General features: G+C 41.3%; 1 protein-coding gene across 1 annotated transcript; it reads left to right on the plus strand.

Moving 5' to 3' along the window:
- Positions 1-14,417: 14,417 nt before the first annotated feature.
- On the plus strand, positions 14,418-102,440 carry tacr1a (tachykinin receptor 1a). Its single transcript, XM_078250377.1, has 5 exons — positions 14,418-15,238; positions 47,400-47,594; positions 75,938-76,088; positions 87,892-88,088; positions 99,058-102,440. Exons 1-5 carry the CDS (start codon positions 14,835-14,837, stop codon positions 99,401-99,403), a joined length of 1,293 nt encoding a protein of 430 aa, XP_078106503.1. The 5' UTR covers positions 14,418-14,834; the 3' UTR covers positions 99,404-102,440.
- The last annotated feature ends 41,739 nt before the right edge of the window (positions 102,441-144,179 follow it).

Raw genomic sequence — 144,179 nt, forward strand, 5'->3', positions numbered from 1 at the left:
CTCCTGCTGGAGCTGCTGCCCCCGCGACCCGACCCCGGATAAGAGGACAAAGATGGATGGATGGATGTAGTAATAGCAGGAGAATCAGCACTGGTACGGCCAGACCTGGATATAGCTTGTTCACACATGGTACGAGTCGGGTTGTGCTTGACAACTGGATTAAAAAAACAGACTTATTTTTTTTATTTATATCTGCACTCTGCACTTGGAGATTGTGTGACATTGTTGAAGTCTCCTCCCACAGCCATCACTTCGGTGGTCAATACAAAGGTGGGCCTACATGGTAAAGCTCTACCACAATAGTTCATTCCATAATGGCAAGATGATTTCTGTTAATCAACTCAAAATTAGACACCTAGGTAAAAAGGTGAGGAAATTGTCCTTTTCTTATGGCATGAATCAGTCATCACTTTTGCTGTATCTCTTTCTTGAATGCCCTCCTGCCTGTAAGGGCTCTATCACAGTTTTTAGTATTTGCTCTGATTCTCATTAACCCTTATTGAACTATAGCTATGAAACTGATGAATTCTGTGCCTATTTTGGAAGGAGCTTTGCATGACTCCTGCAGACTCACGGGTCAAAGTTCACTTTTGTTGCAAGACTGAACATTAGAGCAAGAATCAATAGGCCAGAATAATTTACATCCATGAGATGATGATCAGTTGGCTCCGACTGGTGTCTCCAATCAGGGATGTTGTAGTGAAAGTAACTACTGGGGCCCCAACATGGGAATTAAAAGTTTGTCTCTATCTAATTTACACAGTAGCCTCATTTTTTTATTGGTGGAAAATTACATACACAATCATGTCTTTAAAAAACTCGCCAATTTGAGGGAAACAGCTGTCGCTGTCATAAGACACAGGTAAACACAATTTGCTAGCACCTGTTTTAGAATTGTTTAATACTGCTATGTAGATTGAACCTAGCTTAGCTTTATGGTACATGTAGCAGCTACTGAGCTCATACAGTAGTAAAACAATTTAAAAAAGGGTTAGTGAAATTTTGTTAGGTTGCCTTTTATAATAAAATATCGTAAACCCTTTTCCAGTGTAGAAGTCAGAAAAGTTGATTAAAGACCTAAAAAAAATACGCTCTAAGTCTGGTTGGGGACTTTCTCCCATTTCTGTCTCCCCTCATTTCCTGTCATTACCTCGAGACTGTCCTCATGCCCACATAATACCCACATAACTTATTTTTTCAAGCAGCAATTACGACCTATATTTGCGTTTATAGTGACGGCGCCCTATAGTAGCCATAGTAGTCATGACGAGAGCAAAGCAGGAAGTAAGGTGACAAACTATAAATGCGCCAAATTTCTACATAAGGAGATAGGCTTGGGTGGTGGATGGGTCAAACAAACAAAGACTTTCACCCAGGAGACGCAGATTTGAAAATAAAATGGCAAGGTTTATTTTTTTTACTTTATGGAACAAACAGAGCTACGTCAAGTACAGCGTCACGTGCGCATCCTGAAGCGAAGTAGCGTAATATATCCACGATTTTAACCCAAACCACGGTGTTTAGTAGTGTTGGTGCCTAAACGTAATCAAACTGCGACCGTTTCACAACGTTAACGTGTTAAAAACCGCGATTGGTTTCACTCACACTGATCTTATTGGAAAGATGACTGTTAGCTAGGATTGGGCGGTAATACGGTATACCACGGGGTCTAAAAATAGCAATGGTATCAGTTTCAATACCGTCATTAAAAAAAATGCAATGCACTTATATAGGAGACAAGGATTAAATATTAAATTGTGGTGACCCACAAGTAAGACTGAAAGAGACATTCACCAAGGTACTGTACCTTTAAGGGAGAGGTGTTATGATATACGAGTTCCGGGTTAACGGCTGAATTATGTCAAACAATGACGGTGGAGAAAATGCTGTTGCTGCGGCGGCTAATGTCGGTGCTATCTACGCGGCCACCATCAAGTTACCGGACTTTTGACAGCACAACCCACAGCTGTGGTTTTAGCACATCAAGGCCCAGTTCCAGCTGAGAGGAATAACACAGGACGTTACAAAGTATTTCCACGTGGTATCGGCCTTAAATGCCTCAACAACAGCTAGGGCTATGGCGCTGTTAGAGGCTCCTCCGGCTAACGGCGAGTACGACGCACTCAAAACATTCCTGTTGGAACTCTTTGAACTGTTGGAGCTGGAGAAAACAGACCGCCTGCTGTCCCTGAACGGCCTTGGCGACAGCAAGTCGTCCGAGTTAATGGAGAGGATGCTGGCTGTGCTGGGTGCGGCAGATCCCTCATTTGTCTTCGCCCACATTTTCCTGCGGCAGCTTCCAGCACCCGTGCGCACTGCACTGGCCTGCTCCAGACTGGAGACTGGAGGAAGAGAGGGCGCTGGCTGTGGAGGCAGACAGGATTTTCCTCGCCAACTGGCAGCAGTTTGTCCACGTGCTGCTGCTCCCCCAGCACACGTCTGCCCCACTTGCACTCCACAAAATATAATTTATGTAATTATGTGTGGTTGTCATCACGTGACAGTGTGGAGGAGAAAGTAGTTTTTTGTAAGTTGTTGTTATGTTATTATTGTTTCAGTATTAGTGTTTGGTATTAAGTTTCTGAACGGTGCACAAGCCAACAGTTTGGTGACGCCGTCTGAGCCTTACGTCATAATTTTTAATTAGTTACGGTAATACCGTATACCGTGGTAAAATAGGGAGGAGGTTTGACGGTATCAAAATTTGGATACCGCCCAACCCTACTGTTAGCAGTTAATAAGTATTGTAAGTGGCATGTTGATTCAGTGAGAAGAAGATGAACATATTGTATGGTAAAATGACAATGAAGGGTCAACAAATACATTGCCGAATTTAAGTGTGGCATAGATGTTGAAAACCAAATAATAAAATAAATTAAAAAGTTGCCTTAAAGTTATTTTACAGGTAACAGGTATTTTACAGGAGACCATTTCATACTCTGGTTATATATATAGATATAAGGTTGTATATCCTGCCACCGCTAGGGGCGCTAATTACTGAAACACTCCTGTGGGTCGTATTAGAATTAGGAATTTGTATTAGCCTGCATTAAAATACCACAGGTACATATTGCCAATCAGTTAAATACCGGTTAATAATGCTTAATACTTGATAAATGCTATATAAATAAAATTATTATTATTATATTATTATTATTATTTTAATAATTCTTCATGTGACAGTCATTGTTACTGTTATATTGTGTTTATGAAGACTGCTGTTTATATTGTTGTTACTGGTTTGATGAATATATTATTGCAGTTGCAAATGTGTTTTCAATTAAGGCAGTCAGGGCAATATAAAAAGTCCTATATACACATGGGAGTTTCTATAATTGGTAACAATGGCAGAATGGTCAGAGACCAATGTGTTATTAATAATATTAGTTTATTGTTTTTTCTTCTTTTTTCTATTCTTTAACAAAAAGGGATCATGTATGTAATCTATATCCATGACGTTCCACTTCCGGGATTGCTCCATTGCCTATGGAAATTGCACCGGATTTCACTCATTTAGGCCGACTTCCTTTTTGTTGGCATTTTAAACTCCGGTCGATTTATGAGGACTATGGTTAACCTTTTCTCAGATCTCTGCAGAGTAAATCCAGACAGCAAGCTAGACTATCTGTCCAATCACAGTTTTCTGTTGCACGACTAAAACAAGTTCCGTCCGAGCCCAAGACCATTGTGATTGGTTTATAGAAATGCCAATACACCAGAGCACGCTTTTCTCCCATCGCGGAATGCTGTGAGGACTAGTGCGAGACTATCATGTATGTTACTCTTCCATGTGCTTTCATTTGGCATTGTTAGCACACGATTTGTGGTTATTAGGTTTCATAATTGTACAATCCTCCCAAATTATAATCCCAGTTCACTGGACCAATGACTTTATAGTGTCCTGTACATTCATAAAACAACAGGGAGAGGACACCTAGTGTGGGAAAGCCAGTCAGGGCCAAAATGCCAGTAGGGTGCAAGTAACGATTATTTTCATTTTAGATGAAGCTGTCGACTATTTTCTCGATTAGTTGTTTGGTCTATAAAATGTCAGAAAATGGTAAAAAGTCATTCAGTGTTTCCCAAAGCCCAAGAGAACGTCTTCTAAAATCTTGTTTTGTCCACAACTCAAAGATATTCAGTTTACTGTCACAGAGGAGTGAAAAATCTAGAAAATACTCACATTTAAGAAGCTGGAATTAAAGAATTTTTTTTTATAAATAAATAACAACATGATTACTTGATTATCAATACGGCATTTCAGAATGTTTGTAAACAATAGGCACCAAGATACTTCCGGGTGGCAGAATGCGAGCGGCTTCTACTGACCAACTGAAGAGATCCAGCCTGCTACTGTAAACAGTTACATAGTTAAAAAGATTGTTGTTGATCAAAGTTGAAACAATGACGAAAAGGTGTTGTGTTTGGGGTTGTTCTGCCAGATATACAGCACAAGGTGTAAGGTTTTATCCAGGGGAACCTGTGGGTGAGGAGGTTAAAGTGAGTGGACGTCGTCAAAAGTAGTGCTAAAGAGAAGATAGCAAGACTGCCTGGTGGCGGAGTAGCCATTTCTAACGGGGCAGACTGGAAACCAAACCTCCATCATCGTGTTTGTGGAAGACATTTTCTCACAGGTAATGTATAAAATGTTTTTGTTTGGTTGTCTTTGAGTAATTTAGCAAAACGTAATGGCTAGCCTGCTAGCTAACGTCAGCTCTAGTTTTTGCAGTGCTAATGCTAGCTAGCGTTTCCCCAGCTGTAAAGAAACACCCACAGCTACACAGCTGATGGCTTAGAACCCACTGCTCAAGTGCAGTGGGTTGCAACAATACAGCCATTTCTACTAACACAAACCCAGGGTTTGTACTTTTCTTCTTTGATCCGCTGTCCTGGAGCCACTGTGGCAGCGACAAAAGCAACAGGACTTGTTTCTGATAGATCATGCTGCTTGATGTTTTGGACATGATCACAAACAAAATAGTTATAAGCCTCTAGTGACTTATAGGCTTGCAAAGCATCACCTGTACAAGGGCCTGGAGTGTTAATCAGGTAGTTAAAAAGATACTGAACTGGGGGCAATTTATTAGCATCAGCAGCATACCAGCCATCATCTAGATTGTATGGATCTGACAAAGACAGAATCTGATCTTCAAACGAGAGCTTCAGCTTCAGTGTACCTGAAATCAGATTTGTCCAACTGAAGAACATATGCAGAAAGATTAGACATATTTCATGTGAAAAAATTCTGTCTCTCCCTCAGTCTGTCTCTGAAAGCAAGTGCCTGCCTTCTTTCTTTCTGGACTGGATACTCCTGCCTGTCTTTGGGCTCCCTCTCATTGCAGTCACTTCTCTGTTCTGCTTTGCTCTGTCAGGTCCCTAGTGTTCAATGTAAAAAAAAAGTAGTTCTGTTAAATTGCAGAGTGACTGGAAGAATATTCCAGTATTACAATATTAAAGCTGCTAAGAGAAAATCTTAATGATCCCCTAAATTATATGATTCAGCCAACGTTTACCTTTCTGCTGCCAACCCTGCTTGCCAACAATAATTATCTTCAGCTGGGGAAATTCAAGACTAATATTAGCAAACTTAAGGTCTCTTTTGAAGATCAGACTCATTTCCAGTCACTGCCTGAAGTAAAAGTATTATACAAGGAAGAGACCGAACGTCTAGCGTCATGTGGGCTACTGATCAAATGTCAATGGAAGAAATAGGAAAAGCAAAACATAGTTGTGTGTGTACCACATTGTTTTCATCATCACCGTGAGTTTAGTTTGAGTGCTGAGTAGTGCTAGGCTACAGCACGCTATCCATTTCACCGTCAAAAGCTCACGTCTGTGCCATCCGATCCGAACAACAGAAAACGATCATAGCCTTTTCAGTTAGATAAAAGGGAAATAGACCACCTACCAAAAGCCTAACATACGTCAAACAGCAACAGTCACTAAAAGAACTACTCAATAGTAGGCTGAGACTCATTTAAAAATGATGGTAGTAGACTAGCGCTACCTACATCTACTATGACCAAGGTTAGGCATTTCTTTTATTGCTATCTCCGAAATTAGTTAATCAGTCCCTCAATGATCATGTTAACTATGTCTGAATTTCCGCCACGTCTGTTTTTGAATCAACTTACCTGTTAAAATGTAAATTAGGCTACTGCCGACGGTGGGTCTCCCTTCCAAGCAATTTACTAGCGTTGCCATAGGAATGTTGGACTAGGAATGGAATATTGTTGGTGAATTGTCGTATATAGTTGGCGATAAATTTAATACTAATCGATAAAACTTTGCAGCTCTAAATGCCAGGGCCGATTTTTTTTGTCCCAGTCCATCCCTGCTGTAGAATAGTCTTATTTGGGCAGTACCTAGGATCTAAGCAACAATTTAAATTAAAGTGAAAATATAACAACAGTAAAAACTGAATCTCTTTTGGAAATAGGGGCGTGGTGCATGTTTTATTAGAAGAAAAGCATCTAGACACATAAAGAGATGTGCTCAGAAGGTTTATATACAATTTAATACAATTACAGGTAATTTAATCATCAGTGTTCATTTACAGCCTAATTTAATTATGAGTGAAAGATTTCAGTGCTGTGTTATCAAATGTAGAGGACTTAAGAGCTGCGTTCCGTTCGACAGTGTACATAAACAGTACTCCCTACTCCCTGCTCCCTGTTTAGGGAATGTCAGTTAAGGGAACTTCCTTTGACAAAATTCCTGCCTTTGGAACACCCTGCAACGTCACCAGCGTAGATAGCACTTCCTCTGTTTGTTACCTTGGTAACGTAAACACCTTACATATGTTGCTACTAAACACTTCTAAAATAATATATTGATACAAAAACGGATACCATTACAAAACTCCTCTATTGAAATGTATTTAACTTATGAATAAAAATGATTTGATTATTTTACAAGATGTACAGTGTCATTCCAGCGAGGCACTGATGGGAATTCTTGCTTGTCAACTTCCAGCGAAGTGATGAACCGTTGTTCAGTTCTTCCCCACACAGTTCACAGATCCCTTTGAACTGAGCATTTTTGCTCCCTATACAGGTTGGAATATTGCTTAACATGGCAGAATACCTTGTGTAGTACGCTTTGCAGGGAACTACCTGGCGATCGGAACGCACACCCAGTCTCTGAATCAATGTCTCATGGTGCATGGACGGCATTGACGTACAGGTTACTGTGACTGTTTGACCTGATATTTTCATGGCCAAAACTGTGCATTTCTCCTTCCAAGCAGTTTAAACTCCACCATGGAGCTCTGACAGTCGTGATGGAGAGGACATTCCAGTATGGATCGAGCTTCTCCCAAGAGAAAAGCAATGTCCTTGTGCTAGAGGAATAGAATTGCCATGACTGGACACTATCTATAATGGAATTATCTTTGGAGGAGATGCAATTTTTAGTTAGTATGTTGCTGGGGTCATTGAGAAACTGTTGACCTGGGTAGGACACAGATTGCTGACATTATGTAAAAAAGCAGAAAATTACAGGAAAGAGGAGAACACCCACCAGCCATTTATTGATATTTATAGAGTCTGAAACCACTGTCACAACCCCCATGGTGCATAAGCCTAAAGACATTTCTATTACACATAGGCCCGTGCAAATTAATTTTTTTTCCTGCTTGAATATTAAATCACAATATTCAGGCTGTTCTCATGAACCATTCGTACATCTACAAAAGGTAATGCACTGTAATTCGAATGTATTCCACATATTTATTGCTGTATGCACCACAGTGACAGTGAGCTGCTGTATAAAATGTTTAAGGGGGGTGGATGGGTGGGTGATAAAACACAGGGCTTTCATGTGGGGGAGTGGAGTTTGTGTCTTAATCAAAACCACAATCTTTTTGCTTATCTTAACTAGTTGTTTCGTTGCTTAAACTTAACTGTCTTCACCGTAACAGCTGCTGAAAGGACTGTCACCTTGAGGTGCACTGTACCCGTCTCACAGTAAACGTTTGTCGGCTAAACTCAACTGTAGCTAAAATGACTCACAGTAAACTTTTTTCTCAGCCAAATGTAAATGTAAAGAATGCTGAACTGTCATGTGACCGGTCGTCACGTGACCAGATGGTGGTCGCCAATTTTCGTACGATATACGAACCCGTTCATAAGAATGCGTTGCAATATTGCATCTGCAATAAGGATTATAAATTCTGTGACCTGACACTATCTTTAAAGAAAAGTTTAGTGGTCACCTTGAGGAGGATGAATTCACAGAAACATTCATGGACATTCAACTGTTAGTTGTCACAGACCAAAGTGTTTGTCAAGGGGTACTTTTCACTTGATAACAACAGAAAAAAAGAAGGAAATCATGTGAAATTTCATAGCAACCTGGCCAAGAGTTGTTTCTCTGAACCAAATCATTTAATCACAGTACTCATACATAAAACTGCTTTCTTTTTTCCCAGTGAGCCTTAGTCAAGATGGAAAGCCAAAAAAAGGTTCCTACAAGAGGCACATGAGGTTCTGGGTACTCATTAACACAGAACAAGCCTGCATGAAAGCAATAGCCTGCAGTGCAATGAATGTGAAGAGAGACGCAGAGAGTGGTGGAGTGCCAAAGATGCTCTGTGAGTTTGATGTAGTAAACTATGGCCTCAGTGCATGACAAAAAAAATCTCTGTTCTTTTTCTAATATTATTCTAATAGAGCCCTACAGTGTGTTTGATTGTCTGTGTGGGATTATTGTTTGGCTGCAGTGTTTCCAGCAGTGAATTCACAGTGATCTTCTCTGTCACATCCAGTTCCCGCGCTTAATTCATGTTTTGTTTGTTTCCCTGACTTCTTGTTTTATTTTGTTAACTCACTGTCTGTCTCTGTTTCAGATCACTTGTCTTCCTGTCTTTGTCTGCCTTCCCGCCTGTGTCATTACCCTCCCTTCCCTAATGTGTGTCACTTTTGTGTTATCGTCTTCCCCTGTCCCAGTGCACATATACTCACCTTGTGTCCATTGTCATTTGCCAGATTGTTGTAGTGCCTTGTGTGTCTCACTCTCCAGCGTTATTCCACAAAATGGATCATTGAGTCCAGGAAAGTTAAGATTGAATTTATGATTACGAGTGACATTCTCTTGCAGAAACGGACATATCTCTGATTATTTCTCTGATGCAGGCATGACAATAGTTGACAGAAGAGACAGACGTTGGACTGGTCAAAAAGTTAGTCGAAGTAACTAACTAATTTAGGCAGAAGGCCTAAAAAGAAAAAAATAGTCTATAAACACTCTGAGCGAGTTCTTGACTATTTAGAGACAGACTGCAGAAGAAATAAAATAGTTTAAGAACACGTTCTGGACTATTAAGAGATTTTTGTCTGCAGGGCTGTACCGGGTTTTGCAAGGTTTGCCGAAGAAAAGAACTAAGCTTTGCGGTGATGACCACATAGAAAATGATAAGAGTATACTAAAGGAAAAGCTTCTGTAACTATGGGGAATGAAACCTCAAAGCCGTGCGACGCATCTGGACCCATAGTGGGTGAGATGGTTAGAAAGTATGGACCGGACTACTTGAGATATCTGTCATATTGGTCAAAAAGCTTTGGCTTTCCAAAAACTGGATCACTGAGTCCAGGAAAGTTATTTTATCTGCTTTTATATATTTAACTGTTTTAACTGCTCTTCAATGTTTAATTTCTTATAATGCACTATAACTTTTTTTTCTCGTATTTTATCTGTTTTTTTTTATTTTTTAATCTGTTTTCATGTAAATCTGTTTTTAATTTTTTAATCTGTTTTCATGTAAAGCACTTTGAATTGCCCTGTTGCTGAAATGTGCTATACAAATAAAGCTGCCTTGCCTTGCCTTATCCCTTTTGTTACCTTCCCAGTGTTTTTGTAGATCTCCAGCCCGTATTTTGACCACGTCTTTTGCCGGCCGATTTTGTTACCTTCACCTGTGATTGTACTCTGTACAATAAAGCTTGTGTTCGAGTTGTGCTCTTGGGTCCACTGTGCTCTGTGACATTCTCCTACTGTTGAGTACGTCTTAGTTGTTGTGGCTTTAACTATAAACCTGGTAACCTGGTAGCAGGTATTCATGAGAATATTGTTCTGGTAATCAGCAGTCCCTTCAGTGGACCCCATGGGACCTTATTTCACAAAAAATATGTACGGTAGTGAATGGGGAGAGACAAATATCTGTTTTCATCTCATTTGAATTGAGCTATGAATATGATGTTCGTCAATTTAAAAGATAATTTTGCAAGTGAAGAAGTCAAGTTTGATGTGAAACCGCTCAATGAACTACATATCTGGTCTCACACAATTTATGTCACCCTTGCGTCTTTCTCGCTAGCTAGCTTAGCTAGCTTAGCTATGTTCCACAACACATTTATTGTAACGTTTTTTACCCGATGTGTTTTATCCAGCGAAGTTGTATCAGCCGAGTAGTCTATATCCACGACATTCCACTTCCGGGACTGTTCAGGTGCCGCCAGAAATTCTGCTGGATGTCTTTCATTTCGGCCGGATGTCCATTACCTTCCTCTTTCTTTGTATTGGCATTTTAAACTCCAGTAGATGTATGAGGACTATGGTTAACTGCTGCTCAGATCTCTGCAGGGTGAATCCAGACAGCTAGCTAGACTATCTGTCCAATCTGAGTTTTCTAAGCACGACTAAAACAACCTTTGGACGTACACGTTCCACCAAAACAAGTTCCTTCCCGAGGCAATTTTGCAGAGGCACTGTTGCTCCGTGAGGCGCTTAGGAGGAAGGTCTGGCAATGCGAGACTATCACCCGAAAAGCGAAAGTACGACCAAAATCGGTTGCTTGTGTGAATAACTCTACATCACGGTACGAAAAACACAGACACCGTAGCTTCAGCGAGACGTCACTGATGCAACTTCAGAGTGAGTAGTCTTTCTAATTAAGTATTTTCACAGTCTTATACTTCAACAGTTTTATGACAAACTTTTTTGACTTGCAAAAATATCTTAAATCAACGAATATCATAAGTGTAATGTATGGCTCAATTCAAACGGGATCAAAACATGATTTGTCTCTTCCCATTCACTATAGCAGTGGTTCCCAACCAGGGGTACGCAGCTTTCAGGGGTTACGTGGAAAGATTGGGGATTATTGGGAATTACAATTTATTTCCGAAACGATAACAAAACATCCGAAGTTATTTTAAAAACCCATTGCTAAAATGGTACGTGCGAGCTACAGCTAGTTCCACCCTGGCAGGTTTCAGCTGTGAAGGTCACTACACATGACGCACGTGTTGCTAACCAAATAATGTTGGCTAGCTAGCAAGCATGGATAAATGGCTCAAACGTCCAGTTACTGTCGCTCCGATTCCGGTTTAACGTCAGGGGAGCCCGGTGAAAAAACTGTAATAGTCATATAATGATTTATTCAATCATGTGACATCCCTGCAGCATATACATATCCTGATAGCCCAGGTTCTCCTGAAAAAAATGATGTCTATAACTTGATTGTGCACAACAGGGGTGAGGTTTTTCAAGCATTATCACACAAGGAGATCAGGGGATCCAAATATTGGAAAAAATGGCTTAGTCCCCAGAGCGATATACAAAAATATTGATCACACCTCTCAGATTCACAGTAACAAAACCTGTGGCTATAACAGCTCCTTTACTCCAAAATCACACGGAGAAGGGCTGTGAGTTAACGTTCATTCAACGACTCACTCTCCAGTCTTTCACTGTCGTCAAGAGTCCAGTAGCAAGCCTCGAAGTAGCCTTCAATGAGCTCAATCATCCTCTCACATTGTTATTTTGGGTAGACTCCTGCAATTGCAGACATGACAAATAGAGCCAGGAAAAAAGCTCTGGGCTCTGATCGAATATATAAAGCTTGGTATTGTAAACAATAAAAGAGTGCTAGTTCCTGAAGAAAATATCCTACACTGCCCGCCCTTATAAAGAATTTATTTTCTAGTGGATCAGTAAAAATGTATAATATACTATTAAAGTGTGTCTTTACATTATGTTTTTGTCTTTTACTCTCATAAGTCAAATCAGTATTATTGAAATATTACATTACAGAGAGAATTATAACAACAGTGTGAAATGTGTAAAGAAGCCTTCTGAAGCATCTTCCATTCCTGCAATTTGAACTTTGTCTTCAGTATGTTCACACCCCATAAAGCAGCTGATCGCACCAAGAGGGGGCAGTATGTGGGAGGACAGGGACACCTCAAAACATTACAAAACTATCGAAGAGAATTAGGGCCAATGTGAAAAATGTATTTGAGTTCTGAGTTTAAAGTCGGAATTGTAAGAATAAAGTCAGAATTCTGAGTTTAAACTCTGAGAATTTTGAGAATAAAGTCCGAACTCTTTAATCTCAGAATCCTGACTTACAGTTTTTTCCGATCTCTGACAATTTTTTCAACTTTCCTAAACTCTTAACACAGCACAACATCTGTCTGTGTAGGCTATACTAATAACACATTTCTTGTTGCTTTGACACAAAATGCATACAGTTAACACAAATTTAAAATGCTTGAACTTCTTTTACACACAAGCTCAACCAAGACCAAAACAATGGATTTTTACTGACCAATTTGCAAATGCTTTCACTGTATGTCAGAACAGATAACATAATGTTCAAAACCTAAAGTGAAAGTGAACAGCTGTTCACAAATAAACTCAATGTACCCCCTCTATTTTATTCCATTGCTACTGAGAAACAGCTGATTGAAGTTATGCAAATAGATCAATCACAGCTGATTCCCATCTAGGAAACACACTCAGGTGATGAGGTTCTTTCAATCGCATGACCATATATTACTGTACTGTAGTAGTACATACAGTAAAAGAGGACCTATTTGGGCTGATTTTGTGTAGAACAATACAGATGAACACAAAGAAAGTAAGAAAAATTGCTGCACGAGTGAGAGGAAGACGAGTACCAGGACAATTCTGTCTCTGTCTTCTTTTTTTCATACAGTAAACCCTACATTCTATAAAGCTACTCTGAGATGGGTCATTCATTTTTTTGTATTGAATTTCTGCAGCAAAAGAAACAAAAGGCATGCATTTACTAAACCCAACAAAACAAAAAAGTATAGAGAGGCTTCAAGAGAAACTGCAATGTAAAACACAATCTATGATCAATACAACAATTATTGTCTATTGTATAAGGGCAGACCTGACACATGTAAAATAATGCAGTTTCTGTAATTCCATGTGATGTTAGTGTTTTGTATGACATTGTGCTATGATTGACTAAATGTTCCTGTTGGAAGAGAACATGTTAGTGTTTTGGAAGAATTATTTGATTTTGAATTAGTGTTAGAGTTTAGTTTTCAATGTGAGATTTTGAGCATGAAATGAACTGTTTGTTGTTGTGTGTTGGTGCGTTAAGAGTTTAGGAAAGTTGTTAAAAGTATTGAAAAGATTGTCATAGCGATCGGAAAAAACTGTAATTCTCACAATTCTGACTTTTATCTCACAATTCTAACTTTAAACTCATTACTCAGAATAACATTTTTTTCACATTGGCCCTAGTCTCACTTTGCCAGACCTTCCTCCACGGCGCTGCGGAGGAGGATCTGCCTAGTCCACACAGCATTCCGGGATGGGAGAAAAATGTGCTCTGGTTTATTGGCATTTCTTTAAACCAATCACAATTGTCATGGGTGGTGCCAAGCCACGGAAGGAGCCAAGGTGCCGCTACAAAATAGCCTCGGGAAGGAACTTGTTTTGGTGGAACGTGTGTAGTTCAAAAGTTTTAGTTTTAGTCGTGCCACAGAAAACTCAGATTGGACAGCTAGTCTAGCTAGCTGTCTGGATTTACCCTGCAGAGATCTAAGGAGCAGTTAACCATAGTCCTCATAAATCCACCAGAGTGTAAAACTCCAACACAAAGAAAGCGGAAGGTAACGGACATCCAGCTGAAAAGAGAGTCATCCGGCGGAATTTCCGGGGGGAACGGAGCAATCCCGGAAGTGGAACATTGTGGATATAGACTACATTGGCCCTAATCCTCTTCCATACAAATCACATTCAGAAAAAAAAACCGGATTTCTTAAATTGTATTTTGAGATAATCTATTCAAGATTAATGTCATCAATGATGCCAGTGCTGCTACACAACTACGACCATTATTATTACAATTTGTGCATATTATTATTATTATTATTATTATTATTATTATTATTATTAACATTAGTATTAATACAGTATTATTATTATTACTAATGTGCCTTAATTCGTTCAGCCAGTGTCCTGTTTGTGTGCTGTTTGTTATTGCCTCCAAATGACTTTTTAATTAGATAAGAGGCATATTTAGGCATGATAATCCTTTTGGCTTCCCCGTGCGGTATGAGTCGGATGGAATAAATAACTTGTAATCATAATTATAGAGACTGCCTATTGGACGGGTGCGCAGCGGCTCGCTACATAAGCCGGTGTGCAGCCGCTGGGTTTGAGCAGAGAGAGCTGGGAGCGGCTGACGGAGAGAGGACGGAGCAGAGAGCTCAGATATGTGTGACCAGTGAGAGGAACACAGGACTTGTTCTGAGACTGCAATGCGCGTCAAAGGCGCGTTTTCGTTTTTACGCACAGCGAAACATGTTAAAGAGTATCGGCTAATAGATAGTAATAGATTGTTGTTGTAAAGTCCACGTGAATTACTTACACTGAATTCCATATTGTATTCTCTTCAAGACAGCGGAGTCTTTAAGTGAACAGCAGACTCGACAGCGCGTGCGGCGGTCAAGCTTTTCTGAAACTTTCTATTGTTCACTTTACATTTGACACTGGGCTATTTAACGTTGTCATGCAATGACTTAGGTTTATGCTCGGTAGTTTAAGTGTAACTTTTGGTCTTAAACAGCAAAATGGATGCTTTGTTCAATATCACCGATGCGTCAAATTGGACCAGCGGCTCCAACGACACCAGTAACGGGACCGTGAACTGGAACCAGTTTGTGCAGCCGGTCTGGAGAATTGTGCTCTGGGGCATTGCGTACAGCTGTATAGTGATCGTGTCCGTGGTAGGCAACCTTACGGTGATCTGGATTATTATTGCGCATAAACGCATGAGGACCGTCACCAATTATTTCCTGCTGAACCTGGCGTTCGCCGAAACCTTCATGTCCGCCTTCAACACCGTGATCAACTTCACCTACGCCGTGCACAACGATTGGTACTTCGGATTGGTCTACTGCCGCTTCCACAACTTCTTTCCGATCGCGGCTGTGTTTGCCAGCATCTACTCAATGACTGCCATCGCTCTGGACAGGTAAGCTGCGGGTTTCACTGTCCTGCTTTAAAAGCGCACAATTTAACCACCCATTCATGATTGATCAAAAGTCTTCACCATTTTCTCCTAAATCATTCAAAGCAAAAATAAATGAATAGTATGTAGAGCTGCAAATATGAATTGGTTTGAGTCAGTTTTTATAAAAAGAAAAGTAAAAAGATTCTGACTCCAGCTTGTTTGACTCAAGCTGACTCAATATTTTCTAGTCTCTTCACCCCTCTATGACATTAAATTAATTATCCTTGAGTTGTGGACAAAACAAGACATTTGAGGTCATGATCGTGGGCTTTGGGAAACACTGATTGACATTTTCGGACATTTTATAGACCAAACAACTAATCAATTAATCGACAAAATAACCGACAGATTATTCCGCAATGGAAATGAATCAATAGTTGCAGCCCTAATATGTTATGTTACAGTGGTTGCGACTAAAAATCAAATTCAACAGTGATCTTCAGAATGAACCAACATCCCATTACAACAAAAAGAAAGTCACTTCTTTATTGCATGGATTTTACCTATACAGTATACTTACTGTATGTCACAGACATTTATCAAACATTATGCAAAGTTTCAATAGGCTTTTTTTGTTTGCCATTATTGCAAGTGTTCTCTTTCACATCACACTGGGAAATAATCTTTGTTGCCTGTTCGATCCATACCTGGCAAATCTTCTGCAGATGTGCCCATCATACCCAGCATTGATCGCGTCCAAGAGGACGCGATCAATGCTGGATGCAGCTGGATGCAGCTGGTGGCCATAAACTCTCTGATGAATTACTGAAGAATGGAGAGAAAGGTGGAAGGAAAAGTGACAGTTAACCAGTCTGTGACTGGAAGAGAATGGTGAAATGCCACATTATCCCATACAGGGGCATAATATAATATAATATATAATATTATTTATTAACAAAACGTCACGACTTCCTAACCAATTTATTTTAATTCCCTCACACTGACACAATTGTTCAACAGATTTCTACAAAAATAATTACTTCACAGAAAGAGCATGGTCTTCTTTAGTATTCACTGAGTTTATCACAAGAGCAGGCAACAGCAGAGGAAACCCTGCCACAATGTGTTTTCTATGCTACTAGTTTCAAGTATATAATTAGAATAACTGACAGCACCAAGAAGAGGGAGATAGTTTCACTAAGAATCTGTTTATTTTGCAAATGGCAATACATCACTTTAATTAATTTTGTGTTATTAATAAATAACACATTAATAAATAACACTTCAAAACCAACAACGGAAAGGGCTGTTGCTGCTATTTTGTACATTTTTCATGTAGTGGTCAATTTAGAGGTTTTGGTCAATTTTGCTTCCATGTCTTCGTTTACTCTAATGGCAAGAACACTTCCAAAATACACATTTAGATGTTTGTTTTAGACCTGTAAGCCTCCATCTGTTTGCATCTGTAGATTTCTTCTAAATGAACCAAACAAGCTAATGTGCATATTTAAACATAACATTTCATGGGGGGAAAAAAACTCTTGATGGAAGTCATTAACTGGGGAAGTTCTGTGGTGAAATGTTTAGTTTAAAAATTCTGTTTAACTTATTCACCTGCAGTGCCTTGTCAAATGTGTGCAAATTAGCGCATTTTAATTAGTTAACGCCTAATTTGCATATCAATGTGGCGATTGTGATGACATTATTAGACACAAATTGTACTGTATTCACCTGTAGTGTCTTTATTAAATACAGTAGGCTACATTAGTCTGTAGGGCCATGATGCCTTAGCTTAACCTTAGCTAACTTATTACATTTGCTAGTAGATCATGCATGTTAGCAAGACACAACTATATATATATATATATATTTTTTTTTTTTTTTTTTTTTGGGTAATTAGCTGTAAACTTGAGGCACTGATAGCCTATTCTTTTGGTTCATCATCACCACTCACCTCTACACAAGCCAAGAAAAACACAGCTGGGGTAGGAGCTGCTCCTGCCTGCCTCTCTGTGTCTGACAGGGTGCCGCTGCTGCGAGGGGACGGTAAGGGAGAGGGAGGGGGTGGGAGGGTGTCGGAACTCGACAAACTCCCATCTCCCGACCGATTTTTTTTTTTTTTAAAGCACTCCAGAAAAAAGGGAAGCAAAAAGGGCAGGTGCTCAAGCGCCGTTTGATGTCTATGTGTGAACGTGCCTGGTCCCATACAATATACAGTTTGTACAAAGTGTTCTGGATTTCGCTTTATTTGCCTGCTGAGGTTTTCAAGGAATAAAAATAGGCGCTGAGTGTTGTATGTCCCAATAGGAGTTGATGGATTTCTATTTTAATTTTTTTTGGCTGGACCTTGTTCTGGCAGGACCTGGAGCCAGCCCTACAACCTCAAAACTCTGTTGCTTTGTCACTGATCGGTTTGTCACTGATTGATGAAGTTCCACCATTGGTCAAAATGAGTGTGATGACCTCAGTGTTGCTGTTCCCCCGAATGTCCTTCCAAACTGTATTGGCAGGACACAGGCTTTTACCTCGCCCATCAATCAGCTGATTAACTTCCTATATACACGGTCAAGTTTTATTGCATGAGCAGGGCAGTGTGTGTGTCTGTGCGTTACTGTGAACTCCTCAAAGAAGTTCAGCCTCATACAGTACTCTAGAGACGCACACACACACACACACACACACACACACACACACACACACACACACACACACACACACACATTGTGCTCTTTGTGCTATTTCTGTCTTATATATGTGTAGTGTGTGTGTGTGTGTGTGTGTGTGTGTGTGTGTGTGTGTGTGTGTGTGTGCCTGCTCTTCTCTGTTGCTCTCTCTTCAGAAATAAATTAATGTGTGAAAAAAGTAGGCCTGTGTAGTTTTGGGAAAAAAACAACAATCAGACAACAAGACGATTGTGATTGGTTTAAAGAAATGCCAATGAATCAGAACATGTTTTTCTCCTATGCAGGAATGTTGTGTTGACTAGCCAGACCTTCCTCTGCAGCGCTGTGGGGGGGACTAATGCTTGTTGAACAGGTGTATTGATAAAGTATTGGCTTTTTATGTCTGTGAAGGTTCTCAGTCATTCAGGTCATAGTTGTCCAAGGAAGGGTTCAAATCAATTGCAACTAGACTTGTTTAAAGGTGCTTCGAAGATGTTCTGCACTCATCTAAGAGAACGACACCACAGAGGTTAAATAGCTGGGTTTCCCTACCATTCAGTTGGAACTGAAGAAGTCTCTCTTGATTTTAACACTTCTTGGATTTTGGCTTTTTACTCAAGGAGGTTTTATTATACTTAGGCTATGGTACGTGTCCATATAGGCGTTGTTTTCATGGCTGGGTTCGCCCCGTTTCCCAGCATTGCAGGCTAGTGGGCTTGCCACCAGCCGTTATCAGTATGTCTTCACTGATTACTGTCAAGCAAAGAAAAGAGGCTACACCCTTATACAAGCCCGATGGCTGCACCTGATTGGATGAATGCATCACATGGGGCTGTCTGCTCCCAGATTTCAAAACAGACTATAATGGTGGCTGGTTTGGAAAACAATCCCCTTATTTTACGAAAATAGTTTTATTTGAGAAATAGGCTATGCAGTTGCTGTGTCTATCTTCATTTCAGATCGACAACGGTCATTTAAAAGATTTCCGTTAGCTTTTGAGAGGCGTCGAGTCAATCTGCCCGCTCCTAATTTGCATAAACTTGCCTGGATTCAACTTCTTCTCCAAAGTGACGACACTACCAAAATGCATTGCACGGTCGCTCCCATAGAAATTAATGGGAAGCATGGAAATGACGCTGACAATGGACTATTATGAGGAGTAGTTGTCTCCTCCGCGGCGCCTCTGATCTGCTGTCCGCTGACTTCACTCCGTGTGTATGTGTGTGTGTACTGTATTTGTGTATGTTTATGTTGATTCTTAGCAAAAATCCCTTTGTTCTTTCACAAATATGTGCTCATTCATGTGTAATTACTTCCTCCAACTAATCAAAGTATTCTCGTAAGCGTAGAATCTGCCATTCAGAATCATTAAGCATAATACATACGAGCGACTCGAATGACGGCAGCCATGTAGCGCCTCTATCTTTAAAATACATTAGCCAAAGAGGGACATACCTCCGCATTTCGCCCTCTTACACCTAGTGGCACCGTGACGAATGCAAGGGGGAGATTACTTGCCAGGGAAGCGAAAAGGAGAATTAAAATGACAACGCGACAGGCAAAGCAACAAGACCAAAGTTAATATTGAAGTAGCTAGAACAAACAATGAATAGAGCTACTTTCGGGTTCGGCCACCGTAGGAGTTAAAACACGCTTGGAATGGGAAGGGCTAGAAAGTAATATTCAGTTGGTTGTCATATACAATTTCACCACTAGATGGGGGAAATTCTTACACAATGTAGCTTTAAAAAAAATGATTATACTTATTCATCGACTTTTGCGTTTGACTATGAAAATACGGTCAGCACTGCTACAGATGAATATGTAATATCTACATTCACATTATAGACACCACCGCTGACTATCCCTGTAACAATTTGGCCACAATTAAGCACATTGACCATACATGGTCCAGCCATATACTAGGTTCTAATGTAGTCTTGTTTATTTTAATTTTTAGATGTAGACGTAGCAGAATGTAGCAAATAGCAGTCTGATTTACAGTTATGTTGTGTAATGTTAGGTTTTTGAGTATAAATTAAACCGATTTTACAATAGTGTGTAAACATACTAACAGATGTTTGGAGGACTGTGTGGAGTGTCTTGTAAAAGTAAACTCAGTATTGAGAAATGCGTCTTACTGCTATTAAAAAGAACTCTAATGTGTAGCTTTCTTTTCTCCCACTGAGGACCTCTTCTTATTGTCATATCTTGAAGGGAGCTGTGTGTAGCTTAGTGAGTGGAAGAATCCACCAACACAGTCGAGGTTAATGGTTCAATGCCCTCTGGATCAAGTCTGAGTAGAAATAAAGCCTTTGCTAAAAGCAGGCAATCATTGTACATACTGTACTGTAGGCTAGGTTTTATCTGCCCATGACAGACTCTATACTGTAGTGACTCTGCTGGGAATATATGGAGTTTGGGAGGGTGATATATTGAAATCTAAGGTTTCCTCTCAATGAACATTCATGTGTGAAGGAACCCCATTTATCAATGGTAACTGCTCCTTATGAAAATGAAGCTGAATGTAAATGAGTTGCATAAAGAGTACTGTGCTGCTGTGTGCATCTGTGTGAGTGCCTAAATGTGTGTGTGTGTGTGTGTGTGTGTGTGTGTGTGTGTGTCTGTGTCTGCCGTTGCTCGTTCATGTGTTTCTGCATGTGCATCTGTCTGTATGTGGAGTGTGTATATACTGTATGGCGTCAGGTTTATGTCATATCTAGCGAGCGCAATAAAACATGCTCACAAGCAAATTACATCATTTCACACGCACTGATATTACTCTTTGCACACCAGTTCATCAATCGAGAGTTACAGGCAGCTGTGAGCGTGAAACAAACCATAGGTAGAGGGAAAGAATGGCACCTGCGTGTATTGACTAAGCACCATGCGCACAGGGCAGCCACCACACGCCCGCCAGTGTCGGCTTTGCAGGCACTGTACGGCATATATGCTGTAGCAGGTAAACTCTGCTCTCAAAGTTGATTTCTGCTCGCTTGAATGAAACTGAATTTCTCTTGGGGAGTGGAAACCAAGGAAGCACAGGGCCCTCCTATGATTAGTCACTTTCAAGGCGATCCCACCCACACAAACCTCCTTAGTTTACTCTGATTCTCCACTGGGCGCATCTGTTTTGCGTTCCGGCTGCGCCGCTGTTTTGTTCCGTTCGCCGTCACGCGCCATACAACACCGGTAGCGTCTCAGAAGCGGAGCGTCTTGCTGCCTGACTCACAGATTATATTGACTCTACAAGTACTTTACAGAACAATCACATGTTTATTAAGCTAGTATCTACCTTCCACTCCAAGCACTCCATGCCTTCTCTTTTCTGCTGTTGTCCTGATAAAAAAAAGATCTGTGATGTGGTATTATGTTTTTCCACCTCCAAGATGAATCTCTCGTTGTCCGTGGTGTTGTAAAGGAGACAACTGTATTTGGGGGGGTGTTTTGGTAAACTGACTGGATACTCTTGCTGTTTCACTGCCTGCCTGGCTGTCCGAACGGCCCGTGTGAAAATAGACCTGGCGCGTATCTTTAGCGGAGCGGAGATCCGCTTCACGCATGCTTCTGGGATGCGCCAAGTGTCATAGTCTTCTGGGATGTGTCTCTCATCTGTTCTGTTGTTTGGATATGTGCGATGCTTTTGAAATGTCCGTAAATCCTTGCTGATGTTTGAAGCCATGCCTCTAACATTAGAGCTAACGTTAGCCTTAGCTAACATGGCTGTGAGCCTGGCCAGCCAGTCTGATTATTCCAGAAACTGACTTGGTGTATGATTTAAAGGGATACACCGAATCTCATTAAACTTTGTATCAGTAGAAACCCGGTAGTATTTTCGAATGACCGTGCTTCCCTCCCTCATGTCCCCCTGAGACGAGAGATCGCTGTATTGTATATATATCAAAAACCTCTGATCATAATTTTGCGCCATCGGAGGCTTTCTCGGCCAGATGCTATAGACCACAGCCAGCTAGTTCCGCATGTTTTCAACCCGCCCATAGGGGGTGGGACTGTCACTACCCGATGCGAGTCGAGTGTCAGCCATCTTGAAGCTAAGCTAACAGGCTCTCTCTTTTCAGCAGCAACCTTGCAATTATGTGCATTCAAACTACCGCACATGTGTACCACCGGGATACATTGGTACAGATCGGAGAATATGCAGGAAACTTTATTACAGATGGAATACTCAACACAATACGCGAGCTTCGCCTGCTACGGATACCAGCACCTCAGCCTGCGGTGTCGCTTTATGGCGCTAGCCGGGGAAGGGGACATCAAAAACGGTGTGCGAGAAAGCGAAACGCGGAACGAGGGCAGGAGTTCAAGTTAGGTGGAAAGCTAACGCTAGCCGACCACCTGTCCCATCCATCCTGTTTGCAAATGTGCGCTCATTAGACAACAAACTGGACTACATCCAACTTCAACGAAACTCCCAATGCGAGTTCAGAGACTGCTGTATTTTTGTTTTTGTGGAAACATGGCTGAACAACAATGTACCGGACTCCGCTATCCAGCTACCAGGCCTGCTAGCCTTCCGAGCAGATAGAGATGCTGCTCTGTTGGGTAAGACTCGTGGAAGTGGGCTGTGCATATATGTTAACACGGACTGGTGCAGAGATGCGGTGCTTGTATCCAACTACTGCTCACCGCTGGTGGAGTTTGTGATTGTTAAATGCCGACCATTCTACATTCCACGCAATTATACTCTGTGTTTACATCCCACCAAGCGCTAATGCTACCAATGCTGTTAGCTGAACTTTCAGACTCAGTTCAGACCCAACTGAGCTATCAGTGAGCTCCAAAGCGCACATCTGGATGCACTATTTATTGTTGCTGGTGATTTCAACCACACAAATCTCAAGAAAGTTATTATATTCTACCTTCACCTCACGGTGAACCTAACTTATAACAATCAGTGCGCTGTTACAAGTTTACTTATGCCCTGTCTTTTGTTGTCGGTTGTCTGGCCTGTCCCTTGTCTGTCTTAAATGCTCTACTTTAAGTAGTACTTTATGTGTAGTCTATAATGTGTGTGCACTAAATGTAGCCTATTTCATATGTCGTTTTTATATAATGTTGTTTTTATAAAATGTTATTTTTATATATTTTAAATGTGTAACATCACTTGAGCCACAGTGAAACGTTTCGTTTCACTATATACAGTGTATATGGTTGAAATGATAATAAAACACACTTGACTTGACATAACTGCCCTCTGTAACCGGTAGGCGTGGCTTGGGAGTGGCCTCGTAGGGAAGCGAAGCAAGTGCATTCTGGGAGTTGTTGTCTTTCATCCACATGAGCCAAAAATACATTTTCTGGCTTTTCTTGGTCTAGAAGGCACCAACTTCTAAAATTATTTCACATTTCTACTACATAAATGACCCAATTTAAATACATATTCATCTTTCCAGCGGTGAAATATCCCTTTAACATTAATGTGTGATCGCGTTATACTAATAAGTTAAACATGCCAAAAATAAGTATTATTTGGTAAGATGGCTCTAATTATTTCTGTTATGGATTAATCAGACTGGCTGGCCAGGCTAAACACCAGCCATGTTAGCTAAGGCTAGATCTAATAGTTGTTAATAGGTATCTTTACATACGGACATTTCCCAACAACAGAACAGGTGAGAGACACTTTTACAATCCTTTATTTACAGTGCTATCTTGCGCCACATCGTTAATGAAGACAGAAAAACTTTTCGGCCGGACACCAACTCCAGGCTTGTGAATGATAGCTGTAAATCAAGATAAACTAAGGACGTCACTGGGTGATATCGCCTTGAAAGTGACCAATCATAGGAGGGCCAGTGCCTCATTGGTTTCCACCACCAAAGTGTCAAAAGTCAGTTTCATTCGAGCGAGCAGAAATTAACTTTGTGAGCAGAGTTTACCTGTGAGGGCGTGTATGCCCTCTAGTGCTCGCAAAGCAGAAACTCGTGCGCATATGGTGGCTATGCGCGTGCTGCTTAGTTTTATACACGCAGGTGTCATTCTTTCCCTCTCCCTATGTTTCGACTGCTCATGACTGTTTTCCAAGATGGCCCCCCCTTATGTAAACATGAACGCTACTGTCTTAACGAAACTGTCCATACACTTACAAAGTTCTCAATGCTACCGTTGAAGTGTGAAGTGTGGTGCTATTTTGAGCCTTGTTAGTGGTATAAAATAGCGATTTACCATCTGCCCCGAAAGCTAGCGTTAGCAGCTAACCACCGGTTTGCGGCAGCTTGTTTAAAATTAGATATGCATTCGATTAGCATGAAAACAGATCCCAGAGAACGTTCGACTCAGTACACATATGTTAATAACCCGTAGGTTCATTTTGCGCCGGAATTGTCCTTTAAATTGGTGTGAGAAGAGTAATATATAAAATATAAATAGTAATAAGAGTTTTATTGCACTCGCGAGATATGACATAATCCTGATGCCATAATAATGTGTGGGCATCTGTGTTCGTGAATATGTGTATTGTTTTAAGATAAGTTAATCCGTTATGTGTCCTACAGCGGGGAAATTTGCAGTATTACAGCAGCTAGAGATGTACCGATACCATTTTTTCCTTCCAGATACCAAAACGGTACCTGAACTTGCGAATCGGCCGATACTAAGTACCGATCTGATACCAGTGTGTTAAAAATATACAGATTGTATATATATTTTAGTACCTGTATACTACTAACCCTTTATGGATGTGATATGATTGTTATTATTGTTGTATGGCCTGGCTCAAGTTAAACCCTTTGTAAAACATGAACAAATACAGAGAATGAATGCTTTCTTTTATCATCTAGTTTGACAGTCAGTCATAACTTAATCTGGATCAATGTTTACAGGATAATTGCCTCACATCTGGCGCTGTCGGATGTTCCGTCGGATGTCCCTTACCTTCTGCTCTCTGTGCGTTGCCGTTCTCAAACTCCGTTCCCTTCGGGAAACAACAATAAACTTCGAGCTAGCAAGCTAAACGCTGAAAGTGTGAAGTTATGAAGAATATTTGGACCGTGCAACAAGTCCGGCTTGCTTGGTTCTTTCGGGGAATGATTGTAAATATTTTAAAAAATATATGCTTACGGCATTTACTATCTAACTAAGTACACATGGCGATACACTGGTAAGAGCAAATTAAGTTTAACCATGTATCCAGCTAAATTTAAATAGCTAATTGTGTTATATTGTGTGAACAGTTAACTTTGTTTAATATTGTATGTGGCGTTTTCTTTTGCAGGGTGTAAATGTTTCACCAAAACAAGTCCTTGTCGAGACCATTTTGCAGAGCCACCGTCGCTGCGTCTGGAGCTTAGCGCCGCCCCAAGACGATTGTGATTGGTTTAAAGAAATGCACACAACCCAGAGCGTTTTGTCCAATCCTGGAATGTATGTGTAATGTAGCCAGACCTTACTCCACAGCGCTGTGGAGATAAGTATGACAATGCAACTCTAGTCATAACTGAAAAAGTACATGGATAAATAAATCTAGGAATATATAATTCCTTAAAAAAAAAGTGCAGCACAATTTAGTAAAAAAGACATTTACGATGTTAAATAGTACAGCAACAGTATAAAACTGTCGTCCAAAAGCAACACCTGTGCCTCCCCTCGAAACTGAAGCCTTGCATACTGTACACATGCTGTTTTACCCGTTGTGATTTTACAGTGTCAAATGTTGCTAAATTGCTGACATCTTACTAGCTCTGACTAACATACACCAGAAACATTTGCTTTGTAGGCTACTGTTATAGAGCGGCAAAGAAGAAATGATTGCCGGTTTGGTCTGTATCAGCAGTTCAGGCAAAATCAGCACTTCCGATACATGTATTGGTAACAGAACAACTCTAAAATCAGCAAAGGTGTGTGTGTGTGTGTGTGTGTGTGTGTGTGTGTGTGTGTGTGTGTGTGTGTGTGTGTATCCATGTGTCTGCATTCATGCATTCATTCGAAATTGTACACATAAAGCTGTATCTATCCTCCTCAGGTGATAATGGCCTATAATTCCTGTGTATATCTCTCTTTCAGCTTATGTTAAACCTTTAGAACTAGAGGAAGTCAGAAAGAAAACGCAGATTAAGATGTAAAAATGGCTTTACTTTCCCCTGACCTGTGTCCATGCAACACAAATATGTTATCAAAAACCTGATAGAGAAACATTTAATTCACACTGACAGCACCATTACCATATTCTGGCTGTGGTGAGAAAAGGCATTTCAGATTTTCTGAAAATGTTGATTCACCCACTGTGACCCATCCCCTGCAACCATCTCTCACTGCCTGTTTAGGCACCGGTTAATATTTAATTTCTTAATTTCATTCACCACCTCCTGTGCGAGCTGAAGAGCCCCCATTAGTTACATGAAATATTTTTTGCCAAATAGAGCAAATCTGCAGGATCTCATCAGGGGGGATAGAGCACTGTGCTGCAGATGATATATTTTTTTACAGCTCCATCATTGCTACAATCATTCCTGTGGTGTTCTTGCACTACGCAACCCATAGATCTGCTGAGCAGCTTCCTCAAGATCTCTTTCTTGCTAAAAGGGCTACTGAAGGTTTTAAATATTTGGGAATCCTTGCTACCAACTCATTTCAAGAGCTTTTTGCCAAAAATTTCAGCCCGCTTTTAGATCGGTGTAAATCAGATTTTCTTTCACTAGTGGCGCGGGTCAACCTGGTGAAAATGGTATTACTGCCCAAGTTTCTTTATGCCTTTCAACACATTCCCTTACTTATAAGTAAGTCATTTTTCTCTTCTCTAGACCATTTAACACACACTTTTATGGTGCGGTGGACATTAGGACGCATTAGAAGAACTAGTCCTCCAACTCCCTAGGTCTAAGGGAGGACTAGCTTTGCCAAACCTTCGTCACTACTACTGGGCCTGCAACATTAGTAGACTTTCATTCTGGAACACAAATAAAGTACAGAGCAATCAGCCTCAGTGGGCCCATATAGAAACTTCCTCCTCGCATCTCTCACTTTGGTCAGTGGTCTGCTCCCAATTGCCACTTCCAATTAAGCAATTCTCTTTGAATCTGATAGTGAGAAATATACTTAAAGTCTGGAATCAGTTTATGAGACAGTTTGGCATGCATACTTCATCAGGTTTGGCTCCAGTTTGCTAACTATCTAACTAACGACCTCTATGCTGATGGTGTTTTCTATTCTTTTTCGGATTTATCAGCAAAGTTTAACCTTCCAAATAGCTATCTATTCCGCTACTTTCAAATTCGACACTATTTGCGATCTCAATCGCCTAACTTTCCTAACCAACCTCCAGGTTCTATGATTGATAAATTCCTATCACAAAACTCAAGTCAACGGGGCCTTGTATCGACAGTTTATAATCTTATTTCAAACATAAAGTCAAACTGTTTGGATGCCCCAGGAGCCAGGAGCAATGGGAACAGATATTAGACTGTGTACACTCCTCTAAGATATGTGCAAGACACAGCCTTATACAGTGCAAGATTCTACACAGAGCCCACCTTACAAACGCAAGATTAGCTAGAATATACCCCGATAGAACTGATAAGTGCAACAGGTGTAATCAATCGCCTGCCGACTACATGCACATGTTTCTGCTCTGTCCCAAGTTATCAGCTTTCTGGTCTGCAGTATTTGGTACAATTAGCACAGTCCTAGACAAACCTGCACACCTCGACCCCCTCTCTGACCTATTCGGAATCTCTCCCACACTCATCACGTCCAAAACCGCAAAGCAGGTGATTGCATTTACCACACTCCTCGCTAGGAAGCTCATTCTTCTTAAATGGACTCACTCCTCCCCTCCCACACATAACAAATGGATTGTTTAAGTACTGCAATGTGTAAGGCTTGAAAAGATCTGGTATTCTTTAAGGGCGTTTTCACACCTACATCATTTGGTCCGAACTTTCGGACTTTTCAGTTTGATCCGAACCAAAATTACAGGTGTGAAACATTCCCCGGACCATGGACCAAATTCTGGTCCGATAAAAAGAGGTGGTCTCGGTCTGGTTCATTTATAGTGTGAAAGCATTTTTTGGATGGTTCGGACTTTCGGACTAAATACAAGAAGCTCTGGCAGGCTCTCCTTGTATTACAAGACTGGGGAAGCTCCTTTAAGGAATAGCTCGGTGCTTAGTGTGTAGACTACATAGACGGTATATAAGAATGGACCAACAGATTCGTTGCTCTGGACGGAGACCAGTGAAGGATATTAGAAGCACTTTTCCGGTGAGCGCTGAGCGTTACTGCACAGCCTCCAACTGAGAGAGACGACGTAAATGTGACGTGAGCAACCTGTCTGAAAGTTGTAAGTCTTCTGGTAGCTGTGCCAAGAGAAATCTCAATCATTCCCAATCTTGCAGAGACGGAGAGCGTAGGTATATGTAAGGAGCTAACATGGACACAGGCTAATTATTGCTAACTAAAATGCTAGCTAACATTAGTAATTAAACTTAAACAGCTAATGTAAGTCGAAACTGCCTGCGAGCTTCTCCTGTACTATACGGTAATTCCTCTACTATGCAACAGTAAATCGCGTGGTTATGACACAATCGTTAGCCTATTTTTACAAAAACGTCTGCTACGGAGCCATAACTGGAGGTACAAGGTAATGGAGCCTTTTATACATTGTCGTGTTTCTTTAGAAATAAACAATGGACAAACAAAGTCTTTAAACGCTTCAGATGTAAAGTTATTCGCTGTCAAAGTGACGTCAAAATGAATGGCAGTCAATGGAATGCTAACGCCGCGTGATCGTTTTGTAGCATCAAAATGGCGCCATAGGAGGTTCGAGCTCTGAAGCGAAGCTTACCCCCTTGGTAGGCTACATGAGAGAGTGTGTGACGGTGAATGCGCTCAGAGCAGACAGCTGTCGGCTATCAGAGCAGTGAATACATCAGCAGTTTATTTATTAAGTGGAAGTAAATGTACAGTGTAGGTTTCAGTTTGTCTCTGAATAAAGGCTCCAGAAAGAAAGTTCCCGTGTCTTGCTTCTCAACATCACAACAAAACAAAAAGAGCCGCGGCAGTAGGGGAAAGCAGCAGTCAGTTGAAAAAACTCAGACACAGTGAGGACGGGGAAGCCCGTCTACAAACCAATCAATTATAAGTATCTGGAGACGCAGCTCACGTATGTGATGACGGCCAGACATAGTTTTGTCATGTATAGATGTTTAGTGCACTTGCATAACTGCAGTGTGAAACCAAAACTTACCAGATCAAATGTATACAATGTAACAAAAACATGAACCTTGGTCTGGACCTTGGTTTGGACTTTCAGGTGTGAAGAAGGCTAAGGCTAAGAGGCTCCCTTAAGACTTTCCGCAAAATCTGGCATCCCTTTTTAGCCCATGTCAACACATTAGATATCAATGAAGAAACTGACAGAAACTGACCAGTTTTAACTGAGCCCTAAGCTAATCCCCTCCCTCCCTTCTTGTATGTATTTTTTAGTTTTTTTTGGGATTTGTCTATTCTTTCTCGTCCAGAGGCCTGTACTGCAAATCAAGATCAACATGCCCTGGATTTACTTCAGTTACCCGGCTTCACCTAACCTAACAACCGCGGTCCCGCATAAGCTGTGTCACGACGGTGGTTAACAACTAGTTCAATCAACCCAGGGTTTCCCAATCCTGCGCGTTCACATAAAAGAGCCGGTGTTTGCACAGCACGACCAATCGCAAACATCTACCAGAGCCGCATATTTTACATAAGAAGAGCAAACTATATTTCTACATAAATATGAAGAACACAGACACGGTTTTACAGGAAAAACGCAATACAGTCAGGAAGGAAAGCTGGCAAAAAAATAGCCAACGCTGTAAATGTGTAAATCACAACGCTTATCAATATCTCTTCCCCTTCAGTCAAGCACAAAATCTGACCATAAATACACTTGTGGTTTCCATAAACTGTCGTTGCTTTAGCCTATTATTTCAGTTGCAACCCTGGCAGTGGTAAGCGATCGTGAGAGCAAATAAAAAATATAAAAACATAATTCAAACCAATGTGCGCATTGGCAACGCACGGCTCAAGAAGCCGACAAATAGCCTATACGTAATTCCCTCCGCTGAAAATCTATATCTTTCATAAAAATACCCATCAGGGAATGTTAACGGGGTTGTCAGTCTCTAAATGTTTTAACTTTTCTGAGCACACCTCTCTCACTCAATGGTGTTTTAAGCCCCCAACGTCTCCTTCAAGGCAGCGCTGCGACCGTTGACTTCAAGGCACCTAACCCTAACCCTAACCATAACCATTGCCTAATCCTAGTGCCTTCCAGGCAGCGCTGCCTCTTTCTCTCCGCCCACTGAGCTCCACTGGCTCTTCTAAGAACGGTGACGCTGTTATCAATCGAGTATTGATTGGTCAGTAGTCGGTGCTTTAACACCGGTTGATCTCTAATCTCCAACATAACCTGCTCCCGAGCAGGTTAGGTGTTCAGCATAAGTTACCACGGCGATTTAACCCGGTAACAAGTGATCCACCGTTGTGATACACGAAACCCTGGGTTGAACCTGAAGTTACCTCGTTAACGCCAAATCTTGCTTCGTAGTACAGGGGCCCGGTGTGTGTGTGTGTGTGTGTGTGTGTGTGTGTGTGTGGAAGGTTCAGTATATGGGTTTGAAGCTCCTTTTGTTATCACTTACTGTATCTGTACAACACTTTGTTTATGCGAATGTCTTGGAAAAAACAATATAGATATTGGAAAAAAAATTACGTTATTTTGTTCAAATGATTCACATAAATAACATTTCTGATATTATGATAGAGTATAGTTTCGCTTTCATTTCTGATATTTTACACATCAGTCCACAGACATGACTCAAGTGAAATATATAGTATATTTCTCTGCCTTTTGCCTAAGGCGTCGAGGGATAGGCTCCCAGGGGTTAGAGAGTATAGAGAATAGACTGATAGATATTGTTAAATAGTTACAATGAATCAACGTGCTCAGTGAAGTGTGGAGGGTATGACCAAATTCATTATCGTCTCATTTAGCGAGGCTAATTTCTCCTCCATTTAGTTGTGGTCGTCTGTGTGGCTGCCATTGATAGCTGCCTTTGTATAAAGAACTAAAGATCACTTTCACTGATCAATTCCTGCTTTACTCGAAGGGGACAGTTTAAAATATCAGACAATGATTATTCAGAATGAGCTGGCGGGAAAGGCAGTGTGCATTTATTTAGCGCCCATTTGAGTAAAACTACTCTTGATTGGACAAAATGACTGAGACATATGTGCAATTTAGCATTATATTTATTGTATTTGCAGTACAGACACATTAGCATTATGTTATCTTATCTAATAACAGCAACGTTTGGATCAGCTGCTCTGTACAACCAGAAGTCCCTCTTCCATTTCTGCCTGAACAGGTAAATGCACTGGCAATTTTCTATGCTGTCATCATGGGGACCAGGAGCTTGAGTTGAATATCCAGCAGTTCAATTGGTCTTTCAGTTTGCCAATGGAAGACTCTGCAAGCAATTCATTAATTTACCTGAAGTGTGAAAAGGCAGCAACACTCCTTGATAAGACACAGGCAAGATTGTGATGTACGTGGCCATCAAGGAGGCCCAGACTCTGCTATTACACTGCAAAATTGACCAAGAAATGGAATTCGAGTAAACACCAGCCAAAAATGGTTATATACTGTATATATATCTATATATAGATATAGATATATATACAATAGATATTCATAAGTTTTGCTTACATGTCAGCAATATTGGTGCAACACTTGTTATTTCATTTCAAAGGTGCACAGGTTCAAACTGTGTAAAGTGCTGTCGTTTTGACAGTAAAAGGGACGGTTACTGTACCTCATACAACTACTGACACTTGCCTGACTTTACAACGGCATTTTTTCAGCAAAAAAGACAGCCCCAATGAAACACATTGACATAATCACAGCTACAGAAAGCAGCCCCACACAGCATCTGGCAGCCTGCTCTGGAGAAGCCTGTTCAATATGACAGCAGGAGAAAAAATATTGTAACAGACATCCAGTCTAGCCCCAAACTAAACTTACAATCATACCAACTACCAAATCTTTTAAACTGACCTTTGTCGATCTGAAATGAAGACAGATTCAGCAACTGCATGGCCTATTTCTCGCTTAAAATGTTTTCAGAAACACGTTTCGGTGAACTATCTTCGTAACATATGAGGTCGACGCGATGAGAGCGAGAACAACGCGTTCGTTCAATCAGCTGCCGGTTTTCATTTTTTGGACGACAATACAGATTAGCGCTGCCTGCTGTTATGGAGACGTATTACGTCTCGTGCACACGCAGAATGTACGCTCAAGTCGGGGTCGCTTCAGTGTGTTCTGAAGCACTTTTTGGACCTCAAGGAGCCGACTGATCAGTCCGACTGCCTTTTCTGCCACCGGTCAGCCGTCAGGTTGGTGTGTCAGGGGCTTAAGTTGTTCAAGCAGCAATTACGACTCATATTTATGTTTATAGTGGCAGCGCCCTCTAGTGGCTGTAGGCTGACGAAGAGTGCCAAATTACGAGATTTGGGTGGTGGATGGGTCAAACAAACACAGGACTTTCACCCAGAGACTGAGATTCATGTCCTATTTTAAAAAAAATAAAAAATAAACAGTAGGCTAAACAAAATGTTTTTCTTTACTTTATGGAACAAAAGGAACTATGTCACCTTCTTTGTCACATGCATAACCGGAAGTAAAGAAATGTGACAGATGTTTTGTTGCCTAAACTTAACCAAGTAGTTTTTTGTGCCTAAACGTAACCAAACTGCGACCGTTTCACAACGTTAACGTGTTTAGAACCGCAACCATTATGTTCTCTCATATAGATATAAAAGGATGTAAAACGCTCCTATTGGTTGTATTAGAGGGTAGGAATAAACTAACTATATTGTTGTATGTTTTGACTTGTTGGTTTGCTGTATTATTATTTGTTGTTACTATGGTAACCAAAGGTGTCACAAAATCAACAAGGTCTGGAATCTAAAGGATTATAATTATAAAGCTGCACTAATCAATATTTCTATAAATATTGGATCGAATGGCAAGAGATATTGTAAAAAGGTTCACTTGTGAAAAACACAGACAATTATTACCAAACTCTACGGTTCCCATTATCTTTACGGACCATTTTAGCATCTGTTAATTCATTTTCACTATTATTGTTTTGGTTTTATGGCCCTCTGTAAAAGTTCAATCTCAACATGTCTCTTAACATGTTCAACAGCAGTTTTCAGTAAAAAAGCTGTGATAAACCCGATGCATGCTACCTGGCAAGCATCAAAATGTATTAAGAGAACTGGATACAGTGTTCGGCGGGAAGCCCCGTACGTTCCAATGAGAGTGCTCAAAAGCGCATAAAGCAAACATGGAGCTCGGATCTTCCGCATTGTTGGCCCATAACGTCACGATTGACACGCGCACTAGCAACAATTTGTTTGTGTTGTCTTAGCAACCGCTAGCAACATGCTCGTTCATGAGCTTCTCTCTCGTGTCTCTTACAAGTGGCGAACTCATGAACTTGCCGTTTTCATTGTCTAAAATATTCACTAACGTTACACACTGTGTTTTTGTTGTTCCAGATCGTTTACATGCTTAACTAAATAAACGATATATGTATTTAGCTAGACAACCAAGGAGATTTAATAATTATGTTGTGCTACTAGTTAGCTAGCTAGCTACTAACTAGCGCTAGCAGTTAGCCTGCAGTTTTGTGAACAAAGCTCATCCATGGCTTCATCCTTCATCCACGTTACAAGCTTTACAGCATACAGCCCTCGGATGTATCATAAGAGAGAACCAAGGTAATGTAATCACTATGTCTGTAGTAACGTTATGTAGGCATATAGCTAGCTATGTATAGATCTTAATACAGCCATGCTAGCTACCCCTGATGTTAGCAACTAGCTAGCTAGCCGATAGCCCCGCCAGTTTGGGAAACGCTAATGACGTTACATCCACGTAACAGGCTTTACAGCATACATACATCCCTCGGATGTATCATAACTTCATAAGATAATACCATGGACGTATTAATAGAACACATGGTGAATTACAACCATTAGCTATATCCATTATTACAGCTAGCTACATGAGCTCGGGAGAACAGTCATATGAGGGGGCGGACGCAGTCCCATGGGTCTGCTCGCGTCCATTATGCGCATTCATCATGCCAAATTTAAGAATTCTGGTTTCACTTCTAGTGAATGTTAAAAATGTTAAAAACGTGACGTTTTAAACAAGGATCCTTTCAGTGTTCGGGCTGGTAAGTTGATATACCCCGAAACAAATTATCCGCTGAAATATAGACGTTTCTTTCGCCATGCAAAGTCTATGTGAAAAGTCTTTCTGGGCCATGGGGTGCAGTACCACCGTTATCCGCTAAGCCCATGGTGGCTCTTAGACATGCCGCTTTTCCTGGGGGCTTGCAAAATACACACAATGTTGGCGACTAGCTGGTAAACATAGGGAAGCATTTCTTGATGTAAAGTCAGAGGTCAAGTGTTCAATAGAGAGAAGAAGTCCCTCCCCTTCCGGTGGACCCTATGGGTCTTTATATCGGGAAACAATATGTAGCCTACGGTAGTGAAAGGGGAGAGACTAATTCTTTTCATCCCGTTTGAATTCAGCCATCATTTTGCAAGTGAAGAAAGTCAGCGTTTGTCGTAGGTTTGTTGTAATGCCACTTAGTTTTGTGTGAAACCGCTCAGTAATCTACATATCTCGTCTCCCACAATTTACGTCACCTTGCTTAATGCTGGGCTTGTTCGCTAGCTTAGCTAGCTACCTTAGCTAGCTACCTTAGCTATGTTTTCACAACACATCTTACCTGATGTGTTTTATCCAGCAGAGAAGCGGAAGAATGAGCGAGATCTGTTTATCCTGTGAGTAACTTGACATCCCAGTAAGTGTGCTCCCGTAAGCAAGTGAAGGCGGGGGGAGGGGGGAGAAGAGGATCGCAGATTAACCAGCAGGACGCAACAGCTCACAGGCTGGTGTGGAGGTGACTTACCGTGAGTCGTTTGAGACGGGAGACCAAAAATAAATATGGGGTCAATAGTAAAACGGATCAGTTTATTCTTTTTGGTGTTTTTCATTTCTTAATGAAATACTGGGGAAGTTTAATAACAACGATAGGACAATTGAAGTCCAGATTATGAGGCCATTTCAGCAGAGCCAACAGCTTCACATGCCATGGACATGTGAATATGGTGCTGAATTTGCCAGTATTTTAAGAAGACAAATGGTTTGGACTTTGTCATGCAATGACATAGCTGATGTGCTTTATGTGAAGCACAGTGTTTTGGTGTCAGCAGAAAGACTTCTCCTAGAAAACTGTACAGTGGTGTCTCTGTCTCCATTCCACTGGACAATCTTGGATGAGCAAGACCAATTGTTGAAATAAATTGTTTTGTGTATCTTTTTTACATAACATTGGCCATTGCTAATTACATACACAGTAACTCATCTAGCATACTTTCATTAAATAAATCAATTCAAGGTAAAATGTAAGAGTATATAATTAGGTTATACTGAGCCTGATCTATTTATACTAGGGCTGTCAATCGATTAAAAAATGTAATCTGATTAATTACATATTCTGTGATTAATTAGTCGCATACATAATTACCGAGTGCCTGAACCGATACTTTTTAAGAAAGTAAAAAAAGAAAAGAAAAAAAAAGGGTACTAAACAACAGTTGGTGGCGTTAAAGAACGGCTTGTTTATTGCTAAGGCCATATGGTCAAAATGAAATGATTTAATAATAATGTATAACAATAACAACTAATTTCAGTAGTAAATTGCTGTTGAACCATCAGATGGGAAAAGGACATTTACAATAACTTCAAATGCACCACGAGGCTGTAGTTTACCAGTTTCATTGAACGCAACGCCTGTGTTGTTTTTCCGATGGCAGCTGCAGATTGTTACATACCGGTGTTGAATCCTCTACAGTAAAACACAGTCAAACTTTACACCGTTTAGTGTTAGCTGTCAGCATTTTAACTGTGTTAAAGCTACTAGCTAGCGGTAGGCTAACGTTAGCTGCTGTCGAGTATAGTGTTAACTGCGTCATGTGCAGCGGTGTTTGTGTTTCAGAGCATCAGAGAGAAGCGCAGACATATCAGTGGCACCAGATTTCGGTAGCCAGGTTTGGCAGGAAGAAGATTTTTACAAGTAAATGTTCCAATTAATAGTCCAGGCAGAACATTCTCGTCTCCCTCCTTCATTTTACAGTCCAATGGTGGCTAGAATGGCTCCGGGTCAAACGTCAATATGGAATAGATTAATCCGCGTTATTTGTTTTTAGATTAATTAATCGAAATTAACGCGTTATTTTGACAGCCCTAATTTATACAGAGACTTTCTTAAAATGAAGTTAATACCTTTTAGAAAAATGTCACCTGGGGTAAAACTCCCCCTGCTGCTACCCTCATTTGCATTTGTATAGCTCACAGCATTTCATTTAAATGTTGTCGTAAACCTGAACTTCCATGACAATCTACAGTGCCGCTTACTGATGAAAATCCCACTTTTCATGCAGTGCAACCTGCCAAATTTGTGACCACTTGCTCCAAGTTGCCTCTCTGACTTCTACTACTACAGTACATGCTGCTTCTCAGAGCTGCTGAGGACCTAATACAGTAACAAATGAAAGAGTGATTGGCTGAGACTGGACCGTGCTGGACCTTTTATATTCACCTAGGCTACTGCAGCTGAAGCACACAGCCAGCTTGTCCCAGACAGACCAGGTCACGGCAGAAAATGACTTACTGCACAGACCATCAACAACAGCTTACGGCGGCCTTGCCTCTAGCTCTCAACTCTCACCTTCCTCTTACAATTTCCACTTCCTCCACTCCCTCCTCCATCTTTTGTCCCCAGAGGGATTATCATCAGACATTATTCTGTCCACTCTTCTCTTTCTGGTTCTCTGTGAATGAAAAGTGGGAACAATGTGTTTTTGCTCCACAAAAGGACTACAGTGTATGTGACTGTACTAGAAACAGGAAATAGAATGACATTGATGTGACAAACAAGAAAATGTTGATGGGTATATGAATTTACCTCAACTCACGCTGACTTTGATTTCCAAATCATACTATTTATATTTCTACTGTGAGCGAAACATTCCTTTTAGGTTTTTCTCATTTAAACCTGACTGGAGCCTTTCCCAAACCATAGGTGCATACAATATATTTGATTTGATCTATTTATGGATTTATGGTCATTATGGTTTGGTTATTTGTTTATTTATAGGGAACAGTGCACACATTTACATTATAAATGTGCTGGGATTAGCTCAATAGCTAATTTTCACCAGTAGTCCAGACAAAGTTAAAAACTAACAAATGATAAATTAGTACATAGTAAAATTACATAGAAATAGGTCTACAAGAGACAAAAAAAGAAGATAAAAAATGACAATACCTTTGCTGGGGCTTAAGACTAAGAATTTGTAATACATCAGGAGTGAGGAGTTTGATATAAGCGGGCATGTAGAAGGCAGATGGAATTTAAAGTGAGACTATTTATTTTCAACATTGTTCCAACATGTTAAAAAGACAGACATAAAACATAATATAATATAAAACTGAGCAAGACTAAGAGTCTACAACCATACTAGCAGCTCTGTAAGGCTCAATAGCAGTGCTTTGAGCTAAATGCTAACACCAACATGCTAACATGCTCACAATGACAATGTTAACCTGCTGATGTAAAGCAGGTGCCATTGTAGCAGTTGTGTACTCTCGTGCGTTGTGTATATCGATGAAACATGTACACTTTTTCTCTTTGTCTCCAACCAGCCGTTTATTACCTAGTAAGTAACAGGATAACAGTTACAGTAGTTCTGCACAGGTCATCACAGCCAGTCTCACAGATGCAGACTGTAAATAAATTCCGGGGTGCACTGCTCAAGTCTGCAGGGGCGCACAACCAGGTCTCCATGGCAACCACTTTTACTTTTACATTTAATCTCTGGAAATTAAACAAGATCAAAAGCAGTGTAAAACGAGACAGTTAACAGTATAAAAATAAATTGATGACTGATATTAATTCACAGTGACAATGATGGCAAGTGAAATCAATAACTCCGCTACACCATGGCAACCATGTTTATTATCTTATCTAAAGCTATAGTGCATAGTTTCTGTCGCCCCCATGACGAATTCTAAGTAATGACAACATAACTGTTGGCGCGTCCACATGATACAAGCTTTTCGTAATCACGCACGCAATTTTCTATTAGCACTAAATACATAGCTGAGGATGATGTCAGGGTGGTGCTAGAGTTTAAGTCAGGGGAACTCCAAAGTCAGTAGGATCCTACTCTATATCCTCTGCGTTCCGGACGACCCTCCGTATATCATTAACAGATACTTTAGGCAACTCCAGCAAACACCTTGTAAACTTCATCTCTGCCATCATAACGGTCTACTGTCACTGTCTAATGTTTTCTTCTGGTAGAACTGATCAGGCAGTGTCGTAAAACACGTTGAGTTTCTGCGCATGCGCTGAATTGTGCGCATGCGCAGAATGGATCTTACAGGCGTTACGGATCGGGTACTGACAAGCACACACTGGCTGCAGACACAATTATTAAGGAGCATGCTCAGTGATTATATTGTACGTTATCAAACGTCTGTTGGTTTACCCTGAGCTGTACAAGCAGCAGTTCCACTTCTAAATACATCACTACCAACATAAGTTCGAGAAGGTGCATTCACAAAATACTGCGTAATGTTATTTTACATGATCTAAAGTCAACCACTACACCAACCGAAACTTTCAGAGATACGTTTCTGTGTCTTATGGTCTAATGTTCCTCCTATTTTAATGCTGAATCTGTTTGGTGTATTTTCTGGTCAGGTCACTGAACACACAGCACATTTTACATTAGGATGTGTTGCCCTTAGTGAGCAGGAACACATCAAAACTCCCCCTGTTAATTTCAGTCTGAGGATTTTGAAAGACAGCGTCAGTGCTTTTATAAATCCACATCCGTCATGGTCAGTGTCAAACATTTAGATCATTTTTGGGGCGCCTAGGTAGCTCACCTGGTAGAGCGTGCGCCCCATGTAGAGGCTTTGTCCTCGCCACAGCGGCCACAGGTTCAATTCTGACCCTTTGCTGCATGTCATTCCCCCTCTCTCTCCCCTTTCAAGTCTAAGTTGTCAAATAAATGCCTGAAAATGCCACACACAAAAAAAACATTTAGATCATTTTGAGCAGCTGCCTCAGAGCTATGTCACCTCTGATTGAATAAACAACACTCCAATCAACACATGTCATCTCCTGTCACATAAAAATCAACTCTGATTAGAGCATGGAGAATGGCTGTGAGGCTGCTAGTGCCTTGCTTAAGGACACTTGGCTGGCTGGTGGATATTGTTGTCATTGATGTAGTCTCGCTTTGTCAGACCCTTCTCCACACGCTGCGGAGGAGGGTTAAATGCTGAGAGGATCGGATTTTTTAGATTAGGCTGACCTCAACAAACAAGATCATCTTCACCCTCAGTGGACAGACACTGCTTACAAAGAGCATTTCTATGTGCAAATACACACATTGTCTACAGTACACACTCAACCAGGGAAGAGAGGAAGCTGTGGTGTGCAGGTGGACATTGGTTTTGTACAGGACCAAGGAGTGTCTGCTATTGATGAGACCGAGGTGGCTAAAGGAGTCCTGTATATGCCTATGGACAATAACAACAGTGACAAGCCTTCAAATTACCCAACACAAATACACACACACACACACACACACACACACACACACACAGCCAGACTCTGTCACCTTCACCTAGTCTATTTCTGATGGGAGTTTTACGTAACCTTCTGCAAAACAACAACCCCCTGAGAGGCCAATAATCCAGAGGAAGCACATCCATGATCAAATTACCACAGCCTACTTTCAAATGCAATTTGGGACAACAAAAAGGACAAAAAAATCACTGGCAGGCTTGAAGGCAAGCAATTCCATCTGTCGCTTTAGCTGCTTCCGTCTTAATCACTTCCCGTTTTCTTCAGGAAAACAGTGTAGCAGCCTCATGGTGTTTATATCGAACTGTTGTATTGCCATGGCAGTTTAGATGCTATTTGTGGATAATTGGAGGTGTATGTCACCCATTCAGTCTAGCACCGGCTGCCCATGCTGACTGCCAGCTAATGAAAAAGGTATCCTATTGAGAGGAATCAGATATTACCCACAGATATTTGGAGTGTAAAGTCTCAAAGGTGTGCTTTCCAAGATGTGAAATGAAAGGGAGAACATAGGGGGAGCAGAGTTCTCTACCGAAAAATCCATAAAAATGAAATAGCTCTGAGCTGCAGCGGTGGTTTTTGGGACATTAGAAGGCTATTTTTAGGTGAATAAACATTGTTCATATTGAGTTACGCCAGAGGAGTAAGAGTATAGATTATAGAGTTTGTACAGCAGGCGTCAGTCACAAAGCTTGTGCAAGTTAAACCTTTGCAGATTGACTTTAAAATTGGGTTCCCACTGTTGCCCAGAGGGAATCGTAGCTATCTTCATGACTTTCCACTATTCCATTTTTCCCCACTCTTATTGCGTAGTGAGATGTAAAACATACTTCACTTCTGGCTCCAAAATACCTAGCCTGGCTCCACCCTCCTACATACTTACGCTCAATTTTCATTTCCCTTCAGTATTCCGTCTGGGTTCGCGGTATAGTCTTGGGTTTTCTTGACTCAAGTTTTTGGCGGTCCAATCAGCGAACAGAGGGAGTGGCTGAGAACGATGACGTTGAGGATGTGCGCTAGAAAGATGCGAGCGAAGCCATTCGGTCCGTTGTGGCAACGCCGCCGAATATCCAGAAGTTAAAGCCCGAGCAAGAACAATCTTTGCTGAGTTTTGTTGGTGGCCATGATGTTGTGGCCCTCCTCCCCACGGGGGTTCGGGAAAAGTTTGATTTTCCAGCTTGCTCTGTTAGTGGTGAAGGAGTTGGCTAAGGCTAACGCTAGCGGTGCTAATACTAATAGCCTTTGACGGTCTCCCCTCTTGTTGCACATGCGCATGACATACGTCATGACCAAACGTTAGCGATTGGTTATGGCAGATCCAGAGTGGCTCTGGGCAGATCCAATAGTTTTAAACTTCAACAGAGTACCCGGCTTCAAGGAAGTTAACACTTGTCAATGGAGAGAGGCCAGACTCTCTGTACAAATGAAATGTACAAGAGTCTGGTAGGACCAGGCTCCAAAATACCAAGTTGCCGACGGCAAAAATGCTAACTCCTGGCCTCAAAACGGCAGTCCACAACCAATGGGTGGCGTCACCGATGCTACATACATTATTACAGTTTTTTCCATCCATCCATCTTCGTCCGCTTATCCGGGGTCGGGTCGCGGGGGTAGCAGCTCCAGCAGGAGACCCCAAACTTCCCTTTCCCGAGCCACATTAACCAGCTCCGACTGGGGGATCCCGAGGCGTTCCCAGGCCAGGTTGGAGATATAATCCCTCCACCTAGTCCTGGGTCTTCCCCAGGGCCTCCTCCCAGCTGGACGTGCCTGGAACACCTTCCTAGGGAGGCACCCAGGGGGCATCCTTACCAGATGCCCGAACCACCTCAACCGGCTCCTTTCGACGCGAAGGAGCAGCGGCTCTACTCTGAGCTCCTCACGGATAACTGAGCTTCTCACCCTATCTCTAAGGGAGACGCCAGCTACCCTCCTGAGGAAACCCATTTCGGCCGCTTGTACCCTGGATCTTGTTCTTTCGGTCATGACCCAGCCTTCATGACCATAGGTGAGGGTAGGAACAAAAACTTCCGCAAAGTGCTCCTTCCACTGCCCTATTACCTCCTCAGTTGAGGTCAACAGCGTTCCATCCTTACTGTACACAGCTTGGATGGTTCCCCGCTTCCCCCTCCTGAGGTGGCGAACGGTTTTCCAGAAGCACCTTGGTGCCGACCGAAAGTCCTTCTCCATGTCTTCTCCGAACTTCTCCCACACCCGCTGCTTTGCCTCTTTCACGGTAGAGGCTGCAGCCCTTCGGGCCCTTCGGTACATTGCAACTGCCTCCGGAGTCCTCTGGGATAACAGGGCGTTGAAGTCCCCCAGCAGAACTATGGAGTCCCCGACTGGAGCCCCATGCAGGACTCCATTCAAGGTCTCCAAGAAGGCTGAATACTCTGAACTCTTGTTTGGTGCATATGCACAAACAACAGTCAGAGTTTTCCCCCCCACAACCCGCAGGCGTAGGGAGGCGACCCTCTCGTCCACCGGGTTAAACTCCAACGTAGCGGCGCTCAGCCGGGGGCTTGTGAGTATCCCCACACCCTCCCGGCGCCTCACACCCTGGGCAACTCCGGAGAAGAAAAGAGTCCAACCCCTATCCAGGAGTATGGTTCCAGAACCAAGACTGTGCGTAGAGGTAAGCCCCACCAGATCTAACCGGTAGCGCTCCACCTCCCGCACAAGTTCCGGCTCCTTCCCCCACAGAGAGGTGACATTCCACGTCCCCAGAGCCAGCGTCTGCTGCCCAGGTCTGGTCCGTGGAGGCCCCTGACCTTCACTGCCACCCATATGGCAGCGCACCCTACCCCAGCGGTTCCTCCCACAGGTGGTGGGCCCATGGGATGGAGAGATAGGTGCCACGTAGCTTTTTCGGGCTGTGCCCGACCGGGCTCCGTGGCAAACCCGGCCACCAGACGCTCGCTGACGAGCCCTCCATCTGGGCCTGGCTCCAGACGGGGGCCCCGGGCTTCCTCCAGGCAGGGTCACTCCATCTCTACCTCGGTCACTCATAGGGTTTTTGAACCATTCTTTGTCTGGCCCCTCACCTGAGACCACTTTGCCTTGGGAGACCCTACCAGGAGCACAAAGCTCCAGACAACACAGCCCTCATGTTCATAGGGACACACAAACCTCTCCACCACGATAAGGTGATGGTCCCCAGAGTTTTTTCCAATCGCTATTTTTTTCAATACTTTTAACAACTTTCCTAAACTCTTAACGCACCAACACACAACTGACAAAACAGTTAATTTCATGCTCAAAATCACACATTGAAAACTAAACTCTAACACTAATTTTCAAAATACAATAATTCCCTAACACAATACATGTCCACCAAAACAATGCAAACATGTCTCAAAATCAAATAATTCTTCCAAAACACTAACACTGTTCTCTTCCAACAGGAACATTTAGTCAATCATAGCACAATGTCATACAAAACACTAACATCACATGGAATTACAGAAACTGCATTATTTTACATGTGTCAGGTCTGCCCTTATACAATAGACAATAATTGTTGTATTGATCATAGATTGTGTTTTACATTGCAGTTTCTCTTGAAGCCTCTCTATACTTTTTTGTTTTGTTGGGTTTAGTAAATGCATGCCTTTTGTTTATTTTGCTGCAGAAATTCAATACAAAAAAATGAATGACCCATCTCAGAGTAGCTTTATAGAATGTACGGTTTACTGTATGAAAAAAAGAAGACAGAGACAGAGTTGTCCTGGTACTCGTCTTCCTCTCACTTGTGCAGCAATTTTTCTTACTTTCTTTGTGTTCATCTTCATCTTCCTTTTCCACACAAAATCAGCCCAAATAGGTCCTCTTTTACTGTATGTACTACTACAGTACAGTAACATATGGTCATGCGATTGAAAGAACCTCAACACCTGAGTGTGTTTCCTAGATGGGAATCAGCTGTGATTGATCTATTTGCATAACTTCAATCAGCTGTTTCTCAGTAGCAATGGAATAAAATGGAGGGGGTATATTTTTGTTATTTGTGAACAGCTGTTCACTTTCACTTTAGCCTATACGTTAGGTTTAGAACATGATCTTATCTGTTCTGACATACAGTGTGAAAGCATTTGCAAATTGGTCAGTAAAGATCCATTGTTTTGGTCTTGGTTGAGCTTGTATGTAAGAGAAGTACAAGCATTTTAAATGTGTGCTAACTGTATGCATTTTGTGTCAAAGCAACAATACATGTGTTAAATGTATAGCCTACACAGACGGATGTTGTGCTGTGTTAAGAGTTTAGGAAAGTTGTTAAAAGTATTGAAAAAATTGTCATAGCGATCGGAAAAAACTGTAATATATAGTCTGTGGTTACAGTTCTGACTTTATTCAAGGAATAACGTTTTTGTATTCTGTATAAAACCAGAGAATAGTCCAGATTCTTTCATCATTCTTGATAAACTTCAATCATGACAGATTGAGTGCCCATTTTACTGTAATGACTAAACCTTTACTGTTGTCTGATTGGGTGTCCAGGATGTATTTAATCTGAGCACAGTGCTTGCATTGCCAGCAGGGGTGATGATGGTTTGGGCTGTGGAGCGAACAGACCACTGTTCTTTGCAGGTATGTGTTTGATTCTGACATCAACAGCCCGACTATGACTCACCTACATGAAGAAAAGCCACATGGCTGCCAGCGCTGTTTGAAGCAGAGCCAAAGTAAAGCCAAGGCTGTGATCTTCCATTTTCAGCATACAGCCGGGAGCGTTTGATTTCACAAGCCCCCTCTTGTCTCTGATATAATTAAAGGGAGAACGTCCATTTAGCAGATTCATTTGAGTTATTAGTGGGATTAAGCATTTAATTAGACCTCTCAGGATGGAATTTCACTGGAGAGCGCCGCTTAAAAGGGAGCCAAACAATATATATATATATATATGTTAAATCAAACCAGCACGCATCAATATAGCTTCTATGTTATTGAGTAATGAGGAAGAACAACCAACGTTTGAGGGATTTACATGAAAGTAAATCAATACAACCAAATCTCTGATGACCTTAAGTAAAAAATCTATGCAGAGGATAAAATATGAACTGAGGTGAAGTATAATCATTTTCTCCTCACATCCTGAAGTATTATATGTTTACTGAGGAAATGGATTCTGCTAGCAATAGTGTTTGAAAACCCATTTCCTGATGCGGCCCAGTGTTAATGATGTACACGGTCATTTTGAGTTATTCATGCACTCTGTCGTCTCTCTGATTAGCAGCATGATTATGACAATGCCATATGATTACTCAAGCGCCGAGGGGAATCATTTGACGAGAATTATTTTTCATAGCAAACACTCTTTGTAATGTAACTCCAGTGTTGGTTTACATCCCCATCCAGAAACCAGCATTTTATCCAATTATTGTTTTTTGTACCAGCAAATTAAAGCTTACTGTGTTGTTTGACCTGTAATCTTAAAAAAAAATGTAGACGCGTGGGCGTGTGTGTGTGTGTGTGTGTGTGTGTGTGTGTGTGTGTGTGCGTGTGTGTGTGTGTGTGTTTGTGTCCTGCAGGTTGTGTTTCAATGTGAAGTTTGCTTTTAAATTCTCTTTTTATTGAGTTATAACAATGTCCAACCAATCTTCACAGGACTAACACGTCTTATGCATCCAAGCCTTCTGTAAAATGCAGTTGTATCAAAGGATAGTAAAACTGAGTTACAATAAATAATACAGAAACTAATAAGGACCAAGAAAGTAGCTTAAATAACAATACAAGTTTAAATATGGAAAATATATTGAAACATGATACTCAAATTACTTTACAAAAATAAAGACCTCAATTTACAAATGATTGTCATACAGGTGTGATGTACTTAATTCAACTTTACCATCTTTTTCAAATCATTTTCTTGTTGCAGTCTTTTAAAAAAGTGTTTCTATCCATCCTATAGATATCATAAATAATGTCAATCCAATACTTATTGTAGGTATTGCTGGTTTTAGCCACTTTCTAGTAATGACTTTCCTGCCCACTGCGCTCAGAATTTCAAATAGCTATCCAACATGAGAGGTTGCATTTTCTAATGGCATGAACCTCTTGCCAGAAAGGAATTAATAATGTGCAAAACCAGAATATATGACGATGATTTGCCTGGGAAAACCCACACAGCAGTCTCCAGCAGTTAGAATATTTGGTATTCAGTGTGAAGTTTGACTTACCCTTTCAGTAACTCTATTTTCAGTTAATGACTTCAACACAAATGGCCACATTTCACACTTTGCCTACATCAAGGACCTTAATAACTTGTGATCACACTGAACAATGAAGCCTCCATCTGTACAACTCTCTATCCTCTCCTCCGGTCTGCCTTTAGGTGAACAATCAAACACTTGCATATGAATCTAATTGGATTTGCGATGCAAAGTTTTGGTTTGTAGTTCTTATCTTTTGTTTGTAGCCGTATTAGTGTGATCTGGGAACTGTTTCTCCTACAGCTACAGTTACTGCAACAGATTAGAGTCATATTTTTAAATCAGATGACTACAATCCTAGTGTATGTATTTATGCATTGCATTGTCTACTGTAATATACATTCATGCACAAGGTAAGTAAGCCAATGACCACCATTAGGCAGAAAACTAATTCTGTTTCTTTGAATTAAATTTATGCTATGCTTTATATATATTGTATACTGAACAGACTGCTCTTATGTACAGTGCAATTATAAAACATTTGGACAGTCACACAAATTGTTGTGTTGGTTTTGTATTACTGAAACTTTGACAATGTGGTTGAAAAGGCTTTAAAGGTTTTTTTTCTACCTCTTTTCCTATGTTTTTGTGTCTAAGTGACTGATGGGAACAACAATCTTTGACATTGGTCCAGTATTAAGTGAGATCGCTGCAGTCGGCAGCAGCGAAACAAGCTCCAATGTAATGTTAATAGGGCAATTGTCCAGCTTGTATTTACCTTCACAAAAGTGTTCATTTTGCCACTTGCCACATGTCCTGTCAAAATAAAGGCCTAAAATGCCCCAAAAATAATCTTTAAAAAAATAGTTGATCATAAGGGCTGGGTATCGCCAGTGATTTCCCGAATCGATTTGATTCCGATTCATATGCTCCCAATTCGATTACATTTGTGATTGATTCAATATCAGTTAGGTTTGGGACATTTCAGTTACAATACCAATTTTGTTTAGCTGACAAAATGCGTCCTGATGGTACGACAGTTAAGTTTAGGCACCAAAACAACTGGTCAAGATTGGAAAAAAGTTTGTGGTTTGGGTTAAAACACTGGTCATGGCAGATGGCCGCCCACCAAGAGTCAGGTTCTGTCCGAGGTAAAAGGAAGTTTTTCCTCGCCACTGTCACACCAAATCCTTGCTCTTGGGGGGAAGAGTGTGGTCTAGACCTAACCTAATCTGTGTCCCGAGATAACTTCTGTTGTGATTTGATGCTATAAATAAAATAGAATTGAAATTGAATTGAATCTTCCGTAGGACTCCCAGGACACGGACACCAGTTTCCTGGGTGAATGTCCTTTGTTTTCCCCTTAACTTCTCCCAGCCCGTCACGTGATGCCCACATACATCCATGGTGAAAAGGCATACATTAAAAAGTGTTAAGCATTAATAGTGACCAGATCACTCAAACAAAAATGGATTTTAATTGGATTATTGATTATTTTAACCCAGCCCTAGTGATCATACCAACTGCATTATGTCATAGGTGGTGACTAATACATAACGTTTTCTCGGGTTTAGGGTCAAGGCTCAGGTGTTGCTCACTGTTCTGCTCCCGTTCACCCCTGCAGGTACATGGCCATCATCCACCCTCTGCAGCAGCGCATGTCGTCCACAGAGACCAAGGTGGTGGTGGGAGTGATCTGGGTGCTAGCTCTGCTCCTGGCCTTCCCCCAGTACTACTACTCCAACACATACCAGGACGCCGGCCGGGTGGTGTGCTACATCGACTGGCCCCAATACACCGTGTGCGACTTCAAAAAGATGTGAGTCTTTGAGTGCAAAAGCCATTCAAATAGTCAACAAGCATTATTAATTGCTTTTGAATAGACAGCAAATGTGGGAGGATGTTGTTTGTATTACTGTAAATGCAAATGAGAGAGCACAGCGAAAAAGCATTCTGTGCTTTGTAGTGAATAAACTGAGGCACATCATGGGGGATTTGTGTTCTCCCTCCACTGAAAGGCAAACAAATCAAGTTGGACAGGAGGAAAGAACAATTTAATTGAAGCACTCCACCATTCATTTTCAATTTGTAATTCTAGTAAGAGGAAGAAGGCAAATTATTTTCAAGAACAGTTTATCAGGTGCTTTATACATCAAAACATTTCAAGACATTAAACCAGGACAATAACAGACAACTGAGAATAAATCAATCATGAACAAAAATTAACAAAGAATAGGTTTTGAAAAAAACTATTTAATGGAATGAAAAGACAGTATAGAGGGTTTTCACAACGCGTCATCAGACGCGTCATCAGACTCGAAGTCGCCATGTTGGAGGCACTCCGCATCACAACAAAGCACAGGCACTGAAGTAGATTCCGAACGGCGTCAAGGAAAATGGTTAATTATTGCTGTGTTTTAGGTTGTACCAATAGGTCAGACCGAGAAAAACATTTGGAATATTATCGACTTCCAGAAGTTATTAAAAACCAGGGAGAGGAATGCCAGAAGTTATCAGAGGAAAAGAGGCGCTTGTGGTTGGCAAAGCTCAACCAGGATCTACGAAGGAAAACTCTGTCTTGTTCGGTCTTTGAAATGAAAAAAAAAACTATTGAGAGTCTCTTGGCTACACCCTGAGTATCACAATGATATCATACAGTTAAGGTTAGGTTGATTAAAGACGTTATTGCATTACTTACTTTGGCCTTGACAACACATTGGTCGTTAATGACTTGGTACTGCGTCTCCCTCACCCATCCACACACCATCTGGTTATAAGCCTCCAAACTTTTGTAGGATTTCAGGTCTTCCGCTGCGTATGGGCTCGGCGAGAAAACCAGGTAGTTGACTATATTGGGATATGCAACTGAAGGAAGAATCACCGGGTCGCCATGGATCCAAGAAGAGGGAGCCAACTTGTAGGGATCTGCACCGCCAGTAAACTGTAATTTCCATGCCTTTGCATCTTGGACGCATTTTGATGAGCTTTTCTAATGTTTAGACATAAAGTATTAAAGTATCCAAAGTGCACAATACTCCATTACTCCATTCAGTTGTTTACACCAAGTGCCTCCAATATGGCTGCGCATCCAGGTTACCGCCCAGAACGTGACGTCGGTGAAAACCCTCTATTGCAGGTTCAAGCACTTACATTAGTTTTCAGCTTTTTATCAGAAATTCTTAAATCTGAGGTTTCAGTAGAATGTCCAGTTGCTAACAGTGGATAAACCACATGATTCCTTTCAGTGAGTCCACTCAGTTCTTTATAAATCAGTGCCCTTTAGTAGAGGACTGCATTGGGATTGGGATCCAGCCTGAACCCAACACAAATATTGCGGGAGCAGGTGGTTTTAGTGGGAGCTGTGGCTGGAAGCAGGCGGTCCAAAAATAGCGGGTCCTGGGATTTAGTAGCGCTGCTCCTGATCAGTGCTGTAACTGACTGTTATTTTCCCCTAGCTTGGTTTCATTAGAAAATCAGTGACGCACACAGTGCATCCAGTTAAACACCAACCAAACGCTTTAACACTCCTCTACTCTCTCTCTCTCACTTGAGGGATCCAATCAATATTAATTGGAAATAGGAAATCTGTTAAAGTGCTCATATTATGGTCATTTTCAGGTTCATAATTGTATTTAGAGGTTATACCTGAATAGGGAAAAGGGAAGTTTGGGGTCCCCTGCTGGAGCTGCTCCCCCTGCGACCCGACACCGGATAAGCGGACGAAGATGGATGGATGGATGGATGGACCTGAATAGGTTTACATAGTTTAATTTTCAAAAAACACCATATTTTTGTTGTACTACACACTGCTGCAGCTCCTGTCTTCACTCTGTGTGTTGAGCTCTCCATTTTAGCTACTGAGTGGGGCATCGCACTTCTGTTCCATCTTTGTTGGGAGTCGCAAATGCGCAGTAGCTAGGTAAAGACTACTAGCCAGTCAAAAGCAGAGTATGAGGGCATGCCACACTAGCAGCTAGGCGAGCATTATAATGTTTGTTACGCATGTTTGTCTCTGAAGTAAAGGCTGGACTACAATCGAGCTGTTTGGAGCAGTTGTTGAACAGTGTTTTCTGTTGGAGGTGGTAAGTCCCTTTGGGACTTTTTCACTTTGTAAACCTGTAACATACACAAAAAGATATATAACACAATAAATGAAAGGGAAAAAGCTGAGCAAAGCAAACCACAGCCAACAACACGTTGTAAAATAAGTAAAATAAATAAATGAATACAATGTCACTTTGCCATTATATTGCACTAGAATAACTCGAACTTGCACTTGAATTTACTTAAGCACTAGAACGTAATTTTGCTACTTATTACGACAGATATGCATATTTATTAATACTACACATTAAAATAACTAGTTTCCCTGCGGGAGGGGAGAAGACACAAAATCAGTGGACAATCAATCTAATGTTTGCCATGCAGGCGGGACCCAACACACAAGCTGTGGGAATGGCCGGAAATGGTCGGTAATCCACCAGGAACGGGCAGGAGCGGGATTAAAACAGTCCCACGCAGGGCTCTACCCTTCAGGTCAAAGCTGAGAACTATGATTCCCACTTAGTTCAGCTTTTTACACTCATGTTAGCTCACTAACGTGTCCATGGCTTTAACTCTCACTTTTAGAGAAGTCTGCATACAGAAAACCTTGAGTCAGACTCGGGCAAACCTTGTCTTCCATATAACACCAAAGCAGTTTAAGCATTTACGTAAGAAGCCTAATGTGAACAGCCACCTGCAAACCCACCTGGCCTGCTGTAGTTGTTAATCAAACCACAACAGACTGAGTCTGTTTTGGAGGAATGTCCCCGTGTAACCTGTGCTATTGATTCCAACTTCGCTAAAAGCCAGCTGTCCGACAAGGCAATTTTGCCTTGATTCAATAATATGAATAAATGTTCAAGCACTCACTTAGGTAGCCAAATACAGACCCTATTTTATATTGTAAGTCCTTTGAATTGCAACAGCTTTAGAGAGCTCAGCCAGAGAGCTGCACAGAATACACATTTCGAAACTATAACAGACAGTTAGGGGATTTTAGTCCCGAGGCATACTGAGTGTTTTTCTGATTCTCTGATTCTGAGTCAGGGTCAACGTCTGCTTTTTTTTTAGCTGTGTATTCAATAGCTCCATTTTTCCCTTAGCACTGTGGTCTGCTTTTTGTTTGATTGTGGTTATTTTCCTTCATGCAGCAACAACTGCATTTCTGTGATTCATTTGTTTTTCTCTCTAATGGGCCATTTAGAAGAAACAACTCAGAAAACTAACAGCTATCTAGCACAATACTCAGATTATATGTCCGTATTTTTGTCTCAAAAAGGGGGACTCACAAGAAAGAATCCAGGTATAACAGATCTTTAAAGATCACCTCCAGACATGCTGTAAGGGCGGGGGGGGGGGGGGGTAAACGGGAGACTGGTCTACGGACTCTGCGCAAGGATTTAGTTTAGTTAACTCTAATATAATTGTCAAGTAGGTAAGACTTTCTTTAAAATTAACTTTCTGTCATATTTGCTGAAACTGATCCCAGGTCATTTAAAAAAAATACGATCTCACCTGTAGTGCGATTTGCAAAAATCCACAGCTCCCTGCTCAGATGCACCAATCAGGGCCAGGGGGGGTGTCTAACTGCGGGTCAATCACTGCTCATGCACACGCATTCATTCTCCCTTGTGGGGGGAGGGGCTTAGGAGACCGTTTTGGGCTTTAGCGGAAAGGGGGGGAGGGACTGAGAAGTTGTTGATGTTGAATTTTTTTGGCTAAGTCCTGGATCTTCGCAATCCTACCTACAGCACCTTTAACCCTTGTGTTGTCTTCCCGTCGACCAACAAGCAACTTTAAGTTTTTCTGGGTCTTCTTTTTCTGCACTTTTTCTAAGTTTTTTTCACTTTTATCCAAGTTTTTTTGTTTCTTTTTCAGATGTTTTTTTTTCAATGTTCTTTTTTCATTTTTTTTTCAAGTGCCATAAAATTTAATATAACACCCAAATTCAATGAAAGTAGTGAACTGATAATTTACTTTACTAGTTGTATGGAACCATCCACATTATTATTATTATTATTATTATTATTATTATTATTATTATTATTATTATTATAATTATTATTATTATTATTTTTAACAATTTGGTTGAAATAAACCCAAGTTTGTGATATAGAAACTTTGTAAAAAATGGGTAAAATTTGACCATTTTTATATAGCTTTTAGTAAGGCATCTGCCTGGGTCCGATTTTTCCTGCGCCGTCACAGAATGATTTGCGGTGCTACAGTAACTCATTCTGATGGGTCACAGATTTCTTTGTAACACCGGAAATCCTGTGTTAGCTTATCCAGACTTTTCAGCCAGGTAAAAGGTAGTAGGAGATTTCTTTTTATAGGCCCTAATTGTATTTTAATGTTATTTTAGAAGTTATATGTTGTAGTTCTGGCTGATACTGGGGTAGGACCATTACGGAAAATAAGGAAATTAAACGAAGAACAACTGAAGGGGAAAGGGAAAGTGAAAGACGACGGGCGATAACCCGAGTCACACTCAGTCAGGCTTTCAACAGATGGAGACAATACGGGATTGTAAATGATTCAAAACCCATCCCTCAATTGGCCCTCAAGTATGTAATATGTCTATTTCATTCATAAAATAACTTTACAATGCGCAATGTAATTTAATGTGGGCAATGTAATTTAATTAAATTACATCCTCCTTCCATTTAGTGCAGACATTTTATTCCTTTTACTCTGTTTATGTTTTCTTACTATTTTCTGTTCCGTTGTCCCCCTGTAACGTTACTTGTGTAAAGCGTCCGTGGGTTTCATGAAATGTGCTACATTAACCTAAGTTATTATTACGTTGGTTGCTACAACAAACTCTTAATGCTTTGGCTCGCAGGGGCGCCATATAGGGAGGAAAAGTTAGGACAATTCCAAGGGCCCATGACTGACAGGGGCCCCAAACAATAGGTACGAACTAATATAAAATTATTAAACCATCATCATTCAGTATATATATTTCAAATATAATAATATAATTAATGATCTCTTTGTTTTTACTTGTTTTTGGCAGTAAAAGTTAAATATCCCCATTGACCAAAAAGTAAACATCCATATTGACTGACCACCCCCCTGTATCTGCATGAAATGGTTTGGTCCTGCCTTAGCGCACTCAGACTCAGTGACGGTGTTTAGTTGCAGTCAGTAGATGCGCTAGAACTACAGTGACCACAATGTTGCCAAGTAACGTTAAATTAAAGTCTGGTTTTCAAAAAAGGAAAGAGAGAAAAGAGAGAGAGGAAAGACAAAGGAAAGGGTGTCAAACTGTAATCCAGTTTTTCACCAAGAAAGGTGGGTAGCCTATAGTCTGTGAGTGGTATTAACCTGTTGGCTTAATGTCCATAGTGAAATAAGCTAGCTAGCTACAGACTAGTGTTAGCCTACATTTAATCACCATTTGATGAAAAAAAACAACAACCTACTGTCTGTAGTGGATGCTGGACAGTTGGAAACAGTGAGTAGCTTACCTGAGCCTGCATGTAAGATACAGACAATATTAACTGTATTGAACTACAAGAAGCAAGACAGTTGCAAGTCTTTAATTAGAGTTATGTAAAGCTTTTGATGGGACAGTTAGGTCCTAGAGATGTGGTGATAACAGCTGTGCAGAGGGGGCCCAATTAGATTTTTTGTCATGGGGCCCAAAATTCCTGGCGGCGCCCCTGTTGGCTTGTGACACAGTGACAGTGATAATGTTACCCGGTTTAGCTCACGAGACATCCAAAGTAGGCTAAGTTACCGTATGCTACACTTGAAATGCAACGATGCATCAATAACTTATTCTTTTATTGTAAATGAATGAATTTCTGTCCGAGCAAAACATTCATTGTAACTATATGACCTCCCAGTAACGCTAACTCAGTAATCTACAGCACCGTAAAGACAAGACCTTTACGACAGCAGGAGTGGTAAAACACTATCACTTTTGTCCAAAGCGGCTGCTAGAATCAACACAAACTGAAAGTTACATATAGCCACTTTAAGTTTAGTTAACTTATGCCTGTCAGCTCGGCAGGCAGTTAGCCAGCCGTTGTGCACTCTGCTGCTGCTGACAGATGGCAGAGATGTTTACAGAAAACAGAGTCAGTTGGATAATCACATCAAATAAATGATACCTATAAAATATATATACATATGATTTAAAAGGCATGGCAATCATACTATATCAAGGCTAAGCTGTTATAGCTTTCAGGAGATTTGCCAGACTCGTAGATTGGTGACATGCCAGTTTCCTTTGGTATATCTGGCACTCAATGTTTTAGTTGCCATCTTCCAGACGCTTGACTTTTTCGACATCCGATAGTTGCAGCCGAGCTGCTAGCCCTCACGTGGTCAAGCGAACAGTTTCAGTGCTGGTAACGTTGGATGATAGCTCAGGTCAGGCGGCAGTATGAAGTGAGGCAGGCATGACATATTTCTCCATCTGTCTGTGTATCAACTTTAGTACTCTTTTAGTACTCTTTTTAGTACAGACTTTAGTGGCGCACCTCAGCAAATAACAATAATAGCAAATAACAAATTATGATTGTTGACGCATGAATGAATAATGTTGGAATACTATTCCTTATTTAATGGGCTATTCTGGATTTTTGGGGTAATGCATATATATATAATAATAAAAAATAAAAAAGAATACTGATTTTGAAGTAGATTACCATGGTAAACTAAAGCTTCAAGACAGCCCTAAAAATACTAAGGGTTTTCTATCACCTTGTCAAAAAATCATAAAATAACATCTATTCCTTGTAAAATCCAGAATCTGTGAATATGCAAATATTGTTAATTTCCTAATTTTAACTGCTGGACATGAAATGTCTCTTACTTCACTGTAATGTCCATTCTTATTGTATGAGCAGTGGAGGTTTCATGTATGTACACACTGAGATTCAGGGTGAGCACAGAGAAACCTTCCTCCTTCAGCAGATGAATGTGACAACAGCCTTCTAGTGTCAAACTGTGCACATGCGTCATTCTTCACAGAGAAGCTCAAACATTCAGGGGAAGTAACAACAAGCAAAACACATTTTGACTTGAGGAAGATTTTAAGTAAAACCACATTTAGACACACCTTAGTATTATTTCTCCCATGGGCTGGTTCCAACACTCTTTGCATATCATTTTAATCTCTGTGAGTGCCTTAGAATATTGGCAAGATGCTTGCCAGTACACTGCAGCAGGTTAAAGAAGGTCAAAACAAGCACTAACAATGATTTACAGGCACTATGTGACCCAGGTCTGGCTGTTCAGTTACAGTCAGAGTTGACTAGTCACCTTTCCTCCAGATATAATCTATCTTTAGGCTGCTAAAATAAAACCAAAGCCCCTTTGTATCATACCAGTGACTAACCATAAATGTGAATCATTGTAACAGTCTGTATTTATGCATTGCTTGTGCAGAGGAAATGGTGAAAGCTGTCATTGCTGCCTAGGCGCACCAATTCCATCTCCCCATGATCTATGATCAAAGAAAAGGCAAGAAAATGCAAATGTTTGTGTTTATCTTCCCATTTCACACATTGAAACCTTTCTGTGCTAGACAAACTTCTCAAGCTCCTTCAAAGAACAAGATAAATGCAGCATGCCTGGAAGGGATTTATTTACACTTTGCGCCCACCCAGTAACTCCAATTTCTTCCATTTGTCTTTTTGCAATCCCACTGACATAACTGGTTGACACACACACACACACACACACACACACACACACACACACAAAGGCACAAACACAGGTACGGTCCCACAAATGCACACACAAGACTAGTTCAGCGAACACAGTAAAACAGCCACGCAGTGACGCACATATGCAGGCACTCAGACACACAGCGACATGACTCTGATCACAGCTCTGCTGATGGGCAAGCTCTCAGCTCATCAGCAACAGTGTTTACCTCGCTCTGCTGCAAGCCTGCGATTGCCTTCCCCTTTGACTGCCTCTGTCACATTTCTCCATGGAAATATAGTTTGTTATGTGACAGTGCAACAGCAATTTCATTGTTCATCAAGGGCTGCCAGCTGTACTTATTACTTTTTTAATGAAACTGTAATCAGTGACACATAGGAGCTGAGTGAGAAAGCAGTAATCATTCAGCTGGGCTGCTGAAGCTGTAAATTACACATCTGATTAAGGCTGACCCCGGGTCGGTTTTCCTACATGTCTTTCTTTCCGGGTGTCGCCACAGTCACCCTGTCTGATGGCCTGTCTGCTGCCTTCGCAGTCAGTGGGAATTAGTAAGCAAGGTCTCACAGGAGAGTATTAATAGATGACACTGTTTGTGAATGCACGCATACCGTAGATAACTGTTGAACACCAACACACCAACCACACCCCCATAACATAATCACACCTACACACAGAGACACACACACTTCTTTCTACACAGTGAGCAGAAGATTAGAAACCCTTCCATGTCCTCCTTTTACATTTGCACCTGTCTCCATACTGGAGCCTGCAACTTCATTTCCACACTTGCTTTGCATGTAAACTGATTACTAAGACTGATGTAACAAACTTAGAAAATGGCATAATAATGCTTGCCAATCAAGCAACAACCTCCGGTGCTGAAAAATGAAGCCAATGCGGAAGTGCCAAAAACTGCAGTTCATGGAGTCGCCACTTGAGGCTGGCTCCCAAAAATGTTAAAATGCGCGCCACATCTTTGCCCATTTTTGGATTAGCCGACGTCAGGCACTGCTAAAATGGCAACGGCCAGAGCCACCGGGAGCCGCCCACTTTGAGCTTCATTATGGCTCTTCAGAAACCTATAGGTGACGTCACCAGACTACATCCATATTTATATAGTCTATGGTGCCAATTCACTCAAGGCTTGAGTATCGTTATAGTTGAAGAGCTGCTGGAACTTTAAAAAGGCAAGAATAATCTGTGGGAGGCAGCTGTTCTGAACATTTCAAGCCTGTGTAGAATATACACTATTGCATTTACTGAAGTGCTGCACTTTGCACAACAGTTTTGATGTACATGGATTTTTTTAATTGTATGATAGTTTATACTTCTACTCCACTACATTTCATAGGCAAATATTATGCTTTTTACTTCACTACATTCAATTCAGCTATAGTTACTTATGACCTGGTGTTTATGTTTTTGATATCCTCTGAACTCAAACTTTCTGAAGAAAGGAGCTTTGAAGCTGCTACAGGTCCTTTGTTGAGTCACAACCATTATGTGTGGCATCTGGTTCAATAGTGTTTTTAAAGTCTGACTATAACCTTAAACTATACTCTCCTCCCAACCGTTAACCTTTACTCCTAAATATATTTTGCTCCAAGTTCTATTATTAACAGTTAACCCACACCAAATAACCCCATGAAAGCAGCAAGCATAAATGAAATGTGCTCATTTTGGAGAATCTTCCTGATCTTTGTATGCTTCAGAGAATATTTGCTTCTCATATAAAAAGAAATACAAGAACATATCACAAAATAGATCAATATTATGCTGAAGAAAGACATACACACACACGCACGCACACACACACACACACACACACACACACACACACACACTTACTTAGTGGATACACATATAAATTATTAGACACACACTCAAACACACAAAGGAAATCACAGACTGAGCACACCTTGTCCCCTGTGATTTCTCTCCACTAAATTTGGCTTCACACGACACAAGCCTGAGATTAGTGCCAGTAAGGCAGCGTGGAGCGAGGCCTCCTGTTACCTACAGGATTCTTTTGCCTCTGCTGGCAGGCAAAGTCAAAAGAACAGCTGCCCTTCCTCCCAACACACACATTCATTAATTATGTATACTGATACAAACAGCCACATGTTTAAATAAGCGGGCACAATTTAATTACGTATGTAAACATGCATTTTCTTCACATAACCTACACTTTAATGCTCATATTCTGTAGTATAGATGTTGATACAGTTCATTCTATGAGCTCAGCCACTCATATTTGTTGCAAGACATAAAGACATTTGAAGCATGTTAGTCCGCTAGGGGAGAGAAGAGGCAGCAGCACCAGAAATGAAAACAACATAAGTTACTGTGTATAATTTGTCTATTTTGTGTATGTGGACCTTGTTGATGGTGGTTTTATTGAATCAGCTTGCATGACAGCAAGGTGACATAGTACAGCTACTATTCCCTGAAGTGCCATCCATCAATGGGAGCTAAGGAGCCTGCTGGAGCTCTCTAGGGAGACAGGCTCTGTCAGGGAGTCCCTCCACACAAGGTACTAAAAGGTAATACTTCATCTACAGATGATTTGTAGTAATGGAAGAAACTTTGAAAATTGTATGCAGTGTAATGGTGTGTGTCCACTGTCAGTGTCATTTCCCCGATTCCCATTTATTTCTATGGGAGCAGCCGTGCAATGCATTCTGGTAGCGTCACAGGGACTTCAGAGAAGCGGGGCATCGAGTCGCGTCTGGCTCGGCTTGTCATCTCTCATAAGCTGACGAAAATATTTTAAACTGATCTTTGTCAATCTGAAATGAAGACAGCTTTAACAACTGCTTAGCCTATTTCTCGCTTAAAGTGCCCATATTATGAAAAAAACACTTTTTCTGGGATTTGGGGAGTTATTTTGTGTCTCTGGTGCTTCCACACACATACAAACTTTGAAAAAACTCCATCCATGCTTTTCTGAGTGAGATACGGTTTCTGAATGTGTCCTGTCTTCAGTCTCCGGGTGAGCTGGTCAAAATCGGCACGGCTTGTGACGTCACAAGCCGAAACGAGCTGGCTAACCGCAACCATTAGCTCTTAGCGTTAGCATGCTAACGCTAATGCTAACGCTAATGCTAACGCTAGCATGCTACCTCGTTCTCAATAGCAAAGCACTGCTACAACACACACCAGTTCACCATAATCTACAAAAGAACTACTTCCATGTGCGCCCTCATTTAGAAGAAGTCTCCCAGCTAATCCTGCCTTGTAACTGACCGAAGTTGGAGAAACAGCCTTTCTTTTACTGTCTATGGAGCTAGCTAGCTGACATGATCTACATCTGAGCTACTGCGCATGTGCGAGTGCAATCAAAGATAGTACAGAAGAAGAAGAAGAAAAGAGGTCTCACTCTGTAGCTAAAACAGAGACCAGCTGAAAAGAGGATCTGCAGCAGTGAGAGAGAGCTATGCAGTACAACAAAAATATGGTGTTTTTTGAAAATTAAACCATGTAAACCTATTCTGGTACAACCTTAAAATACAATTATGAACCTGAAAATGAGCTAAAATGTTTTCAGAAACTAGTTTCGGTGAACTATTTTCCTAAAATACAAGATCGTATTCCGAACGAGCTGCCATTATGATCGGTTTTGAAATACGGGAACAACCAGCCTCACGTGACGCGTTCGTCCAATCAGCTGCAGCCATCGCAGTTGTAGGAGGGTTTAGACTTTTCTTTACTTGTCAGTGGTCAGTGAAGAGAAACTGGTGGCAAGCTCACTAGCGTTCAATGTTGGGAAGCGGGCCTATCCCATCCATGAAAACAACACGTATGGACACCCACCATAAGAGTGTAAAGGCAGATTGATGCTTCTGCGGGGGCTCTACGCAGAGCTTTCACTGTAGCCTACGTAAGTGGCCTGAGGTTTGTACTTGTGTGCTGGTGTCTGCATCATTCTATTGTATATCTTTAAGAGAATAGCAGGGCTGGCATGTGTGTATGCTGGGGAGTGTGTGGTAGAGCGAGTGAGGGAGTAATGGGGATTAGCTTCGAAGCAAGTACCCACTTTAGAGGCATAGACGTAGAAACAAAGTGTCTCCCCAGCTTTCTGATCACAGTCAGAAAGCTGTAGCAGTTTTTTATAGTTATATTTTCAATGCAGGACTTCTTGAATTACTTGTAATGGAGCAGAATAGTTTTAGTAAATACATTTAACAAAAATCCAACATTTAAAGTCACTTCATTGTTTCAATGCTGCTTTTCCCTTTTTACTTTAGAGAATGTTTGGATCTCCAGAGTACAGCATTTAATTTGACTGTGGCCATTAAGACATGAATCTGAGGGCTGTTCCACAAACAAGATGAGCCGATGAGCCAGCCTTGTAAACAATCAGAGTTTCTGTTTACAGAACTTTTTTTCCACCAAAATTCATTGTGTGTAACCTCAAGGCCTAACAAACATGCTGAATGCATTTCCTTTTTCATTCCCTGCATTAATTACATCCATGTTTGCTTGCAGTCTTCGTTGTCTTTGCTGGCACATTGTTACATTTTGCACATACCGCCGCTAAATGTCAACCAATGGAACAGCGTTCAACCACCCCATGTGTTGTGTTTACTGCCACTGAAGAGGAATACATGTTCATGTTGCTATTTATTCAGCTGGCGCTTCAATTGAAAGTGAAAGCTTATCTGGCTTGCTAATGCTACCAGCAGCTATGTGTGAGAAGCTAAAACTGGGACTACTACATTTAGCCAGTGTTCTGATATTTATACTCGGCAAAGCAGCTTCTACCACAGTCGGGGGTAGTCCAAGCAGACACATTCAAGATAATTTTGAGCAGGAATATTTGGCACACAATATGTGTTGTTGGAAAATTCACCTGTATTAGCGTCATATGCCAACGAGAACGATCGATCATTTTGTGAGAAGTTCCACTGTTATGTTTGGATCGACCAGCAAAACATTCCCCCGCTCCCCCCCCAATGAGAAATACCACATAATGAATTAGATACAACTTAATGCTTTGTAATAAATAGACAACAAAAGTCTTTTTCAATTATCAGCTCCTACAAAATTTGTCCATTATAACATTTAAAAATAAATAAAAACTCAACCCCCAACCATTGTGGTCTGTAAGATGACACTGTAATACAGTAAACTGTTTACACAGCCAACATTATCCAGCCGGCAGTAACATGGGGCGTGCTACCGTTGTCTCTATCATTTGGTGTGAGGTGGTCATAAAGTCTTTTTCCCGTCTTATTCCGACAAAATCAAACGTGTTTGATATTATCGTAGGTTTTAAGTCTTGCTGGTGAAGTTAATTCATGTGAACATTGTCAACTACCAATGGGTGCGCTCCCTCCAGCACCAAACAGGAAGCAGCAAACGGCTAGAGACAGTTTTGTTTATGATTGCTAAGGCGCCACGCTAAGCTAAATGCTAAAGAGGGAAAGTTGCTAATTTTCAACCCTTCTGAAGCGAGTCATCAAACGGGAGTTTTACCGGCGGATAAACCTGGACCTTCAGGTACTGCCGGCAATTATCTGCATGTACGGCAAAACAGTAAATCTGCAAACTTTCCCTTAAGTTACCAGCTGACGATAGTGGTAGCTAGCTAGCTTGGTTACATTTTTCAAAACGAATCTAGTTGTAGTCTTGAAATTTGTGACCCTGCGAGAGCAGTCTTTACATAGTATGACCGTCATTTTCGTTAGATGTGGGATGATTGTCTTTAGATATGAGATGGTGTCAGACTTTAGTCTTTTAAAAGTCTGTTCAAAATCTTCTAGTGTATGGTAGACACAAATCAACCAAAGATCGGCCCCAAGCGTTGGGCTTTGAAGCCAATTTGACGTAGCAGCCAAACTGTGGAATTACAACTTCTGTGTCCGTCAGGACTGGCCCAAAAATACTTTTTCCCATAGACTTACATGGCGAAGGAGACGTCTGTAAATCAGTGGATAAATCTTTTTGAGCGTCACAATCCCTGCGAAATCATTCGTTTCACTATCAGAATTTGATCCATTCGGTCCGAAATTAGAAAGTCTAGAAGAGCCGCACAATTAAATCATGTAATCCCCATTCCAGTTAGCAGAATGCTAAACCGGAAGAAGCTGGCTCGTCTGGCAGAGGTCTCTAGTTGGCCTGCAGCGCAGATCATCAGGGTAATTTTATACATGGATGCTCCGCCTAAAACACCATATCCAGGCTTTATTATACATCCATGAGTGTAGCATGGGCTAAGGAATAACCCATTACATTTGGTAGCGGATCTGAATCATAGCGCAGACACACAAATTATTCTTGCATTTTCTAAGGCATAGGGGTCTGCATTGGGATCCCATACCAATCTTGCGGGGCCGGAGGGTTCAACAAAGACTTGAATGTTGTCGGTGAGCGAGCGGTCCATAAATAAACAGCGGGTTCCATGATTTAGCTTGCGCCAACTAGAAGAATGGAGTCAACAACTTAAGTTGAAAGGAAGATTATAGGGGCGCTATGCAGTTTTGGCTCGCAGGTTTCTCTATAGAGCTCCCCCTACAGCTTTGGAATAGATATTTGGCAGCTCCTATGTTTACTTGTGTATGACTCCTTGCTCGGTCAGTCTGCCGTTTCCTCTTTCTCTGTTCCTCCGACAATGCTTTCCTAGCTTTCTGCTTCTTTTTTGCTGGCTCAGCCATGACGATAGTGTGAAAAACTCCATCGCTACCTTGTTAGCCGGTTCCTGAATGGGCATACAGTGGGGCAAAAAAGTATTTAGTCAGCCACCAATTGTGCAAGTTCTCCCACTTAAAAAGATGAGAGAGGCCTGTCATTTTCATCATAGGTACACTTCAACTATGAGAGACAAAATGAGAAAAAGAAAATCCAGAAAATCACATTGTAGGATTTTTAATGAACTTATTTGCAAATTATGGTGGAAAATAAGTATTTGGTCAATAACAAACGTTCATCTCAATACTTTGTTATATACCCTTTGTTGGCAATGACAGAGGTCAAATGTTTTCTGTAAGTCTTCACAAGGTTTTCACACACTGTTGCTGGTATTTTGGCCCATTCCTCCATGCAGATCTCCTCTAGAGCAGTGATGTTTTGGGGCTGTCGCTGGCCAACATGGACTTCAAAGATTTTCTATGGGGTTGAGATCTGGAGACTGGCTTGAAATGCTTCTTACGAAGCCACTCCTTCGTTGCCCGGGCAGTGTGTTTGGGATCATTGTCATGCTGAAAGACCCAGCCACTTTCATCTTCAATGCCCTTGCTGATGGAAGGAGGTTTTCACTCAAAATCTCACGATACATGGCCCCATTCATTCTTTCCTTTACATGGATCTGTCATACTGGTCCCTTTGCAGAAAAACAGCCCCAAAGCATGATGTTTCCACCCCCATGCTTCACAGTAGGTATGGTTCTTTGGATGCAACTCAGCATTCTTTCTCCTCCAAACACGACGAGTTGAGTTTTTACCAAAAAGTTCTATGTTGGTTTCAGCTGACCATATGACATTCTCCCAATCCTCTTCTGGATCATCCAAATGCTCTCTAGCAAACTCCAGACGGGCCTGGACATGTACTGGCTTAAGCAGGGGGACACGTCTGGCACTGCAGGATTTGAGTCCCTGGCGGCGTAGTGTGTTACTGATGGTAGCCTTTGTTACTTTGGTCCCAGCTCTCTGCAGGTCATTCACTAGGTCCCCCCCCCCATGTGGTTCTGGGATTTTTGCTCACCGTTCTTGTGATCATTTTGATCCCACGGGGTGAGATCTTGCGTGGAGCCCGGATCGAGGAGATTATTAGTGGTCTTGTATGTCTTCCATTTTCTTATAATTTCTCCCACAGTTGATTTCTTCACACCAAGCTGCTTACCTATTGCAGATTCAGTCTTCCCAGCCTGGTGCAGGTCTACAATTTTATTTCTGGTGTCCTTTGACAGCTCTTTGGTCTTGGCCATAGTGGAGTTTGGAGTGTGACTGTTTGAGGTTGTGGACAGGTGTCTTTTATAATGATAACAAGTTCAAACAGGTGCCATTAATACAGGTAACGAGTGGAGGACAGAGAAGCCTCTTAAAGAAGAAGTTACAGGTCTGTGAGAGCCAGAAATCTTGCTTGTTTGTAGGTGACCAAATACTTATTTTCCCGAGGAATTAGCAAATAAATTCATTAAAAATCCTACAATGTGATTTTCTGGATTTTCTTTTTCTCATTTTGTCTCTCATAGTTGAAGTGTACCTATGATGAAAATGACAGGCCTCTCTCATCTTTTTAAGTGGGATAATTTGCACAATTGGTGGCTGACTAAATACTTTTTTGCCCCACTGTATGTGTGAAGTGCATCGAATTAGTTACATCGCGAGACCTGATATCACGCAATATTTCCTGAGGCTGAGTCAAGTGTATTTTTTTCGCTCACAGGCAGTGTTGGGGAAGTTCCTTTTAAAAAGTAGTGTTTGCTCGATACTTAAAAAAGTAATCCGTTACTTTACTTAGTTACCCCCTATGGAAAGTAACTTTTTACTTTACTCGTTACTTTTACGTTACTTTTAAAAGCAGGCATCTCTGGCAGAGACTGAAGTTAATTATACAAAAACTATCTTTGACCATAAAGCCAATCTCTGGTTTATCAGTGAAGTGTCTGAACTACACTGCAGGCTGGATTCTCTACTCACAGAGTGACGTCTGATTCATTATGAACGAGTCCAGCGCGGGTTGAATGCACATCAGCAGGTCATCGGCGTTACACGGTCTTAGTGTATACTATGTAATGTCTGTATCGACTTGTACCGGTCGCGCAGCCACGATGGTCCGTGCATTGTCGTAGACACATGCAGCCTCTTTTCTGGAAATCCTTGCGTGTATGTATGAGCCCGTCTCCACCGCATCCATCTGTGAGGTTGTCAGCTTTGTGTCTGCCTGGCTCAGAGCGCCGTCCAGCAAAAAGCCACGAAGCTTAAAATGCTCTCAAAAGTTAGCTTTAGCTGGCCATGATTACTCTGCTACCGGCCTCTGTCACGTCCCGTGTGGAGCTTGTGAGCGCACAGCTGAGAAGGCAGTGTTGCTGTCAAATCTGTCCCTGGGAAAAGTAATATTGCACCGAATTGAAAAAGGAACTATGTTGTTGTTATGTCAGTAGTAGCATGTTACACTACTTTTTAGCCGAAAAAGTAGTTACGTTACTGTTCCAACACTGCTCACAGGCGCTAGGGGGAAGCAAGACGACCACCATTCAACTCCGAAGCTGTTCAGTTAAGGTAAATTAAGCTAAAACAACTGCATAGTTCCCCTTTAAAGCAGCACAGTCCTGCTCTGAGCTGGTGTCTGTATCAGCAGAACACTGTAAAAAGAAACAAGGAAATAACAACAAGGAAAACAACAATGCAGCTCTAATTACCTACCAAATCTTTCCAAACATTTCCTGTAATTTGACAAACACATTATCCACCAAAGAGCATGTGTTAAAGTATTATTTTTATTCTATCCAGGTATTCACCTTTCTTCTCACCAGAAATCACCGTGTTTGTCATTAACATGAAATGGACAGAAAACAAATGCAGTTCGGCTAGAGTGACATTCTCTGCACAAACACAACTTTGGCACAACACAGTGCTCCATACAGTTATTAAGGTGTCTTCCTGATATTTGAGCAGCTTTTCCCTCATCAACTTCTCACAAAACTTAATCTGAATTTATTATCATTCTGTGGGTTTATGATTCGGAATTCCTTCCACTGTCTCCTGTGCTGCAGAACCACTGTCCACCATGGCTTTGGTGGTAGATAAGCTTACTTAAAATGCTCATCAAACATTTTTTTTGTTATTTACTCCAGCCAAATGAGCATTAATTACAGTGTAGACAATAAAAAAAATCCTAATACTGAAACTAAAGTTATAGTGAGGAGAATTTTTGTATTTTGGATCAGAGACTGAGAAGATTAAACATTTCACTGAAATTTTAAAAAGGAGCGTATGCATTACCACTCTGAGAAGCATTCACATTATGTGTACAGGCTGTTTAACCTTGGCAGTTTCTCCTCAGTAACCCCAATATTGATACTTAAAAATACATACCTGCTACCATAATAATAAATCAGTAGTAACTAGTGTACTGCAATACATAGCAGCAAATATATATTCTCGTTTTTAGATTTTAGACTTTTCTTGAATGGTAGCTAGTTGATAGTGTGTGTTTGTGAGCAGCAGTAAACATATTTACACTTTTGGGAATGTTTGTGTGTCAATATTGGCACAGACACATTTAAAGCCATGCACAAATGTTGTCAATCTCAGGAAAATACAACTTGTGGATAAAAATAGACATTTCAATTACAGACAGTGTCTATTTTAAAATAAAAAGTGACAATCCAGACATACTAATACTGATTGAATGCTATGTATTTTGTCACACCGTGAAAAAAGAGAATGAGAGTAGACTGTGGTGAAATGTATGTATGTAAGTTGAGACAGTGGTACTCAGGTTTCATTCAGGTCAGTGTCCAACATAACCTCATAACCTTTCCAGGCAGAGGAGTAGTTCAACTCTGTGTCTCCATAGACGGGAGACGTAACAGCTGTATGATAACACAGTGCTGCCTGATCCTGCCAAGGTCATGGAGGAAGTAAACACATAACACATTCTGTCTGTGCTGAGATAATTGGGTTAAGTATCTGTGTTTACGATGCCGGCAATATCTTTGTTTAAATTGGAGGTTCAGCTAAACAACGCCTACAGCATGAGTTTAAATAGTCCTTCAGGAAGACAGGAACTTCAGAGAGTTGGGGACATGATAGTCTATATCGACGACATTTCACTTCCGGGATTGCTCCTGTGCTGCCGGAAATTCTGCCGGATGTCCCTCTTTTTAGGCCGGATGTCCGTCACCTTCCGCTTTCTTTGTGTTGCCGGTGGATTTATGAGGACTATGGTTAACTGCTCCTCAGATCTCTGCATGGTAAATCCAGACAGCTAGCTAGACTATCTGTGCAATCTGAGTTTTCTGTTGCACGACTAAAACAACTTTTGAACGTTCACGTTCCACCAAAACAAGCTTCCTTCCAAGGCTAGCACCGTTGCTCCATGCGGCGCTTAGCACTGCCCAAGACGATTGTGATTGGTTTAAAGAAATGCCAATAAACCAGAACACGTTTTTCTCCCATCCCGGAATGCTGTGTGGAGTAGCCAGACCCTCCTTTGCAGCGCTGTGGAGGAAGGTCTGGCAATGCGAGACTAGGGACATGATAAGACATTGTGGTTAAACTTTACTGCCTGCCTAACTTCTCTCCTCAAATGAATATTGATTAAATGCTTTTGTCCAATTCATCAGTATCCCGAAACTACTTCACACATGTGAATTGAGTTGTGCTGTACCTGAGTTTTTCCTTAACATAAACTATACAGTGATTATTTGTATACCATTTTTATTAATATTGCCATACAACATTGAATTAAAGGAGATTTAATGTGGCTTTTTTTTTTAACTCTTTAAAGAACATTTTTCTATTGATCACATTAAATTGACTTTGATTAAACGTTGTTAAGCAATAAAACATGAAAACTTCCAAGGGGGAATGCTTTTCATAGCACTGTTTGCCTTCTAACAGCTAAAGTTTCAGGTACATCTCAGAGGTAATTAGTTGTTTTCAAAAGCTGATTTACATTTTCATTGTAGTTAACTTGTTAAAGAAGCTTGCTGCTGGATTAATTTTTTCCTGGCACCATTGTTTCTTTTAGACACCATAGAGGCAAAATCCTTGCAAAAGCTGTTTTCTTAATACAATGTTGGATCTGGTACCAACCATCTTGCCGCCTACAAAGCCACTTTAATCATGCAAATCAGCAAGATCAGTAAATTAATCCATCAACTGTCTCTCTGCATGATTTACACTTTCATGATGCACTGTCTGGAGGAGCACTTCAGAAAGAGTGGGAATGCCAAGTAGATGGACACAGAAGCTAGTGTCAGTGAGTTGTTTTCAGCATTTTTGTTTAAGGAGGTACTGTGTGCAGAGATGTGGCTGTTCATCAGTGTTGAAACACATTGGGAGGCTGTGCACTGTCTCAGAGAATTGACCCAGACAACATCTTTACCCACAGCCTAATCTATATCCACGACGTTCCACTTCTGGGATTGTCCAGATGCCGCTGGAAATTCTGCCGGATGTCTTTCATTTCGGCCGGATGTCCGTTACCTTTCGCTTTCTTTGTGTTAGAATTTTAAACTCTGGTGGATTTATGAGGACTATGGTTAACGGCTCCTCAGATCTCTGCAGGGTAAATCCAGACAGCTAGTTAGACTATCCGTCCAATCTGAGTTTTCTGTTGCACGACTAAAACAACCTTTGAACGTACACATTCCACCAAAACAAGTTCCTTCCCGAGGCTATTTTGCAGAGGTGCCATTGGTGCCATCCTCCGCAGCGCTGTGGATGATCCTGGAAACTTACGCTTACAGTGCGTTTACATGCACAGCAGTAACAAGGGTATGGTCTTACCCCAGCTAAGTGAATAACCGGGTTATTTCAGTTCTCTTCATATACATGAGCGGGGAAGAATGGAAAGAATAACGGGAGTAACTCTACCTCCGGTACAGGTGGCGCTCTGCCAACATACAACTAGTCAGAATAAGGCTTTTTCTTCCAGTTGACCTTTGTCAAAATCACAACAACTTTAAAGCGGGGAGAACATGGAAGACCTTTCAGCGCTGTACATTTCGTACTTGCCATGGCGAAGTCCTCAGTAGGTTTAATTCAGTTCAATTCAATTGTATTTATAGTGTCAAATCATAACAGGAATTATCTCAGGATACTTTACAGATAGAGTAGGTCTAGACCACACTCTATAATTTACAAGGACCCAACAATTCCAGTGATTCCCCCAAGAGCATGCATGAATGCGTAAGTGCGACAGTGGCAAGGAAAAACTCCCTTTTAGGAAGAAACCTCAGACAGACCCAGGCTCTTGGTAGGCGGTGTGTGACGGTGCCGGTTGGGGGTATGATGAACAATGGCAATAATAGTCACAATAAAGATATTGTAATGGTTATAATAGTTTGTGGTGTTGTAGAGCACAGCAGAGCGTAACAGGGCGTGGCAGGGTGTTGGCCGGACATAGCAAGTCGAAGCTGGGCATTGCAGAGTGTAGCAGGGTGTAATAGGGCACAGCAGGGCGTAGGGCAGGACCACGGCGACAGCTGCCACCATGATGTAGGTGCCATCATGATCCAAGATGATGATGCTGGGCGGAAAAAGAACATAAGGACTCCGGGGAATAAGCTCCCCGGAGCTATGTTAGTAACAAGCATTTCTGTGACACGAATACACACAGATGGAAAGAGAGAGGAGAGAGAAGCTCAGTGTGTCCAAGGAGGTACCCTGGTAGTCTAGAACTATAACCGCATAACTAAGAGCTGCAGAGAAGGGGAGATAGGGAGGCTGTGTTCCGTGATTGTGGCTACATACCTTCCCCCGCCGGTCTAGGCTAACACTGCGACTCATTACTCCCTAAGTATATGTAAGCTTTCTATGGGGAGAAGCAGAGATAGGGTGGGGGTGCGTCATGACTGTGGCTACACACCCACCCCCGCCGGTCTAGGCGAACACTGCAACTCCTCACTCTCTAACTATAAGCTTTATCGAAGAGGAGAGTTTTAAGTTTACTCCTTAGTCGTACAACAGAAAACTCAGATTGGACAGAGAGTCTAGCTAGCTGTCTGGATTTGCCCTGCAGAAATCTGAGGAGCAGTTAACCATAGTCCTCATGAATCCACTGGAGTTTAGAATTACAACACAAAGAAAGCAGAAGGTAAGGGACATCCGGCGGAATTTCCGGTGGCACAGGAGCAATCCCGTAAGTGGAACATCATGAATATAGACTAAGGCAGTTATAACCTACGGAGCATGCACAGACATGTAACCCGAGCTTACCCCGGTTAAAGTATACATGCAGGATGACACTGGTTACTAACGGAGTTTTCTAGGTCTGTTAAGCAAGTTATAAGATTCTGATTTTAGCCGGGTTAAGGTGTTTACATGGCGTTTGAAAAATCTGGGTAATGCCTTAACCCGAACATAATCAGGTTTTTAAACTGACTTTTCAAATGATAGGGATGCACCGAATCCAGGATTCGGCCGACGGGGTTTGGTTTCTGCCGAATCTTGAACCCTACGCTTGCACTATGCTGGTCGATGTAATGACGCCGCCGTTGATTATGGGAAGGTGTTTACGTAGGTGAACTGTTCAATGCAGTAGGCTGTGAGAAAGTGAAAATGGAACTCGTGAGCAGAAAAAGTGTTGTTTGGCAGTACTTTCAGTCAAAAGAAGGCAATTCAAGTCAAGCTACATTTTCAATTTGCAATGCCGATTTGTCTCATGGTGGCAAGGACCCTAAACAATACACAACATCGCCGCTGTTAAAACATTTGTGTATGAAACATCCGAAAGAATACGAGTTGTGCATGAAGGAATCTACAGACAGCAGTCAAAATGCAGCAACTTCAGGTAAAGGAAGGACAGTTTCAGCTAAAAACTAGTGTTAACCAGACAGTGCCTCTCCTGTGCTGTCAGCTGTTCTCTCTGCAAATGAGTCTCCCTACAGTGGGAGCGAAGCAACCGAACGGCCGGCTGCTGCTCGTTAGCTTTCTAATTTCACCCACCCAAAATGCCTTCATCATACACTGGTTAGTGAAAATTTGCCAAACAACGTTACTCATCTGGCGATAGTGATGTGCTTTCCTACGATGTGAATTCAACATTAAGTTGTTACATTTAACTATTTTAGAGGCTGTGGATGTTGTTTACTTCATTAATGTGTTTACTGTGTTAATGGACTGAGGATGGGAGTAGGATTCTGTATTAGGATTCGGCAGAATCTTAACCAGTGGATTCGGTGCATCCCTAAAAATAAGAGACCTGAGAACTGTTAAATAACACACTGCTTTTTAATGCTTTTGCAAGAGAATAGTCAAGAATATAAATCGCTTTTGTTCTTTTAATGTGTCCCAGTTTGGAGAGTCATCACGTTCTTTTAGCTTTCACAAGACTGAGATGTATTAACAAACCCTCCATTTCTCCTCCGTCTTCTGTTGTGGCTGTTGTGTAAACCAAGACACTTATCTTAGGCAATGAATTACAAATTTCAACTACCTGTGGTCTTTTATTTTAAGCCTGCTTTTCCTGTGAGGGATTTAGCAAGCTGATACTGCCAATTTCACACCTCTCTGACAACAAATCCAGTCAAGGATGCCAAAGAAATTATGCAAAAGATAAATGTCATCTGGTTACATCTACATTTACCAAAAATGGGACTTCTATTCAGCAGATAACAGATGTGATGCACAGTATGCTGTCTATCCTTTTCAATCTCTACTCTTGAGAAACACACCTACATTAGACACACACATATACAAAAGGAGTTTCTCTAAGCTCATTACTCCTATGGGCACTTGTGTGCATACAAATCACATCTCTGCTAGGATTGTAATTGGATTGTGGCAGCTTCCGTTTTCTCTGAATTGATTTTCCTCAGTCTTGTGGTAAACGTTATCTGCACCTTGTGTGACCTGCTGCTGTGTGCGATGGCTTCATGTAAACACTTTAAATAGTGTTTCATTGCGCCGGTGTGGCAGAATGCTTGACCTTTTAGTTTAACTGAAGACAAGATTAGATTTTACTGATGTAAAAGGAGAGGGTGAAAAAAGCACAGGTGTTACTAAAAACATGAACAATGATTCTTTCCATTAACCTGCAGTTAGGGGGGCCCTGGGGTTGAGAGGTTTTGTATTTAAATAATATGTAATAATATTATATACCAATTTATGGCGAAAATAGCATTATTCACTGTATGTAAAGGTGACATACACTCTAAAAAATAAAACATTGGGTCAACAAAAAAGAAATATGTTAACGTTTTCCATTTGAATTTTTAAGTTAAGACTGCTGGCAGAATTACATTAATTCAAAGCAATGTTTTGAGTATGGTGAATTACCTTTTAGGCCACAATAAAACACATTTCTAAGTAACATGAACTTAATAATTGTCAACATGAATGCAAGCATTTAAGTTGATCCAACATAATGTTTTAAGTAAGGTGACGAAGCTTTTTGGCCACAATAAAACACATTTCTAAGTAACATGAACTTAATAATTAAGTTGATCTCTGCAAGAGTTAAGTTGAGCCCTGTCTTATAATAAGGACATCCCGCCCACAAAACAACCAAGGTTGGAGTTTTGAGCCACTTGGGAAACACAGGCTATCGTGATGCAATGCCTCATGAAGACAGTTGTCTTGTGGGTCTTTGTCTAAGAGAGTTGGGGATTTTTGATGGGACAATAAGGACTTCAGAGAGGACTTCAATTTTTAAAATATAAACAGACACCATTATTGATCAGTAGGGCTGGGACGATTCGTCGACGTAGTCGATGTCATCGATTACGTAAATGCGACACAAATAATTTGCGTCGCATTTACAGCGTCGCAGACAGCGTTTGCTGCGATATGATATTAATGGCGGACCGAAAGCGTTTGCGGTGACACTTCCTCCTGAAACATGCAGGCACAACAGTGGTTTCCTTGCCCTGGTGACTGACTGACAGGCTGAAGTTGTAAGGCAAGGCAACTTTATTTCTGCAGCACCTTTCAGCAACAAGGCGATTCAGTTCCATTCCTTTGCACTTAAGTTAGTTCTCCATTAGTTCAATGTTGACAACAGGGCAGTCACCAAGTTTATTGTTAAAGGTTTGTGTCATTATGCAGTTTGCACTAAAAAGTCTGTTGTTTACATTCCTTTGCATTTTAGTTAGTTCAATTATTACAGTTCGGATTGATACCAATCCTGAGTATCTGACTGGCGCACCTCTATCCAAAAGCACAACCATTTTTAATAATGTTACTCTGAGTGAGCAGTGTTACCAGAATTCTTTTATTTTGATAACTGTTTTGATTCACAACTAAGGTGGAAAATAAAAGTTTTGTGTTTAATGTATTTTTGTTGATGTTGAAATGGATTTTAAGACAGCAAAGCAAATACAGGCTACTCTTTATGCACTTGCTTTACTTTAAGTTTTTATTTTTGTATTCCTCCTGAAAGTGACTTTATTTTGGCTTCAGGTTGCACTACAAATTAATTTTACTTGAACAGTGCAGTGTTAAACAGTTTTAATAAATAGAGATTTGAACCTCATTGAAATTTGTTTTGTGTAAATTGTTAATAATTGAGCAATGGGAAAATAATTGCTAATTGAAAAAATAATCGCTAATTGAAAAAATAATCGTTAGATTAATCGAAAAATGAATCTAAAGATTAGTTGACTAATCGAAAAAATAATCGCTAGATTAATCGTTTAAAAAATAATCGTTTGGGACAGCCCTAATGATCAGACTTTTTTCCAAATGATATTCAGGTTTACCATGTGCTGTGTCTATCAAATGATTACAACACAATCTGAGGACGATGAGGATGGTGTGTGCGTTTGTGTTTGTTTGAGGGTGCCTGAGGGAAAACAGCAAGAAGATGACAAACACCTTCTGAAAGGTTGCTAAGAGTATTTAGAGGCATGAGGGGGATGTCAAAACCTGGCAACCGGGCAGCAGCTAAGGGTGCTCAAAAAGAACAGAAATTCAGACATTAGATTAATATTCATATTAATTAGAACCATTTATTAAATTTAACAGTAGCACTAAATCCTTAAAAGTGCAAACAGCAGCATTTGTAGGCTACATTCTCCTAAGACACAAAACATGTACTCAGAAGCTTTATGAGGAGGAACAGTGTTATAAAATTAAGTAAAACCCTGTGCATGAATCACCATCCTTTGACTTGTACACATGAAAATGATCCAAAACAAAAGACAGGTGGCTGTACATTCAAGGCACTAATTTCAACATCAAATGAGCAAAGCTTCTTTCAATCAACTTTGGCAGTACTCACATCATCATCTCTTCTCTCATCAATATCAGACTGCTCACACTCCTGACTAACTCCAGGAAAAATATCCCGCAAAAGAAAGCACTGCATGTGAAGTTCAAAATACACTAACTCAAACCTCAGAGAACAGAGGTCGTCCTTTTCTATGCTGATAACTTCCACTGATTTGGACTTCACTCAGTAGGTATTCATACTATCACAGAAACAAAAGAACACGTACGTGTGTGTGTGTGTGTGTGTGTGTGTGTGTGTGTGTGTGTGTGTGTGTGTTTCTGTCTCACTCCATGCTTCTTCACACTGACCACGTCTCAACTTGAACCCCTTGGTGTTAATGTTTCTGTCTCACCCCGTACTTCTTCACGGCTTTCTTCAGGAGGCTGATCACATCTCAAATTGAACCCCTTGATCCACGACACCAGGATACTGTATCACGGCAGAAAGCCACGCCTGCGCACACACACACACAACAGTATTTTCAATTTCACTTGTGAGTCTTCAATACAGTGACTAAATAAGTTTCACCTGTGTCATCGTTCACCAATTGTAGATGGACTCAGACCGCTCCTCACCTCAGGGGAAGGAGAAGGTGATGTCTAGTTTGTCCTGAGAGGCTGACCATGTCTCAGCTTGAACCCCTTGGTCCACGACACCAGGATACCAGGAGAAGATGAAGGCTAGAGTTTTATGTCCTTGCAAGGCACACAGCAAAGTGACTGAAGACCTAAGTAGGGAGATAAATTAAGTAAAATGATTTGAAACTTGTAATGCCCGGTGGCAGGGTGGCCCACCAGTGGCCAAGTGTTTTTATTGTGATGGGGGGCAATCTTAAAGCAAGCCTTGTAATGCTGGTAAGTAAGATAAATTATAACAAGAACATTTAAGGGTTGCTCATGGAGGATGGATATTTTAGTGCAAACAAAACAATTATTCATCATGAATTCACAATCTGTATTTTAAATAACACAAATGAAATTACTGACTTTTATAAGGAATTATATATATTTTTAAACAGCTTTCCAATCAGTATTTATCTTTTTAGCACCATTTTTTAAATTGTAATACATTTCTCTTTTAAACATACATGTAACATTCATCTTTTAATATATTTCCCTTTCAAAACATTTAAATTAACTGTATTACCATTACTGTCCTTTCTAATACAACGTAAAGCATCAATTTTCTTAGAAATTAACCTGTGTACTTATCACTTCAAATCAAACATTCAAATGAAATGTACAGTCTTCTTTTTACATGGATTAAGCAAAAACAATTTTTTGACTAAAATGTTTTTTTTTCGAGCTGTAGCGAAGTCATATTCCCAATTTGTAATTTGTGAAACATGTTGCAGGGCACGTTACTTGACACGTGCTAAAAAAATAAGATAAGATTTACAGCCTCACCCCACACCATGTTCTCTAATGCAGACATCAAGTTTAAATATTTGACCAACAGTGTTTTACAGGAGGATGATCTGAACAGCTGTTCTATTCACACTTATGACACACACACACACACACACACACACACACACACACACACACACACACACACATATATGAACAGGCCCCCCTATTAACCTGCACACACACTTAACAGGGAATTAACAGGATCTAACTCTGTGTCTGTGACAGATTACCAAATCATTAGCCAAATACTGAAACTGTCATATTTAATCATTTCATTAAGGGTTTAAATTCATTGGACGGTTATTGGAGTAGAGGTCTAACTGATGCCCCTCACATTTTTAATTGTGTTACAAAGCACAGCTATTGCTCAGTCCTCAAACAAATGATGATTGATTCAGCCCTTGACTCGAATGAGTAACTTTTTGTTTTACTACTTGCTGCACCAGTGCTTTCAGAGTTAGGGGAAGTTGGCAGGCAGATAAAATTAATTCAAAGGCCTTCTGTTAAGACAATATTAACGGTATCAGTGGTTCCTTTTCTACAGGCTCAACTTGAGTGTCTCTCTGCTTCAGTCAAAAAACATTTACTAGGGGTGGGCACAAAAATCGAAAATTTATGTATCGTGATTTTTTTGGCGACAATTTTTAAAATTTAGTCTTTTCCCAGAATCATTATTTAATTTTTTTTTACTAATGATCTCCTAAATATTTTCTGTTTATACGGTACCGCTGACGGCGACTATATCATATCTGTTTCTAGGAAAACAGACCGAAAGCAGAAAATGCAGAAAGTACATGTTATGTACTTCATTACAAATTAAATCAATGTGAGACTGACTGACTGACATGTGATGTGCATTCTTCTTAGAAAACAATTAGTTTTTTAGAAATGTCTCATGATATGTTGTCCCTAGAAGTGTATTATTACACTTTTGTTTTTGTTAAAGAAGGAAAGAAAATAGCAATACTCAATACTATTGAATCACAATACTTCTAGAATCGCAATGAATGAAAATCGCAATACGAATCGAAACCCATGTATTGTGAAAGAATTGAATCGGGACTAAAGCATATCTTCCCAGCCGTAACATTTACTGTATATGATTTCTATGTGATATGGGATGTATGTCCTGTTGCAGGTACTATGTGTGTGTGGTCATCCTGATCTACCTTCTTCCTCTGCTGGTGATGGGTTGGGCTTATCTGGTGGTGGGACTGACTCTCTGGGCCAGTGAAATCCCCGGAGACTCTTCTGATCGCTACAAGGAGCAGCTGACTGCCAAACGCAAGGTAACCTAAACCTTACAGTAGATAGCTACCCACAGTTTTGGATGACAAACTAGTTTAATCATAGTTACTCCAACCTTGTCACATGCCCTTTTGTACACAGCAGCGCTGAACAGGACTTGACTGCAATGTTCATGTCCGCTTGCATTTTCCCTCCAGTGATATATTTATCATCACAGCTCCATGTAACCAAATCACAGCCCTTTCTCCTTTCATCCTCTCCTCTTTGGTAGTTTTCCAGCCAACCTGTATCTGTTGTCTTTTCAGCCCGGTCTCTTCATCTTCTGTTTTTGACATCAGCTCTCTATTTCTCCTCTATCTTCTGTTTCTTTCTTTTCCGGTCATCTTTCATTGCCCATGCCTGTCAGGTGTGTTCACAGTTTTAGTGTTGCAGTTCCTTAGAGAAACACTTGCAGAGACTCGCTTTTCTGACCCTAGATCATCAAATGAAAATCCTACACAGACATATTTACCAAGATGTCACTGCACTGATGAGATCAGTCCCTGCAGCTCTGAAATAGATTTGATAGGGTTTTTTTCAAGCAATTTACCAATTTATTTAATTTTATTTCACTTTAGTATATACACTTTTCTATATTTTAGATTGCTCCTTCACTTTTATGTCTTGCTTTGTGGTCCGTAGGTATCTATGGTCCACCAAGTCAGATATGGGCATTAGCTCGCTCTTTCCCCAATTGATCTTATAGCCTGAACAACTGCCAAAGGTGACAATAAGCTGTAATAATGGTGGGATGGATGTTTTGGGGTGTGACAGAAATAGTGTGATGTCATCTGCAAAAAGGGATATCTTATTCTCTGTATCCTGAAGTTTAATTGGGTCTATCTCCTGGTTCAGTCTAATTTGACTGGCTAGGGCTTCAATGGCTTGGTTGAATAGATAAGAACACGAACATCACTGGCAGACACCCCTGTGGAGACAGAATGGTTGGTAGATGTTGCCGTTAGTGAGGCTTGAGGGTGTGCATAGATAATTTCTGTCCAATTAATGAAGTCTAGACCAAAGCCAAAATATTTCAGGGAAGTCAGCATGTACTTCCTTGCCTCCTAATGCAATTACCACAGACTTCTCCTTATGTTTCTGGTATATAATGTTAAAAAAGACAACGTAGGTTGAAGTATATATGTCTACCCAGTGTTGGGAAGGATACTTTCAAAACGTATTCCGTTACAGAGTACAGAATACATGCCCAAAAATGTAATTTGTAACATATTCCGTTATTCTGAATATTTGGATTACTTCCACATTGAATTGAATTTTATAAGTAGGAATGCGGCCATCACATAAAGCTTACTAAACAGGCCTATTCTGGTGTGTTCTTCTGTTCCAACTGGCTGAATGTGTACCTAAACAAGCAGATAGATTTTTGTATTTGTAGTCCCGAACTGCATACTACAAAAATCTAACCGCAGTCTAAGCTACCATGAGCTAATTTTAGCTAACGTTAGCTAACATGTAAAACGGGGCTAGTCTTTCAACGGCTCTGGGGCTAGTAAATCAGCATGTAGGAGAATGTAAAGTCGCATGTCAACTATAATATAGCAAGGTGACCAGTAAAACTACAGCAGACGACTACCCTTGGCTAATCAGATCTTCTACAGATTGTAAACACGTCTCTTCTCTCAGGTGTCTTCCCACAGGCCCCGAAAACTGCAGTCAGTAAGCCACTCTTAAAAAAGAACAATCTAGACACGTCACTAATGAGCAACTATAGGCCGATATCAAACCTTCCATTTTTAAGTAAAATCATTGAAAAAACGGTTTCTCAACAACTCAACCTTTTCTTGTCACTAAACATCAGTTTTGATGCCTTCCAGTCGGGTTTTCGACCACACCACAGCACTGAGACAGCTCTTGTTAAAATCTTTAATGACATCCACTTAAACACAGATAGTGGCAAAATTTCAGTCTTGGTATTACTTGATCTCAGTGCTGCATTTGATACGGTCGACCATGACATATTACTAGACCGATTGGAAAACTGGGTTGGCATTTCTGGCTCAGTACTAAAGTGGTTTGAGTCTTATTTAAAGAATAGGGACTACTTTGTGTCTATAGGGAATTATACATCTGAGCATACAAATATGACGTGCGGAGTTCCCCAAGGCTCCGTTCTGGGGCCTCTCCTGTTTAACATCTACATGCTTCCACTGGCTCAAATTATGGAAAACAATAAAATAAGTTACCATAGTTATGCTGATGACACACACATTTATATAACCTTATCGCCAGGGGACTATAGTCCAATACAACAACTGACTAAGTGCAGTGAACAAATTAACGACTGAATGTGCCAGAACTTTCTTAAATTAAATGATGAAAAAACTGAAGTGGTTGTTTTTGGAGCAAAGGAGGAACGATTTAAAGTCAGCACTCAGCTTCAAACGATAATGTTAAAAACAACAGACAAAGCCAGAAATCTTGGTGTAGTCATGGACTCAGACCTGAATTTTAACAGCCACATTAAGACAATTACAAAGTCAGCCTATTACCACCTTAAAAATATATCAAGGGTTAAAGGACTTATGTCTCAGCAGGATTTGGAAAAACTTGTCCATGCTTTTATCTTCAGTAGACTTGACTACTGTAACGGTGTCTTTACAGGTCTCCCTAAAAAATCAATCAGACAGCTGCAGCTGATTCAGAACTATGCTGCTCAAGTCCTCACTAAGACCAAGAGAGTGGATCACATCACTGCAGTTCTGAAGTCTCTACACTGGCTTCCAGTACCTCAAAGAATTGATTTCAAAATACTTTTGCTGGTTTATAAATCACTAAACGGTTTAGGGCCAAAATACATTTCTGATCTGCTGCTACACTATGAACCACCCAGACCTCTCAGGTCGTCTGAGACAGGCCTGCTTGTTGTCCCCAGAGTCAGAACTAAACAGGGGGAAGCAGCGTTTAGTTTTTATGCTCCACATATCTGGAACAAACTCCCAGAAAACTGCAGGTCTGCTGCAACTCTCAGTTCTTTTAAATCAAGGCTGAAGATCTATCTTTTTGATGTTGCCTTTCTTTAAATAACTGTTCATTTCTTATACTGAAGCTGCATTGTTGACACTGTATAACAATCTATATAAGCATATAAAGAGAAATTCCTAAAACAAACAAACAAATAATAGAATTGAATTCTTTTGCAGAAACGGACATATCTCTGATTATTTCTCTGATGCAGGCATGACAATAGTTGACAGAAGAGACAGACTTTGGGCTGGTCAAAACGTTAGTCGAAGTAACTAACTAATTTAGGCAGAAGGCCTAAAAAGAAAAAAAATAGTCTATAAACACTCTGAGCGAGCTCTTGACTATTTAGAGACAGACTGCAGAAGAAATAAAATAGTTTAAGAATACGTTCTTGGCTATTAAAAGATTTTTGTCTGCAGGGCTGTACCGGGTTTTACAAGGTTTGCCGAAGAAAAGAACTAAGCTTTGCGGTGACGACCACATCGAAAAAGAGTATGCGCAAGAAAAGCTTCTGTAAATGTGGGGAATGAAACCTCAAAGCCGTGCGACGCATCTGGACCCATAGTGGGTGAGATGGTTAGAAAATATGGACCGGACTGCTTGAGATATCTGTCATATTGGTCAAAAAGCTTTGGCTTTCCAAAAAATGGATCACTGAGTCCAGGAAAGTTATTTTATCTGCTTATATATTTAACTGTTTTAACTGCTCTTCAATGTTTAATTTCTTATACTGCAATGTAACTTTGTTTCTCGTATTTTATCTGTTTTTAATTTTTTTATCTGTTTTCATGTAAAGCACTTTGAATTGCCCTGTTGCTGAAATGTGCTATACAAATAAAGCTGCCTTGCCTTGCCTTGCCTTGCTTCTTCAGGTTTGAGGTGGAGTAATTTGGACGCTGAAAGGAAGTTGGTTGCTGGCAAGCAGAAGTTGCACTGCAGTGCACAGTTATATTTCGTTCTCCCTTCTCTTTCTTTAATGTGAAATGCTGTTTGAATTTCCAAGATAGAAACGCATTCCTGCCCTGGCTCTGTTGTGCCGGTTCCGGCTCCATCTTTACCTCTATCAGTGATCACGCAAATAGCTAATTTTTTCGTTTTCATATTGGGGCTTCTGGGAAATGCATGGAGTTGCGAGAGTGAATAAACCCGTGAAACAGAGAAGTATCGTCATGTAATCCATTGATTTCAACAATGTAACTGTATTCTAAATACCAACTATTTAAATTGTAACTGTAACGGAATACAGTTACTCATAATTTGTATTCTGAATACGTAACGCCGGTACATGTATTCCGTTACTCCCAGCACAAAGCCGGTCTGGTTGGGGTGTATCAAACTGGCTATGTATTTACAGAGTCTGTTGGCCAACACTTGAGTATTTTACTGCTGAGTATTTTGTTTCCATTTGGAGGAGAGAAATTGGACGATAGGATGACATTTCCAAAGGATCCCTATCCTTTTTAAGGATCAGGGCAATGTTAGCACTGTACAGTGAGGGAGGTAGCCCTGTGGTTTCCTTGGAATGAGTGAACATGCGCAGTAGCAATGGGGCAAGATTAGATGAGTATCTCTTATAAAGTTCAATGGTGAACCCATCGGGGGCCGGGGGCTTTATTATTAGGAAATTGAGAAATAGCAGTTTGGATCTCCTCCAGGGTTATGGCAGCATCCATCACTTTAGCCGCTGTTTTGTCTAATGTGGGGAGATTGGCTGTTCTCCAGAAAATCGTTCATTTTCTGGGAATCAGCAGATTTGACTTTAGACTGGTGCATGTCCTCATAGAATGAAGCAAATGCTTTGTTTATCTTGACTGGATCTGTTGTGAGGTGACCTTGATGGTCTCTAATTTTATGAATGGCGCGTGTTGCCTGCAAGTGTCGCAGCTGCCTTACAAGGAGTCTATGAGGCTTGTCACCCATCTCAAAGTAATTTTGTTGTGTTTTAGAAAGTAATAGGCTAACTCTTTGAGAAAGGATGGTATTATATTCATATTTTAAGTTGGTAATTGTTTCAAGAGTGGCATCATTGGGGTTATGCTTTATATATATAAAAATCTTCTTGAAGAGAAAGCTCATGTTCTATATCTTTAAGTCTACTGCCTTCCGTTCTCCTTTTACTGGAAACTGGAGCTATGACATGTCCCCTGATAACAGCCTTTAGTGTTTCCCACAGGATGGAGTCATTGACATCACCTGTATCATCGTCTGTGATAAAGTGAGAAATCTGTTCTTGTAGGAAGTCAGTGAACTGATCATCTAACAGTAGCGTGGGGTCAAGGCGCCACTGATAACGTCCTGCTCTAACCACCCCCATTGTCAGTACCATGGCCAAAGGTGCATGGTCAGATATTAATAGGTTGGTATGTTACTGTTTCCACTAATGATAACAATTTAGAGTCCAATAAAAAATAGTCAATGCGGGAGTATGACTTATATACTGGAGAAAAGAAAGAATTGTCCCTCACAGTTGGATGCTTCAGCCTCCAAATATCAACTAGATTGAGGTTCTCAGCCAAAGTGTTTAAGCGAATGCAGGAGTTCGATTTTTGGAGGGATTTGGAAAATTGCTTGTCTAGAAGAGGATCTAACACCCAGTTGAAGTCTCCTCCAATTATAACATTAGTACTGGATATGTCTGGAATCGAGTAAAAAACTTTCTGAAAAAAATCAGAGTTGTCAAAATTAGGCGCATACAGGTTGACAAGTGTTATTGGGACAGAATTTAGGGTTCCAGACACTATTAGAAATAAAAATAAAAAATTGTAGAGGACTTAATAAAGGGGACATTTTTCCTAATTAGAATGGCCACCCCCCTTGCTTTTGTAGTAACATTTTCTTCATATAGTTGGTCTATGCTTTACGTGTGTTTCCTGAAGAAACATATCAGCAGAGAGGGATTTCAAATGTTCAAATACTTTAGCACGTTTCATAACATGACAGAGACCCCTCACATTCCAACTAACTAATTTATAACCCCTACCTTGCACCTGAGTTGCAGAAATACTATGTGCAATTGTCTGGGTTTATAAAGTAGAGTAAACATTCACTGTCAAGGAGAAAGTTAAAGTAGCATATATTAGCTGGCAAAAAATAAGAAAAAGAAAACCCTGAACAATAAAGCCGTTTCTTGCCTTCGTTTTTAAGTGTGACAAACAGTTTGGTGGGAAGTGCAGAGCAGGTTTGAGACCGAGGTTGTAGAGCTCTCTCATGACGTCCCGATATTCAGACCGCTGGTTCAACATGTCGGGGCTGTAATCCTCGAAAATGTGAACTGAATCGCCACGATACCGGAGTCTACGCCTCATCTTGCAGGATTCGCGTACCATCAGGTCTCGAGTTTGGAACTTGTAGCAGATGACGACTGAGCGGGGTTTCTCGCAAGGGCCTGGCTTGGAGGTGAGGGCCCAATGGGCACGGTCTAATTCTGGTGTTGAAGTAAGAACTTGTTCCCCCAAAACTTCCACCAAGAGACCGGGGAAGAATTCTGTGGGACAGGAGCCCTCGATATACTCAGGTAGACCGATGATTTGTATGTTATTCCTTCTGCTCCGTTCCTCCAATTCCAGAACCTTAGCCTGTAGCTTAGCATTCACATTGGCTAGCACCGAGCAGGTTGACTCCAAGGCCCCAATTCTCTCACTGACTACATTGGCATTGAACTCGAGGGATAGCACTTGTCTTTCTTGGTCATCTACTTTAGATTGAATTTTGTCCAGTGTTGACTCGAGGGTTGAGAACGCAGATTTGAAGTCGGTCGAAAGGGCCGCTCTGTGCTCCACTAGCATGGCGGCTATGGCTTTCATATCCGAGCAGCTAGCAGCATTGTCGTCTGATGGCAGCATTTTCGTTCTTTTTCGTGCTTCTGCTGGGTCTTGTGGCCATCTTCTCATTGGGATCGATCGTCAGGGGGTTAATAGTTATTGGTGTTTATTCATAGGGTTGTAAAAAAGGAGCAAAGTACTTAGAACTTATATAGTAGGTGGGAGCGTGAAGGAAGCGTGGCCACTCAATGCTCGCGCAGACCGGAACTCATGAATCTATTTATAGCCATTCTAGCGAAGTGGTTTCGTGGATGGCAATGTAGGTCGCTCAGTTGGTACACACCTTAGAAATAAAAGATATATATATATATATATATTTTGGCAATACAGTTTCACATTTACATATTGTTTACACACCAAAATTGGAACTTGAAACACAATCACCAAAACCTGAAACTCATGTATCAAATCCCTAAACCAAGTCTGCAAAATTGCAAGCACAATTCCTGCATTACACTCAGTGTCCAATTCTGTATCACACTTTTTGCTAAACACTACACACAGTTGTCTACATTAGGCACAACATTCCAAATTTAAATCTCTGTAGTCCCTTTGGAAAGCAACAGCAATCACAATGCCAAGCTCTATACACCAATCGGCAACACCCACTCCTCACAGGTGTAAACACTTGTTGCTGAATTGTGCACAGTCAGAGCTTTAGCACTATAAGGCCACAGATGAGCTCTCCTGTTTTGGAGAAAAATGGGATTCAATGGTGAAGCAAGAGCTAGAGGTAGATGAGGTGCTGTGGCCAGACCAAAATAGGAGGCAGGATGCAGCCTGATTTCTTCTGTCCTACATTTTGCATGTGTTTTTGTCTTTTTGTGTTTAGAGTTTTGAAAGAATTAGTCACTTTCATTTGTAAGTTTTGTACAGTAAACCCTTTATCTTACTGCATGTTTTCCTGGTTTTCTCCTTCTGGATATGGAAAGTGGTACATGCAAAACACAAGTGTTAAAAAATACTGCATTTTGGAAATAAATGGCAATGTTTTTGTTACTGTATTGCATTTGTGTGTTTGTTCATTTATATTTGAGTAGGTATACATTACTGTGAGAATATTTTAAAACCGGCTACAGCGTAACACTGAGAATGTAAAAGGCATAAACTTACTGATGGGATATTCATAGTAGTGTTTTGAGTTGAGCCCATCAGTGTGCTATTGACAAGGTTGGAGAGAGAGATGCCATCAGTGAGAGACAAGTTGACCATCAGTAGACCAGCAGAGGGAAAGAGAAAATGGGAACAGTATAAAACAAGAGTAAAAAAATTTTAAAAAAAAAAGAGTAAAAAGATGAGTAGGTAAAATAAATAGGTAGCACACTTAACCTGCCAAATATCCCTCTTGATTCCCCTATACCCCCCCCCCCCCCCCCTTTATAGAATGTGTAGAACAGCACATTAAGGAAATTAATAGCAACCTAAAAGAATACTTGGACCTACGGACATGGACGGTAAACGCACAGGGATCAATAACACACACTGTATTAGACGATTTGTTCCCAGATGTCACTGAATGTCATCTCCAAGGGCATTGGACATATTGTCATTTGTAGAAACAAAGCAGATACTCAAAAGTGATGCAGAGTTTCTTCATAATAGTCCATTCCGCCTGTGTAAAGTATGTGTAGACCAGAGTCCCGATAAGCACCCACGCAGCTACTGAAAAACAATTTGGATCGAGTCTGGTTAAAAATCCAACAGCCCAAACACTGTGTAAGCATTTTTGAACACAAGTTGATGTTTACAAAGTAAACACCCATTCCCATCATGGTGTTATGGTGGCATAAAAGAAAAATAAGGTAACATAGAGGAGGTCCGGTCCTGTAGCGTTAGATGTTTTTACCTACTGGTATCTTGCAATTAGCATTACGTTAACATTAGCTAGTGGCAGATTAACTAAAACAAACATGCCAGCTAATGGCTCAAAATGCTAGCGTTGTCAGTGTTGTAAGGGTACTTCACCGTAAGCAAAGGCAGAAGCTGGTTATTCGACCAGAATGCTTTGGCGGACAAAAGATGTGGCTTCTTTGGGTTGTTAAACACAGACTGGGTGCCATTGTGGGTGATCCTGAATCGTGCTGGGAACAGCAGACCGTATTTCACCTCTGGGCAGTCCCGAAGCAGTTTCTTGACCTCATCAAATGCTGATCTCTTCTTGCCCACTAGAGGAGTAGACCGCTTGCCTTGCACGTTGCATGATGTCCTCCTTGGCCCTGAAATAGTGCACCCGTATAATGAAGGGATGCAGCCTTTCTCCAGGTCTGGGGTGCAGCTGTAAGACATCTTTGAGCAGGTCGGCAAGGAAGTCGGTTGGGCAAGTTCCCTCTATGCTCTCACTCAGGCCAATGATCCTCAAGTTATTTCTCCGGGACCTCCCCTCCAAATCCTCACACTTCTCAGTTAGGGAGGTCACCTGCTTGGTGAGGATCTGTAGTTTGTTCTCAAGGGATGTAGTCACATCTGCCATGTGATTTGTTCCTGTTTCCAGCTCTGTGACGCGGTTAGCCAAGGCTCCGGCCTCAGCCCTCACTGCTGCTATGTTGCTATGAATCTCAGTCTGTGCCAATGCAATTTTGGACCTCAAAGATGTTGCTAAAGTGTCTATTTTAGCGTCCACAGAATTGCAGATGTCATTTTTCAGAGTCGCCAGATCAGATGTTATATCAGCTTGAAGTGTAGCAATAGCAGTGAGGACAGCATTGTCCGAAGTGGTGGTCCACGCTAGCTCCCTTAGCACGAGGATTAGTAGGTATATTTACACTTCAAAAGGGACTTCAGAATATCAAAAAGTATCGCCAGAACAATTGTTTGCAACCCGTTAGCAAAAGTGGGCCATAGGAAAATGCAAAGCACCGTTATTTTTTGAATTATTGAGCAGTTGATAGGGAGCTCAAAAATCTTCCGTGTTACCCACGCATCGCAGCACTGGAAGTCCTGAGCAACTACAATTTTATCCAAAATTTGCCATTTTTAGCGTGTAGCTTGCTGGTCACAACTTTGATGTTGTTTCCCGTAGCAATGGGATTTTGAGAACGGCAACACACAGAGAGCAAAAGGTGAGGGAAATGTCAGGCAGCTTTATCCTGGAAATGTACTTCCATTGATCCAGACTACAGGGCATTAATGATGTTTCTCAGAAGCTGTGGTAGACAGAGATCTTAGAAACAACACTATAAACACACTAACACATACTTTCCAGTCTTCCTTACTGATTGTAGAAATCCCTTGATCATGTTAGCTGTGCAGGACACCAGTCCGCCTCCTACTCTAATAAGGCAGCCTAACGGATCTGTTAATCTGTCCATCAATGCATATTATTTTCAATCGATTGTCAGTAAGCACCGTCTGTTATGGACAGTGCAGATGTGTTTGTGAGTATTTGAGTTCCATTTTGTCAGACAGAAAGTTCAAAGCTCCTCAGCCTTTTTCTGGACTGACAGATTTGTTGCCACTTGTTGAGCTTGTTAAAGAAAGAAGAAAGGAAAGTGAATGCTGAGTCCATAGAGGAGACAATCAATGTGGTGCAGCATATGTCATCATCAAGAGATTACAAAAACAAGCAGAAAACTAACACAACCTGATACAACTTTGTTGTGATTGATGGGTTTCCTGGACAGGGTTATATGTATTATATATTATTTATGGCGCAGGCATGTTGTTGGATGTTTTCTGACAGGTGCCCAGTGCTGAGATGTCTGGTGTTTTGTAACAGACATTTTTTGCAGCAAGGCTTTTTGCGATATTAAACAAAAATATACTGGAGAGGCTAATTTGTATTTCCCCAACCCTTCAGCCATTCTGGTATAGTCTGACATTGGCAAAATCCAGAATGGACAGGGAAGCAAAACATAAAAATGAAGACAAGATGGTTGTTTTCTAGGGATGATGGGTGGGGTTATCAGTCTCATGTCACTCTTTTTTCAGTGTCATTTTTTATTTTCAGTTTCAACTTCGTGTCACTGTTTTGGTGTGGAGTGAAGGGGGCAAGGAGAGCATGATTTACATGTAACGTTAATCTGGAAAAAACATTAGTCTTCTGGACCCACAGCGAGCGTACGGTAACGTCTTCCATGAGTTCACCTGGAGCTCCCAGATAGCAAGCATGTTTAGTCTTTTTCTCTCTGCTGTTAGAAATTGTACCGGTCTGGTTAAGGTTAACTTAACTAACGTAATAGAGGTCCACTAAAACAAGAACTAAAATTAGCTAATGTCAGCTATCGGAGCTAATGTTAGGCTGTGACCATAGACTAATATTAACAGTCTAACGGCAGAGAGAAAAAGACTTACTTTCGGTTTGTGAGCTCCAGGTGAAGTCGGCAAAGCTGTTGCTGTAGATGCAATGTTACAGTAATACCAGAGACGGTTTAGAACCACTGAGACGCCCTAACTCAGACTAGTTTCCTGTATCTGTGTCACATTGGCTCCGCCACTGCCACGCCTCTTTAGGAGACTAGCGGCAGGTCCTGAGTGTATTGATTCCAATGGGAGAAGTGAACGTACCACAAAAAGTAACACTTATTATTGTAATTATAAGAGATTTTTTTTGCCCCGTAATCACCAAAGTAAATATTGGAGCCATTTTTCATAAGCCAAATATCTCCAGAACATTCTGACACTAAAATGGCATTTGTCAGACGGACACAGTGGCGAGATCTCGGAGAACAAATCAACACGAAGCAGGGTTCAGTTCACAATGTTCTAAAGGTTTAATGAGACACACAAGGGTATACACATTTTCAAACAATCGCTACATTCGTGTAGTACGTGGACAAAAGGGTCAGGATGGACAGAAGGATTGTCTCAAGGTTTGTTCACGCAGCTAGAAGTGTTGCAATTTAGGATACAAACAAAACAGATGAGAACGACTTTCTTCAGAGTTCTCACAGAATGGAATGTGGAATCTAACATTATTCACAACAGTCACATTTTCTGAATTTTGGTGCCAACTTCTCGTGGTCTCATGACATCCCTAGTTATGTTTTCATGTATCCAACAGGTGGTGAAGATGATGATCGTGGTGGTTTGTACATTTGCCATCTGCTGGCTGCCCTACCACGTCTTCTTCCTGCTGGAGCAGTTCTTTCCTGACATGTTTATCGAAAGGTTTATCCAGCAGGTTTACCTGGCCATCATGTGGCTGGCTATGAGCTCCACCATGTACAACCCCATCATCTACTGCTGCCTCAACAACAGGTATGTCAGCACCTACACACACACACACACACACACACACACACACACAAATCTATTGTATCACTCATTTAGTGTAGATTCTCAAATATTTAGCTCAATTGCAGAGAGAACCAGGCCTCCATGTTAGATGTTAGAGACAGAGACCGTATGCTTGATCATATATGTCAATCAGGAGAGACTTCATTGCAGATATGCAAAGGTTTATTTTATACATATACATAATATGAAATGTACATTTCTTTGGAGTCTTTGGAGATTAGACTCCATCGTTATAATAAAAAAAGGGGTAGAGAAACCAAGACATATCTTATCTCATATGGAGTCTAGACACTGGTGGTGGTGGTGGTGGTGGTGGTGAAGGAGCCTGAAGACCGCGATAACTGCCACAGCAGAGAGAACAGAACTCGTGACATTCATGGCCAATTCTGGTTGGTTTAACTGAAAAGTGAACGCCTAGAACAGCTGATCAGTTTTAGGAAGAAAGAGAGGTGAATGAAGTTTAGAAGTCTTCCTGAAAGTATTTATGCTGAGCTTCATTAGAAAGAAGCCTCCCTGTTTTATGATCTACTCCGATTTTAATTTGTACATTTAACAAAAACAGAGGAATTTTATAATCACTGTGTTGTTTTAACAGAAATACTGTTCTCACTAATTCATTCCTTTTTAGGTTTGCTGTTGTCAATAAATGTCAACACTTCCTGCACAGATGTTAGACATGTAAAGCTTTCCAGCAACTGTAAGGTCATAATGCCTTCCTACCCTGGTATGCTTTTAATTTGACACTTTCTAACTTTCAAAATGTGTACACAGATACACTTAAAGATTAAAGTGCATATCTTATCCAGAACTCCATAGGGCTGCTACTTTTTATTCAAAATCAAAATCGAAATGTTACAGTCTACAACAGTACAACCAACTTTGTTTAAACACTCTTTAGAAAATACAACATTTCAGGTTTGAATCTCCATTTTCTAATACGGAGAAGCTAACTCTATAGACGGTATGTTTAAATCTCCTCAATCTCCTCATACAAACGGATAACCCGTATTAATTTCTAAAACATCATCAAGTTGATGGACAAAAGGTGAGTTGTGGTGGATAAAGCACTGGTACTCCAGAAGAGTTGTGTAAAGGCTTTTAAGTTTAAAATGTGCAGGACGTGTTGAGTTTCATTGACAGTATCTTTACACCGAATGAAAGAGCGGCAAAGTAAAAGCAATTACTGTAATTCAATCAGGAGAGACTGTTTGCAGATATGCAAAATGTTTTATTTGAACAAGAGCATAATTTTAACATAGTATTAGAGATTGAACTCCATCGTTATATTAATACATTTGTATTAATACAGTTGATATATTAATACATTTAATATAGGGGTAGGGAACCATGATGTAACCCCCCGATAGAATCCAGACACCGGTGGCGGTGGTGAAGGGCCGGAAGACCAGACTGAGGAGGCACTGGAGCGACAGCCGTAGAATCACTAGGACGGGAGGTGGAAAGGGAGGAGGAGAGACTACGCCTTTCTGAAATGACAGCTGATAGCACAGGGAGAGAAAGTGATTGGCCTATGGAATCTTTGGCCGTTCCTGATTGGATTATCAGAAAGAGAGCGCCTCAAGCGCTGATTCGCTTTAGGAGAGACTGATTATTTGTTAGGTCTTCCTGAAAGAATTTGCGCTGAGCTACATTTCAATCAGGAGAGACTGTTTACAGATATGCAAAATGTTTTATTTGAACAAGAGCATAATTTGAACATAGTATTGGAGATTGAACTCCATCGTTATATTAATACATTTGTATTAATACAGTTGCTATATTAATACATTCAATATAGGGGTAGGGAACCATGATGTAACCCCCCAAAATGTGACTGAAATTGGAACATGAAGGAAATGGTACACACGAAAATTAAATACGATTTTATTTATAAAATATGTGGTCTTACCTCTGTGTGGCACGGATCTGAAACAGAAAAGCAAAAACAGTGATCCGTACCGAAACAGCATGCGAAATACTGCCCGTATTTCGGGCATCGGCGACTCAGGCCGGTAAAACACGGCATCTCCGCCGGTACGGCAATTCAGGCCGGCAAACACGCCATCTCCTAATGGTTCATGAATGACACATAGCTCCCGTATAGTTTTAATTAAATCTATTGATTTAGGCTATCAATTTTAAGTACTATATGAACAGAAAATTCCCATCGAAGTGAACCCTATCTGAAGAATTACACCACCACCGGTTATATACTGTTATGGCAACTCAGCTGGTAAACATGAAAGAAACAAGGCATCTTCGCCGTTTACGCAATGTAGCAGTAAACATAAACCATCTTCTTTTTACCATTACACTTATATCTCTAGTTCGACATGAACGGGATTGCTCATGGATGTGAGACATGCCACCCGTGGCCCAATAAAAACACCGCCACAGGTTATACCAAGCTTACCGGATTACGGCTTTAGGGATCATTGATTAGTGAGGACGACGTCGACGTCAGGACGAATGTATGCAGAGTAAGCCGAAGAAGACCACCAACCCAGCCTTTGCAGCGAGGTCCGAGACATTCCTTGATTGGCCGTCGTGGTTGCAGCCCCTATCCTGAATGAATGCCCTGAATAATGCTGCGGTGAAATGCCAGATTTGAGGAGAACTGCTTCAGATGTTGCTTAAACCACCCTTTAGAGGGACAATCCCCCAAAATAATGAACAGAGGCGCGAGGGAGTTAGTAGAAGGCCTTGCTGTAAGACAATTTAACATGGATTTAAATGGGCAAAATAGTGTATCTGTGCGGGCGACAACTACTGAGCAAGCTCCTCCGCGTTTAGAATGCTTAAGATGTAAGCAGTAATGATTAGCGTGAAAGGCCAGATCAGAGAAAGTGATATCACTATCAGGGTTGAAGGAGTAGCAAATTCACCGCATCTGAGAAATGCGTAGAAAGCTAACAGGAAAACAGACTCCAGAAGTGTGTCTATGTAAGGGGAAAAAACCCCTATCCTGAGTGTCGACACTAGTTTATGTAGAATACCGAGAGTGATAGGCTGCCTGAGGTCGGGGGAAGAAGGGTAAGCTTTAGAGATGCCTTTCAACAGCAATTTTATAGACTGATTAGAAAGGAGGCTTGGAAACGATGGATCGTAACATTTTATGTGAAACTGGATACCTGCAATCAACCCACGAGTATACTGCATCCTTGAAGTTGCGAGTATCAGTACAATAACATATGAAGGCACAAATGCTTTTAACAAGAAAGGTACACAAATGATTACACAAAATAAAGAAAAAGTATGCCAGGCAAAATCATAGGTTTTAAGAGTGGAAGCCGCTAGACCTTTCCTCATCCTAGAAGAATCTAGATAATGTTGCAAGGGGTTTAGATTTAATGCAGCGCTAGCTCTTGAAGAGAGGGAAGCTCTACCGGGACGGGGCTGGCTGACGGGCAGAGGCTTCGAAAGGTCTGAAAGTGAAAACGAGACAGCGCATCAGCCACATTGTTAAAATGCCCAGGGACATGACGGGCAGTGATGATGAAATTATTCATAACCGCGGACCATGTGATGTTTCTCATGAACGGCATGATTTTGCTACACGATGAGCGCCCTCTATTGATTATACTGACAACTGCTTGGTTATCACACATGACTGAGATGCGTTTGCGCTTCCAGTGATGCCCCCAGACGCGGCAAAAATTGGGAGGCCAGTGGCCTGCGAACCACTGGTCCTGAAAAAATCCCCCAAAACCCGCGGAAGGGGCAGCGTCGGTGAAAAACCGCAGAGAGTCAGAAGAATGCACCAACTCATCATAAAAGAAGGAAACCCCATTCCAATGCTCCAAAAGGTGAGACCAGAAATGCAAATCGGAGCAGCACCCGCCATCTAGGGACACGCGATCGTGCAATTGAGAGACGGAGGACGCTGTGTCCAGCAACCGGGAAATAAACGAGCGCCCCAGTGGGATTACGCGCATGGCAAAATTGAGATGCCTGAGAAGGGAGAGCAACTCACGTTTAGAGATGGAAACGGTGGAAGAGTGGGACGCAGCGATGCTGCGAATGCGCATCAATTTATTGAGCGGGAGAGACGCTTTCATGCTTACAGAATCTAAAGTAATGCAGAGAAACTCCAAGCATGTGGCAGGGCCGATGGTTTTCGCCTCGGACGGGGACGCCGAGGTACCCAAAACAGCGCTGCAGTTTGCCCAGGGATGGACGCTGCAGCAACCGAAGGTTAAACGCACCCCGAAATAGAACTTAGAGTCCCATCTAACACCGAAGAGGGGCCACTGCGAAGGGTGAATGGGCACTATTTTAAATGCGTCGGTGATGTCTGCCTTGGAGAGCCAGGCGCCAACCCCCGCCAGCTTGATCAATCTAATGGCGTTATCTACGTTGGCATAATGCAGAGAAAAAGGGACAGCCGGAATGAGACTATTGATGCTCGCGTTATGCTGCGCTGATTAGGCGTTTCTTCCCAGAATACTTCCTAGTAGCCACGCCGATGGGACTGACGCGAAAAACGACGAACAGAGACGAGCTAAAGGGACCGATGACGTACCCCTTATCATCCTCCAACGCCAGCAGCCGAGAAACGGTTGCGGTTTTGGAGACCGCAGAAAGGAGATTCCTCGCGACGAACGAGACAGAAGGAACATCGAGCACGCCCACTCTAAAACCCTGAGAAAGCCCGGAGAGCAGGTGATCCACAAACACAGAGTCAGGATGAAAAGCCAACTCATTTGCAAAATTACGGAGATTTAATGGAGTGGATGGGTGAACAGTCATATCTTTGATTCGGGCCAAGGCTTCCGCCGGGCAGCCCGAGCGGGGGTGTGCATCCCAGCAAGCGCTGCAGACATGAAGAAAAATACAGTTGGGAAAAGAACAGACACCTTCATTAAAGTTATTGCAAACAGGGGGATTGTAATTCTGAGAAACCTGGCATCCACGGGAAGGCACGCCGGGCGAAACACCGCCATGGGGCAAAGGGCGGCCATGTGGCCCGGAGCGCCGCAGGCGGAGCATGCAATGACCTGCGTGCCGCCCACGAGCATCACGAGATCCACCACGGACCAGTCCACCCGGACGTTGGACTGCGTGAGATGCAACGCAGCCTTGCTGGAGAACGCCTTGTGGTATTGAAAGAACACGTTCCTTCTAAACTTCAAATTCAGATCCTCAATCAGCGCTAAGTAGGAGTCCAGTTCCGGCCTCCTACCAGGGTACACAGACCAAATAACGTCCCGAAACAACCCAAAAGCAACCAAGAACTGCCCGATGGACAGCTGCTTGCACAACCTGGGATACGCGGACTTGAACACTGCTGAAAACCCGTCCCCGGACACCAGATTTTTATCACATTCTGGGGCAGACTTAGGCTCACCAGGTTTACGTCCTTCCCCTGCAAGATTTTCGCCTGCAAGTGCCCAGAAATGTTGGCAGCAGCGGGAATATATGGCCTACCTATGAACGGGGCCGGAGCAGAGGTGGCCAGGGAAAAGTCGGCTTCTCTGGGGGCTGTAGGGGCCGGCTGAGAAAAACCGTGCGCCGGCAGAGACATGGAAGCCACAGCGGTGGCGGCGGTTGAGGACCCGAGGAAAGCGGGCGTGCGTTCAATGGACTGCAGCCTTGCGTCCATGGACTGAAGAGAGCCGGCCAGGGATTGAAGAGAACCGAGAATCAGAGCCGTGTCAGATGACCTACTCGGCATGGCCACAGCAGCCACCAGGCTGAGGGAACCCGCACCGCGCCTCTTCGGCGGGGCACGAGGAGGGGCGTCCGCCTTCGCAGACCGCTTCCGACCGCGAGCTGCCGCGGGAGCAGGAGGCGGGGGAACCGGCGAGATGCAGCCGACCTGAACAGCCAGCTCGCAGAGTTCCGCAGAAGATAAGCCCGGAGCCGCCGCGATACCTCGATTCCGAAGCTGCAGGATGATCCTTCCCGACGCCGCGCTGGCCGAAACGGGAACAGGCAGAGAGGCCAGGCGAGAGCTCCTGCGGACGCCGTCCAGAGAAGCTGGATTTGCCGTCGGCGATGAGAAGAGATCCGGAATTTGCACTGAGCTACATATGAATGACCACAGTATTATTGTATTGTTGGTATGCACTAATAGTTTTTATTCATGTTGTTGTTGATGGTATTTGAGACGTGGCCATTATTTGAATACTGGAGTACTTGGAGTAAATAATTCAAAAGTATTATTACTAATTAATTTCCTCCCTGCAGTGTTTCATTGCCCCCCCCCCCCACCAAATAAACATGTATAAATGACAACACCATAAGCCCATTACACACGTTTCTCCTCAGCACAAAGCTTCTTAGGAGCCCTCCAGAAAGCTCAGGTACTTTCCACATGTTCTATTACATACAGCCAATCTGGCAAAATATCCTCTATTGTAAGTAATCACCAGGACAAAAAAAAAAGTGGACATCCAAAGTATTTTGTTGTCCTTTTTACCAGATAAAGTAGTGGTAATATGTTTAAAAAAAAAGAAGAGATGACAGCTCTTCAGGGGGGGACTATCTTTGTGTCCTTCAGGACTGCAGTCACTCACACACACACACACACACACACACACACTCATCACATAGCAATACCCCATCCTCCACTGCTGCCTTAGTGACAAGCTTAGTTGACACCTCAGTAGACAGGCTGCTTACTTTTTGCTCATTCTGTCACTTCTCTGGAACGAAACTCTCTGCACCTCAAAGACTTAGTTAGAATTAACTGCAAACTTTAAAACCCATCTCTGAAACTGGCTGAATCCCACTGTGAACATCAACAACTTACTGTCAAACTGTGGCATTATTAGCATGAATTCAACACTTGTCATTTGTAAAATAAAGACAGATGGCCACCTCTGCGTGTTGTCTTTAATCAATCCTCTCCCACTGCCTTGCATTGCGGCCACCTGTTAATTGTCATTGTGCTGTCGGAGAAATGAGATTTCACACTGTACAGGATAAAAACCGGGTTTTGCTTTAACAGCTCAGCCGATTTAAATTCAAATGCGTGACCGATTGTGACCCTCTACTCTCATTTTCAAATGATCTCTTGTCATCTCTCTCAGCAATTGAGATTTTCCTCCCTTCTTCACTTTTCGCCCTGTATGGGCTTTGTATGTCTGTCTGTGTGTGTTTACTGAGGTGAGGTGTTTTCATCCAGTCGCCAGCCACTTTGATTTCTTTATCTCAACTGTGCAATTCTTATTTCTGTCATCTCTTCCTTCTATGGTTTATGTCATGCTAAACATCAAGTGCAGGTAAAATGAGTCTTTCAATTTAGGTGATCAGTACATGCAACATTTAGTGTACATTTTTCAAAAATGCTTCAGTTACACACAGTCTTGCCTTTTTTTTTTTACAATACATCTCTATTAGGCGTGGGAATCACCAGAGGCCTCACGATCATCACGATATGTATGTCACGATACAATGCTATTGTACTTGATTTTAAACATATTGCAATATTCTGCGATATATTGCAATTTATTACCTTTTATCCCAATTTCAAATTATGTCCCCAAAAGGAAACTTTGTCAACATCTGTTTTATCTAAAAATATACAAATACTGTTTGTTCATCTCACTTCATTTCACTTCACAGCTGCGCCGAAAGATCCAGGTGCCCCAGGATGACCACGCCCACAACCACACACACTCAGAACAACACACAGGACACAAGCCGAACAGAGAGGAAAATAACTAACAAACAATAAGTTTGACCGTGACACCCCACCCCTAATCTCTGTTAGCCACTGTACACTGTATCAGCCAGTCTTCTGTCAAACTGTCTGTTACTCTGGTTCTACATCAAGCTGTAGCATACAGTAAATAGTCTTGTCAGATTGGGCAGATTTCCAAATTGCCTGTTTTCGTTAGTGTGAAGATGGAAAAAGAAATGTCTGCTGAATATGTAAATACTGATTTAGTAGAGGATCACTGTGCTTTTATTTCTCTGGGATCACTGGGCTTTTATTTTTCTGGGATTTCTGTAAACTGCATTGCGGGATCATCAAACTAATTTGAATTTTATGATTGGTATTCAATCCTAGGCTAGTTTATAAAAGAAGCATACAATAGTATGTCCATGTACCTGACCTCTTCCAAGGTCTTCTTCCCTGCCCCTGACATGCCGTTGACAGATGATGTTGTGGTTGTAGAGGCCCATCTTGTTTTCCCTTTGGTGTACATTGAACAGCGAATTAAGTAATCCAATGCTAAAGGTCGCTCCCCATGAATGCTTTATTGCATCTATAATATCTGGAGGATATGTACAGCATTAGATGGATGTTGTTGTTGGATGTTAAGGAATGTAAGCCAATTGCGTTGTTGATAATAATAAGAAGATACAAATTGAACAATCTGTATGCTTTGAACCTGCATGAATTGATTTTTTTGCCCAATATTTGTATTTGGCTTTTTAGCTGTTAAATGCTCAACTTTGTTTAGCAGCTAGTCTCTAATTCACACGTCAACATTGAAAACGGAGTTTCTTAAAACCTTCACCATGGACAGATTTTTTCAAAAAGTCCGTTTTCATTGACCTAATACACAGTTTGCGTGCGGACAAAAGGTCCAAACTCATAGAAAAAGCTGTGTTTTAAAAAATACACGGGACTCGGCCTAACTGTGTCTGTCTGCTGTTTGTTGCTTGGCAGGTAGTGCAAAGTGGTCTTATGAAAGTTTTTACCCTAAAAAAGAGCTGCCTGCCACTCAGTAATGACAGTTACCCATTGTTGCCACAATTGCTGGTGTTTAGCACAAGTTACATCAAACTCTTTGGTAACACTAGATTACAGCCCGCAACGTACAGCGTAATTACTCCGAAGTTACGGTTTACTAGTAGAGTATATACCAGTACTTACTATATTTAGGTATAGGGGAACAATATGTTAAGTTATGGAATAAGGGCATAACAATTTGGGATCTTACAAATAATTACGTATACTGTAGTTATTTCTTTCCTAATGTACCTATTCTATTATTACAGGGTAATCTACTGAGCATTAATCTGGATGTTTGGAGGAATTTAAGTGTAGTTACAGGGATATTTCACTGCTGGAAAGCTTTATATATATATCTTTAAATTGGGTCACTTATGTAGTATAAATGTGAAATTCTTTTTTAATTGGTGCTTTCTAGGCCGAGAAAAGCCAGGAAATGTGGCTCATGTGGATGAAAGACACCAAATCCCAGAATGCACTTGCTTCGCTGCTCTGAGTTCACTCCCAAGCCATGCCTACCGTTTACAGACAGACAGACAGTGAGACGGTCAACTCAATTCAACTGTGTTTTATTGTCATTTCAACCATATACACGAAACAACGTTTCACCGTGGCTCAAGTGGTTACACAATTCAAATATATAAAAACGACATTATATAAAAACGACATACGAAACACATTATATGCTCCGTAAAGTTCAGCTAACACATAATAGCATTAGCGCTTGGTAGGCTGTAAACAGAGTATAAACACAGCGTGGAATGTAAACAGAGTATAAACACAGCGTGGAATGTAGTATGGTCTTATCTAACAGTCACAAACTCCACCAGCGGTTAGCAGTTAGTTAGATACAAGCACCCCATTTCTGCAACAGTCCGTGTTAAAAAAGCCCACCTCCACTAGCTAGTCTTACCCGGTGACAGAGCAGCACTGTTGTTCAGCCATGTTTCCACAACAACAAAAACACAGTAGTCTCTGAACTCGCGTTGGGAGTTTCGTTGAAGTTGGATGTAGTCCAGTTTGTTGTCCAAAGAGACACTTGCAAGCAGGATTGATGGGACAGGTGGTCGGCTAGCGTTAGCTTTCCACCTAGCTCATACTCCTGCATATGTGCTGGTCTCTGTAGCAGGCGAAGCCTGTCAAGTATTCCAGCTAGCGGCACTGCAGGCTGAGGTGCTGGTCTCCGTAGCAGGTGAAGCCTGGCACAGGTGGCTGGCTAGCGTTATCTTTCCACCTAGCTCCAACTTCTACCCTCGTCCCGCTTTCCGCACACCGCTGAGGATGTCCCCCTACCGGCTAGCGGCATCAAGCAACACCACAGGCTGATGTGCTGGTCTCTGTAGCAGGCAAAGCCTGTCAAGTATTCCGGCTAGCGGCACCGCAGGCTGAGGTGCTGGTCTCTGTAGCAGGCGAAGCCTGGCACAGGTGGCCGGCTAGTGTTAGCTTTCCACCTAGCTCCAACTCCTAACCTCGTCTCGCTTTCCACACACCGCTGAGGATGTCGCCTTACCGGCTAGCAATGTATCCCGGTGGTACATGTGTGCGGTAGTTTGAATGCACATAATTGTTGTTCAAAAATGTCCTTCGGGATGAATAAATCGGTTTCTGCTGAGAAGCTAAGCGATAATTCAAGATGGCTGACACTCGTTTTTACCTCGGCAATCTCTGGAAAAAGCCGACAGTCCAACCCCCTATGGGCTATGCGGAAATACTGGCTGTAGTCCATTGCCTCTGGAAAAATGTATACCGATGACGTAAAACGACGATTTTTGGGTCATCGGTATAAATTTTTCCAGACCCACAATACAGAGATCTCTCCTCTCAGGGGGACATGAGGGAGGGAAGCATGGCCATTCAAAAATACTACTGTGTTTCTGCTGATACAAAGCTTAATGCTAAATCGGTGAAGTATCCCTTTAACTACTGTACCTATTCTATTACAAGACCATAAAACTGAGTAAAAATCTGGATGTTTGAGGGAAGATGGAGTTATGACATCTGCATCACCTACAGGTGACATATTATGCAAAATCCACTTTTTCATTAAAGATAAATATGTGTGCCTGGTCTAGAGACACACAATTCTCTCTCTGTTTTTCTCCTGCTTTTTATTGGTTGAGCAAGCCATTACTAAAATAAGAATTGTATGCTCTGTATTCAATCCTAGGCTAATTTTGCATTGTTTTTAAATGTGCACATAAACCAATCTAAATAAGACTAATCTGTGTTTTTCTTGCACAGGTTTCGTGCTGGTTTTAAACAAGCATTCCACTTCTGCCCCTGCGTCCCTCGAGGCTCTTATGAAGGCCTGGAACTCAAGTCCACTCGCTACCTTCAGACCCAGACAAGCGTTTACAAGGCCAGCCGGATGGAGACCACCGTGTCCACTGTTACCCAGGTTGGGGATGACATGGAGCCGTCCAGGGTCAAGGCAATAGCAGGTCCACGGCGCTGTCGGGCCACGGTCGGGGCCAGACCACATAGCTCCTCCTTGGACCTCACCTCCAATGGGTCATTGTCCCGGAGCATTTCCAAAACGGTCTCAGAGACGTCCAGTTTCTACTCTAGTAACCACCTGCAGGAATAGACCTCAAACACAGTTTGCAGGACAGCAGGGAGAGAGAGTGAGTTGATTGTTCACTTAGTTGCTTTTGCCTGTGTGTTCATGCAAAAGTACAGTGTGAATGTGTGAGATTGTCTGCCAGTGACTGTGGCTGGGTTTTTGATGAATACATTTTCACTGGAATGGCATGCGAGGTAATTTGAAAGTGAGACTAAGTCCCTGTTCACTGAGTGCTGTCCTCACCCAGTACCAAGTACTCATGCCGCTCACAGTTAATGATCAACTCCCATTAGAAAGGTTTGCTCACTGCCAAAAAGTAATGACAAGCACTTAGATGACATGAGCACATTTCAGTTCAAAAGCTACATTGAAGCAGATGCTAGCACCTCCAATCTTCACGGCCTCCGCTTGTCACATCTGCCTGCTCTCAGTGAAGAGGGAACGTTCACACATCCTCAATCGCACAAGCGGTGTGACTTCACATAAGTCTATTTTCGAGTGGAGCTATAACATGAGACCAGCATGCTGTGAACACAGCGGCTTCTCGTTTTAACAGAGGTGTTCTCTGCGAAGAGACAGAGCTTGGAGACCTCTACACCTTTAATGGAGAAATCCTGGTTTTCACAGGAACTCTCTGCGGAGAAGATACAAGTTGAAAAAAACAGGCAGATGTGTGGGTTCAGTTGAAAGGCTCTCCCAGAAGACGAGATAGGAGGAGAGGAGATAAACAACAGAGCATAGACTCTGAACTTTGCATGTGTGAGTGTGTGTATGCATAAGCAATCCAATGTGCAGGATGAGTGCCTATCTGCCCCAAGGAGTGCTCTAAGCAGGCGTGCTGAAAAGTGAGGCTGCACAATTATTCTGCCAGTTGTTTTCTTGATTAATCGATTATTCGTTTGGTCTATAAAAAGTGAGAAAATAGAGAAAAGGTTCCATCCCAGTTTCTTAAAGTCCAAGGTGATGTCTTTTAATGCCAGTCCAAAACCCAAAGATGTTCAGTTTCATATGATATAAAACAAAAAAGAGCAAAACATCTCCATATCTGAGCAGCTGAAAACAGCATTTCTGCCATTTTTGCATGAAAAATTAATTGAAATGAAACGATTAATTGATTATCAAAATAGTAATCGTTGCAGCTCTACTGACAAGTTTGAGCAGTCACCTGAAACGCTGGCAGCGCCTAGCTCAGCTGTCATCTGGCTAAACATGGACTTTAACAGCTGGGAGCATCGTCTCTGGAACATAAAGGAGCTCCAAATGCTGAAGAGGCAATGGTGAACCTCAAGGGAAATATGAGTCCTCAATCTCAGATTTAATTTTCCATGACTCCACTAAACCCAAACAACCCTGGTGTGTAGCTTAGAGACCGATCTGCAATGAGGAGCAGATGGAATGCTCCAGTTTCCCACAGAATAAATACCAGTCCCTCCAGGATTTCGCAATGTCGCGATTGCGCCAATTCACGCAAATTCAACCAATCACCGCGAATTTGGTGCGACTCGCAATTTTGACCAATCGCCGCAACTTTTCCGCACATTTGACCAATAACCTGAAGTTTCCCGCAACTTCAACCAATCACAGCAGTCCCACCTGCACTCTGAGAGCCAATGACCAATCGGGAGTGAGAACGGGTTGCTCATTTCCTTGTTTTTGATATGAAGACGAGACGTGTGAGACTCATTTACCAACAAAACGTACAGCGAAAAACCGTGCAAAACATTTCAGACCGTCCGATACATTTTAACATCAATGTAGACTTTAACGATTTAAAAGTTGCTGAAGTTGCTGCCATTTCCATCCTGGCTGTCGGCTCTCTGCAGAGGGTGGGGCTACTGCTCCGTACCCCCCGCGACTGACACTTGCACACACACAAACAACACACACACTGTGGATGCAGGAGAAAAAGGAGATGAGACGACACGATGACCTAAATTGAGAACAGCTGCGCTCGTTATTGTAAAAGTTAAAGTCAGTACTTTATCCGTATGAATGTGTGTCCCAGCCCAGGCCAGCATAGGAAAATAACTAACAATGTAAAGATCAACAAGCCACTGACACATATGCTCAAATTTGATTCATTCAATAAATTATTATTTTTTTGTCTTAAATCCACTAGCCATTTTCGTATTATACTATTATATATATATTATACTATTATACTATATTTGCAGCATCCTGAGCCTTTTTGGTAAGGTTATTAGGAAAACTCAGCCCAGAGTAGTTTTATTCTCCCCAAAACAAGTTTCCTTTTTAGTTTGAAAGAACTATACAAAAAAAATAACTTTTTTGCAACTTTCACTGTCTCCCGCAACTTCATTGCAACAAACATACAAAAGACATCGCAACTTTTATCGCAGTTTTTTACAAAAGCTCCCGCAAAATCAGGCATTTTGGGCCGCAACAATCTCCAAAAAAGGCCGCAAAATCCTGGAGGGACTGAAATACAGTTTGACAATAATAACCGTCCCCTCAGCCACGTGTCTGCAACTGGCTCCACCTTTGTAAGACATACATGACACTGGGTCGTGATCTGAATGCAAGGCACCATTGACAAACTGTCAATGAAATGTTTGTTACTCTCATTACCGCTCCGCCTGGCTGTAACATGCACTGGATGAATGTCTGGATCAGGGTTATGATAGTTATTAGTTTTAGTTAGTAGTTTTAATTTTAATTTGAGGTTGGACTTTTGGATTTTAGTTTAGTTAAATTTGAGTTTGTTTTCAGTGCGTTTGCTATTCTTAGTTCAGTTTCCGTTTTACAAAAAGGTTTATTTTGAGTTTTTATATATTTAGTTTTACAGTAGTTTTAGTTTGTTTTTGTTAGGGCCAGGTATAATGTCTCCACATACAAAATAAATGGTTGGCCATGAGGTTTAATGTTTAATCTTTGTGATACTTTAAGCTTGATTTTCCACACAGAGCTTTCGCCGTAGCCTACGTTAGTGGCCTGAAGTTTATATAATACTTGTGCGTTGGTGTGTGCGTCAATCTCTTTAAGAGAATAGCAGGGCCGGCATGTGTGTGTGTGTGTGTGTGTGTGTGTGTGTGTGTGTGTGTGTGTGTGGGGGGGGGGGAGCGTGTGGTAGAGAGAGTGAGAGAGTGACGGTGATTAGCTTCGGAGCGAGTACCGACTCTAGAGTCATAGTGAGAGAAACAAAGTGTCTCCCCTGTGCTTTCTGACCACGGTGGGAAATCTGTAGCTGGAAAAGTTAATCCTCTCCTTGATTTTTTTCATGTTGTTCATGGAGAAGGGAAATGCGACTCTACCAAGCCACAATGTGCGTTGCCACCACGTGTAGTTACATTTTTCGAGAGATGCACGTCAGGCTACGGCACATACGTAGCCACGGCGTAGATTAAAATAAGTTTTAATTCAGTTTCAGTTTACTAAAAATATACATCTATTTAGTTCACTATAATAACCCTGGTCTGGATTTACATTTATTTTTACATTTACATCCAGTTCACTAAAATGTCTTGTTACCTATTTCATTTGTGTGCTTTTTCTTGGTATTTTTCTGTTTGTTAAGGTGGATAAAGTCATCTCTGACCTCCTCTGCGGGTGGTTTACGTGATCAGATATTTACCTCTCTCCAAATATCCCCATTTTATGTGCTGTCACTCCATTTTGTAATCCAGTCATACACCATGCATGTTACTATCAGGTGGAAATTACTTTTTAGACGTTGCAGCCTGGAATGTGCACAGGCAGCCTGTTAGCTATAGCTCTCTAAAGTGCCTTGCTGAGTAGCATAATGTCTGTAAAAGGGCGAGGGGAGCAGAGACGCAGCCCACTCTGCTGGGGTCCAGGAAAAGGTTGGTTAGGTAACAGAGGCTACAGAAGCCCACTGGGACAAACCTCCTACAGTGGTTAACACACACACACACACACACATACGTACACACACAGAAACATATACCCACTGTAAGAAATGACAAGCTTGGCATGGGATTTTAGTGGAAACATATTAGGCGCTTGTCACAATATTCACTCATACTATCAGTACTACAGGGGCAAATAGTTTACAGTACTCTTTTAGTTTCAACGGTATACGTTGAAAGCATAATAATTATTATTATTATTATTATTATTATCACGTCATAGCATAATAATTAAACTTCTATCAAGATATTCACTTGCCACAGTTTTAGTTGGAATATTCCATGCATAGTTTGTAATGGTTTGATGGAAGTCAGAGTATTTTTTACCACAAATATCCTTGGGTGAGCTTAAAAACTAAATCCTCGAGATGCACATATTTGTTGTGTACAGAACAAACACAGGCTTTACCCACGCACATCTACCAAACTGTAAACTGTAAAGCTGTAATTTATGCTGAAACACACAATGCAAGACAGAAGACAGAATCAGTTTTAATAAACTAAACTAAAGTCTTAGTGAACAATTCCGCTTGTTTTGCATTGGAAATCAATTCAGTAGTCTCCCTATTATTACGTCATCAGATATACTTTGTGAAAAATCCTTGTTTCAAGATGGATATTCTTTGCAGTGTCAATTCACAGCACACGCACACAGAGAGTGATCACCTGTTGACACCCATCATTCCACACGTACACATGTATACATACACACACACACACACACACACACACAGTACCCCTCCTGAGGCCTGTACTACGAAGCAGGATCAACATGCCCTGGATTTATTATCTTACCTAACACCACCAAACCTCCGCGGTCCTGCATAAGCTGTGTCACGACGGTGGTTAACAACTAGTTCAGTCAACCCAGGGTTTCCCAATCCAGCGACCCGCGCATTCACATAAAAGAGGCGGTGTTTGCACAGCACGACCAATCGCAAACATCTACCAGAGCGACATATTTTACATAAGAAGCATATAATAATTCTACATAAATATGAAGAACACAGACACAGTTTTACAGGCAAAACGCAATACAGTCGCTGCTTCTTAAAACAGGAAGGAAAGCTGGCAAAAAATAGCCGACACTGTTCGTGATCGTAAATCACAATGCTTATAATATCACTTCCCCGTCAGTCAGGCACAAGATCTGACCATAATTACACTTGTGCTTTCCATAAACTGTCGTTGCTTTAGCCTATTATTTCAGTTGCAACCCTGGCAGTGGTAAGGGATCGTGAGAGAAAATAAAAAATATAAAAACATAATTCAAACCAATGTGCGCATTGGCAACACACAGCTCAAGAAGCCGACAAATAGCCTATACGTAATTCCCTCCGCTGAAAATCTATATCTTTCATAAAAATACCCATCAGGGAATGTTAACGGGGTTGTCGGTCTCTAAATGTTTTAACTTTTATGAGCGCGCTCTCTCTCTCTCTCTCCGCACACCGAGTTCCACCGGATCTTCTACGAACGCTGATGCTGTTATCAATCGAGTATTGATTGGTCAGTAGTCGGTGCTTTTACACCGGTTGATCTCTAATCTCCAACATAACCTGCTCCCGAGCAGGTTAGGTGTTCAGCATAACCCCTCAGTCACATTAGCCAGAAAGAGACAAAGCGGCAGGCTGCCATTCATTTTCAATGGGAGTGGCGTTTGCCAGCGACAAGCGACAAGCTTGCCTCTGCCACAAGCAAGGCGGGGCCAAAATAGACAAGAAGTCTATTTTATGCAAATGCTGAGCGATGCGACAAAGCGACTGCTAATCGGAGTGAAGGCAGCGTGAGGGCAGCGTGACGTATGTACGTTGGTTGCTCGAGTCGAAGAAAATCATTCAAGATGGCGGAAACGCTTCTGGACATTGTATTTCTGTATATATCTGATATGTTTGGCATTTTATCTCATATATTTTGTTACACCTATCGAGAAATAAATACTTTTAAATCCCAAAACATTGTTCTTGTGACTTGACAATACCTCTGAAGTGTCTTGTAAGACCTCTTGCAGATACTAGGCAATAGCATGCTACTATCGATACAGAAGTGTCACCGTGTCAAACGTTTACTTTTGCCAAGCAACCAGGAGTAGGCTAGGGTGCGTGACTGTAGGGTAAGTTAGCGCGGCGATTTAACCCGGTAACAAGTGAGCCACCATCGTGATGTACAAAACCCTGGGTTGAACCTGAAGTTACCTCGTTAACGTCAAATCTTGCTTCGTCGTACAGGCCTCAGGTCTATTCTCAGCGCACAAAAGCTGTTATAAATTCCAGTGTCAGCTGACATGAAACTGAGGAGCAGATGTCAACCAACATGACTTTATTGGAATCACAATAAAATCAATATTATATAACTGTATTCACCAAGTATAAAGCTAACAAAACATTGTCTGGGTGACATGGACACATATCTAACACCAAAGTACAAACATGGTGCAGGGAAAACAGGAAGCCACATTAAATGGAAAAATGGAAATGAAGGACATACAACAGAATCGACCTGTCATCACCATGACATTCCACTTTTTCAGAGGCTAGAATATATAAAAGTGAGACATCCTAGAGAGCTTTTGGGTGATGAATGTCTTGGCCAAGTCATCAGTTCAGTGTTGAGAACATCAGAACCATAGATCTCTGGCTTTGATGCTGCATGACACATTAACGTACACTATGTTTGAGTGAGAGCGATTTAGGGAAGAAGAACTTTTACTGCAATTTTAATATACATAGTAGCATAGTGGTTTGGCCCTGAATATTCATACATGGTTATATCATTTAATCATTTTATGATGTCATTTAAAGGTTCAGTTGGTAACTTTTGTAAAAATAAAAGGTGCTTGGTTCTGGCTTGTCAACATGACAGCCAGGTCACAAACTTTGTCATTTTACAGCTAAACAGTACACTAATATATGTTTCTGAAAACATTGGAGGCGTAAAATAGGCAATGCAGTAGGGCTGAACGATTTGGGGTAAAAATCGAATGGCGATTTTTCTGCCAGATATTGCCATTACAATTCGATTTGCGATTATTATTTTTTTTTTTAAAGTTTAGCTTTCAATATTCACTGTGTAACGGATAAAACATGCCATGTCACGGAGCATAATAATATGAGACATATCAAAACTGCTCTATATTCTTATTCAAGGATGAGAACATATATATGAATTGCCAGCAATAAGTGTTTTTCTGCAATAAGCATGGAACATTGAACAGTCAAACAGAACATTTATCACAAAAGAAACAATTACAATTCAAATAATATCAGTACGTCGCTGCAAACATGAAATATCTGATCTGCCTCAGTTCAACAGCAGCATCTATATATTGCACCTTCTACCATCATGTTAAATAAAGTTATACAAAATAAATGAAAAATCCACTAAAAATAAGACATTTCTGTAAACAATCTGTGATATGTAACATTATTCCAGCATTTATCTTATGAAAAAAAAATAAAAAGAGGAATAAACATTTTTAAAGGTCCTATGACATGCTGCTTTTTGGATGCTTTTCTATAGGCCTTAGTGGTCCCCTAATACTTTATCTGAAGTCTCTTTTATATAGGCCTTAGTGGTCCCCTAATACTGTATCTGAAGTCTCTTTCCCGAAATTCAGCCTTGGTGCAGAATTACAGCCACTAGAGCCAGTCCCACAATGAGCTTTCCTCAGGATGTGCCATTTCTGGGTCTGTAGCTTTAAATGCTATTGAGAACCCTAACCCTAACATTAACCCTTTGATTTGAAAACGATTAATTGTTCAGCCCTACAATGCAGTAACATATTCTTGATTCTTATTCGATCAGCGCTGTCTAGTTTGACAGTTTGATCAGAGTTCACAAGCATTCACAAGTCATTGAAATTGGGTTAGAGACTCTCTGGCTCTGATTTGTTGTTTTCCTTCAGGTGCAGTTGAAGCTTGCAAATGCCATTAGGAGCACTAGGGCAAAACAGAAATTACAGAAATGCTTAATGTGTGCAACATCACAGCCAGTGGATAAGTAAGATGCGACAGCTCGAAGCCAATAAAAACTTCAAGCCTTAAGTACTTTTTTATAACACTGAATGAGTAAATTAGCAACAATCAAAGATCAACTTAACTATAATTTACAGTTTTTACAGAATTTAACAACTTGTTCACTCAACTAATCTGCTTTTTAATTCAAATGCTGCTATATCCTGATTGGTGCATAGAACTTTTCCAACTGAACCCCCACCCACTTCAAACCAGTGAGGAGAGCACAGGGATAAACAATACAGAAATACAGTTATGAAAAAACCACAGGTGTTTAAACTTAAGCAAGACATGTGTTCATACAGGGACCCATCATTCATAATAAGTAGCTGTAGCTTATTTTAAAGTATGGAAAATACATTAACCTTTAGCTTCTCCTGGCAACAGCAGTGACACACTATCCCTTGACCTTGTAGCAATGTTTTCCTCTGTTTTATTGGGCAGAAGCATTCAAAATGCAAATCAGCCTAAAATGATACTGTATAACTAAGTTACCATGTGCAAAGGCAGCAGGCCTTCTCAGCATCATCAACCATTCAACCACAGATCCTTAAAGAGAGTGAGCCGGGAGAGAATGATGTTAGATACATACTTATTTGATTTGATTACGGTATGAACGAGACCTGCACCCTTGATGCCTCCTGCCCTGATAGGATGATTTAGATTCAGAGAGCTTGATGAAATGTTCCTCGTCTGCATGTACTCCTGCAAGTAAATTAGCTCATACAGTATGTGTGCAGAAGTACACACGAGTTTGTTGGTGGTTCTGTTTCCTTAAGAGGACCAACAGACCTGTCAAGGACAGTGAGACAAAATGGATTTATTGTACACTCGGTACAAACAGGCAACAGTCTCCAAAAACACTGGCAGGCTGTAGACAAAAAATAAATCTGGCAATAGAATCCAAAAACACTAAACTCAGACTCAGGTCAAAAAACAGGAGGAAGATCAAAAACACTTCCACAAGTCTGGGACGGCTAAACCGGAGGGAAAGTGAACTCCAACACAAACACACTGTGAGAATCAAAATAAAACAGGAAGTGAGCAAAGTAAGATGAATGGAAAAGAAAACTGAAAACATGACCTAGGAGTGGGAGCTGGACATGGCAACAGTCAGTCATCAAATTGACGCTACCACATTCTTACATAGCTAACTGCAGAGCTCACATGGACTGTAAAGCAATTTACCATCAAGTTTACATGACTACTAAACTTTTACTTCATACATGCCAAATGCTATGATTCCAACTAGGCCAAAAACACACTGACCGCAGAAGCGGAGCCATTTTCATTTTGGCGACTATGTTATCCAATCTGTTGTTTCGGCGACTCCTCAGAAGGCCACAGCGCAGCCGGATCCTTTACAAAATAAAACAAATTTCTAAATAAAACACCCAGGTATATGGTGATTTTGGCTGTCTTGACTAGTGGTATGCGATACTGCAAAATTTGGTATTGATCCGATACCAAGTAAATAAATACAGGGCCAATTTCGCCGATACGATACAATACCAATACTTTTTAATAATTAAGGTGGATGCATCATCAAATTGCTGAATCTGAATGAATTTTCATGGCCTTTAAGTTTGTAATTTTTTCCTTTGGAAAATTTTAAGTTAAAACCCAGGATAGACTTTTCATATGCTTGTATGAATTTGTTGCGTTAACACTGTATCTTACAGCCTTTTTACAAATTATACAGCTTGCCGTTGTTTCATTTTTGGCCTAAAAATATAGCCACACAGCGCTCCTCCTCCTCTCTGTCATTTTTCTGCTCCGTCTCTGTCCTGCTTGTGTGTGTTTGTGTGTGTGTGCTGCTGGCCGCCGCCGGGCCTGGCTGCTTGCTTTCTTGTTTGCCTGGTGCCGCTGAGTCACGTGACGGTACAACATCAAATCACAAGAGGGGGGAAGAGGAGAAAAGTGTGCCTGCTCTGCGCTGTGATAGCATGTGTGACAGGAGTGGCACTTGAAAGTAGCGGCACTTACCAAGACAGAGACAGCCAAGTCGCCTCTTTGATGAAACCGCAGCGCTGCATCCTGGAGAGAAACTAAAACTAAAGTATCGATCTCATTACACTGGTAACACTTGATCAATATCAATACCAACGTTGGTATCGATATTATCGATATTTGGATTGATCCGCCCACCACTAGTCTTGACTGTGTCTATAGAGCAAGACAGGCACACAGAGAGACACAAACACAGACACAGGTGGAAGAGGCCTGGCTGAAGGTGGTGGGGGTTGTTGTTGGATGACTACCAAACAGACGCCTGATCAGCCATGAATCTATCCTTCGCAACGCTTCGCAGGCTTTGTGTCCCTGTCGTTAGTTTTGTTTCAGCCCTCAACCTGTGGCCATCCCCACAGTCAGCCCAGCACTGGGCCATTGCGCTGTGGTCAGAGCCAGGGGTTAAGACTACAGTTGGATCGTGGCCCTGCTGGGGTCTGGTAAAGACCGACTATTGGTAACTAATTGGAAACAGTGGTTACTCCAGGTTCCTAAAGTGTTTAAAGTTTGGATTTCTCACAGAGCTTTCACCAGAAGAGTAACAAAGATAAGTTAGACAATCAGGGCTGTAATTGATGGAAGGTCCTCACAAGGATAGTGATACAAATAGTTGTGTGTATGTGTGTGTTTACTGTAAGTGCATAGCAGCCGTTTCCTTAACGTGTTGGCAGATGATATGATTCAGTCACACAAACAAAATCTCGATGTGATTTGTCAGAGCAAGGTTTGAACATCATATTGAATTTGAATTCCCAAAAAAGCCCATCAAATGATAGACCTAATATGACATAACCTATTGATAGTAACTATTATAATGTAGCATCAGCTGTCTGAGCAAGTGAGAGGCATTTAAAGAGTGGCGTGAGCACTATGAAGGTATACTTCAAAAAACATTCTTTTCTTCTCATCATCTTTATTAATTTCTCATTTGACCACGGTAACCTAATTAAAACCAGGTAGCCAGTAATAATCCACCCCATGTGCCCCCCCCCCGCCCGTATCACTTGGACTGGTCAAGTGGAGCGAGTAAACGAGAGGCTGGGGCTTTAATGAATGTGTAATCAACTTTGTTTGAGTGCTCCTCAAATGAGCGTACTGCAGGCTCCTATCTCTCTCTGCCTCGTTAACACACACACACACACACACACACACAAACACAAACACACAGTTGTGATGGAGACAAAAAATGCCAGCTTGTTGCTGAGGAGAGGCGCCAGGCAGGCTACACAGCGGGGTGAATAGCCTCATCAGCACCATCTCTTCCTGTGTTTCGATCCGTCCCTCGCTCTCCAATCATGCTAATTACAGCAGAGAAGTGGAGAGGGCCAAACACGCGGAGGAGCGTACCTCGCACACAGGCACACACGCATATACTTCTGCTTGCAGGTTTCATCTTAAATGGGGTGGAAAAGTACAGTGACACACAACAGTGTGTGTGTGTGTGTGTGTGTGTGTGTGTGTGTGTGCGTGTGTGTGTGTGTGTGTGTGTGTGTGTGTGTTGGGACAGATTGGGACTCTAGGAAGTGAAGAGACCCTTTCTTTTCTGAAAATCCTTGCCCTGGATTGGACGTCTTTAAAACGTCATGCTCTGTGACTGTTATAAACGAACTGATTTTACAAAAAGCCAGACAAAGAGCTTGTAACTATATAGTCGAGTCAAATAAATTTGTATTTATAGCACTAAGTTAACAATAGAATCGCCAGAGCCGGCGTTGTGATTCATAATGTCCTCCAAACCATACAACGATATAGGTAATTTGTTCCTACCCTCTAATGCAGTAGTTCTCAAACATTTTTCAACAATGTACCCCCTTTGAATAGTTTTTTTAAAGCAGTGCAAAACATTTTTGGTAGAATAAAAAGTCTATATAAAAGGTACAATACAGCTGGCAGTGATAGAGACTAGAGATTAGAGACACACTGCTCTAATGCAACCTACAGGAGCATTTTCCATCCTTATATCTAAACCAGAGAACATTGGCCACAGTTTTGGATGTAGAGATCACTGTTTCAAACACATTTTTAATGTTGTGAAACTGTCACAGTTTGGGCACAAAAACAACGTAGTAAACAATAAAGAAGAAAGAAAGAAAAGATTGTGGTTTGGGTTCAAATGAGACACTAGTTCACTTCCAGTTACGCATCTGGCGCTGAACGTGAGGTTCGTAAAGTTAAAAAAATGTGTTTTCAAACGGGAGTCGAACCACGCTCTCCTGGGTGAAAGGCCTGTGTTTGTTCCTTTTGCGGGAATTTGGCGCTCTTATACTTTCTCACCTTACTTCCTGCTTTGCTCCCGTCATAATCATAGCAAAGAATTTTTAATAAGGGAAGAAGTTCCACTCTCTCGTTACTTCCGGCTTCTGAACTGGTTGCAGTTCCACCAGAGTTCCGTATAGGGGGCGCTCACAGGCCAGTGCAGAATGAATGAGACTCTATGGAGCTATACCCCTCAAAGTCCACTTTTCTCAGGATATAATTTTGTGTCTAGTAATTTGAATGTTGCATTTGAAAGGGGAGGCTAAGAAAATACACTGCTGATTTTTTTAAAGTGGCTTTTTTGTTCTAAAAAGCCTTTTAAAATGTCAATAACGTCATACACATATACGGCCAGAGATACTGCTTTACGGCAAGCTCTGAGTCGCTTCCTTTTTTCTCTCGAGGCATCGACAACACAGCTGACAGGTTAGCCTCTCCCTGTTAGTACACGTGCTAGAAAGAGGTTTGCTAATGTTTTAAAGACCACACCGAAATATTCTCTCTGACATTCTGGTTCTACTTCGGATGCCGTCAAGCGGGATCTCCGATCGTAATCAGTCCTTTACTGACCAATCAGCATTCATTAGCAGAATGCTAGCGTGTTATGGGCAACAACGACTCAACCTGTAAGAAATCGAAAGGACACAAGTACTCGTTCATTCAACTTTCGACCTATAATCCATGTTGAACTTGCAAAAACTACAATCAAATCTGAGATTTATCAACGACAATCAGGTGAAAGAGACAAATTTAGCCGTCTAGCTCCATAGAGTCCCATTCATTTAGCACTGGACCGCGATCACCCCCAGTGGAACTCTGGTGGAACTGCAACCAAAGTAGGTACAATGGGGCTGAATAGGGAGTGGAATGGCTTTCCGTAGATGGGCTTTGATGATAGTCATACTACGGCCACTATCGGGCGCCGGAACTATAAAATATAGGTCGTAATTGCTGCTTGCACAAACAATTATTGGAGCTTTGTTTTTGGGGGGAAGGACAGTCTCAAAATATGTGTGTGTGTGTGTGTGTGTGTGTGTGTGTGTGTGTGTGTGTGTGTGTGTGTGTGTGTGTGTGTGTGAGTGTGTGTGTGTGCGTGTGTGTTTGTGGGAGGATTAGTGTACTTATTCGCTAAAGTGACCTAAGTAGTTTTAAAAGTGTCATACACAGCATAGCTAGTCGTTCAATGTCCTGAAATTCACTGATGCATCACTCACTGCACACAAAAATATATCTTATTTATAAGAATGTGTACACATACATTATGGATGATGCTTTAGCCAGAGTAAATTACATTATATGTGTTATAGTAGTATATAAGGAGAAATTCTCTGTTTCCAGGGTCAAGACCACAGCAATCTGCAAATATAAAGTAACTAAACTGCAGTGAAGAACAGCCTCTGTAATATATAGTCAATGTAAAGATGTGCATTGCTGCAGTCAGGCTCAGTGTTTTGCTTTGTGAAAATACCTACCCATTCTGGTTTTCCTCAGCTTGCACAGATTTCAACTTTTTCAGTGGTCTCTTTTGTGAATCTACTGTGCTTTTGAATGTGACGTTTTGATTATGAGCTGAAAAAAGAACTCGCATTGAATCACGATTTGTGTCTGTGTTGTAAATTGAATTAATCCATGGACATATGTGCATTACAGTATCTCAGCGTATGGGACTGTGTGTCTGTGAAGAAAAAGTGATTGGACTCTGGGGAAAGATGCCAACTCTGTGCCATGAAGAGAAATATTCTTACAGTACTAGTGCCTGTTTCAATAGAAATGTTCAAATACCTCTGGCTGTGTCTGAAAACTAAACATCACTGCTTTTACTGAAACTCCCACATAAGGGACATGTTGTTGTAGGCACGACGAGCCCGCCATACTACAGCTTTATTGACATTTATGTCCTAAATTGAAGAAGGTTTAGAAGGTTGAGAGTCAGGGGCTGCATGTTTTAAATTAAACATTTGGACCGTTTTGTTTTGGCTCTGTACTGCTGTGCATTCAATTGAAACTTTAAGTTAAAGGCTGGCAATATTCTATATTGTTCTCATGAATTACCATATAGTTTCATGTCATTCATTCATTCAGTCTGAAATCATCTTCTTGTTACCTGATTTCTTGTTGGGAATCAGTAGCCAGCAGATTTTTTTTGCAATAATTTCACAATATGGCTGTTCAATCAAATCAATTTCTTACAGTATAACGCAAAGCATCATTTCATGGTGATTGTGACACTCAGAAAAATGTATTTGTTGTTTTACAGACGATGCGCATGGGAACATGACTTTTGGGGCAGTGTTTGTCACGTGATCCTGCAATATCGAATGAGACCACTGCGCCAAAATCATCTCACTGCCCAGAATTGTTTCAGGAGGCTTACAGTAGTAGTAACATGATGTCCCCATTTTTAGTCCCGCCTACTGAGCTCTGGTTGGTCGACTGTTTCTCCAACATGTGGAATCGCCAATGGGCACAACACCAGACCACTGGTGATTTAGAGGTTTAGACCCAGGATAAACAAAAAAAGGCCAAAACCCAAATATGAATTAAAACACATCAACACAATTATGCTGCTGGAAATACTCACTAGCGCAGTGTGTAACAGTGTGTTTAATATAGTCCCTATTGGCTCCTGCTTGAATAACGTTGGCTAAAAACATACAGAGCCCAGCTGTTTTAATAAATGACTAAGCCTTTTTTTTTTGTTAGTTTACTTATTTATTACAGTAATTTAATTATGTTAAATTAACTATATATTTTTCAATGATTTACATCTTCTGTCGGAACAAATGGCCCTGTCAGGTTAGGGAAGTCAGATATTCATTGTTGACTTTTCGGGATTTGTTAACAATGGGAAAAATATACCACAGCCTTAACCTTTAAAATGCTGACTCAGCTATCATTTGAGGGTGATTACATTCACATCAAATCAACAGTGTCGAACTTATAGCTTTGAATCCCTCAAATGTTTCATTTGAAGTCCAATGTGCTGGAATATAGAGCTAACTAATACTGCGCAGTATGTTAAAAAATACATTTCTGATCATATTTGTGACTGAATACTGTACATAGATAAGAAATATGGATCTGAAACATACACTAAGTAGATATCAGCCACATTTCAGACACAGCCATGTATGTCAGTCTAATTCCTATACTGTGTTGTGCTGTATCTGTTTTGCTTGTTTCTATCATGCTTACTTATTCCTGAAAGAGATTTAGGTTGAGACATCATTTTAAATGGTTGTTTCTCCAAAACATTCATCATGCTTTTGCTATTAAAGAGTTAATCTTGTGTATCTTTTCACTGTGAGTACTGCTCTGAGGTGGCTGTGTATCTGTTATATTTACTGTACAGTGGGTGTTTTTATCTGTGATCTGTGCCAAAATCTGGGTATCAATTTTAATGTCTTCTAATAAAGAAAATGAGAAATAACAGAATTCATTTCAAGCAACAAAAGGTGTACAAGTGAGTGTGTGTTTTGTTTCTTTTTTTCTTCACATCAAAGAACACGTGTGACTAAAGGATGGAAACAAGCATCTGGCACAGAAAGTGCCATACAGAATCCATAATGCTCAGAGAGAGAATAGACAAAAAAAAAGTACTTTGTAGTCGATCTTCCATGGCTCACTCTCTGTCTTTGTGAATCCTGACCTGCGGTACAAGTGCACAGAGATGAGAGAGAGAGAAGGATGCGGAGGAAGAAGCAGCAGTGAGGATAGAAGGCTCACTGTGTGTGTGTGTGTGTGTGTGTGTGTGTGTGTGTGTGTGTGTGTGTGTGTGTGTGTGTTGCTGGTGTCAGATAAAAACATGCACTGGACCTTCAAACAGAGCACACGCATGCATATCAAACCACAAGCAAGCAAGGCTCCCTGTCATGTGACTACAAGACTATATTTGATCTTGTACTTTTTGAAATGGAGAAGCAACACTTACATGACAAAAACCTATGTAAAATCAGCACCAATGTCAATGTTCTAAGATGACTTGTTTGATGACAACCAGTAGTGACAACTCGTTCTCACTCCCAACTAAAATACAGATGCTTGGTCAGTGCCTCTCAGCGTCAGATACAGACTTCCCTTCCCTTCAGCGTATGTATGGAACGCACCGGGCAGAGCAAAAGCGTGACCTTGGCGCTGTAAGATGACTTAGTATTAATAGCGACGTAGTATGAAAAGACCAAAATGCTGCATCGGGAGGTTGGTTGGGTTGGTGGATGGGTCAAACAACACAGGACTTTCACCCAGGATCCCGGGGTTCGTGTCCCGTTCTTGTACCGCGTATTACTAAGATTAGGTTAGTCTAGTAGTTATCCATACCTTTAGGTTAGGCCAGTAGTTATCTGCAGACAGAAGGAGAAAGCTTTAGGTTAGGCCAGTAGTTATCCAACCTGTCCTGGTAAGATTAGAATCACACAAGTATATTGTATCACAAGTATATTTAAGCATACTGTAACATGAAGGTACTTCATGTAACAGTGTAGTGGTGTAGTTTCTTCATCATGGTCTTAACTGACAACTGTCGACCATTTAACACACTTACACCTAGTGTTAGTGGGTGTTTATCAATGGTGTTGTGCTTTTTCATGTTGGTTGTAGCCTTGTAGCTTGTGTGTTTACAGTACTATTTCACCTTTCTCACTTGCAGTTTACTGCATATCATACTGCCTGTGGTAGCTCATTAGCTTGTAGCGTTTACCTTGTAGTTGCTGATCATATTTTGCACTGCATTTGTCTGAAAGCTAGAAGCTACTGGACAATGAGCTAATGTTGCATACATGCAGTAAATTACAAGCTAATGTAAACGGTTAGCTACTGTAAGCTTAATGTAATTAAGATTAATTAATGCAATTCTACTTACTGGTAAGTGTTATGACTACTACAAACATGAACTCCCACAAATGTATTGACATGGGATAAATAAGAGAAAACGACTATTGCTTACATTAAAGCCTATCAGTGTCGGTAACGTTACCTACCTTCACACGTTGCGGGCAAAGTTCCTGACAGAATATTCTCCTCCTGCAAGCAGGCTGACGCTGATTCACCAACAGCACAGTTCACAGTTCCACATCCATTTTGTCCAGTGTTCTGAAATGAGAAACGGCTAGTCCGTCTGTTAAAAGCATAGACAGTGAGGCGTTTTTATTTTTTCACCTCTCCTTCCTGTCAAAAGACAGACTGTCCAATCAGGAGGGTCCGTCTTCTGCTAGATAGGCCCTACCTTTTCCGCTAGAAGTTAATGCCGTTGTGTTTTGTGATTTGTTGAAGTGTTTTCATATTTGCTGTCGTGTTTTCATATTTTCTGTCGTGTTTTCCTATTTGCTGTCGTGTTTTCATATTTGCTGTCGTGCTTTCCTATTTGCCGTTTTGTTTTCATATTTGCCGTCGTGTTTACATATTTGCCGTCGTGTTTTCCTATTTGCCGTCGTGTTTTCCTATTTGCCGTCGTGTTTTCATATTTGCCGTCGTGTTTTCCTATTTGCTGTCGTGTTTTCCTATTTGCTGTCGTGTTTTCATATTTGCCATCGTGTTTTCATATTTGCCGTCATGTTTTCCTATTTGCTGTCGTGTTTTCATATTTGCCGTCTTGTTTTCATATTTGCCGTCATGTTTTCCTATTTGCTGTCGTGTTTTCATATTTGCCGTCTTGTTTTCATATTTGCCGTCGTATTTTGTGACCTCATTTCGTGGCAAATGACATCAAATGACCTTATGTCAGTATTTTGCACCAGCAGCATTACACAAATCAGTCTTCTTAAATTGGATATTTGAATTGAAGTAATAGTTCTGCCTTGAACAGCAGGAAAAATACATAAAAAATCTAAAACTCTTATTTTTGAAAATGGTCAGAAAACAGGCAACGTATACATCATTTGTAGTTAAAAGAACATTTTTGGAAATGCTTCTATTGGCTGTCCTGCTGAGTTACATTAGATGAGAATATTTGATACCACGTTCATGTCTGTACGTGAAATATGAAGCTTGAGCCAGGAGACGCTTCGCTTAGCATAGCATAAAGACTGGAGGAGACAGTGGGAAAAAGCTAGCCTTGCTCTATCTAAAGGTTAAAAAAAACTAAAGCTCACTAATTAACACAGCATGTTAATTCTCATTTGTTACTAAATCTGTATAAAATGAATGAATGCAGATTTGATTTTCACTGTGATGGATAACACAACTAAGAACTTAAGAAAGTTGAATCTGTTTTTTTTATACCGTACAGAAGTGATTAGAAACTGAAAAAAAAATCACAGTGAAAATGAAATCTGCATTCATTAATTATTTGTTTTTTTTAAGATAATTGTTTGGTCTTTTCTGCCTTTAATTTGACAGGACAGCTAGATGAGAAAGGGGAAGACTTGCAGGAAATCATCACAGGTCGGATTTGAACCCTGGACCTCTGCATTCAGGAATAAACCTCTCAGTATATGTGCGCCTGCTCTACCACTGAGCCAACCCGGCCAAATTCATTTATAAATGTAATAATCAATTAAATTGACTTTGAAATAAATGAAAACCAATGGCTCTAAAACACAGCAGCATGGTTTACAAAATGTAAAATAGATGTGATTTGCTGTAAATTGGCTGAAACATGCAAACCAGTAGTATGGTTCCTTAGGATGCTGATTCCTTTTGTGTTAACGTTTGATATAATTTGGTCATTTTTATTCCCAAAATAGATTAAGTGTTTCACCTAGAGTATTGTTATTGTCAGGAACTATAGCCTCTAAAACAGACCACCTTGGGACAATAAATGTCTCTGCTGAAAGCCAGCAGCTCATTAGGGTATGGTCCGCAAGGACCTCCGGTAGTGTGAGAGATACTCAGAAAAAGTATGATGTGTAATAAAAGGTCATAATAATCAGGTCCCCTGTCAGCCTTTAGGAAGCTCAGCCTGCACAGCATCTGGTTCCTGTCATTTTCCAAACCAGTGGAAAGAGATTCAGCAAGCAAATTTATGAAGTGTGTCAGAGGAACCACAACCTCCAGGTAGCACCATCTGTGCTAATTTTCATGTCTTCCCTTTTATCCTTATTCCATAATAAACACTTTACTCAGAAGTAGAGGATTTTTGGGAGAACAAGTAGAAAAACCCAATGTATGAGTGTTTTAGACCAGGGGTGTCAAACTCATTTTAGTTCATGGGCCACATACCCCTAATTTGATCTCAAGTGGGCCAGACCTTTAAACCTCTCCAGAAAGATCAGAAATGTTATCTGCCACAGAGTTTCTTGTCAGCTTGATGTTTGCAAACACAAGTTGCTTCTGCTACGACAGCGTTCTAAGGCCATTGTAGAAATAAAAATAATGGTCGTAAATTTACGGAAAAACAAACTCGGATATTATCTGAGATTATTAATTACTTCTCTGCAATTTTTACACTTTGCGAAGTCATTCAGTGGGCCTGATTGGACCCTTTGGCGGGCCAGTTCTGGCCCACGGGCCGTATGTTTGACACCCCTGTTTTAGACCAGTTGTTCCCAAACCGGGGACATCGAGGGTACGTGAAGAAAAATGGGATTTGCCATTTCAAAGTCAAACGGTCCAATTACATTTTCAAACTGACCTATACACAGACATGCAAGCCTAAAAATGGGAATAGCCCAGTCACATTGCATTAAATACACATAAAGGGGTGCCTGGGTGGCTCGCCTGGTGGAGTGTGCGCCCTTGTGTGGAGGTTTTCTCCTCGACGTGGCGGCCGCGGGTTCAGCTCCGACCTGCGGCCCTTTGCTGCATGTCATTCCCCCTCTCTCACCCCTTTTGCGTCTTTAGCTGTCCTATACAAATGGAGGCCTAAAATTGCCCAAAAAATAATCTTAAAAAAATAATAATAATACACATATAGGCTAAACTATAGTCAGAGAAATAATTACACTGCAAAAAAAAAAACACTGGTATATAGTCAAAACAGAGAATTCCACTTGCTGAGCTGTGAAGCGGGTGCTCATTTAGATCACTGCGCAAAAATAAACGAATGAATAAAAAAAGTTACAAAAAAGAGTTAAAAAGAGAGATGCCAACCGCTACTACCAGTAGTAGGCCTACAATCGAGGATGCATCTGCCGACAACAGCGACCTGGGTTGCTCTACCAAATCTACGGCGGATCAGGATGCTAGCAGCAGTACAGATATTGTTTGCCAAGGTTCTGTAGTAGCATGGCTGAGTTACTGACAGTGATAAGTCTTCAGCCCCCTGATGTGGAAAAGCAACAGACGGAGAAATCACATTAACAAAAATATGGAAATATGATGAGAACTATATTGCTTTTAGTCCAGGTCACAATTATGTTCACTTTTCATAAAAGCATGAACGTTGGTACACTTGTACAGTTTGAGGCCCTAAACCATTTCAGAAATGGAGCCATTGCAAAGATGTCTTGTGGCAGCCATGGCCGCCATTCTACTTTCTGCCCAAATTTATGTATTTCACATCTCCTCAACCAAACATGATGATCATTGTTTGGGTGCCACTTTGTTGACATTTGAATATTCTACACTGTACAGTGGGGTACAAATTTGAAAATAAATGTCAAACAGCTTTTCCATTTTAATATGGTCATGGAGCACCCATGTGAAAATGAATAGTGGATACATTTTTCAATTTTTACTCAAATAATTAAAATGCAATTTTGGAATTACATTTTCTTTTTCAAGTTTACATTCTCATTATAATAAAAGGGATAAACTATAGAAAATATTTTTTTTATATTGAGAGAGAGAAAAGTAATATGATGGGAGAATGGAGATTACTGTAATGACAACATGAAACTCTAGAGGAGATTGAAGGAGGGGAGAGTAGAAGAGAAGATCCAGGAGACGACAAAAGCAAAAGACAGGCAGACGACGGAAGCTGGTTGAAGAGGACACAAGGTAGAAATACCGTAGGAAACTGGGAGAGAAATTGCCACAAAACAGATAGAAAGAGCTTAAAGAGTGAGAGGCAAGTGAGAAGAATCAAGGCAGAAGAAAGACAGACTGAGATAGTGAAATGTGTTGGAAAAAAAGGGAGTAGGGACAAAGGCGATATGAAATTAGCCTGGGGAGCTTTCATCAAGGCTAATTATCTCATCTCAGTCCCTATACTAGGTAGCACCTGCAGCCTGGCAGCTCATGATAATATATATTAAGTCTTCCAACCGTCCCTCATCCACATTTGGTGAAGGGTGCTAGAGTGGGGGCAGCTTAAGCAGGGACAGGCAAAAGACTGCTGCCCGACCGTCACAGGGAAGATGGATGAGTTTTGCCTTGAATCTCTTTAGTGCGTGTGTGTGTGTGTGTGTGTGTGTGTGTGTGTGTGTGTGTGTGTGTGTGTGTGTGTGTGTGTGCGCGCAATTTGGTGCATGTCAATGAGGAGTAAAGGCCCAGTTACAACAGGAAGTGGCAAAGCGAAATGTATTTGTCTTTGTGACATATTTTAGGTGGTGCGAGAAGTTTGGTGACAGGATCAGGATCAAGGATAATCACTTTGCTGGAGTGTCCAAGCCTTAAAGGGTCCATAATGTTGTCAGACACTTAGAATATTAATCTGAGCCTGTCAGTGGCATAGCGAGCACTTTTGTGAAGGTAAATACAAGCTGGACAATTGCCCTATTAACTTACATTGTAGCTTGTTTCGCTGCTGCCGACTGCAGCAATCTCGCTTAATACTGGACCAATGTCAAAGACTGTTGTTCCCATCAGTCACTTAGACGGTAAAACGGTAGTTACCCTTTAAGAATATCATGCAGTCAATCAAGGTCCTCACAAGGCTAGTATTATACATTTGTGTATAAGCATACACATTTGTTTGTGAGATTATTAGCTCTTGTGCTGTCTTCCCGTCGACCATGAACTTGTTGTCCTTCCTGGTCAAAATTGAAAATGAACTTTTATTTGGCGCTTTTTTTTTATGCTTTTGACACTTTTTTTCAAATGTTTTTTATTTTTTTCCGCTTTTTTCAACACTTTCTTTGCATTCACTGTCAAAAAATGTAATTTAAATGACACACCTCAATTTTTTGTTAAAAAAAATCAGAAACTATGAATTTTGTTGACTAATAGTGAAGCTCAGAAGATGTTGAGTGAATCTTAGACTGGTTTATGTCAAAGTTTGGTCAGGATACTGTTTTAAAACCATTTAATCATTATTTTCTTCAAATGCTATGAAATTGAATAAAACAACCAAAATTCAATGGAAGTAATGAATAATTTTACTGGCAAATAATGTGGTATGGGTTCCATACAACGTACATGCATGCAAGTTATTTTGGAGCAATTTGGTTGTAAGAAACCCATGTTTCTAATTTCTGAAAATTTTACCCGAGGACAACACAAGGGTTAGGCATGTCTGTGCATTACTGCTGGCATAAGTGTAATATCCATGAGTAAGGGATTGACTGTGTCTGATGTGTGTGTGTGTGTGTGTGTGTGTGTGTGTGTGTGTGTGTGTGTGTGTGTGTGTGTGTGTGAGAGTTGAGGCAGGTGGTGGAGAGCTGATTCTTGTCTTGGATCCTGGGAGGCGTCTCCAGAGATACAGAGATTCAAATTGAAGGACTATCATTTCACTTCACTGTCAGCAGCTTTACTGCCTCGCACATCGAGGACATAATCACATACCAGCCAGTAGCAAGCACACACACACACACACACACACACACACACACACACACACACACACACACACACACACACCCCCAACCAACCAACCACACACACACACACACACACACACACACACACACACACACACAGTTCCCACCCTGGAGCGTTACAACAAATGTATATTCAGATTTGCTGATATCTCCTGATGGAGGTCTGTGTTCTATGAGAGCCTGCAGTTTAACCTCCCTCACTTTAAACTGTTTGTGGAGGTTGTAAAATGCTGGCATTATTCTTTATGACTTCAGGTATGATTATGTAATTGGCACACATCCATTTATAAATGTAGTTTACATTTAATTGTACAATATGTAGTTTTCTGCCGCTACGGGTCTCTCAATTAAAACAATAACAAAATAAGGAGCCAGTTGAGGTGGTTCGGGCATCTGGTAAGGATGCCCCCTGGGCGCCTCCCTAGGGAGGTGTTCCAGGCACGTCCAGCTGGGAGGAGGCCTCGGGGAAGACCCAGGACTAGGTGGAGGGATTATATCTCTAACCTGGCCTGGGAACGCCTCGGGATCCCCCAGTCGGAGCTGGTTAATGTGGCCCGGGAAAGGGAAGTTTGGGGTCCCCTGCTGGAGCTGCTACCCCCGCGACCCGACCCCGGATAAGCGGATGAAGATGGATGGATGGATGGATGGACAAAATAAGGACTTTTTGATGATGCCGTGAAGTAGTGTGGGATCCTGGGAGTTGTCTTTATTCTTTATTGCTGATGACAATCTGACATGACTTAGATTTTAAATAGGGCTGTCAATCAATTATTATAAAATTTGAATCGCATGAGTGTCCTAGTTAACTCGTGATTAATTGCAAAATAATCACTAATTTTTTATCTGTTCTAAATGTACTTTAATAGGCATATGTTTTTAAGTTTTTAATGCTCTAGTGGTATTTGAGACTGGACATACTCCGTTGGTAACTCAGCTCAATGTCATTCTATAATCACTGTGTTGTTTTAAAACGAAATACTGTTCTCACAACTCAATAAAAGATGTCAATAAAAGTCAAAACTTCCTGCACAGATGTTAGACATGTAAAGCTTTCCAGCAACTAAGGGCATAATGCCTTCCTATCCTGGTACGCTTTTCATTCGACACTTTCTTACTTTAAAAATGTGTACACAGACTAGGGCTGTCAATGGATTCTAATATTTTTTTATCTGTTCTTAATGTACTTGGGATATTTTTAAAATTTGTAATGCTCAAGTGGTATTTGAGACTTGTTGTACTCCAGTGGTAACTTAGTTCACTTCGACAGTACATGCAAATAACTTTGGTCTTGTGGAGAGAACCATCTGGAAGGAATTTGAAACTCAACTTGCCATTCAAAAGACCCTTTTCTTTATCCATTTCTGCTCAAGGAGCTCTGTTTCTGCTAGCCACCCACTCCCGTTCACGGATGTATTATAAGACCCTCTCCCGTTACGCATCTCAAATGGTGCTGCAGGCAACCCCGTGTTATGCCAATCCATCTAATAGTTATTAAGACATGGCACTTAAAACTAAAATGTCACACTGCTGGTTGCATTAGATAAAAAGTCATCATCCTCTGGGGACCATCTATCATCCTTTTGCTGTTATGATTCAATCTTTGCTGTCAGCTGTCATTTCAGTGCAAATCCTCACAAATGGCAAAGCGCTCCTCCGCTTCGCCATCACCACAAGAATCTCCACAGATTCGTCAACTCCATCAGCCTCATCAGAATCATCAGCCACTAGCTGCAGTGTCTGGACTCCATGGGGTGATTTATCCTGCTGCTGCTGAGGGCAGACACCCCTTAGAATACAAATCTTCCCGTAGAGTCTAAAGCTGCCAACACATGATCGCCCTGTGCTGGCTGTTCCATTCTTTTCCTATGGGGAGAGCTGTGGAGACATCTCGGAGGAAGTGCTACCCCTGGCGTGGCGCATGGCTCTTGAGATTGAGAAACGGCCCTATTGTCAGTGCTGTCGTGCTGAGCAGTTTTCTGTTTCCTCCTGTGTTTCCCCTCCCTTTTTGTGTGTCTGTACTTGTTTGTCTGTTTGTGGGCGGCACCTTGTTCTGGGCTTCTGGCTGAGTGACACGCCTGTGGATCATTGCCAATCAACACACCTGACAGTCTTTTCCAATCAACCATCCAATCAACCACCCTGCATAAAGACTCCTGGTTTTCTGATGTTCGTCGCCAGATTATTCCTATCAAGTGGTAGAGAACTAGGGGGGGGGGCAACCTTTTGCATGTAGAATCCAAGTCAGTAAAATCTAGTTCATGCTTTCGTTTCCAATAACTGCCCTTTTTTTTTTTTCTCAGTACTCCAACCACGCCGTCTGAAACCTGGACCACTACACCGACAACCAGCTCACCTGCCTGCTCCTCGCTCCATCCTGTTTTTTTCCATTGAGGACTATACTTCACCTTGTAAATAAAACACTTACCTTTAACCATCTGTCTGTGGTGATCTGTATCCGTCTGCGAGTCCAAATACAAAACGTAACAAAAAGAGAACAATACTTAAATGTTCCATAAGGCTAGAAAATGTATGTAGATGACGTGATTTTTATCAGAGTAAACGTGGCTATATGCTCAGTTTGTGTTGATTCTAGCGACCGCTTTGTGTTTTTACTACACCTGCTGTCGTAAAGGTCTTTTCTTTACGGTGCTGTTACCCACTGTAGATTACTGAGTTAGCGTTACGGGGAGGTGGTGGCGACATCTTGGAGAAAGTGCTACTCCTGGCGTGGCGCATGGCTCTAAATTATTGCTGAGCACTGTGCTCAAAGTTAAAATTATTTCAGCTTTGACCTCGTTGCTGCTGACCTTTTCAGGATGCAACCAAAGGCAATGATGACGTTTACTTGTGCTGCGCTTTGCCTCTTTGCTTGCAATATGGTCTGCGCCCTACCTTGCGGTTTTACCTCTGATCATATATAAGCGGCTTAAGCGCCTTTCTGCAAAGAATTAAATATTTCATATACATTATAATAAACAATCTTTAATTTATTCACTTGTCTCTCCTGATTAAAATACCTTAAAGCTTTAGTGCGTTACTTTTTAATATTAATGATCGGTACAACAAGCGGTTCCCAGGTAATCTGGTTTTGAAATTGCAGCAAAAATGGTCTCCAACTTTGGTCTCAAATTATAATGTATTCTCATGTAAACTATGTCAGCACAGACATTTTTGTAAATTGCTTAGCCAGTGTATCCCACCATAATGGTTATTATATTGCCAGATTCCAGACAATCCCACTTACAAATATGAATATATATTTATACTGGTATGCTTCCTAGTGACATTAATGCAAAAATATGAAGAAAAAACTATTCAACCTGTGTGTGCATGGTTAAAATTCTGAAGTGCAAAATAGTTCAGGCTACAGCACAAATACAGTATTTCCATCCATAGATAAGAATAATCAAGTCTTACCTCTGAATTTCTCTTCAAAGTGCACCAGATTGATGCATTTAAACGTTAAAATAGACTAAATGTTCTTACAGGGGAGCATGCCCATGGACCCACCTAGGGGGGCTTGTGCCCCAGTGCAGCTGTAGGTCTGGTCCCCTGGGGCAGAGTCCCCGTTTTAAGTTTTACAAAGATAAAAACATTACCTTTTTTGGAGGTATTTATGCTTCTGAGGTATTTATGCTTCTGAGCTGAAAATGTCCCCAAATTTTGTCATAGAAATCTGGTCACCTTATCCCAATTGAATTGAGCCATGGATTACAAATATGATGTTCGTCAATTTAAAAGATATTTTTTTCAACCGAAGAAAGTCTCAGTTTATTGTTAAACTGTTGAAGTATAAGACTATGAAAATATGTAATTCGAAAGACTACACACTTCAAATTCGCATGGATGACGTCTCTCTGAAGCTACAATGTCTGTGTGTATCGTACCGGGGATGTAATGTTACTCAAATGAGCTGAGGATCTTGCTTGTTCTTTTGCTTATCTGCTGAAAACACTTCACTGGGTAAAACACATCAGGTAAGATAATGTTACATGTGTTGTGGAACAGAGCTAAGCTAGCTAGCTAGCTAGCGAGCAAGTTGAGCATCAAGCTAGGTGACTTAAATTGTGTGAGACGAGAGATGTAGTTTCACACAAAACTAAGTGGTCATATGACAAACCTACGGCTAACTGAGACTTTCTTCGGTTGAAAAATTATCTTTTAAATTGACGAACATCATATTTGTAATCCATGGCTCAATTCAATTGGGATAAAAAAAATAAACCAATGTCTCATAGTGTGATACAAGCATGGGAAATGTAAAAGATCTTTGTGACATTTAATTTCTTGGCGTTGTCGGCAGGGGCAGCAGTCTGCTGCCTACGACATCATCAACTCTGGCTCTGCGTCCGATGGTAGCGAGGTCGACAACAGTTTCCCAGCTAATGGCAAAGGCAGCAGAGACGGCAGATTGGGGGCAAAGCCTGGGGGCTCCACAGAGCCTAGCAAGGATGAGGACTGAGGAAGACAGGTGGTATAACTAAGATAGAAGTGAGGACAAGAAGTCCAACAAGTCACGTCCTAACTCAGAGAATGGGCCTAAAAAAGGAAACACTAACTGCCTGGCTACACTTTGTGACAGTAGCTCGATATTTAACGTAATGTCATGAGAGCGTTATCAATCTCAGCAAGAAAGCAAGTGTGTACTTCCCAACTATTCCTTTAAATTCAGCTGTTGGCTTTTGATGTGAATCCCATGTCACTTACTGCACTGCCCTGATCTATTGTTTATTACAGAAAACCCATTAAATACTTCATTATAGAAACAACTGTATGCATTAAATCATTCATGATAAAGGCTGGTAAAGGAATGGGACAAACAGCAGCTGTCCCTTGATACAATTATAAATTCATAAAAGTGCAGTGACTGAAGCCTAGCCAATTACATTAATTAAAAGCTTTCAGTGGATTTATGGAAATGCATCATGCCTGCTGACAGGTGGACCACTGTGACTAATGCAACAGCACTTATCTGTGCCCTATCCTGCCGCTGTCATGTGAAGCCCACCGGTCTCATATTGTGGTGATTCTTATGTTCATTTGCATTGTAATTCCAGGGATTACAAAGTGCGACAGAAATTTCAGAAAAATGCACAGGCCTGGATCAATGATCAGCTAATTGCAGATATTAAGTGATCTGCAGAAGTAGTCAAGGCTCTGTGGTCTTATTGGCTTGTTCACTACACAGCAACCCACCTCAGCTCTGCTTCTCTTCTTGGATATCGGATTTATCTACCAACCCTTCGTAGGCTGGCTCAGGTTTGCCGGCTCAGGTTTGCATGCGGACCAGCCCTTGAGTTATGTTACTATAGATTATTTAGACAGCCAGAGTCGTCTCTGTGGGTTCGCTTCAAGTCAGCTCAGCGGGGACTTTTTTTGCTCCAGTAGGTTACTCACATCTTGAGAGCCAGTTGACCCCCCCCCACCCGGCACATTATGGTTACCAGTTGAAGGGAAGCAGCAAATCTGACCCTCAGCTGGCCCGAAACAGGTGTCCACTTTCTGGCCGCATAGCGGTTGGATATTTACAGCAGGAGACTTGAGGCAGAGGTACGGCGCAGATCAACAGGTGTTTATTTCACTGACAATTAACACAAAAATGGAAGCCATGATCGCAACAACCAAACTGAGCACCACATGTAGCATGTGGTTCTGACAGTAGCAGAATGGAAACTGGCAGCCTTTTATAACCTGCCACTGACATTATCTTGACCCTACCACAGTACAAGGGAAATCTGAAATGTACTCAATCTAAACAATTATACAAAATACAACAACCACATCAAATAAATTTCTACTTCCTTACTGTTATCTCAATTTACTTGCATTATGTTACCTAATACAATCAATTATCGCTAGTCTGAACAATTCATCAAAGTAAACTATACAACAACAAACAAACTATACTATTGCACAAGCAGCAACTGTTAACCTGCATTCAATTAATCAGGCAAAGATTATACCATACTGCACAGGTAACCAAACTAGCAAACTGAGTACATGTGTTTGTCTTGACAGGGCTGGCTTCCAATCAACACCAGATGCAACCTCCACAAAACAGATTGTTAATATTTTCCAATAAACATTGAAAACTTTTTTGCCTCATTTCATTTACCCGTAACATAATGAGCTACAGCCAGAGAAGTGCAGTCTGGGTAGGCAAGCTAGGCACTGCCTACCCTGCCAAAATTCAAACCTAAAAATGTTTATTGAATAATTTTATTTAATAAACTTGTATTTTTACTGTTTATTTTTTGTGATTTTATATATGCAATATGTGTGTTATTCCAATTGTTTAGACGTTACGATGACAAATGTAGCAGTTACGCATAATTAAATACAAAAGAAATGGCAGAATAAGCAGTGCTTTTACTGTCAATTCATTGCGGACAAGCTTTTTTTGCTTGAATTAATTGACAGTAAAAGCACTCCTATTAATCCACTATTAGTCCACTATGCGCACTTCGATCCTGTATTCTTCAACATGTACGGCAAAAGCACTACTCTGCTGTGCCTTTGCACGTAAATATGTTATGCCAGTAATCATCTCCGTTACATATCAAACATGGACCAATTAAAATCGAGATATTACTGGACATTTGCGCAGCTAACGTCATTACACCAGCTACATTGTAAGCGTAATCCCCAGCGAAATTCAAAGTCAAAATGACAGCAGCGGTGTCCGCCGATATCAGAGAGTTGAGGAATTTCTCCAAGCTCGATTTTAATTCCAAAAAGGAGTTAATAGCAAGAGGGAGGTCTACGCCAGCCTTAGATGGACTACTGCAGCAAAAGGGACAAAAAATTGTCCGATCGTTTCAAACAGATTGGTATGGAAGAAAAGATTGGCTATGTGGCTGTGCTAACGGTCAGCGGCTGTACTGCTATCCCTGCCTGCTTTTTTCAACGAGTCAGACAGTTTGGACTTCAACGGGATACTGTGATTTAAACAACCTGCCCGCAGCTTTAACCAAGCATGAAAAGTCGTCAGCTCACATCCAGTGTCAATTTACGCTGAAAACCTTCGGTAAATCTCGGATCGATCTTGCACTTGACGAGCAAAGGAGGCTGAATATAACCTACCACAATGAAAAGGTAAAGGAAAACCGAGCGGTATTAAAGGAAAGCAAGAGCTTGCTTTTCGTGGCAATGATGAAAGCGCTAGCTCTAGCAATAGGGCTATTACACTGAGTTGCTGGATGTGCTCCTTACTGACATTAGAAGTGACATAAATGCGGCCCCCTTTGTTGCTGTGAAGGTGGACGAGTCGACTGATGTGACAAATAAAGCCCAAATATCTGTTGTTGTACGTTTATGAATGTGGAGGTAAAGTAAAAGAAGCCTTTCTTGGCTTTGATGATGTCAGCAACGACCGGAGAGCAGGCGCTATTTCACAGTATGTATTGAGCACATTAGAGAAATACAGCTGCTGCGATAAACTGGTTGCACAGACATACGATGGGACATCTGTCATGGCCTCAGAGATAAATGGGGTGCAGGCAAAGGTTAAAGAGAAGGTGCCCAAAGCTATATTCACGCATTGCTATGCACACAAGGCGACAATCCCGACAACTGGGACGGTGAAACATTGGCAATGGCTGCTGGGTTTGAGTTGTGGTTTTCAAAACGGTCAACCTGTTTCCTACTGATGGCTTTTGAAGGGATCTTTAATGACACCAATGCTCTCTTTAGCATCCTTCAGTCCAAAACCATGGATACTGGATTCTGCTGTAATCGCATCAAAGACACAATGAAAGTGTTGGACAACAAGCGACAGGATTTTGACCGTTTTCATGCACACTTTGAGGAAAGGGGTTAGGGAGATGGGCTTTTAAACAAAACAGAACGAGCTTGCATCTACTACTGCATTCTGGACAATGTTAATGTTCAGATGAAGACCAGGTTTGTGGATAACTTTTCTGATCTGGATTTCATTGGACTGGTAGATTGCAAAAAGTTTGAAGTGTTGCACCAGTTTGATGACAGCAAACTGGAGAAGCTGTCAAAGTATGCATGGTACTTTGACTTCGTCAGGCTGAAAAGTGATCTTGTGGGATTGTATGGCTCACAAGAATTAAGGGGCAAATCACCGACACAGCTTCTTGACTTTTTAAAAAGAGCATCCTAATCTGATGAAGACACTGTTGATGTCGAAATGCGTCGTTGAATAAATTCTTGACAACACAACCATCACGTTTCCAGTACTTTTTATTTTTACAAAGTTTAGTTTTAGTTTGTTTTCTTTCCACACCAACTACGGGAGCTAGCAAGATGGATGATGACTATGAAGACGGCCCAGGCTGGCAAACGGTCAGGTACCAACGAGGCAGGTTGATTAACCGTGAGTTTGACAACACTGGTAGCCGCCGCCAGCCCTACTATAGTCAGCAAAGACCCGCTAGCTTCCCCGCTAACAACGGGCCTCCTTATAGCTACACCAACCAAGCTAACCACCCCGCTAGCAGGTGAGCTAACAACAGGCCTGCTTATAGAACTAACTAAGCGAACTAACAACAGCGCTGCTTATAGCAACACCAACCGAGCTAACTACCCCTCTAGTAGGCGGGCTGACAACCATAACTATTCCGCTAGCAGGCCAGCTAACGGCTCCAACCACCAGGCTATCCCCAACAATGACTGCGCTAGCTACGCGGATACAGCCAGGACCGACAGCTATGGCTCCCGACGCCGTGTCCCCAACAACTACAGAACTGTGGACCAACGTAATAGGGGACACACAGGCTGCGGTTTTTCGGACAACCGGGGAAACCTTGGAGCATTCGGGGTGAGGAATGGCCGCAGCCGTCGGCGCGGCGAAGGTAACTACGGAGCTCAGTGGCAGCACGCTACGCGCCCACGCAACCAGGCCAGGCGAGGACGTCCCCCCCCAAAGACGCCAGCGGACTAACTATGACAGCAACAGGTGGGCAAATTATCACAGACAGCCCCGTGACGGAGCTGAACACAGCCAAGACACTGATTTCACTCTCAAAACACGCAGAGTACACAGACTTGGCTGCACACCATTTGAGCAACGTTTCTTCTCGCTCCACCCCATTGGCTATCACCAAAACCACAAAGCTGTTATCAGAGACAATTAAACCTGCGGACCCAAACCCTGTAACTGGGGATCTTATTTTGGGGACGCCAAACAATGGGAACTTAACACCCTACAGATCCTACGTGATTACTACACTGATTCGTTGAAGAACAACTTGCAGATTTTGCTGCAACTTAAAGGCAGCTCCTGGCAAAAAAACTTTGAAATAGCTTCAGCTTGGGCACGCAGCCATTATGGCAGAAAAAACTATCACAAGAGACGCTTGACTATGTGTATGCCAGAATTGTGGATACAGTCACACACGCAGACAGGCACACAGACTAATGCACAGACACACACACCTGTCCTATCTGCTGATGAAAACCGAGAGATGGAGACTCAGGAGAACGAGAGGGGGGCCACGCTACAGCCACGGCCTGCAAAGGCATCACCCACCTCCGCCCACCCTCCTCTTCCTCCTCCGTCCACTCTTACAGACTGGAACGATGTCATCACAACCGTGGAGGATGAACCTTCAGCATAGACATAGCAGCTACCACAGCGCCAGCCCAGACCACAACGGAGCTACATGAGGCCACCGCCTACATCTGGAGCACAACAGACAATAGTGGAGGTACATCCAGCCCCTCGTGATCAGGAGCAGCAGACGGATTCGACAGGTGAAGGTGACCTGGACCGGCCGACGGAGCCATCACCACTCCCAACTCCAACAGCAGTGGCACATTCAGCTCCTCGGGACCAGCAGCAGCAGACGGAACGGACAGGAGATGGGAACCTGGACCAGCCGGCAGAGCCATCACCATCCTCAACCCACCCCTTTCCCACTCTTCCCTCCTAACCTCCCCCTCAAACCTCCTCTTCCCCTCTCTGTCTCCCCCCTTCTCACTCCTCCCCCTCTACCCCACCCCCCTGTTCCGTCCTCCCTTCCCCCCTCATCCTTTCTCGTCCTCCGCAGCTCCAGGCTCCAACCCTCGTTCCTGTGCCTCTTGCCACTCCCAGACTGACTGTTTCCACTCCGACCATCCTCACTATTGATGATCTAAAAACCCTGGAGGAAGACTCCTTAACTCAGACCAGGAAGGTAACTAGCACGGAGGCCACAACACCACTTTATAGACTATGCCCCCTTAGTACACCACCGGTCCAAGCAGACTATCCTTTGCCACGCCCACACTACAACCCCTGGAGTTCACACCTCATAGACATTCTCCGGTTGATAACAAGATGACAGAGTAGCGAACAAGAGGTGGTTGTTCATAGGTGACTCAAATCTGTCAAGATTTCCACCTTACAAAGAATCACACATCCAGATAGAGAGCTTCCCGGGAGCTACATTTAAACATGCAGAGGCCATATTGGCACGCACTTCTGTCTCGCACGAAAGTGAGAAAGTTATTCTATCATTTGGCATTAACAACAAAACTCATAATGCAGACAGAGTTACAATCCCACAGCTGAAAAAAGCTGTTTGTATGGCCAAGACGGCTTTCCCAAAAGCTCGGATTCTGATACCCATACTCAACTTTTCCAGGTCTTTTCCACCCCAAGAGCAGGAAAATTTGAGGAATGTCAACGATCACATTGTTAGCTACGTTGACCACATAGCACAACTGTCTAGGAGCAACTTTTCTACGGAAAGGGACCATGTCCACTGGACAGGACAAACTGCTGAACACGTTTGACCATTGGTTACTCCGTTTAAACGACCAGTCCCCTAAAAAACTTCAGAGACAACGGGGTTAAAAACAGTGGTTAACCTTTCCGAATCATTCAAATTGACTGCAGCACAAACTGACTTACTAAACAAGGGACTAACTTTCATTCCATCCACCTGGAAACAGACTAACAAGGAGTCCAGAGACAATTTAAGGTTCGATATACAGGATTATCACAGACGATTGAAGTTAGCAGTGTATTATGACGGTAAACCTGAAACTGTACAATTGCTATTTATGCCTAAATCTACTTGGTCGCCTGCCCCTGCTCAGCTGCCACCTGAATTCGCACAACTCATACAATTGGACTTAGACACTTCAAAACCAATATAGAGTGGGTTGGACCAAATCTAACCTAACTAAATTTGAATCCGAAGCTCTGGACATACTCAGCAAAAATAACGACATTGTGGTGAAGCCAGCAGACAAAGGCAGTGCTGTTGTTATCATGGACAGAAAAGATTATCTGTGGGAAGGTTATAGGCAGTTGGAAGATGTGAATTATTACACCAAACTAGACAGCCCAATTTATTAAGGACACGATTCCTCTGGTTGAAAAAATCGTTACCTCCCTTTGTGACAAGAGATTCATAAACACTAAACAAAAAGGTTACCTCCTTAGCAATAAAGAACCCAGACCATGTCGCTTCTACACTCTACCCAAGATACATAAACCAGGTAACAAATGGAGTGTCCCCTTTAAAATACCTCCGGGAAGGCCAATTGTGTCAGACTGCAATAGCGAAACATATCACACAGCCAAATTTATAGATTACTATTTAAACCCGTTGTCTATACTACACGATAGCTACATCAAAGACACCTACGACTTTGTAGAAAAAATTAAAAACCTGGATACAACCTGTAGGGGTACAACCTGGTACCCCTACAGCTTCTCTATTTTCATTAGATGTTTCCAGTCTGTACACCAATATTAACACATCTGAAGGATTGGCAGCAGTTAAAAACATCTTCCAGAAATATCAAAATATTAAGAGGCCGGACAAAGAAATTCTGCAACTATTGGAAATCAACCTTACAAAAAATGGTCAATTTTACCTTCAGATTTCGGGGACGGCGATGGGGAAGGTTTTCGCCCCAAGTTACGCGAATATTTTCATGGCACAGTGGGAAGAGCCTCGTGCCCAAAATGACCCCTTCACTATTTCAGGTATTTAGATGACATATGGGGGGTTTGGGTCCACACAGAAGCAGAATTTTACCAGTTCCTAGACAAACTCAACCAACATAGAGATTCTATCAAACTTATAGCCACATTTAATCCTGACTCAATTGACTTTCTCGACACAACCACCTTTTAAAGGTCCAAATTTTGGAGAAAAACGCAGACTGGACGTCAAAGTATTTTTCAAGGAGACTGACAGCCACTCACTCCTGTATAGAACCAGCTACCATCCAAAGCATACATTTGCTGGCTTGGTCAAGTCTCAACTATTACGATTCAAAAGAATTTGCACCAGACAAGAAGATTTTAAAGTTGCGGTTAAAATCCTCTTCTCTTCCCTTTTGAACAGGGGCTATACTTTCACCATGTTACGTCAGTCTCTCAGAACATTTGAAGAGGTCAAACCTATTTGCTTAGACTCAGTCCTCCCTATTGTAGTTAATTATTCAATAGCAAATGTTAACTTTGGCAGGAAGCTGAAAAACAACTTTGTCTGCTCAAGAGGTAAAAACCTTTTTGAATGATTATAAACTCATAGCAGCATATAGGAGAAACCAGAGCCTTCATGACGTTTTAGTTAAGTCTAAACTTAGACCGTTAAACCCATCTAAGACTCGAAGACTGGATGGGTTTTACAGACACTACAGGACAGTCCAAAACCAGACTACTAAGGAGGTTTTCAAAACACAGGGGAATTCGGATGTTCAAACTAAAAATTGTATTTATTTAATTAGATGCCAACAATGCTCGCTGCAATACGTTGGGGAAACAGGAAACTCTCTTTTAACCAGATTCACTCAACACAGGTACAACATCAATAACCAAAAAAAATCTAAACAACCCATTAGTGAAACACTTTGTGGAACACAATTGGACCAATTTGAGAGCCACGATTTTAGAAACCAATCCTAATTGGTCAGTCAAATTAAGGAGGAGGGTTGAACGTATTTGGATCAAATAATTGGGCACTCTAATACCTAGAGGCCTCAATGAGAGGTAGGGAGTCCTAACCCTGGCCCTTATCCTAACCTTAACCCTCTTCTCCCCTATGCCTAATCCTAACCCCTGACCTTAACCCTAACCCTGATCCATCCCTAACCTTAACCCTTAACATCCAACCCCAGACCCCTAATCTCAATTTCAACCCTAGAATATTGGATTAAAGATGTTGTGTGCTCTAGTACCGAGAGGCCTCAACGAAAGGAGGGTGGATTTTGGAAACCGGCCCTCTATTAGTAGTTTGTGCATTTAAATCCTTTCTAATCCCTAGTCACACTACACACTGCGCATTAACCTCCATCCTGGACTATACACCTGCCCATTGCACATTCTGCACTCAATCCACTCAGCCTCTTTTTTTCTTATGTTTAACAGTTTTGTTTGTATATATTTGTTTCTGTATTGTTTATTACATATGAATATTCAATATGTTTGTTTGTTTATGTATGCACTAACCACCGAGGCAAAGTCCTTGTCCAACGTGTAACTTACTTGGCAATAAACGCTTTTCTGATTCTGACATCTAATATCCTCATTTACATAAATGGACTAAACACGATTACATCAGCAACATCATCAAACATCCTCTAACAAGCTTATACAGGACCTTTTTTTTTTAAACTACTTAACTTGAATATAACTCTTTTAACATTGGTTAATAACAAGGAGTTTCACATGTTCTTCCTGATCTGACTTTAAGATGCATTCCCTAGACAGGGCGTTATAACCTTTGATGATAGATATTCCAAAGACAGGTTATTGTGGTGTGACCACTTGGGATATACACATATGAGACCAGTTCATCTATGTATCTATGCCTTTTGGCCGGCCACACAATGCATGCTTTATACATTAAGTCTAATTTTAAGGTTGTTTATGTTCACAGACTCAAGGGCATATCTCAGAGGGACCAGAAAAACAGGGAGAAATTAGTTGGGTGTCGAGTGTGAGTGTGTGAATAGAGAGAGGAAGGAAAAGAAAAGCAGATTATTAGCAGATAGGAAAGATTTTTTAAAAAAAAACAAAAAAAAACTGCTGCACAGTTTTGTATTTATTGTTTGGGACTTTTCTCTTGTTTTTCTTGTGAAATATTGGATAATTTACATTTTTTTAAATGATACATTAAAACCCAGTGAGAACTTTAAAGAGGTAATCTCTCTGGAACTGCAAGTAAAGTACTGATGGACATCTGAAATGTGACGAGGCCCAAATAATAAGTTGCTTTTTTTGTATTTATTTACACATCACGTTGAACGCCTTCCATTCAACAGGCATGTGAGTTAACATACAAAACATGCTGTGTTGGTCCCAGCATGGCTTCCATGGGATGTACTATACACTGTAGACTTTGGATTGAGAGATTTCACTTCTTTCGGGCTACATAGAAGTCGTGCAGAAATGTGAAAAATATGTCACCTTTTGACATAGAACCACACAGGTCCGTTTTTTTTTTACCAAATGTTTGCTGTAGATGTTTTTTGGAAGACAGCCTACATCCTGATGAGGATGTTCCAATGAGCTAAATAATTACCAGCGACCAATTACCAAGACAAGTGTTTTTATATAGCACCATATCATACACAGAGGTCATTCAAAGTGCTTTACAGGCAGTACAACAAACAAACAGAAATACAAGAAAAGTATACAATGAGATAAATGAAAGGACAGACACATTTTATAAAGGTACAGAAAAACTTAAAACCATATCAATAAAATAAAAAACATAAAATAACACTGATTAAAAGCTCTGGAAAAGAGAACAGTCTTTAAAGCTTTAGTGCGTAACTTTTTGATATTAATGAACGTCTCTGAGAGTCAACGACCAATCAGGAGTGAGAACGAGTTGATCATTTCCTTGTTTTTGATATGAAGACGAGACGTGTGTGTGACTGATTTACCAACAAAACGTACAGCGAAAAACCGTGCAAAACATTTCAGACCGTCCGATACATTTTAACATCAACGTAGACTTTAACGATTTAAAAGTCGCTGAAGTTGCTGCCGTTTCCATCCTGGCTGTCGACTCTCTGCAGACTGACGCTTGCACACACACACGGTGGATGCAGGAGAAAAAGGAGACGAGACGACACAATGACCTAAATTGAGGACAGCTACGCTCGTTATTAGAAGTGCAATGATAAGTTAAAGTCAGTACTTTATCAAACCGTATGAATGTGTGTCCCAGCCCAGGCCAGCATAGGAAAATAACTAATAATGTAAAGATCAACAACCCACTGACAGATATGTTAAAATTTGATTGATTCAATAAATTATTATTTTTTGTCTTAAATCTACCAGCCATTTTCATATTATACCAACATTAGCAGCATCCTGAGCCTTTTTGGTAAGGTTACTAGGAAATCTCAGTCCAGAGTAGTTTTATTCTCCCCAAAACAAGTTTCATTTTTATTTTTAAAGAACTATACAAAAAAAGAATTGCAAATTCTTTGCAACTTTCACTGTCTCCCGCAACTTCATTGCAACAAATACAATACAAAATACACTAATGAATTAGTAAATAAAAAAGAGCATTTCATAATAAGAGTGACAACATTAGCTAACGGTATAGCTACACTCTTGTTAGATACCTGGCTGGGCTAACCGCTAACTTTAGGTAATTGTTGACAGAAACATCATGTAATAGGGTGACCAGACGTCCCCGGTTTCGGTGATCTGTCCCGGGCTGGAGCTGTCCCTGGAAATGTCCCCGGGTTTGTGTTGTGACTGACGGACCCGAAATTGGAATGAAATAGTCATGCACCCTACACGCACAGGCTCAAGACAGCCAGAGCAAGCCTCAGAGCTCAGAGATGTTCTAGAATGCCCATAAAATGACTGTTTATTTACATGGAGTCTGGTGGATTTAGCGAACGCAATTTTGAGGACTTTTTGTTTTAAAAAAGGATTTTACTCTTTTAACAGAAAGATCGACCTCCTTAGAAATCCTTTCCACTAACACAACACATAACACTAACACTTAGAATATTAATCTGAGCCTGTCAGTGGCAAAACGAGCACTTTTATGAACGTAAATACAAGCTGGACAATTGACGTCCTATTAACTTACATTGTAGCTTTTTTCACCGTTGCCGACTGCAGCGATCTCATTTAATACTGGACCAATGTCAAAGGAAAATATTTCCTCAATAGTTTTAATTGTATCTGATACTCAATGAACTGTTGCAGAAACAAGCCCATCGTGAAGCAATAAAGCAAAAGCTGTCAGATAAATGTAGTGCAGTAAACATTACAACATTTCCCTCTGAGGTGTAGTGGAGTACTTATGAAGTAGCAGCAGGGGAAATTCTAGGATCAGACCTTTAGGGGGGCAAACCCCCTAATGTGAATAGTGCATGTAAAAGTGTTAATCTGCACCATGAAATTACCAACTTCTTCACAACCGCACTCCTGCTCTTCCTCTGACAAACTTATAATGTATTCTCATGTAAACTATTTATGTCAGCACAGACATTTTTGTTAATTGCTTAGCCAGTGTATCCCACCATAATGGTTATTATATTGCCAGATTCCAGACAATCCCACTTACTTATATATATATCCCACTTACAAATATGAATATATATTTCTACTGGTATGCTTCCTAGTGACATTAATGAAAAAATATGAAGAAAAAACTATTCCATGGTGTGTGCATGGTTATAATTCTGAAGTGCAAAATAGTTCAGGCTACAGCACAAATATTTTAAAAGTGTTGAAAACTGTCTCCACTGATAAATAACACACTGGCTAACTTGGAAATGAGGTCCTATGTCCAAAATTCTGAACCACCCCTTTAATGTTAGTAGCTTAAGGCTACTAACATAAATAGCCTTTATAATTTATATTAAGGTTAGCAGCTTAAAGGGATACTTCACCGATTAGTATTAAGCTTTGTATCAGTAGAAACCCGGTAGTATTTTCAAATGACCATGCTTCCCTCATGTCCCCCTGAGACTAGATTTCTCTGTATTGTGGGTCTGGAAAAAAGCCTCTGATGACGCAAAAATCGTCATTTAGCATCATCAGAGGCATTTTTGCCCAGAAGCTATGGACTACAGCCAGCTAGTTCCACATGTTTTCAACCCGCCCGTAGGGGGTGGGACTCTCACTACCCGATCCAAGCCGATGTGAGCCGAGTGTCACCAATCTTGAAGCTTCGCTAAACAGGCTCTTGTCTTTTCAGCAGCAAACTTTTACAACAATTATGTGCATTCAAACTACCGCACATGTGTACCACATACATACTGGTACAGATCGGAGAATATGCAGGAAACTTTATTACAGACGGAATACTCAACACACTACGCGAGCTTCGCCTGCTACGGAGACCAGCACCTCAGACTGCGGTGTCGCTCGTGCCACTAGCCGGGTAAGGGGACATCCAAAGCGGCGAAACGCGGAACGAGGGCAGGAGTATGAGCTAGGGTGAACGCTAACACTAGCCGGCCACCTGTCCCATCAATCCTGCTTGCAAGTGTCCGCTCATTCGACAAAAAACTGGACTACATCCAACTTCAACAAAACTCCCAACGCGAGTTCAGAGACTGCTGTGTTTTAGTTTTTTGTGGAAACATGGCTGAACAAAGGGTGTACCGGACTTTCCAGCTACCAGGCCTGCAAGGCTTTCCGAGCAGATGGAGATGCTGCTCTGTTGCTGGATAAGACTCGTGGAGTCGTGGGCTGCGTTAACAGGGACTGGTGCAGAAATGGGGTGCTTGTATCCAACTAACTGCTCACCGCTGGTGGAGTTTGTGACTGTTAAATGCCGAGCATTCTGCATTTCCCACAAATTCAGGGCTGTGTTTATACTCTCTGTTTACACCAAGCGCTAATGCTACCAATGTGTTAGCTGAACTTTACGGAGCCTATAATGTGTGTACACTAAATATAGTTTTGTATGTCGTTTTTATAGAATGTCGTTTTTATATATTTTAAATGTGTAACACCACTTGAGCCACAGTGAAACGTTGTTTCGTGTATATGGTTGAAATGTCAATAAAACACACTTTTGACTTGACTCGGTTGACGTCTCTCTGTAAGCGGTAAGCGTGGCTTGGGGGTGGCCTCGTAGGGAAGCGAAGCAAGTGCATTCTGGGAGTCGTAGTCTTTCATCACATTTCTACTACATAGATTTCCCAATTTAATACATATTAATCTTTCCAGCGGTGAAATAATCCTTTAAGGCTACACGGTGTGGTCACAAATTGATCTGACTGCCTCCTGTTTTAAAGATATGATGTATGAGATATTTTGATGCTATACTTACCATTATTCACTGTAGAGCCTGTGGTGTACTGAGCTGGTCTGCTGCCTTTCATTTGTTTTCCCACAATGGCACGAGTTTGAATCCTCATGAAATCATGTTTGTTTATTTATTATTTGGTTTATCAAAGATGGACATTTGAGTTTCACGTTTATTTCAATGTGCTTACCGTGGACAAACATAGAAGACATGTGCATGTTGTGGGAATCAAACAAAATAAAGACAATTTCTTAGCAAGAGCAACTTGTCAGTTATTCGCATGCAGTGTGGTCACAACTTGATCTGGTTTCCTCCTGATTTTAGGAGACTCTGTGTTATGTTTGAGTTCAAATGATGCTATGCCCACCAGTTAATGATGCGATGTGATGGCGCACTGGGTTAGACTGCTGTGTCTCATTTATGGTATAAATTCTAATCCAAGTTGTTTATTAATTTATTTTCTACGTTTAAAAGGGCTAAATAGTTTTCGACGTGACATGTGTTTACTTCAACAGGCTCTGAAGATGAATAGGTGTATTAAATAAAACGTATTATAGACATTAACAGGAAGAGCAACGCTGTCTTCCTGTTTTCCTTAACAGCAAGCCACATTCGAAAGACAAGACACATTTCCTCAGACAAGACTCCAAAGACAAATCAGAGACGTAACGTAAACGTTATGTTTTAACATTTTAATGACAACTTTAAAAAAAAGGCATTCACGCGGACAGCTACGTATTCTCTTCCCGTTTTCAACAGCTGTCGTCACTACGACAACAACAGGCGCATTTGGCTGACGGTCGCCAGTTAACATGGTCTCTCGTTAAACCGAAACACCGGTAATCACAGACTTTCGAGGATTGGCGCCAGCTAACACTACCGATAGCTAACTAGCTTGTTTGGCAGAATGCTGAACAAGACATTTTAAGGCAACCAAAATGTTGTAATTTAATTTTTATTAAGTGAAAATGCAGTGAGAGGGTCAAAGTCAACAACCAAAAACAAGTTCACGGCTACACCTTGTCAGGTGCTGATGCGTTTATAGCAAGTGAGCTAAACACATTTTATGCTCACTTTGAGGCCATCTGCAGCCAACAAGCAAAAACAGCCAAAGAATATGTTTACGGCATATACTATTCAACTGGGACGTTTTGGGACTAATTGTGGCAGGATTGCTGCGGACAAAGTAATGTTACACAGGGTGATACACTGGTAAGAGCAAATTACGTATAACCATGTATCCAGCTAATTTAAATAGTTTGCGTTGCTGTATTGTGTGAAAAGTTAACTTCATTTTATATATGTGCCGTTTTCTTTTGCAGGGTGCAAATGTTGCACCAAAACAAGTTCCTTCCTGAGACAATTTTGCAAAGACAGCATTGCTGTGTCTGGAGCTTAGCGCCGCCCAAGACATTTATGATTGGTTTAAAGAAATGCAAAAAAGAGTGCCTGTGTAGCTCACCTGGTAGAGCGCGGGCCCATATACAGAGGCTCAGTCCTCGATGCAGCAGGCCCAATAATGTCCAAAAAATTCTCTTTTAAAAAAAACAAAATTTTTTTTGACCAATCCTGCAATGTTGTGTACAGTAGAGGAGGCAGACCTTACGCCGCAGCACTGCGCCATTTAAGTATATGGGGAAAAAATTCACATGAAGTTGCACTGTTTGGCCATTATGTTCAGTTTGCTTCAAAGCCTGGCACACCTCCTGGGGGCCTGCCTAAACCTCATACCTACACATCTAGACCCGATCATACGCAAGTCAAGGAGGGAGAAGAGGTCTGCTTCTGGCACAGAAGGCAGTAGGAATGGTGGAGCCAAGCCAAGGCTTCATCGTTCATTTCAGTGTGTTGCTCATAAAAACATTTCTCTCATTAATTTTGAATTACACTGCCATAACAGATGTTTTGTCAGCCAGGCCGTCAGAATGCTGTTAATCTCTGATTATAAATACTGTATGTTTACATTGGCCTTGGAACAAGCACTTGGCCATGCTGATGAAATGTGCTACTGTAAACCAGGAGTAATCCATCATTATATATCAAGGCCTACATCACTAAATACTTTTAAAAAAGCGTGCTCCTTTTTGTTTAATGTCTGGTAGTTGCTACATTTCAATCAGGAGCATTTATTTGTAAGTTACAAGTGCAAAGTAAGAAAATACATAAACTTTGGAGATTAGACTCCATCGTAAAAGGGGTATATATATATATTTTAGAGGTTTAGAAAAAACCAAACATATGGTTGAAGATGCCTGGAGGTAGAAGGAGAGGAGGCGGGTCGCACTCTCGTCTGAAAAGACAACTGACAGAAGCAGGAGAGAGAACAGATTTAAAACATGGTAGTCATGCTGCGATTGGCTTGAACATACGTGCCTGATTCGGATTGGTTTACACGAACGTAACACCCACCAACCAGCTGATCAGTTTAAGAGAAGAGAGTTAACGTAAATGAAGTCTCCCTGACAGAATTTACGCTGAGCTACATATTTGAAATTTTCCATCAAAGATATAGATGAGAATAAAGCCGCCAACATATTTAGCCGGATTCAGTACTACGTATTGTTAATTGACCGTTCGCTAAACCTGGCACCGAATGGTGTGCATTTGTCACTAATAAGAGTGATAAGGGGACCGGGTTTAGCTAACAATCAATTTTGACTCAATGCATGCTTTAAATGAAAAATAAAGAAATAAATGCATGTATGGTTAATAATATTGACAGTTGCTGGCTAAACTTCTCCATTGACTTCTCCTTCAAGTTCCATGTGGGCTGGGTCCCTTTGCTGTGTGTCATCCCCTTTCCTGCCTACCTACTATCACTTTCTGATAAAATAAAAAGCACAAAAAATAATTTTTAAAAATATGTTTTCATTCAGCCAAGCTTTGACAGTCTGTTTAAAGACATGACAGTTGGCGTCCTCACAATAATGGAAGGGGGAATGGGTGGTGGGGGTAGTGGATTTCAAAGCCAAGCAACCAACTTTTAAAAACAAACAAAAGAAGAGACACAGAGACTGAAGCCACATGGCAGCCGACTTATACCCACTGTACATTCCTACGTCATCTCCTTGTTTTCCCCACGTCCCTACATACCCAGGCTCAGAAAAGAAAGCAGTGATGGGCTCTGCCCAACATGATACTTTTTTTCCCTTTTGCCTATTGTCAGAAGTAGCTGCTCTAGTATTTGGTGCTCAGTCTTTGCACGTCGCCATCTTTTCATAATTCAGTGAGCATCTGTGGAAACACGTTTTGCTGCAGAGTAAGTCAAAGCTCCACTGGAAGCCTTGTCAAAACAAGCTTTTTATTGTTTCTCTTCATAGAAATTACCTTTGTTTTAGTTGCCTCTGATTTCTTCGCCACCATATGACAAATGTCAACATCTACAAAGTACATTGACTTCTAAGACAATAGGAAAAAGCACATAAGCAGGGCCGGATTAACAATTCCATGTGCCCTGGGCAACAAGACTCAAGTGAAATGTGAGAAATGTGTGAAATGATCACATCATCATCATGAAGCAGGCCATTAAAGTCAAGATCATGTTTATTGTTTCATAATCAACTATATCAACATTTTATGTTGATGTACTACTATGTATTCTTATTATTTTATTTTAACAAATGGGCCTTACAACTGGCCACTTCCTCCCTGTCATCTTCATCCTCCTGACCTGATCACTCCCTGCCTCTGTCCCCTCTCTCTGAATCTGCAGCCTCCTCTTCATCCCTCACAGTCAATTCTTCCTTTCCCTCTTCTCTTTCACTTATTATTTCTGCATCTCCTTCTGTGGTCTTCTC

This window comes from Sander vitreus, chromosome 5 (assembly GCF_031162955.1).
Source record: "Sander vitreus isolate 19-12246 chromosome 5, sanVit1, whole genome shotgun sequence".
In the NCBI taxonomy this organism is placed as follows: Eukaryota; Metazoa; Chordata; class Actinopteri; order Perciformes; family Percidae; genus Sander; species Sander vitreus.

Coding starts and splice junctions, on each gene's coding strand:
- tacr1a (XM_078250377.1), top strand. CDS start 14,835: ATGGATGCTTTGTTCAATATCACCGATGCGTCAAATTGGACCAGCGGC. Junction 15,239..47,399: donor ACTGCCATCGCTCTGGACAG/GTAAGCTGCGGG, acceptor TCACCCCTGCAG/GTACATGGCCATCATCCACC. Junction 88,089..99,057: donor TACTGCTGCCTCAACAACAG/GTATGTCAGCAC, acceptor TTTCTTGCACAG/GTTTCGTGCTGGTTTTAAAC.